The sequence below is a fragment of the Varroa jacobsoni genome, unplaced genomic scaffold (assembly GCF_002532875.2).
Source record: "Varroa jacobsoni isolate VJ856 unplaced genomic scaffold, vjacob_1.0 scaffold_1191, whole genome shotgun sequence".
NCBI lineage: Eukaryota > Metazoa > Arthropoda > Arachnida > Mesostigmata > Varroidae > Varroa > Varroa jacobsoni.
In genome coordinates this window covers 100,548-232,879 of record NW_019214093.1, presented here as the reverse complement: position 1 = coordinate 232,879, position 132,332 = coordinate 100,548, and the positions used below count along the sequence as shown (strand labels likewise).

At 41.1% G+C, this 132,332-nt stretch overlaps 4 protein-coding genes and 3 long non-coding RNA genes across 24 annotated transcripts in view; 4 read left to right on the top strand and 3 right to left on the bottom strand.

The window, feature by feature from the left end:
• Positions 1-34,715: 34,715 nt before the first annotated feature.
• Positions 34,716-46,906, bottom strand: Trs31 (trafficking protein particle complex subunit 31). Of its 4 annotated transcripts, XM_022845723.2 has the most exons (5): positions 36,643-36,979; positions 36,174-36,311; positions 35,868-35,998; positions 35,301-35,430; positions 34,716-34,908 (listed from the first exon to the last, which is right to left on the bottom strand). In XM_022845723.2, exons 1-5 carry the CDS (start codon positions 36,712-36,714, stop codon positions 34,846-34,848), a joined length of 534 nt encoding a protein of 177 aa, XP_022701458.1. In that variant the 5' UTR covers positions 36,715-36,979; the 3' UTR covers positions 34,716-34,845. The 4 variants fall into 4 exon arrangements, with proteins under 4 accessions (XP_022701458.1, XP_022701457.1, XP_022701456.1 ...); XM_022845722.2 differs by lacking the exons at positions 34,716-34,908; positions 35,301-35,430; positions 36,643-36,979 and adding exons at positions 40,117-41,438; positions 46,443-46,906; XM_022845721.2 differs by lacking the exons at positions 34,716-34,908; positions 35,301-35,430; positions 36,643-36,979 and adding exons at positions 40,117-41,438; positions 44,221-44,759.
• Positions 37,051-50,070, top strand: LOC111267459 (ribosome production factor 1). 7 transcript variants are annotated; one of them, XM_022845729.2, is made up of 6 exons: positions 37,051-37,141; positions 37,601-37,816; positions 39,189-39,245; positions 47,645-47,948; positions 48,682-48,961; positions 49,635-50,070. In XM_022845729.2, exons 2-6 carry the CDS (start codon positions 37,649-37,651, stop codon positions 49,813-49,815), a joined length of 990 nt encoding a protein of 329 aa, XP_022701464.1. In that variant the 5' UTR covers positions 37,051-37,141; positions 37,601-37,648; the 3' UTR covers positions 49,816-50,070. The 7 variants fall into 7 exon arrangements, with proteins under 7 accessions (XP_022701464.1, XP_022701462.1, XP_022701465.1 ...); XM_022845727.2 differs by having other exon boundaries at positions 37,091-37,212; XM_022845730.2 differs by having other exon boundaries at positions 37,109-37,212; positions 37,604-37,816.
• Positions 50,071-56,424: 6,354 nt separating this feature from the next.
• On the bottom strand, positions 56,425-67,330 carry LOC111267461 (uncharacterized). Of its 2 annotated transcripts, none has more exons than XR_002684631.2 (2): positions 66,831-67,330; positions 56,425-57,102 (listed from the first exon to the last, which is right to left on the bottom strand). It is a non-coding gene; the product is annotated as an uncharacterized LOC111267461 (long non-coding RNA). The 2 variants fall into 2 exon arrangements; XR_002684630.2 differs by having other exon boundaries at positions 66,835-67,330.
• On the top strand, positions 57,114-89,541 carry LOC111267460 (uncharacterized). 6 transcript variants are annotated; one of them, XR_002684629.2, is made up of 7 exons: positions 57,114-58,088; positions 58,172-58,262; positions 78,724-78,982; positions 80,381-80,457; positions 82,337-82,508; positions 82,917-82,997; positions 85,543-89,541. It is a non-coding gene; the product is annotated as an uncharacterized LOC111267460 (long non-coding RNA). The 6 variants fall into 6 exon arrangements; XR_002684628.2 differs by having other exon boundaries at positions 58,167-58,262; XR_015313821.1 differs by having other exon boundaries at positions 57,115-58,088; positions 58,244-58,262.
• Positions 89,542-96,825: 7,284 nt separating this feature from the next.
• Positions 96,826-124,200, top strand: LOC111267456 (uncharacterized). 3 transcript variants are annotated; one of them, XM_022845719.2, is made up of 6 exons: positions 96,826-97,054; positions 118,050-120,298; positions 120,602-121,850; positions 122,099-122,277; positions 122,575-122,758; positions 123,069-124,200. In XM_022845719.2, exons 1-6 carry the CDS (start codon positions 96,951-96,953, stop codon positions 123,211-123,213), a joined length of 4,110 nt encoding a protein of 1,369 aa, XP_022701454.1. In that variant the 5' UTR covers positions 96,826-96,950; the 3' UTR covers positions 123,214-124,200. The 3 variants fall into 3 exon arrangements, with proteins under 3 accessions (XP_022701454.1, XP_022701452.1, XP_022701453.1); XM_022845717.2 differs by having other exon boundaries at positions 118,050-121,850; XM_022845718.2 differs by lacking the exon at positions 96,826-97,054 and adding an exon at positions 106,262-106,808 and having other exon boundaries at positions 118,050-121,850.
• Positions 97,584-102,076, bottom strand: LOC111267462 (uncharacterized). The gene is made up of 3 exons (XR_002684632.2): positions 101,446-102,076; positions 99,108-101,227; positions 97,584-98,216 (listed from the first exon to the last, which is right to left on the bottom strand). It is a non-coding gene; the product is annotated as an uncharacterized LOC111267462 (long non-coding RNA).
• Positions 124,201-131,746: 7,546 nt separating the features above from the next.
• Positions 131,747-132,332, top strand: part of LOC111267452 (uncharacterized) — a 1,651-nt gene continuing 1,065 nt past the window's right edge. The window contains exon 1 of the mRNA XM_022845713.2: positions 131,747-132,332. This exon is cut by the window's right edge and continues 1,065 nt beyond it. Within this exon, the coding sequence (XP_022701448.1) occupies positions 132,189-132,332 (144 nt within the window). The 5' untranslated portion in view covers positions 131,747-132,188.

Below are 132,332 nucleotides of genomic sequence, written 5' to 3'. Positions count from 1 at the left end.
CATAGCACAGGCTTTACTGCTTGAACTGAGTATTATTTGGCCGTCCTAGAAAGATGTGGATAGATGCGTACTGTTTCATGCTAGCTTGCTACGAAGAGAGAACGCCCGACAGCACCCTGTCTGCCCATGCAAAACACGGATCCAATAGAATCCTTAATCAAATATTTTCGAACACGTTTATGGCGTTCAACCCCAGCAAAGGGCATATTTCGAATTTGACCAACGATAAACAATACCAGCTCCATCGGCTATGTGATTGTTGTATCCCAACGACTGAGTCGCTTCTGTGGCACTCGGGCGAACAATCCCTTGGATTTATTTAATTGAATCTGATTTGTTCCAATCGGGCGCTTCTCCCTGCAGCCCGCACTAGACAAACAGTAGAACGTAGCGTAAACGTCTTGAGTGCTGTCGACATGATGGTGGGCACGCTACACTCACTTAGTCCTGCCTGACCAGATCAGTGACGTCTCGGCTAATGCTGATTCTTTGCATGGTGGCATCACCTTGTTTCATGACAACAAACCATTTCCCAATTGTCGCATTAAAAAGCGGCGATTGAGGATTATAGACGGCCGTTGATTTCGATCAGAGTCAGCCGCGAACGGGCGCCGTCGTCTTCGCCGTTATCGATCGAAAACAACAACAACAGCAACAAAAGAATACCGAGGAAAAAAAGCACAGAAAAATGAGTTTACGAAATCTAATAGAAAGAAGTAGCGAGGACGCTTTGGTTGCGCCAACGATGGATGGTCGGTAGCTGAAAACGAGGGAGAATAATTGAGATAGCTGCCTTCGGCGTGTTTGCCTGACGGCCGAAATCGAAGCTTTTCGATGTAAGCGACACGAAAGCAAAAATGTCTGTGTGTGTAGTTCCATTGCCCGCGACGGATCGCCGTGGATGCTAGGAGGTGACGTTCCCAGTATAGTCTTTCACTCAATATAGATAGAGATATATCAATAGGACGCATTACGATGGGCCATCATCACTGTTTTGGGCAAAGGGAAAATCTGCAGTAGAGACCCTATTAGGAGCATCTATTCTGTATTATTGACTATACAGATGTCATCAATGTACATTACGATGCTAAATAGGCCACAGCGACATCAGCTATACGTTCCACTTCATACGAGGGCATACAATGGCATGCGCTGATTCGCGCTGTTGGAACCCGCCGATACAACTGTCGACTAAGCCAGCTCTTAGTTCTAGCGATATGTCAGAGCCTAACCCTCCAAGAATGCAAGTGGAATTCAACCTTAACTTCATTTAATAAGCGATCCGAGTAGTTTTTAATTGTATCTGGTTTTTTCGCCGGTCGTTGTACATTGCGGTATATTCTGGACGCGAGTTACGGTAGAAAAACGATGCCAATTCGTCAAGATGTAGCTGGCAGGATGAAGAGCTATACCAATAGTAAAAATGGCATTACGGGACACTCGAGCCCTTGGATTGATTTTCGGTGCGGTTTACGGCTCGAGTTTGTAGTAGACGTTTGTTGCCATTTCGAAACGGTCAGCTAAACCCTGAGCTTTTATGCGGTACCCTTCGATGTGGAGCAACAAATCACAGACAAATTTTGTTGGCTACCGTAAAACTTTTCCCTCTTCTGTTCCTCGCTATATAGTCGCTACCGTTTTCATAAACGTGCTCCTAGAAAGCGAAGCATATATCTTTAGAAAATACTGACATTTATCTTACTTTCTAACAACGTGTTGTTGACGCCAATTGGTTTCACTGCTGCCAGCGGGCTGCATACTGCAATACAAAGGAATTATATCAGATCTGTATAAATGGATCGAGGAGATTAGCGGCGCGCGTATTGTCGATCCGCAGGCGAGCTGACGCAGGGATATCTAACAGGAGCACCATCTGTGAGCTATTCATGCTTGACATTGTGCTGTCCCTGGTGATCATTGATACTGCTGTTCGTCGCTGTTGTTGTCATCAGCAGCATGCATGTTATATCCCTGTTGTTGTTATTGTTGTTGCTGAGTATAGTTCCACTATTGTTCAATGTCCAAACATGCTACATCGCCTTTACTTTGTTCTAAAGCAGATGGAGTAACGTCAGTGTTCAGTTGCGGCTGTCCGTCCGGCACGTCCCGAAAATTGGCTAGCGTGGGAGGAGACGCCAGCCAAAGTTGGTGATCAGCAATGACGCCAGCAACGGCTTCGCTGGCGATGGTCAACTGATGATCACCCGGGGAGAAAGCGATTAAGCGGGAGGAAACGGAGACTAGCTAGCTACGGGAGAGAAATTAAAAATGGCGAAAAGCGTGGCCGGCGAAATAATGAAACAGGACAGGTAGAGCCAAGCTGACCAACGACGATTTGTTACGTGGAAACGAACCGTGTGCATACCTGACCCGATACGAAGAGCGCTAGGTAGTATGGTCGACCGAACCCGAACAGAGCAGCGACAGCGTTCTCCGGGTTACGACTACTATGACTATTAAACTAACCAGACCCACCGCCACCGTCATCCTGCCCATTCACCCGTAAACCAGCGCCGCTTTATTTCGCCACTGGAGTGCGGGATCATACTCGACGATACACACAGGTTTGCTTGTCTGTCACTTATTGGTAACAGATTCGCGACATTGCGTTCCGACCAGTGCCGCGAATGCCGTAATTTTACGGAATGCTAGCGTGGTAGGCCATGACACGACATGACCATGTCATGTCGTGATCCCCTAGTGATCATCCCTTACGGGATCAGTTGGGGCGAGAAGCGAAAACACCAGCGTCGAATACGGCAACGTTAACATGAACGGTGGCGGCAGTTGAAGCAACAAAAACAACCTGGGGATTATCTTTGAGCGTCGTGAAGAGCATCATAAAGACCATCGCTATCTTAGCTAAAATGAGCAAACGGCGAGGAAATAAAGAACGACTGCGCGACGACGTAATGTTCATGTTTTTGTCTCATTTTCCCTAACCCACACTTCCTGGTTGAATATGCTTAAGGTAGAACGGCTTTAGTCGTAGGTACATTTGGGGTAGAAGAGGATGGAGGGATAGTAAGTAGGTGACTATTAGATCAGGCATCTATTCCAATAGGGACAGTTATTGTTAATGAGCTGATTGATAGCGGAGTGTGAGAGAGAGTAAAATTATTGTAACAGTAAAGTATATCCAAAATTATATAGAAAATAAAGTAGAAATCTACTTGGATGAGGAATAAAGTTATCTAATCACTCCGTCTTTGGATGTTATTGTAGCTCTTTTCTGTCACTACGAACCTGCCGCCCTTTTCCTTCAACAAAATAAAAACGATTTGACCTGACCATTTGTTTAAATGACTTTTCCGTATCTCCGTTGAGTCCCTGACACATACCCGTAGAGGAATTTTATGCTTCTGCAATATCATCAAAATGACAACTATTCCTATTTGCGTTCTGCGGCCTTCTTATCATTCATGTTGGTAACTACCATCTACCAATCTGATATAGTATCTATAACCGCAAGCTATCGACGCCTGGCTGATGACACGCCTTCCATACAGACGAAATTGTCCCTTAAACCCCTCATGCTCCTTTTGTGTCATGTTTGTTTTGCTGGTCCCTGCTGTTGTTCGTCCGAAACCAGCACCAAGATACATTGGCGACCGTAAATTTTTCCTCGATGCCGTGACTATCCGCCAAACTGTCACGGCACTGCACGTTTCTTATCCAGGAGCACACGTTTTGGGTGGGGCACGGAATTTAGTGCACCCCGATGAAGAAGACGAGCGCATGGGAGACTTGTGGGGGAACGGAGCAACAACTGTCCCCATGCGACGACGTCCCGCCTGCTGGTCCATGGCTAACACTGGTTCCGTCTGTAGCAGTCGTATCTATGCCTTGACTCTTGTGAAGCGAAAAGTAAAATGCGTCGAACCAGCAGATCTTGTATTTCGAACGACAGCTTCGAGCCTGTCGATTGACGGTGTCCCGTAAGTTCGTCGTACGCGATTCATGCAGACCGAGAGTAGTGTATTAATATATAGACTACTAATAACGCTGAACTCTGCAAGCCAAGCCTTTGACTACGGTTCGTGGATCGTCAGAGCGGACTGCAGGCAAAAGATCGATGTTAATTTTCGAATTAGATTCAACTGACTTTGACAGGGAGACCAGGGTTTAAAGATAACCAGCAAGCCACAAACTTGGCCATGCGTGATCGTGGAAGTTTGAGTGTGTTAAAAAGATGGATAGCTCTCTAAAACAATACGATTAGCGGTGTGTGCAAAGCAATCGCCGGACACCCTTCATGACGTTAATCGTTACTGACGACCTGCAACATGCAAGCGATAATACGGGATTCATAATCAGGACAGCATCTTCATGAGGTGCTGACAATATCAGCTTGTATTTTTTCTGTGGCACGTTAAAGGTATATTTGATTCATAATCATAATTGCTAAAAACATCACATTATTACCAATGAGCACGAACACAATCAGCCGTGCCATCAACTTCAGCCTTCGATCACGTTTAATTACAACCATGCATTTCATTAATCGTTAGAAGGCATGAACTTAAAGGCTCAGGGCTCATACGACCCATTTTTTCTACTCTGAGTGAAAAGGCGAGCCCAATTAATCGAATCACAGATTGAACGCACAGAAACGTAAATATTTTGTATCGGTAACTAATAAGTTCACGATCGTTAACCTAACTTTATTGATTCAATCTACCATTGTTATAAGTTGAGGGTCTCGGGTTATTTTCTTTTACGAACTATCCGAATTTCTTAACAAATCTTATTCTGTATTTTTTTTGCAAAATTTTGAGTAGAGCAGTTCTGCGACTCTGCGACACCACATTCGTCCTATACAAAAGCTACGCCTTTTTTCGATGTGTATATTATTTTGCATAATCTTCATCGAATAAATTAAATTGTTTAGACCCGAGCATTCAGTACTTTTATGTATGCAACAAGGGCAGCGATCTATTGACAATAATCTTACTACTATTAACGTCACTTCCCGCATTGAAACGTTCACGTCTTCACGGAAGGTGTTCTCACAACAAACCTCACAAATAAATACATATTAACAATGGACAACAAAAAACAACGTAAATAGTGAAACAACTGACAGCAACTGTGAAGGCAATTTCTCTGTAAATTAGCAGCGCATCGTAAGTGAAATGTTCGATAAACACTAACTAGAATCGGATCCTCACTGTCTTCCATTGTCTTCGCGTGTTATCCATGTGTGAACGTTTCCGCGTGCACAAAACAGCTACGTAACCTTACTAGATATGTGTATGATACTGTGCAACACATTGAACGGCGTCTACCAGCAGTGATGCTACTTCGGATTCTTCTCGAGGGGATCAGGCTTCTCACGTGTACTCTGTGTGTATAATCAGCGGTGATTGACTTTGGATTGATATTGGTAAGTTGTCGTACGCCATGTCGCCTAACTCTTGTATTCGTTACCGTTGCTGGTGTTAATCGATAATGAACAATCCAACAACGAGCGTCGAACAAGACGAGGCAATGGCTAGCAAAAGCAAATGGATCACAAGAGGCGTGGAACGCTTATAGATACAGAGGTCGCTCGCACCGTTCTATGTCTCGGGTACGCAGGCAGCCAGTAATGCGACGCGTTTCTTCGGTCGCTGACGCCATCACCCCGCAATCTTCTTGAGGATAGCAGCTATTAGCGCGCGCCAACCGTTTTTGCTGGCTGCAAAGTACCCTTCCGAAATCGCTTGCGCCGATGCCGCTGTTCCAAAGAACGGATTGACATCATTTTCACCGTCGATATGACTGGTACACTAACTCCCTGGCTGTGTGTCTGGGGGGTCTAGTCCGGAACGGGAGTTCGTGTTCAACCGTGCCTATGTTCGCGGCATCGTTATTGGACGAGGTAAAGGAGAAGACTCCTCGAGCGGATGGATACATGCCTACCTAGCTGATAACCGTGTGTGCATGGATGTTGCATTGAACCTAGTTAACGGGCGCTTTTACGGCATTATCGAATGCTGTGCCGTCTGTCACTCGAGTGACACAGCCATCAATGAGGGTGAATGTGTTTGCTCTGAAGGGTGTCCATAGAGAGGGCAACGAAGCGCGCACTCACGTAGGTCACAGCGCATGTGCTATTGGCATATATTCAGCGAAGGGCGGGAAGTGGACAATAACGAACGAGTTTAAAACGGGCCAAAAGCTACGTTATTCGATCGAAATAACAGTGACGACTGTACCGCAGAGAATGACACCGAATGATTTCTATCGATTATGGCACAAGTGATTTGCTGAGTAGTTACCAAGTAAACACTTGGTTTACCAACGATTTATAATAGGTTATAGCATGTTCCTCTGTATCGTCCACGAGTCCAGCAACATGGCCATACTGCAAGGTATATATACGGCGTCTATGTACCAAAAAAATGTATACAACGTTACCCGGCTATAATCTTCGAATAGTCTTAATAGACCAAAATCATTTTTTCTAAGAATGTGTTTTTAAATGAACTTTGGGCAGGTCTGATTACACGTTTTGCAATTACTATGTTCACTCTATGTCCGGAACTATGTTCCGGAGTAGCAGCGAGCTTCATGATTCAACAAAGGGTATGTCAAGCGTCAGTCGGACTTTAGGGCACCAAAAGTGATAAAAAAACAACAATAATATAATGATGAAAATAATCCAGACCGAAGAAGACGATGTCGCACGTGAGAGAGAGATTGCTCGAGACGCATAGATTATTTGGGCCGATACTGCTACATTTAATTAGATAGTATAATTAGTCGGCATTACTACTGAAAAGTCATATATTATACTAGAATATTATATAAATTTACCAGGGGTAACAGTGCCGCGCAGTGTTCTAAGCAAAACATTTAAGTGGATAATCCTTTTTCTTGTTCAATTTACTACAGTTTGACTACACAAATACCCTGTACATTCCTGCCAATGGGCTTTTCTTGTGGGGATATATTAAACGTACGCTCCGTCATAACATCGCTTGAAAATCTTAACGTCGGAATCGAATTTGCCAATGTTTAGAACAGTAAGAATTTTAGAAGTGTACATTACGAGGTAAAACTGTATATTTTACCTAAAGTCCTTTGCAATTAGAAGTTTTAACTAAAGCTGAGATCGTATAAGGGTGATCTAATTAAAAGAGACAATCTATATATATGTCTATATAATTTTTTTTCCAATATAGAGGCTGACATTGTAAAAAAACAACTTCCTTCATTTATACAGGTTGTCTGCCACCTGTTATTGGCGATCCAGGCGCGTTCATGTTAGTTCGGCTAAAGAACGATTTAATTTACGCACGTCCATTATAATTGGGCCCAGCTGAGTTTAGCCATGGAGCTTGAAAAGTCCGATTCGATCATCAAACATCTCCAAAGAAAGAGAATCAGTACGCACGATGTCGGCCAGTGGCCGGTTTATCTTGCAAGGCACTTCCTCACGGGAAAAGAAAATCTTAAACTGGGACATCAAATAAATTGACTATTCAGGGAAGTTGTCTGGGTGACCGAGATTATGGATAAATGCATTCGCCCAAAGTTCCTGAAAAAAAGAAATAGAGGTGCACCAGGAGCGGAGAACTTCGTCGAGCTTATAGACGCAATGCTATTGTACGCATGTCAGGGAAGAGAGTCTACCCATCGGCCCATAAACAGACCTAACATAGGTGAACCGATGCCTGACCAACAAGTAGGGGCATTCCTATTGCACGGTATCTATTAATAAAAATAAATAGTGGACAGATCTGGCATATATATGTATATTGGTATTTTTCGGTGATCAGTTTACCATCCTTTAGACACACCCGTTCATGTAGGGGTTCGTTTAAATAACCCCACGTTTCGACATCATGACCACTTCAACCTTATCGGATATTCAATCATAATGACGATAGTTAAACGAAAGATGAAGCTGTGTTGACTATTAATCAAGATCGACCATCCGAAGACTCGCATTTGCGCGTGATTATTATTACCTTAGTAACTTATTATTTACATTAGTAATGTATTACAGAAAACGCACCGAAAACATTGATCATACGTAAGATGTCTTCAGGGCAGGCGTTCTTTCTTTGGGTACTTTCACCAGAATGAAACCTGCTGGAGCTCGTTAGCGCTGCACAGAAGCGATTAACATGTGAACTCTATGAGACGCCGATACATTTCTACTATTGACAATCAGAAGGAAAACGAGGTAGCGCATTAGGAACGAACGTATCGAACTAGTTCATCAATGGTTCCCACCTGTTTCAGTATCTTTTGCACGTATTTCAGATTGCTCGCTAATCCACAATAGCTCGATGAACAATGGATCCTCACTTGTTAAGAGCTACACGGTGCGTGGCTTGCTAGCAATAACTTCATAGCTTTTGACTGTTTTTGTCGATAGACTTTATCCGAGAGTTGTTCGGTAGTGCCGTTTGACCTGTGTGTTATTCATACTTATCGTCGCCCCGTGTTCTTGCGGTTCCTAGTCGTTTTCGGTACTCACTATTCGCTGTGTGTCACTCCACCTTACCCACCATTCGTCGCTGTTCAATACCAATGGTCAATCAGTTACAGGATCGGCAGCTAGCTGGCAGTTGGCTGGATATTGTATTGCAACGGCACGACATTATTGTAGCCGATTGACTGTCGTTGTACCGTTGTTAAAGCATCGACGTTGTTGTTGATCGCGCTGACCATGTGGTTATCGTCGTCGCTGTTGTTGACGTCATTGTTGTAGCTGGTACAGACTGTTGTCTGCTAATGTTGAGCGGGCGGCCAGCGGCGGGCTGCTATTCCCCGGCGAGGGCAGAGGTCAGAGGTGGTTTCGTGAGGAACAACCCCTCTGTTGACTTCCCTCAAGAAGGAGAAGACGAAGAGGCAAAAGACGCACGGTTTACGTTTAACGTTGAACGTTGGACCGGCGGCAGGCAGCGGTGAATAGCTCGGCTGCTCCTTCGCTCACGAGAAACGGTGCAGCACGCATCGACAGCTCGACTGACGCCACAGCGAAACAGAGCATCACCATGTGCCTACTAATAATAATACTTCAGCGACAAGTCGTGTTCGCGGGGTTGTACCGAACAGCCACATCGATAACAAAACGAGAAGAAGTACGCTACAACGAAAAAACGAGACGACGACGCTGACAGTGGCGACGCTGACGCCGGCAGTGAATACCACGCAACCGTATGATGGGACCTTCTTCTATTACGACCAATTGAGGCGCGGACCACACCAACTACCACTATTGGGCCGCATTCAGTTTGGCTGTTGCCCCTGCTGTTGCCCCTGCTAGTGCTATTATTGTTGTTTTTCCATGAAGAAGACAATTTCACGAAGTCAACTGGTCGGCGTTCTATGTCGACCTGTCTTTCTTTTACGCTGTCTTGCCTTAGTCCGCGCTGCCGCATCCTTTTCGTTTTACCCCACTCCCCCACTGGAGTCGAGAGAATAAGGAAGACTGCTGTAGAAAGAGGACGCAGGTTACACATGTTGTTCAACAGGACAAAGTAAACACCCGCAAACAGGAATAAATCGAAAATGCCGAAGCGGAAGACAAGAGTCCCAAGACGTAGTATAGAGCCAAGGAGGAACATAAGCTATTGGGAAACATAACATAGGAGCACGCATAAGAGCGCTCGAACATACAAGACAATACACATACACATATTAATGTGAAGATAGTGACGAGGACATATGCTGTTTTGTACTACCCAGTGTATTATTTGTGCTACTCATATAGGGAAAATGCACGCTGAGCACAGCGTAAGCCGATGTCATATACATGCAGACGGAGGTGTACACACACAAGCACACGGATACACGTACATGCACACATAGAAAAATATCCCACAAATATTGACCCAACGATTCGTTGAACGCCGTACAAGTGCACTAGGACATGACTCGTATGAGGAGGCATCGAGAATTTTTCGAACAATCCCGAAGCTCGGCAATTACAGGATCGACGGTTTGAACGTGAGCAGGGTTTGCGGAATTGTCAGTGGACGTTACCGCCGTCAACGTCAAGCGTGATCGATACATGCCGCTACTGCTTCGGTTCAGCTAAGTTCTTCCGGACTTTTCTTGAAAAACGAAACACAAGGGTTCGCCGAAATCAGAACCACAGCAGCACCAGCGCTTGTCGTATATGTATATACAGCTTTGTTGTATTGCATTTGGCACGGTTCAGCCTTTTATTATGGCGATAGCGTTTGCTTTTTGTGTGTTGCTTTGTATGAGCACTATTTCTATGTTTCTATTATTAGTAGAACTGTGCCTTTTTTCGTGGAGCTTCCCCAAATAATTCCTATGGTTAGAACCAGCCGCCGCTACGAAAAGCTTGCCAGGATATAAGCAAGCGATGTCAATAGTCACAGCTCCCAATGCTGATCAGCCATCGTGGTAGCGAAGACCGCTGTTAGAACTTGACGATGATCAATGACATCGGAACTTGTACGCAGTGGACGCGCCTCAGGCTACCTTGCGACGAGTGTAATGTCAGCGTGAGGGCAATTGCTTGCGTATCTGCTCGTATCAATGAGAAGGGTTATTGATACTGCGGTAGGATCTCTAATATTTACGGAAACAATGATTAAAACGGCAGTGGTCGCAGTAGCTGAGGTCGTAGCGTTGCTCGATTCGTACCGCTTGATAATGGTGCGCGATTTAGCAACAACAAAAGATGAGCGTAAGTGTCAGCGGTCGTCTGTTTTGTTACGTCTGCCGGCATACGGGACAGGTTTGCAGTATGTCAACTGGAATTGGCAAGCTATTCGATTTAAGTGGCCAGTCAACCAATCGGCCAAACGATCCAACAGCGTACCTGACGTCGAACGCGATCTTCCTCGTTCGTTTGTTCGCTTTCCGCCAATAGCAACGACGACGACGAAGCGTACGAAACGTCGATAACGTTTCTCTTCCTGCAGCGTCTCCGGCGGCAACGACGTCGCTGCGTTTTTTGTGTTCGCTTTTCGGGGTGGAGTTGGCCAGCACCGCTTCTAGAACCGATTACTGACAGCCATAATGCGATTATCAGGGCTGCCGGGACTCTTATCCAGAAGCTCCAGCAAAGACACGCGGTGGGCGCTAAAGCGCCTCAGCGAACACGATGTTACGCCCACCACACGCTTCACCACTGCACATCTGTTAAGAAATATCAATACAAAGCAGTGCTCTGTCCATGCTGGGGCTATAGCTATTTTGCAAGTGGGTTGCACTGGCGAAGGATACTACGATATCTATTTTTGATTTCATCGATTAGACGTATTTATAGATTTGTTCTAGAAGCAGTAATTTAGCTTGTTGCGTATCTTATAATATATGATGTAACATATTCGAGAACTACATGGTGGCTGGTGTCTTTAAAAGCTAGTGCTTGTCACGACAACAAATAACAAGTTGTAAGCTAAGATAAATGAGCTCGTACTTGCATTGTTGTCACTTGGGGTTGTTTATATTTCACATTTAACTTCATTAGCGTACAGATTTGCACCCATCGACGAAGTAATCGCTAGATACCGCTGTTGGATTGATATCTAAATGCATCGTAAGGCTATTTTTGTCTATGTTTTCTTTTACAGTTATCGCTTGCTACATTTGGACCGGGCAACCTCTTTCGTAGCAACTACTTAATGTTTTAAATAAATTAACAATATATTTTTAGAGTTTTGCGTCCGGCATCCAAGTTAGCTTGCTGTGGCATGAAGCGAGGTGTGTCTCAACCCGGATTCGAACCCAGACCATGGCACGTACCCGCTTTTAGTATGCGAAAAAGTCGGTGTTGCGCGGAGTCGGCTCCCTAACAACTACCTCGCGTATTTTCTATTGGCCTGTTCCAAAATCTATGACCCCGTCCCCACGCTGTCAAATGACGTACCATTCAGAGTACAAAAAGCGACCTCTTTATCATGATTTCGAATGCATATACGATAACTACAAATGAAAAAACACATCCAAGGTGTACAATATAGTCGGCCATGGTATAGCTGAGTTCAGCATCGAATTTATGTTAACGCGAAATTCGCTCGTTCGTTCCCGCTCACGTTTCCCGTTTTCTGTTTTGCCATTAAAGCGGTCTTGCCTTCCGAGACCTAGACGTGCTTCCCTTTAAGAACATAAATCAGGAGAGCTTCATGCACAATATCTGCACACCTCTTCGGACAATTCGATTTGGCGTTGGTGTCCCCAAAATAGCGCCGTGCACGACTTTATGATTTTTTCTGCTGCGATCGTTGTGTTTTTTTTCTATCTACTATTATGTAATTCAATTGGCCGCAAATTCGTCGAAATAACGTGACAACATGCGAGAACAGATTTTCTATGTAGTTACTTTTGTCGCGGCTGATGCTGTTGCTGCCGCTGCGATCACCACTGATGATAATTTTCGGTTGATTTCATTCAGGGGAGCTCAACGCATCGCGAGAATTTAGCGAGTGAACATGCCGCACGGCCATCCCCTTCTTGTTGTTATTATCGTTATTGGCGCCGTGGCCATGTCCTCGGATGCGTTTAGGATCGTTCTTTATGGTCTCTCGGTACATAGCTGGCTGTAATTATCAAATCGTTATGTTCTTGTTGTTGTTATTCGAATGAGCGCTATGTCGATAGCATCCGCGAAGGCAGCCCAGCACGCGAATGGGATCCCGCCAAAAGGCCAAGGATTTGACCGTAGCTGGAGACACGTAGAGATGCACAAGCACACGAATAGGCGAGTCATTGCGCCTCTGGATCGAGACTCAAGCTGGATATCATTACAGCGTGATCTCCACGTGACACTGATGGTTTCGTCGCTGCTTAGCCACTGGTCCTGCCCCAGCGAGATATCTGTGTCCACACGGACGAAACCGGTTCAAGTCGCCAGCAGAAATTGGTCAGGTCGCGGATTTGAAGCAAATTAATAGGACACGAACAGGTAAACAGCTTGAAACAAGCAATAACGTCCCCGTATTCTTTGTCGAATTCACCAGGAACGAAGAACAAAAGCAACCGATGAAATCTCAACATGAAGCGCACTGAAAGAAAAGGACGTCTCTAACATCAGTTGGTCCTGTTGGAAAGCCGTAAGTGGAATATTTCGTGCAGTCAAGTGCGAGTGGTCAGGGTGGGAAGGAAGTGAGAACATCGGAATGAACTGCTACAGCAGGGTCAATTGTGGACGGGAGACATAATGGCTCAAGAAGAGTGAGATTTCCCCATTCCTTCGTTTAGCCCGTATAACGTAGTAGATAGCGATAGTCACACACACGCTCACTAGTCGATGTATTAGGTTTATTCGTAAGTGATTCCATTATTTTGTTTACCACTAACGAATCTTTGTGAAAACGCTAGCCTACTGGAAGAAAACATTCGTAGTGTCAAAGAAAATCCATCATGGCACTTGCACCTTTTGTTTGTTCGCCAGGTGTATGGTTCGGAACATTGGTGGTAATCAAGATGCATAGTATCCGTGTCAACATTGTAAGACTTGCCAGCCAAGACTGTGTACCATGCTCCAGGCCACCTTTGCTACGTGGGGTACAACTTTGTAATGTTGCCGTATGATTTTACGCCTTGCTGTATTACTAGTTTTTGTCAGTTTCTCAGCTCGGGTTGATAATAATGGGTTTTATCGACCGTTTTTCCAACTTCGATCAGCTTATAGTAGATCACCACTTCCAAGTCCCACCGGATGCACAGCATTACCCTCTGACCTTTAAACGTTCTTCTTCGTCATTGTCTACTATTTAGCCACTTTCTCGATTTTGGCGCAATTATGGCAGAACACCCATTTTTCATTGTCTTCAATGGCATAAAAAAAAAAACGATATCGAATTCCTGCATTTATTTCACACAAGAGCTCATGGGCCTGTTATTCTTTTCGATATTGCTTTGACAATGTGAGATTCTCATTGGTCCTTATGTGTGTCCGTAGTAAACCCCGCAAGGTACCATGTGAGAAATAACGTTTGGAGGTGGCTATCGTCCTCGTTGTCGTGATCATTTTTCTTACGTGCAATCTACGTGCAAGCTCATGCACTGCAGTTTTCATTTCGTACCTGTGCCCTACATGCAAGGCCCCTGCGCGTTCTTGCAAAGAACATGAGTGCGTAGATAATACGTGATCCTGTGCTTTCTGTCTATTGGGCGTTCCTCCGTTTGGCGAGCCAGTCGTGGTTTCATCTTTCGCTGCTTGGTGGCAAACGCAAAGAAAATATTTCATTCATTTGCTATTTGTTTTCCATGTTTGATCCTCTTTACGCCGGCCCACGACCCAGCCGTACCCTGCTTCCAAGCACTGTCTCCTGTATTCTATAATGTGCGATGCGGTTCTCCATTGACTCCTCCATCGGCACGAAGCACTCATCGTGTCTGTTTGGACCGGCGTGCTCTGACGCGTGCAATAGTCATCCATGTCATTATTATACGTGTACCCTTGATGCGTTTCGTCTGTCCGGCTGCCACACGATACCACCGACAACCTCTGACCTTTCTGCTTGCCGTCGAGCTGGAGCTTGAACTGAACAGGTCTAATATCGTCACCTATTTACATATATGATAATTATATGATTACGATCGCGGAACGATGGCACTGATGGTCTAGTGTCGGCAACAGCATGAACAGCGGTAACGAAACTGAGCGAATAAAAGTTAACATAAGTGAGTTAGAGAAAAAAAGCTCGTGAATTACCAACCAGGAAACAACAACAGAGTAAGAGAAGGTTGTATGTAACTCCCTTCTGTTGTCATCTAGAACTATAATTGCAAACGATTACGGGGGACGAAATCGGTCGTCGTGCCCTAGCGGAGAAGTTCCAAGGGATAACTAGTGTGGCAAACAACTGATACACATTGGAAAAAGCGTTAGCAGACAACACGTAAATCATTGTAAGTAACTAATCACAATTAGCAAGTTACATTAAATCAGCTTACATCGGTCGATATGCATTTCTCATTGAAAGTTGTGCAGGTGTACAGAGTAATTAAAAGAGCGCTTCTTAGCTGCCCAGGTAAGAAACAATAATGGCTACACGAAACGAACAAACAAGAGCTTCCGCTTCGTTGCCCAGCGGCCCATTTTTCAACGAAATCGGTATCATTTGGCACAAGGATAGTATGTATGGGCGAGTTTTGCTGATAGGGGCTGATATAAATCCGGCAGCTCTTAGAAGAAATAAGATTGAAAGATATCAGCTAATAGGTGATGATGATATATATATATTGACACGGTATCTTGAGACAACCTCCCATTGGAAGAAAACAAATGTCACTCCTTCGGATCCCACTGACAGTACGCGTGAATAGAAGAATCACTACTTCGTATTTGCTTGGAGCGATTGAGGGTGGTGTCCGGCTAGCGAGAACGATGTTCTTTAGTCAGCAAATTAATATTATATAATCACAATGCGTTTTGATGTCTCTATCGCACCCGCTAGCCCTTAATTTCCAGCCGAGGTGCAGACGTGTGTCACGGCGTCTACCGCATTATAAGGCATGCCGTGTTTTATCGAAAGTCTGCAAGGCAAAGACCAATCTACCGCATTTACAGTTTGAAATTAGTATACATATGAATACCTCCACGAGTACACCAGCGCTTCACAGTCGAGAACAGGATGGTGAGCTAAAGAATTGGCAGCAAATATGAATCCATTATACTTCTATATATTTTCATAATTCTAGCTAGAAAACTAACAGAATTTGCTACAGGTGTTGGACAGTTCTGTTTTTATTTCCCTATACGCTACTTTCTGCTCTTACTTCCCTGACGACGCTTGTTATCAACCTGTCATTTAGCGTCGGCTCTATTTAGCTCGACTACAAAGATTCCATGCGCGCAAAACTATATGTTCTGGTAACGTAAGGAATAGGTCGGGTAATCAAGGATGATTTCGAACGTCGGTGGCTGGCAGCAACAATAGTGGATTGAATCGACGTGTGAATAAAAACATCGGTTTTTCTTTATTTTTATTGTCTTTAAATATTCGACGCTCCCGACCTACGCCGCTTTCGCAAAGATGACGGCTTCCATAAAAAAAAAAAAGTTTAGGGACCAACCATCTTTTGTAAGTGGCAACGCTACGATGAAGACTAGCTCATTGACATACGAGCAACATGCCGCGCAATGAGAACTGACTCACTCTTCGACGGCTACCCTCAGACAGAGAGCCCGTCGTATTATTAGTAGTATGCGTAGTAATAATAATGTGAGGTAATTATACGGAAAATTATACGGACTTTAACATTGGTAATTGCAATTGTTGAATGTCAAAAATGCAGTCTGCAGAGAACTAAAAAGAGGAAGTAACTGTGAATGCCAGCCAGTTTTGTAGTGATTTGTAACAAACAAATCTGAGCGATTTTTTTGTTACCTAGGTATGCTCAGGCGTTGCCGTAGGCAACGTATTTGCTCACAAATATTAGGAATACGTTGTAGTCGAGGTTTAAACTTGGGCATAGAGGGACAGACTTCGTTTCGTGCTAGGACCCACGCGTCCGATGGGATATCTGCTGAACGGCGATACTGGACGTGAAACTCGAAATGAAAGAAGGTAGAGGTGTGCTTAGGTGCTTTGTGACTAAACAATCGCTCCTTAAACAGTTAACAAGTGAAAGCATTGATTCGATTCATACGACACGTAATCAATATTGCTCACCAAATAGCGTGTCACAAACTTGGGCCGAATTTTTGCTGTTTGTTGGCTAGTCGTCGGGAAGCCCGGGATGGATGATCTTGAAGCCCAAATGCCATGAAACAAGAAAGTGGTCATTGGGATACGCTTGGATTTCATCAGCAAATGACAGACTTGTATTGTCCACAGAAAACAACCGATCAGCCAATATATGCCTACCGATATACACACATAATTATCGGATGAAAGTTTCCGACTCTCTGCACTGGCTAGTGACATTCACAACAAAATACATAGAACATATATAGCATGGAACATACATATAATCAGGGTAGGAGTTTGAGGTTTCACAAACCGAGGAGACCATATGTTTCGTGCCTTCACAGTGTTCCTATACAAGCGCATTACACAACTTTGTGCATCGTCCAACAACTTTACCGGGGCCAGGGTATAATGATCTCCCGCAATGTGTAATTACCAACTACGAACGACGCAGACGCTGTTTACTTGTGCTTTTTGCAACTGCACCGCCAAAATCCGCCTTTAGGTTGCACGTATGAACTAAATAACCCAAAGTAAACCAATCAAACGGGTGGATACGTAACAAGCCACCCAGGTTAGCCGTCAGGAGCCGATCTCTGCAGCCACAACACATGATCGATTATGTCTACAATCGTCAAGTGCCTGTCGCTTGGGTGGTATCGCCGTTCGACCAAACTCGTTTCCGTTTACTCTGCAGTAATAAGGTAAACAAACATGAAGCCCAAAGCTACCCACGAGCAACGAGTAGTACATCGAAGTACTAGGCAACGAGAAAAAAACTCAGGGGGTATGAGCGTTACCTGTTCAATGGCTCGCCCGACAGAGTAGAAGTACCACATTACAATATAACGGTCGAAATGCTTCACTCTGTATGAGTCCATATCACACCATCAATAAGATGAATGCATCCTCAACCTCTGGCCACACCAAAGCAGTCCTTAGTCGATGTACAGTTCGAAGCAAACTGGCTGTCAATGGCAATAGCTGAGCACCAGTGTTAACTCTATTACAGAATAAAGATTTCTTTTGTACGTACGGAGAGAAATAGTCATCGAAAGGCTGAGCAAAGTTCGTTAGATGTAGGTTTCATACCGTCGTGAACTACTCATTATGATATTGTAAGAACTACAGGCCAGCCATAGCGTAAGGACTGGGCATACGACCGAAAATACACAATCGCAATAGCAGTGAGAACCACTGTAATCGCTGACCTTCGATTGTGCCGATCTGAGTTCAGGCGAGCCAAGCATAAAACGGTCATTGTTCATTTATGATGCCCAGTGACTTCTTACCGCTGGCGTTTTGCTCTTTGTACCTTAATCACAATTTCATTGGTAAAAAGCCATTAGTAAAGAGCCATTCGTAAAGACAAAAAATAAAAGCATTATCTTACAACAGGTATGAACAAAGCACAAATTAACTTTCCCCGGTGGTCGAAACATCGTCATCTAATCGGACGAAGTCAAATCAGAACCCAATGAGAGGGTGGAAGTACGCATGCGGACGAAGTGAGAAACTCAGGTCGAACGCAGAAACAAGTGCATGCTCAATAACAATCCTATGTAAAAATATGTCGTTGTGGTTAGATACACAGTTACGCACATTTTCATTAATTTTCAGCTGGTTGCCCATTTATCTTACCCATCTGCTGGCTCTTAGCACAATAAACAAGGAATTTATGGGGTGCAGTTACGAATTCCGGGACGAGCACACCGAATTATTGTAGTCAGATGGTTCCATTGACTGCAGCAATTGCTTCACAACGGCAAAAAACTATGGAGAGATATGATGGAGGTGAAGTAAGATACATAATGCTAAACGCCTGAAATATATACGTGAACGGTTTATTTGAATGTGGTCAACAAATGTGAACGCTAGCAATGCACATTGTCCAATGTAAAATATATATATATATACCTTAATTAGCAGTTGAATAGCAGAACCGTATTTTATGTTCTCATAACGAGATTTACCCAGTCGTTCATTAACATGAGCCTTAGCCCACATATAAAAGGCAACTTTTTTTTTTCTAACGGAACTAGCTGCAACTCCACTAGTATTGTAAGGGAACTTTTGATTTTTTCAATCTCAACTGGAGTAGACATGTTCCCCTGGACGAAAGCACTCACGGTTCTAAACTGTACTCGCGCTAGTGTCGTATCTCAGTTCTAGTACCTTATCCCAGTTTACATTCCCAGTCTTCTAATTTCAGCCAGTAAATTTCTAGGTAAGTGAGGGTATCTCGCAGAAACAAACAGCCAAAAAGATTTATTGCAACTTACACCTCTAGAGCCTTCGTGATCTAAGGTAGCCAACTTATTCAACCCAGGTGCCTTGTATAGCTGGCCACAAACGTCATCCGAGCTAATTGTGGGCTGAGAAGGGGTCGCTGTAGCTCATGGAAGTATCGATCCCCGTTTACGAACGTACGTTCCCTAACGTCGTTGATGGACGGCCCGCCTACGAGCTGGCTGTAAGCAAAACATGTCCTGCAATCTTGACCCGTATGGAGCTTCACGGTAAAATAATTTAGATTATTCACGTGCGACTATCTTTTTAGTATTTACAAACGGCCTTACTTCACAAGAGCTGGAGGATGATTTCCAAGGGAACAAGCCCCTTATCCCTCTTGTTTAATACCTGCCACCATTGGATGCGTCTTATAAAGTGCTGAAACTTGTATACCGCTCGGAAGTCCCTGAGGCCTTCTATTTGTTCACGTGTTCAATTGTCTAGGACACATAAAAATGCTAATGGCAACGATAAGCCCATCCGAAAGAGTACTGCACTCAGCAAAGGGACCCTCGCAGAGTATAGTCAAATTCACTGCTTCACGTCGAGCTTCGTTAAAGCAACTTCGTATTGATCAATGAACTGGGGCACTCAATCAGCTGCTGCTGCTCCTCCTGCCACTGATATTTACTGACGTTTAGCAATCGCGAGCGTATTCGGATCAGTAAATCTGTGTTGGAGAAACAACTGAAATTGGACTCGACGAGATCACCGAATACCGCTTCATTTATATAGGTATGAAATAATTAACGCTAGGAAACTTTTGGCGAATAATAACAGCTTTAATTAACAACGACGCGATATCGTATTTACCGTGAAGACTTTTAACCTTGCATATTATATTATGTAACAGATTCTATGGTTGGTAACCGTATTGCTTAGACACATGCAGTCTTTACTGCTTGCTGTTTTTACGGTGGTACCATCGTCTACTTTTAACCAATACAAGACCACAAAAGAGGAAACTTATCGACAACAAGTTACCATATGTAGATGCTCAAGTGACGGCGACGATGATCATGACGACAGGATTGCATAGTTCCCTGTGAACACGGCCAAAACTTTTTTTCTGGAAAGCCTAGCTCTACTTGAAGACATTTGTAGAAACTTGATTGAATAAAAAAATTAACTTCAGTTATCCTTGCACACTTTTTATCATATTTTTTTTGGACAGTTAGGCCTAAATGAAAACACTAAAAAATAAGCCGTTGTTGTCGTAATAGAAAGCGACAACAAAAACGTTTTTCCCTCTTTGTAAAGCGACAATAGCAATAGCAAATTAGACGTCTTCTTCAACTGAAAAGTTCTCACAGTCTCAACTGGCTCGAAGCATCGACAGTCGTGATTTTGCAACCTACAATTTACCGCTCGCATAGTAACTTCTTTTATTCACACAACTTATGGCATTGAAAATTGGAAACACGATACTCATTTGACCTGTTTATGATGAATACTTATACGACGCACTGTTTCTTTTCGTCAGGAAGGTTTAACTTCGATGCTACAATCTCTTTTTGCTACAGTAGAGTGAAGCCAATGAACTATTGGTGATTGCCAGCCTCATCCCGGACCGTACCGCCAGGTCACTTCGATTAGGCCACAATCGAACTTAGGTGTAGTGAATGTTCCTGCCACAAGAAAAAAAAAGATGAAAAGTCAACGTTATGGGTTGCTGAATCCCGTCAGAAGCTACGGGCTTTGTTGTTCAACCATATTCTACCGAACTTCATACTGCTTCTGACGTTACAGAACACCCGTGTACTCTGCGATCAGATCGGTTGGATCTGCGCACCGGTTTTTCACTGCCGGCTACCTAAGCGATATGGGTCCAAATGTTTAAGAGTTTTTGCTAGAGATGCCGACACAGATGACAGCATCGAGCACGAATATGATCGATGAACGTTTCCAGCATAAGCCATGTCCGACGCTCGTTCGATGGTGATGTAATGTTACATTAATAATAGTCACAGGAGATTCATTCTGAGGAGCCCAAAAAAAGTGAAAGAAACTCCTTTAGCGCTACGATTTCGAGTGGCCGGAAAAGTCACACCTATTTTGAGAGTGCGATAAGGTGGCGCAGTAGTCAACTTTAATCAATTACTAATATATATGTATAGGAAAGGGCAGATAATGGTAGACAAGCATGAGAACAAGCTTTCTAGACCAGAGCTTGTAGTGTACACAATAGTTGAGGTTTTTAAGAAAACCTGAACAATATAGTTTCTTACCCTTCTAAATATTTGGTGGTAAAAAATAGGCATTTTATTTATCTACTCACACTTGTCAAATCTACACCCACCAGTCAGAACTATAACATGAGGCCATCTTGTCTACCAATGCCTACAACACAGTTTCTTTAAGTGGAAGTTTCAGCTTTCAACGACAGTTCTTAATTGCACTTAATACTAGTGATGCTGTCATCGTTTGCTACGAAGGTTGGATTACGCCCGAATGAAAAGGGACGAAATATAAGCGAATGGACGATCCGAGACTAAAGAACACATCGTTGTTTTTGGCTTGAGTGCACCTCAGGCGAGGTGAGTTCGCCTACCTCAGACCGGCGCAAGAGCATTGGCTGTTCTTAAAATTGTGAACGAAACCTGCTCGGCGAATTTGTTGTGTGCCCGCTTGCATGTACTTGAGCGTATGACAATTTTTGTTCTTGCGCATTCTCTACGTTTGTTGCTAGAGCACATGTTTGTCTTGTACGCACCCACTCGTTCATCCATCTGTATGTATATCATGGGATCCCCGGGCTTAAATATTGAAGATTCACCGGCTCGTTTCGAACATCAGCAGTGGTCATGTGTGCGACAAACTCCCGAACACTGAAGCCGAGTGGAGGTCTGGGCGTGTGTGAGGCGGGGGGCGCTATAATCGATCGAATAAAATTGTTTTTTAAAAAAGCTTTGGTTTATGTAGTACGTGCACACGTTCTACACAGGGTGTTATTTGGCTAACTACAATATTCATGATTGTATATTCTAAAATAAGGTCTTTATTTTTTCGGTAGCTGTTGCGAAACGAAATGGCCACAAGTGTTTAACCAAGGCAAGAGACACGTTTCGACGAAATGTGGAGGAGACGCGCGTAGTTATTAATTAACAAACTCAGGTCTGAATAAGGGTTGTACTTTTAGTTATTAGAAGATTCCTGTACAGAGATAAGTGTTCAAGCTAAGCTATTATGGCTTATAGTGGATTAAATTCATATTCCCAAATTGGTTCCCAATTTCGACAAGGCTGAAGAAAGTTTGAAAACTGAAAAAACCTTCAGCCTAGAGATAAAAGAAAATACACATAGCATTTTCGTAGCATGTTATTGTTCATAGTTCATCACGCTTTTTCCACACACCAAACCAGTCAGCGGAATCTCATTGAAGAGAGCATATTCATCGAAAGCTAGGCGCTGTGTTAGGTTGTTTATTTACAATAGGAACGGTAATTGCTTACCTGAATTTCGCAATTGAGCAGAAGAACTTACCTGAGGGGCTAACTTCTAACATCCACTTGCAAACAAAAAGCATTCGACCAGTAGCCTTTTTCTGTAACTACGATAGCTAATATCTGTTAAAAACACTAGCATTAGATGGACAGTGTTTTAATTCCAGTATCTCTTGGCAACAAACAACTTAAATATTAAGAATTAGGCCTTTCATTACGGCATTATAACAGTCTCTAATATAAATTGATTAACAGTATCGATCAAATCAATCGGAGTTGTCTCGATGGTGAAAAAAGAACAAACGTCAAGTGGAAAAGGCGTTACGTTGGTAGGTGAGATTTTTGAGTACACCGCGACCTTATATTGGACCGATCTGAATTGGATTTTCTTAAAGTAATAATCTACCGAGTACTTTCAAATGCATACGTGTAGCTCAAAGTAGCCGTATACAAATTTTCCTTTCGTGCTACGGTCAATAAACACCTATATAGACGTAAACGAAATACGTAATTTTAGAAATTTTTCATATTTTTTGAGGAAAGGTACTAAAATTGCAATTAATTCATCTCAGTTATCGTGGCAAGTTATTGCGGTGGGTTTGTTAATACATATACGAAATTACATGATCATCCAGGATATAACTGAGGTATAACCATGGCATCTGATGTTTATCAGACTACACGCTTTCGATTGCCATGCCCAGGGTTTATGAGGAACTTAAGGTAGCGGCTTGCCTTCACTGTTTCATTTTCACTATCACTGCTCTAACTAACAGCGACTAACAGATGCCCCTGAAACCCATTGCAAACATGACCACCACCCTGCGTTCGAATTACTCGACACTGCCACCAGACCCGATTTTTTTACAAGGCGCCGTCATTATATCGCTTACTCTCTTTCTGGTTAACGGTCGAAATGGAATCATATCCTATCTCATCCGTGGTGATCGAACGCTCCAGGCGGGTTTTTTGTCGATTAAAGTTTCGCATATTGTACCTGAAACACACAACACGCGTTTGGCACTAACTGGCCTGGAGGAAACAAAGAAAACTCAATATTCCGCATTTTTAACATTTAGGCTATAAGTCTGCCACAAGTTGCAGGTGAAATTTTAGTTTTGGCCGACAAAACTTTTATACTGTAAACTCTGATCTCGTGAAAAGTCTACTCAATTGCGGCAACGCTTTCTTATTAGCCTTCGGACTTCGATGACTTGTTACCTCACTTGAACACAATCATCATCCATCTGCATCATTCACACACCATGCTTTTGCTCAAGACCCCTTCAGCTAATGCCTTCATAGATCTTCGATGAACTTCCGCAGGGTTGTAGCCGTCGAGGCACAAAGCCTTGACCATTAAGAACCGATTCTCAAGAATAAAAGACGCCTTCCCTCCTGTAGCAATTTCTTCTGAAACAAACATGTTTTCGCTTACAAGTTTATAGCTAGCTAGAGTACTAACCAGTCAAATTTTGTGTGCCACTGGCATACTGTTAAAATAATTTCATTTTAGCTTAATATAGCTGATATAATATAATAATATAGCTGATTAAAGTATTAGTGAAATTAACTAGCATATATCACACAAAAGAACTTATCTCAAAACCTACCGATCTCTCGTAATAACATAACATGTTGAATTTATTATGAGAAATTCACGTCCACAAAAGTTAAATCCGGCTGAATAGAATCAGCGCGGCCGACTGTGTCGACGTTGCCCAACACGTGGGAGTACAATCTAACGCCGCTCGATCTTCTCATCAGTCGTAGTAAGTTAAGTCTACCATACCAAGTAGCCACAGGAAAGATCCTGTAAGCATGTATTTGTAAGACCTAATGCTAATTATGAGTACAGAAAAATGAACATTTCGAGCTTACCGCCTACCGGTTCAAGTACCCTTCTGAGAAGTAAGTAGATGGCATTGCACTGGTGAATTTATTAGGGAAAAAAAAAGAAACAGCCAAATCACGGTTCTGTGTAAACTTTTCATTCTATAATTCCCAATCTGCCCCCATTCGACGACTTCTTTCTTCTTCACGAACTACATACACATCGACTGAAAACCAAATAGAAATGGAAAAAATGCAGAGTAAAAACCGCGGACCAATGAAGAGACTGACCCGCACATACAGCAATCTGAAACTAGTCGTTCTCGCCGTAATGTCGAGATTGAAATCTATTTTCATTTTTTATCGACCGTTTTGCCCAGTTCGACGGACAAGACATGTACTGACCACGCCAGTCGCCCGTCGCCGGCCCGATTGCCGACGCAGCGATAACAGCAAAAAATTGAATTCTCAACATCAAATGCGTCACTTTTCCCAACGTTTAGGTGACGTCTATTTGGGCGAGAGATAGTAGTGCCCTTTTTCTAGCTAGGTGCTTTGTTTCCTTATGTCAGTCATTTGTAAACTTTTGCTACAAGGCTGCGACGGCAGTAGCAGCGTAACACTTGAAGAACTGGTTGAAAGAAAACGAAGTAAGTGAGTGACAAACAGGTATTCCAAGTGGCACCTAGTACCCGACGCCGCACACAATCAAACGCTAACATGGGTTGGATACACGAACAGACAAACGTTTGCGAGCAATCTACCAACATCCACGTTCGCCCGCCTGACAAGTTTCAACAGATAAAGCCGTTTGGTGTATTGGCGTCCCTTCTTTGTCTATATCGCGTCCATATCGCGGCTGTACCTCGTTTTTGAAAGATGTTACGAAAAGATATTTCGATTGTGTGGCTAAGTACGTGTGTCTCCGGGTACACGCGTTCGTTTTTGCGTCCACGTTTTGTACGTTCAGAGACATAAGATAGGGGGCCATCTTCATCAAGCAATAGTTGAAGCTCCTTCAATTCGTCACTAATGATGGGTAATGAATGCTGTGGTGCCGGTCGCCGCCATTACTAGTACGATCGCCCCTGTTAGCAGCCTTGTCCGGCTGCGCGGTTCTTGTTGCGGAGGAAGAACGCTAGCTCACATTGCTCGCGGTACAATCGCCCAATGTGGACGTTAAGCTGTGGGACGTTGGGAACGATTATCGGCGCAGTGTCCCACGAGCGCGGCTGCCACTGCGCTGACCAGCGTCGTATACTCACCGCATAAGACGCCGACGGGGCGACAACCACAGAAACTCTTTCGACTCCGACCGTGACTACTGCAGACTAATCTCTCGTATAGAGTCACCGTGAGAGTCGCATTAGATTGATCAAGTTGGCCACATGACGACGGGCGGCAGCCGCCGCACTCGGTCCGTACTACAATCGACAAATGAAAGAAGACATTTGTAAGCTGAAAACTCTGACAGAATTACTACTTATTTCAGTTTTTCTCTAATCTTAGAGCCCTGGCAATTGCCCACTGTCCGGCCGTTCGCAGAGCCAACAATGTACAATCGTGAACGAAGACAGGAAGCGATGTCGGAATGGTTCTGTTATACGTTTGTACACACTAGTTTAGAAGGAGACTTTTGACTTCCGTTAGCGTGAGAACTGTCGTTTGCTAGATAAAGAAAGTTGGATGAAAAACACGGAAAAATATTTGATTATATACAGCCGTATGTCTGCAATAAGAAACTTACACTTTCTTATTTGCCCGTAAATAACGTCTCAACTTTTCCAGGTGAAGTTCGAAAACACGTCTAAACCGTTGATGATGGTAGTGATCACTTTTATGACCTGCCATCATTTTCCGGTGATGTGGAAATTATTAGTATCTGTCTCACAGGCAGTTGTTGTGGAGATGAATTAGATAGGATAGTTAAATGATTGCTTTTCATTATTTGGTGATCAAACACTCCCGAACCATTCACAGGCACCGCAACGCGAGTCCAAAGGAAAGCACGTTAATTTAAAGGTAAAGGGCACGTTAATCTTAGGTAAAAGGTCAACTAATAATTAGTTGACCTTTTACCTAAGATGCCCTAAAATTCGAAATTCCAAACGATGATCGTTACTTTCGCGAGCTCAGCCCGCCTACGTGCATCGCTCGGGTTTTATTTGATCCTATTTTTACTAAAAAGGTAACTTCTTTTGAAAAATATATCGGTATGTTGTGCGCGGGTATTCAGATCCGAACATGAGACTTATGGCTTATAATACCAGCTTCCCTTCAAGCTCAGTCATCGTCAAGGAAACGCAAGTCAAACTGTGAGTTATTAGTAAAACTGTCTCCAAGTTAAGCCTTAGTTCTCTAACAATGAGTGAAATGTCATGGAAAATCAGCTGTCCCCAAAAACCCACATTGTAGAAATTATATTTACAACGCTTGCCTGTGTCATATTTATGACACACTCTCACGCGCCAATGCTAGCAGAGATGAGTATGCATGAACAATCAGCTAGTTTAAAGATTTAGATATTAAGCTAAGCAGGATTCCAGCTTTGTGTGCGACGAACCCATCAGATGAAGGCTAGCGTAGAAGATCACAATACGTTCTGGCGGCGGCGGCGGCGGCGGCGGCGGCGATCTCCCATTTGTATGGGACCTTTACGCGTTGCATTCATTTTTGGTCAGCCACAGAACCGCCATTGCTTCTGCTGATGTCCAACTATTTAAATTATCCACTGCCATTCATTCAACACTATCCAACAGCAGCATCTAAGAATTCGTTAAGTTTTCTCTAAACGCTCTAGTCCAATTGACAAACAGATCCAGTAATCAATCAGTGTTCAGCTTCCCGCTCAGCCTTGCCACAACTCACGGTCAGTCAATAGCCTCAGAATAGACAGAAGTGTTGTTAGCGATATAGTCTACTAGTTTTACTCTACTACTTGGGCGACCTCGTCGTGGCTAGACGAATCATCTTTGCATATCTATAACCCGTCTAATGGCACGCGTAAAAGCAGGTGAAGTTGAACACCCATGTGAGAAGATGAGCTAGCTAGGAGGGGAACTGCTACGTTGGCTCCTGCCACACACTGAGCCTATGCAGCAACAGAGCATCGTTTCAGGCCCAGGACCGACGGACGTAGACGTCGTTGCGTTGTTCTGTCGTCTGTCTGCACCACGCCAGCAAGGGAAATAGCAGTGTTTTGCCAACTGTGCCGGCGACGTGTCGGTAACCGCTTTTCATCGCTTACACAGCGGGCCGCATTTCGTTCCGATGACAAAGTGTCGAAAGGCCATCAGCGAAATGTCACTGAAGACTGAATGCAATGTTAATTCGCCGCTGGCCTTCGGTCATCGAAAACAGATCGAATAGTGTGGGAGAACAGGGAGCTCAGCGGCACTGCAACGGCTGTGCTGGACGGATCACTGCAGAATCAATTGGGTGTCGAGAGTCAGTGGGGTGACCGCAGTCGAAAGAGTAAAGCGAGCTGATAATGAAGAACGGTCATCACTGCCGCCTCATCGCTGAAAGCGCTGCTCTAATTTATGGAGACGGGCTACTATTACCGCGCTACCCGACTCATAGTTTTGTCCCCACCCACCTTTCGTTTCTGGGAACACTGTGTTATTTGCATGGAATTCAATTGTTGGCAGGGTTTGAGTCTCTGCAAATGAGCCAATAAGTGAACGAAGACACTATTAGGCTTATTTCAAGTGCTTAGTAGAATAGACCGGTCCAAATGCTAGGTCGAGCTTTGTGCAGCATTTTTCAGTGCTGACGTCAGCTGTTTGTAAACAAACAGAACTGACAATAGAGCGTTTGAAGAATTCTGCCGCGTCGTAAATCTTTCGGGCCCAAATGTTAACATATATAACGGCCAAGTGCCTAACGCAAGACGTGTCCATAATGAACCTAGATGCGCTGTCTAAGCTAAAAACAAACTATACTAAAACTTGTTTTTCGTCATACGTAGCAAACATTTTTTAGGGAAGCGAACACTTCTAAGCGTAAGAGATTTTAGGTATGTATTAGGGCCAGAATGTGTACTTTTCGGTTGTTTAAAAACGTTAAATTATGCACTGACGCAAACTTACTAAAACTTTAACATTCACGACGATCGTGAGAGACGATGGTTAGGGACAAAATGATGGAAAGTCCAGCCTAAAGCACGTTCAACAATCGTTAGTGCTGGCAAAACAATTCCGGACTATTGTGTATATACAACGAGACTTACTGGCTCAGCCGCTGGTCCTGGCAATATACATAGTAAACAGGTACAAGCGCTGTCTAAACCCGCGAACTCCAGCAAATCTTTCGTATTCGTGCCGAAGACGGGGCGTATATGGCTATGAGCATGACCAGGATTACGCTGAGATCATTCACGAATTTCTAATGTTTACAGTTTAGCATCTGGGATAGTACTTCACTTCTGACAAAAGTAATACACGGCCACTGATTTCTGAGATCGCATAAACCCTGCCAACGTAACAGTTCAGTTCTGAATAAGTGACCAGCTTATTTAATATTTATTCAGCTAATTAATTCAAAGAGTTAGACGACACCTAGCTATATCGATCGAGCGGAGATCAATCCAAATAAAGAACGCAAGCCCGACGATTGAGCTTATTAGCCTTGCCACTTTTCGATAAGCAAATCGATGGTTTTAGTTTATAATAATTTATTCAGTTATCGGGCTAATATGAGGTAAAACTGCCAGCCAGAAGGTAGCAATTAGATGGGAGAAGAATTTATTTCATCGCCTTAAGCAGCTTTGAAAATCGTAGCGGCTCTAGCATCGATTAGCAGACGCCGTAAAAGGGTAAATGTAAACAAAAGCAAAAAAACAATTATCAATATTTGTTTTCCGCGCAATTTTCTACAGTTTCAACATTCGTGCGTCGATAGATCAGCACGAGGATAGAGAAACGCTAACATTTTGATTTGCATGCATCCCGAAAAAAATTGTAGGGCGAGTAATTGCCGGCACGATAAGCGGTTGCTACTCGGCATTGTGCCAGAGTAAACCCGTATGCCATATTTTGGAGCGTCATAGTTTTTCAGTTGGCGATTCCGTCTACTATCAGTCCCATTTTGTTATACTAAGAGGTAATCAGTCTGCATTGTACATCATTATGCAATAATGCCAACCGTATGAATGCGGTGAACTTGAGTTGTATTGTTTGCAGAGGTCCGTGTTGCTACCGACTATCAGTGACATTGTCAGCAATATAGTTTTAAGCTAACAAAGGGTGCCGCCTTCAGAGTAAGTGGTTACAGCCTAACAGACTCACTCGTCTCCAGCTCACTTCGTCCTTTGGCCATAGATCATCGTAAGAGCAGCAGCAGCAGCAGCAGCAACCATAAGATTTAGGATCTGTGCAGTTGATTGCAGCAGTGTCTACTCCATTGATCGGAACGGTCAGAATGAAAAATGCCATCGTATACACTTAGGGTCATACTTACAATAGCTTGTTAGCCCGGTACTGTTAGTGACAACGGTAGCCTCTAACTGAGCAAAGAATTTCAACCTTGGCTACAACCTAGTCTTTAGACATTTTTTGATCGCGTTAAAAACCCGCACTAATACATCGGGCTTTATACAATAAATGAACAGTTCTTTTACCACCTTAAGAGGAGTAAAAAAATAACGGGACTACTCACGAGTCGCTTTTAAAAAAGACATGTTTCGCAGAACGACTTCCGGATTGATTTTTTGGTGCGCTCTCCTTTATCGCACATTCTATGATTAAACATGTTTTCAGGGTTATGTTATACGAAGAAGATAACTTTGCGTTTTATCGGAACCTTGGAAGGATATGTTCCTTAGACCAGCAATGATATCTCGGCGTAGGACCAATCCAAAGAAACACCCTCTTTTAGGCAGCTCGTAATTGCAATGATAGTGAAAAATGTACAAACAAAATGCAAACCTAACCCAGAATGTCGCGATTTCAATGCGATTAAAACAACGGTACAATGTGCTGTGATTTCTGCATAATCTCGTTTGCTATAATTAATTTCACTTTTATGTTTTTCTACAATTATTAAACATTACAATGTTTGTTACATCTAAAGTAGCGGAACTGCTTCTGAATGAGGTGCTTAGCAAAATCTGAGGCTGTGGCATCGGCTGACGAAAATCTACCTGAACCCTGCCGATTTTTCGGATACGCCACATCTCACCGAGGTCCGTGACCTGCAACGATTGATTATATACCTGCAACACACAGTCGCAATTGTTCATTCATTCATATTCGCCCGAGATATTTCTGAATGAAATAGTAGTGCATCATAGTCTATACTCGAATTATGACGAGAGACTCGCCACCCAAATTGAGCGGCTGGAGCCCACACCGCCTGCGTAACTTACTGTAGCGTTGATCGATGTGGTGGAAGCTCAAGATGCTAGGTGAGAGCATGTCCTGACAACATAGTGACTCCTCAAAAAACCTCTTCCTGCCAGGCGTGGCCAAGGCGAGTTCGGTCGCTCCGAAGTTTAGATGTCGTTATTGGCTATCTTGTCAATTGAGAGCACCGCAATACTTATACCATAGTACTCTCGCCTATAAAACGATCAAGCTATTATCAGCCGTAGTTCATACTCAAGTAAGTTAGTCCCTCAGACCATCGTCCTATCCGGATCCCATGTGAGAGCTCGTTCTGATTGACGTTACTGCGATAACGCCGGTTGGCCACTCAGCATGAGTGATCCGTGTGACTTCAGAACCGGCAGCGTTGCTCGGCCCTCAATGCCTGCAGCACAACAGCATTAACCGAATGAATAAAGACCAAGAGAGTTGAACAAGTACCGCTGTAGCCAAAGGTGAGAGAGGGGCCTATGAAGTCAACTCTCTGGCTTAAGGAGGAACAGAGGAAGATCCGGATCAGGCTGCGGTGCCCGCTCTCCGCTTCTCGCTCCAAGAAATGATTAATGATCGTCAGATGACGGAGATCTCGTCGGGTGTTGCTAACCTCTGTAGTTCGTACGGCGGCTACGAGAACTGCGACAATCGGAAGACGACTGCGACGTTCTTGCGCGCTCTTTTTTCGAGAGCTTCACCTCCCACGGATGCGCCAGGTCCATCGGTCAATTCTAGCTGGTGGTAGTTCAACCAAAAGCAGCTTCATGTGTATGTACATTTATATATGAAACAAGGCCTGAACTACAAGCAGCAGTTTGCTGGCCGATTCAGTGGAAGTCATAGACAATTTTTGTAATTTAATACTAAAATGTCCAGTGTTAGTCTACACAGTAAACGGCTTTATTGGGGTAGAACTTTACTTACTAGCCCGTACTGGGCTACTAATCCGTTTGCACAGGTCCTCCAAAACTAGTATCTCGACTTCCTGAAGCTAACTTTTAAATATTATCATTCTTAGTTTGGCCCGTAGTATACACCGCTACCCGATTTTCTTACCCGATAAATGATGAGAACATAAACCGTAAAATCTCATATAAATCGCACAAAAGCCTGGGCCTTACGTACAACTTTGTAATGTTTTATTTATTTAAAAAGGTTCTGCTTTTGCTTTTAACATTTATAATGCCATAATCATACCTATCATTGCAGTTATTATCGTGTCAACAGGACATAAATATATTAAAAAGCACATGGGACATTATCAAACGCGTAATAATAACAACAATAATAATAATAAAAAACCGATTATAAAAAAAATAATAGAAATATTTTGGAACCCACTCAATCAAGCCACACGAAAATTATTGACCCTATCGTGGATTCCGTTTTTCGTTACCGTATACGCGTTAGCAACCTAAATATAATCCCAAGGCTGGCCCACAGATACAGAAATAATATATTTGTTATGGCAAAGATCCGTAATTCGGTAATCAAATAAAATTCAGAAATAATATTAACACTATTACACAAATCGTGCGCTTGCCTCAACAGCAATATAAGGAGATCAGTAGCACTAAATTAACATCCATTTTGATGGGTCCTAAAAGTCAGAGTCTATCCCTGCAATAGCGTAGTGGATAACGTGCTTGTCCTCTAAACTTGAAGACAGGTTTTAGATTTAAATCCGTAAAATCGCTTCATTCTAAGAGTTAATCTTCTGAAGCAATACCTAACCAATCAAGCATTAGATATGAGACACGGAGCGCGTTTTTTCTTTTAAAAGTTATCAGCTGTCCAGTTCTGCGACACTAAAGCTAGAAATAACTACGGAAAATCCTATGTATCCCTGAAATCGCAACTTACTCTACTCCCTACATTCACCAGACTCACAAATGATAATCCGATACATTACAATGCAGGTATAGTATCATCAGTAAAGAAGAAGACTTACTTCCGTATCCGCTAGTCCAAGCTGACTTATTTTTATGGCTACCACTTAGAATGCCCCTAGTTGCATAGACGTATCATTTATGCGTATTGCACACGTAATAGAAAAACGATGGCAAATTATTCCGTTGTTTTATTATTATTGTTGGCTACGTTGTACATTTTAGGTGAAATCATTGTCAAAGTTCTAAAGGAAATGTTTTGTTTGAGTTTTGCCTTATGACTAGTATTCGTTACATTTATATAAAGATATTTATTTTAATAATTTTGTGTTGTAATATCTATAAACAGGCGGCCACTATGTACTAACCGCCGCACCATAGCTGATGTATGGGTATTCTCTTGACATATATGGTTCAGTGCTCAATCATATTACGAGAAAAAAGGCGTAATAAGATATCAGACAAAGATCCTCTATGCGAGAAAGAGTTGGGCTTTATATGTAACCTACCTGGTAACTATAAAATTCTCAATATTTTTTGCTACTTGTTTTCATACATTGTATAAATAACTAGTGTATTACAAAACTTCATGTTCGTCTGTTTATAGCGCGAAAGAAAGTTACTTAGAAGAGCGTTCTCACCCAGTAGCCTTTAGGATTCGATTAGATTAGGTTTTTTATTCATGATTTTTTTTCAGGCAATCGATTTAGTAGTTTCTAGGAAATGAATTAGAAAATGATTGGCTTCGCATATCGCTTCGTTCCAGAGAAGCCTAAGTAACTTTTCTCGAATCTGCATTCATTTTCAAGAGGCTTCTCCAAGAAAGCGTTGCGCGCGGCCAAATCTAGAATTTTATACTACTTAAAAAACCAGTTGTCTATGGATGAGTTCAACTTACCGAGTAACTGCAGTAACTGTATAATATGTCCTAACATGAATTTGGTTTTCGCCACAGGATTACATCTCAGTCCCTCAAGGAAACGCGCGCTCACCAAAATTAACTTGTGTTTACCAAAATTAAATATAAATGAGTGCTTAACTAGAAGACAAGACTTTTTATGCGAATACTAAAATTGGTTGAAACGCCTTAGTAAAGCGTTTGCTCTAAATATTTTCAGTTTTTTTTTTTTATAAGCCTTTAATATCTACAAAGTGATCTCGACAATCTTCCGATAAGCGTCCGCTAAGCAAAATTCTAATTTTTTTCCAGCTACGTCCAATTGATAACCTTCATGAGGATGCACAATATTCAAACCTAACAGATATGCACGTAAAACGTTATTTTAGAAATAGACAATAAATAAATTATTTTAAGTCAGACTAAACAATCAAGTAATTTTGCTACACTAACCCTGCTGTTTTGATATAGTAAGAAAAGTTAACTATTCACAAAGTGGTGTGTCAACTCGGAAGTGTTTTCCTTCGCAGGCTTTTCCTACTTGATAAATATATTATTCAAGGCTCCTGAAATTGCGACGTCTAAAAAAGTAAAAATTATGCAATCCATTTTTAAGTTGCCTATTGTACGGACAGACAATTCGGACCATTACACGGATTTTCAATAGGTTGTCGTTAAGTGACCGACTAGCCGGAAAAGAAGCACCCAAATCCGTTCACGTTTTATATTGAGACTTCGAATCGTTAATCGTTTATTAGACAACCCAAGCAGATCTCGGCAAAGATCAATAGAAACCTACATCAATAGAGTGCAAAGGAACCGGCTTGAGGCATTGTATTCCGCCGCTGACCCTTCGAGTGAGCAATGAATCTACTCCCGTTATGTAATATACCCTTCACAAGTGTCCAAAAGTTTGTGGGCAAACGTGGTCATTTCTCTATTTATGACTACATCGGCGTCTGGTTCACTGCTACCTATATTTTGTGTCTGTTTCGGGAGAGGCATGCAAATTCCCTTGCCATGCAAAACAGAAAAATGCCGAAATTCGTTTTTGCGTTCTGGAGGATTTGTTAATACGGACTGAGTTGTTTCTTAGACGCTAAACAACAACACTGTTTCTCCTCCATTGCACTCCAGTAATAGTTTCCCACAGAACTGCAATATTGTTCAGAGTAATCGCACCATTACTGTACCATCCTCAGCTCACTGGATCTCAGTTTCGCAAAAAATTACTCGTTGATGTACGTGTGCTGTTAGGTAACTTCGTCAACCTCCTGCACATATTTGGGCATAATTGTACTTCGCTTTTTAAACTCACTCGTGTTCTTTTTGTTTAAAACAGAAAAAATAACACAACTTTTTAAAAAAGAATTCGTCCGAACTAAATACATAATTGCCTTTATTAATATTTGTATATAGTAGCTATATGAACAAGGTAGTATCTATGGATCGCCACAGTTTTTACGTATAATCATTTGATAACTATATTATTTAATTGTTTGAATCTCTCGTTCATGCTAATTTAATGATGAATGTCGTTCCTCCGTCGTGCCATAACGCTGTTACCTTACACGGCTGGAACAGGTTGAATAAAGGTAAGACCAATAAAGATGATCACAAGAGATACTCATTGTTAAAATCTTGTCGTAACCGAAATAACTGCATGCAGTAGCAAAGATTTTTGTAAACCATCAAGTTTCACAATGGACATCTATTGAAATTTGATTAAAAATATTAATATGAACCTAGCAAGTATTCGTGTCCCTACTCTATTTGGCTTTTCTATTAACGAAACTTAATGCCATTGATGAAGAAAGGCACCCCAAATAAAACCGGTTGACCAAAGCACATCCTTGCGTAGACAAGTATCCAGTATATCATACGTATAAATGACTACAATACATGCTATACATTTACAATAAAACACTATTAAATATGTAACAATTCATTTAATATATTCGACTTACAAAATTAGCGCCGACCATAATTGCTTCAACAATGCCAGCCATGAAATAGGCACAATTGAGGCTTGAAAGGTCTTTCGGCATTGAGATGAAACGATTCACCAGTGGTTCCCCGTCCACGATATAATACGTTCTAAGCATCGGAGACCAAACAGGACGCATAAACCAGTTGAGTTAATTATTGCATTCACGTAGAGTAATAAGATATGCTTAATTTATTGATTGACCTTTATTCTGATAGCAAATGTAGAAAGTGAGATCTACTAACGTATAAAGCGTATTTGTTATGAAATGGATATTTTAGAACTAGATTTGTATACTTCGTCGACGCGGTGATTTGGACGGCGTTGGCTAACCCGGTTACAAAAAGTCTATACCTCACGGCTGCACGAAGAAAACGTAACGCATAATAAATAATGATCCTTTCGTCCCCTTCCAAGTAACCGGAGCTATATATGTTACGCACAAATATCTATACTACTACGATAACAACGCATGCGTTAGTTTATAGACTGACATTCTACTTGCCTCCAAAAAATATAACAATCACCTTATTTAAAAAATACTCACTTATCGTCTCCATTAGCCTGTTCCAGTTTGTCAGCCTCCTTTCCAAATAGGTTTTTCCAGATGGTACTCTTTATCATAATTAGCATCTGTATGAGTTTCGTCTCACGTTTAAAGTTTTTGTCGCGAACAGCCTGAATAATTCCAAGTCAAGAACAGTGTTATATTACAGAGGGTCGTATAGTGCCGAGGACTTCAATTGGTGGATTTTGGGTTTATAACAGTATTTTATCACAATATAAGTGGCTTATATGGTAATAAAAACGGTATCGTACAAAGTAACTTACGATTGTCTATGTCTCAAATTACCTGTACATCCATGACGCGCTGACCAATATGCTGGCCTAGATCGGCGAGTTTAGCCTGAATTTCGCTGACAGAAGAGGCTCGATTTTGACAGTATTGTACGACTTCAGAAAATAGCAAGCCATAGAGAGATATATGTATCTGCAATAAGATAATTGTACTCGATAAAAGGCCATTTTATCTGGTAACGCTAAGAATGGGTTTGTTGGTTTGCGATAAGATGGAAATTATGATACTAGTGTTCAGTGCATACGTTGCTAGAATTTTTCCATCGCCACAATAAGCGCATCCGATATATTCTTTAAAATTTCCCACTAGGTTTCTTGAATTATTCGTTGTACGATTCGGCCTAGTCAGAAGATCCAACGAGCTATATAAGCATATATGAAGCAACTACAACTAATTCCTAATTTAGAAGATTTTTTACATTATTTAAGGATAAATAGTACAGAATCAGGTCCTAGATATTTACGTCGCTTCGAGGCTTGATGAGAGGCTTGTCAACGTTGGACACTTTATTTTTAGAGGACGATATGATGTTCATATTGACTATTCTTTTTCACGAGGTTTTATCGATACATTATTAACTTTAATCAGTACTGAACCCTGCTGATTTCCTACAAGCCGTACAGAACGGGCAATTTTGCATTGCTGAACAATGTCATTGTGCGAAAATACGTTCTATTTCGGCCTAAAATTCGAATGCAAGCATATGGCACTTGATGATGGAATGCACACTTCCTTTTATTTTTAAGGACACTTCTTTCTTGTCAGGGTAATTCTCTCTTTGCTGCTGTTTAATATTTGACACTTCGCTATCGGTCACTAACAATCCATCAGGTAAACAAAATAAAATAGCAGACGACGCGAAGGAGCGGGTCAGCTAATAGCGATACGTTCACGAATGATCTCAAGAGCGTTTTGGTTTGTTTTGTGGCGCTTGTGGCGAGGCAGGACACATGCTGCACGTGGTACGATGTGGCTGTTTGTTTGTTGAATGAGACAAATTGTTTTTCCGCACTATTTCGAATACGGCATCCAGGCATGTCAGGATTTCAAGTACAAATTTTAGATTTTTCAATGAAATAAGACGGCATAAATCAAGTTCAAGCCACATGCAGTTATTTTGTATTTAAATTTAATCTGTAAGTCTGAGAAGAACAATTTAAACTGTTGCCACATACGAAGTGACGTGTAGCAATTGTTACCTTTACAGTTTATTAATGGAGGTTGTATAAAGTCAGTATACCGTCGTCTTAGTCGTAGATAATAACTGCAGATTTGTATCAGTGCTTTCGATATATCTTCAAACTAATTTTGGTGATTGTATGATTGTGTCAATAGGTTTGACTAAAGATAACGGGCACGAGCGGTGTTTAATATTTGTTTGTATAAGGGATACGTTGAAGTTTCTTATATTTTTTCGGTAGTAGTGGCCTAATTTCCACAATAACAAGAGTTAAGCTCAACACGAGGATATGGGACGGCGTAACAGAGATAAGGAAAAGGATGAGGATGCTCCGCCAACTGAGTGGAACCGGCCTGGACCCAATCCAGCAAACCAAATGGTTAAAAATATCTCGGAGATTCGCAACAAGGCCAAGCGCCGGGAAATATATTTAAAGCTTAAAAAGCAAAAAAATAAGGTAAGAGGCGCCATGGCGGAGGAAAACTTCGATTCAATTTGAATTTAAATACATGTCTGTCATTAACGAAAAGAAAAAAACACCCGCCAAAAACCAAAAAATAATGGACGATAGTAGCAATGTTGACTAGTGATAGTGAATAACTATAACCCTGTGCTAATATGTTAAATACATGATTACATGGACCTACATGGATCATTTTCATAGTTTAGGTCTTACGCACTTTTTGTCAGACTCAGCCAGGATATAATAAGTTTAAAAATGATGTATTGCTATCACATCTTCGTGCTTGTACGAAATAAGGCTGAAACCCCGTGCACAACGGAAGCCTGCTGTAAAACACATTCAATTCGCTGAAGCATTTGTACCCTCCGTACATTTCGCAAAAAATTCAGTTATCGTGATTAGCTTTTCATATAACAGCACCCAGTTCTTTTTTGACACACTTGATTTCTATAGCTATACAATGAACATTCCTGTCTGGTTAATTACCCACCTGACTCTTGTTCCACTGGGGTCATTGAATAACTGAATTCTGTTTTATTTCTTCATACGTTTTTCTACTAATATTACTATTCTACCGCTACTATTTGAACGTTTTGTTGTCAATACTATGGTATCGGGGACCAGAATGACATCAGCTTTTTGCAGGTAGTTGATTTTAACCGTGGTCCCACTTCAACGATAAAGACTTTATTACATTACGTGCCTTTGGCGAAGTAAGAAAAAGATTAGGCCGAATACAATAAGTCTTTCTGACATAATGTAACAACATCAGTTCTTTTAACTTACAAAATTCATACTCGCAGTTAAGACCTGTCACTTTTGCGCAATCAGGCCAAACTATGAACAGCCGACACCTTGTCTAACAATTTTAGTACCTTACAATTATTTTCAAATCTGGTTGAAATGAGGGTACATATAAATGACAACAAAATGAATGCGAATGGAGTTTGCGCCAGTTGCCTCGCTAGTCGTGTATTATATTATATTAAAAGTAATAGAGAATTGCCTGCTTCAACGCTAGCGGAAAACATTTTTCTTTCTCATGACATTATTTTTCTATAAAGCATGAGCACATGTAGACTTTAGATCTGTAACAAAAGATGTCCCGCAACAACTCGACCATTTTGAACTATTAGCGGCCAATTACATTTCATAGCTCTAAGCATGTGTCGACCATCACATTTATAGTGTTGGATGCTTGTTAATGATCTCCCCGATACAAAAAAAGTAGGTATCCAGCGCACTTTTGTTTGCTCTCGCGATGGAGCTTCTCAACCACGCTTTTATCTTAACACTCATATGATAATCGTAATCATTCAAGTGATGAATTGAATAGTTAGCAACCTTTTTGTTTTGCAAATTTCAGGAGCAGCGCGAGGCTCGTCAGCGGAGAGTGAAGGAAGCGAAAGCTCTCGGTGAAAACGTAAGCAATATGGCAATTCCGCTTCGATTTTAGTTTTCGTTCGAAGAAAATACGATTGCAATGATCTGATGCAAATCCCTTCCGACTTATCTAGAAGTATCCTAGAAAAGCCTAGAGAGCTCAAGACTTCGGCTAAAAAACCTGAGATAAGTTAATTACCGTAACAAAAAAAAGAGACAATTAGTATAAAAATGAATTATTAGAGCCATATTTTACCACGCCCTACAATGTTCACTATCTTTATTAAAGTTATTAAGCTGTAACAATTAAGTTGGCTGGTCGTGACATGTTTTGTTTCCATTTTTTTTTGCATATATATATATATATATATATAGAAAAGTAGGTGAATATATATATGGCTTTGCTTATTTTTGTTGTTATTTACGGTTTTTCGTGCATACGACATCGTAAGTCCATTGCATGCCTTGCTTTTTGTTCATTCACACGCCTCAACAGCACAGCGCTAACATTTGAATAGCAATTAGCTTTGATATAAAAAGCAGAACGAATTAATAATATTTTACTGCTCATCTGCTCGTTAAACGTCTACATAACAGACATGTACTTAGATATCACCACCTATGATACTTTGATCAAGAAGTATATATTTAAAGCATCTGCCTGTAGCCAAAAGTAAGTAAAGTTTTCAATCGAATCAACTGGTTAGCTTGCTCTAAGGGTAAGCAATAAGTGGAACTTAAAGTTGAGCATGGACTTCACACGGTTATCCACACCTTTCACTGCCATGATCTATTGGTAAACCGTTCGGATTGTACTACAGACGGTTACAGATTTCTGTGCGTACCTCCGTCTTTCGGTATCACTTTTGTATTGTATCATCTTTAATCATTAGTCGGATTCGGGTACTTGCCTCGGAGCGTTTTCAACGTTATGGAAGAAAACATTTTGGAAGTTGCGTAGAGCATTTTCTACTCGTTTCTGCATGTCGGCGTCAGAACACCTTAAAGCAACTACATAATTTCGCTCTTGACTTAACTGGCGACTGTCTGAAGCAAGAAGTTCTGGGCGAGTAGAACCTTTTCTAAAGAACAAAATCTGGTTCATAGGGTTGTCTCCTTCTTTGCCCATGTGGATATTAATCTCAAGAAGGCTTACGTCCTGAGGTCGCAGACTATAATTTGGTAGACTAGCGAGGAACTCGCGTTTTACCTGTTCGCCAAAGCTTAACTTCCCAATGTAACGGTACATATGAATATTCGTCGAACGTTCGAGCATTGCGCGATAAATCTCGGAATGCTTTCGGAGTTCCACTTTAATTGCTGGGTCGCTCAACTCTATAAACTTCATTAAGGCTGGTCCCGTTGGCTGTTCACAGGCTATGGCGTGAGTTGTTGCCCAGGCATCGAGTTTGCCACCTCGTTCCAATTCAAGGAGAGCTTGTATCAACATTTCATCCATAATTTTCACTTTGTGATGTTGGTAGGCCCTTTTATGCAGTTTGAAACGGTTTTCAAATGCCTGTTGTATTATGTCGTAGCACTTGTCACGAAAGCACACATGCAAACTTCCCTCGTATTCAAGTACTTCGAGATTTCGCAGTACATGCTGGTACTCAAAGTCAATTTTAATACCAAGATTTTGCGCGTCACGCATAAAATAGTCCCATTTGTCAACGTCCATTTTGGAATCTGGATTATTTACGATCTGGTAGAGGAAACGGCGCGTTGTTTTATTCGGAACTTCGCCTAAAATTAAGTTTTCAATCATGTAAACATCCGACTCATTAATTTCGTTTGGAAAACGCTCGAGAATCCGGTTGCGCCTTAATAGATGCCGAAAGATGTGTACCGACGTTTTTTCGTGGTGCCACTGAATATCCTTGTTCCCGTAAACCTGTTCGCCAGCTGTCTTGTAAAATTTCTCCCATAAATGTGAGAATGGCCCATGACCAAGGTCATGACATAGACCGGCAAGTGTAATACAACGGATTTCCCGCTCGGAAACATTCAACTCAGGTTGGCGGCGGGCGATTTCCGAGATAAAGAGCTTGCTTAGGTGAGCCGTTCCCAAGCAATGTTCGAATCGGGAATGGGTCGCTGTAGGGTAGACATGGTCGGTTACACCAACTTGACCGATCCACCGAAGTCGTTGAAACTCGAGTGAATCAATGATCGCCACCGCCAGCTGAGAGAACGTCATAGCGCCATGAACGGAACAATTGATAGTTTTCTCCTGTAATGAACACAGGGTAGAACTTCCAGTTAGATTTTACCACATTTTGTTATACTACAAAAAACAAACCGATTCAGGGCCAGGGACCAATCGAAATGTGAATTTCACGGGATTAGAAAACCAACGCAATCTCCTAGAAGAAAAGCGAAAGATGTTCAGCTGTCAACCGGATGTAACGGACGGCACGTAAGCATTTGTTTCTTACTTTTTATAAAAACACTATTGCACTTACAGTCGTGGCTTGATTGACCATGATCAATAGGCGAAATCAATAGCGCAGCAGATTTTTATGAATGCACCTAATACGTTGGAGCAATGTTTTGCTGTCAAAATTAAAAGTACTCTTGGGATTTTTGAATAAACTTCGTTTTCGTTTTCCAAACCCATCCTGTAATAGTAGAGGATTTAGTGAGAAAAAATTCTGATATTTTTATGCCTCTCCCAAGCTTTGCTGCTCTTTTCCAAATAACTATTGAATTATATCCCTTGCCATTATAAGGTATCAAAGTAGATTCACTTGCAGAAGAGGGTAAGAAAAATGGCGAGTGTAAACAATACCCTTATTTCCTTTTAGGAATGTGAGAAAGTGACGTTTATAGCCATATCCACAGTTTTTTTTTTCTGTCCATCCATTCGTACATCGGGCGAGCACTCTTACCTTCACTATATCTGTTAACGGAAACTGAAGCAACCCTGTTTGATGGCATGCATAAAACACTGATATATATTATCGGTGCCCCTTTATTACTTTAATGTAGTATCAAAAACATTCGGTAATAATAAGTTTGAAGTGACCATTGAAAAACCTAATTACTTCGTAAAAGATGCTCAGCGAAATCATTGGCTTCTCAGTAATGGACACATTTCGATGCCGCTATGGCTTCCATTAACATCTGATGGTCATTGAGGTTAGATATACGATTTGTCAGACAGACTAATTTGTAAACATTACCACAAAGCGTTAGCTGTAGCAGCGTTCCAACTGTTTATTCCTAGCTATTCAGAATAGCAATGATATGCTGGGTATAGGAATTAAAGCCGAATCGACTAGCAAAATTATAAACAAAACGATTAGATTACTTATTAAGCCCATAAGATTCGAATCAAAGGCGTTTATGCTCGAATTTTCAGCCGTTGCCTCCGACTTGCACCACCGGCGTTCGAAGCTGGCATTTTTCGCTATCAGTTGAGCCAACCTCAGTGCGTATTAGATCACCTTGGCTAGTGCACACGCGCAAATCCATCGGAACGCGCTGTAAGGTTTGCTTTGAAGTAATATGGGAGTCAGTTCCACGGATATGAAGGTGACTAGGGCTCAATGGGTGAAAATTTCATAGCGGCAGATGAAGACTTCAGCTGTAAAGTGTGGCCGCACAACATGCTCTTAACAATACTAAACATTAGTAGATTGCTATGACGTTTCCTTTATTCAGTGACACAAATCAGGGTTCGAGTACACATAAGGGCGGGTTGCACTGAGCGCAATCAGTCTTCTCTAACAGAACCTATAGTCACCTATGGTCACCTCTAGTGGAATAGTCAATTGTAAAAATCTTAGTTGAAAGACTATAAAGACAAAAATTGCAACCTGGCCTGGCTTTCTTCCTGACGGCTCAGTGTACGATTAAGTAGCCATATAACGTACTACGGTTGTTCTCGTTACACAACGTCTGTGGGTTATTTGAGATAGACAGTATTCATAAAACAACGTCTTCGCCTAGAACCATTACGTAAATACTGTCAATTTCATAATACATACAGTTCTTAGTAAACTCGGATTCTGACAAATAGAAGAGGAAGAAGAGGACCAAAAGCTGGTACAGTTACTTATGTCCTTAGAGTAAAAGGTATTCAACAATTGTTTGTGTAAGGCACCTGTTTTTTTCCACGGCTATAGAACTTTAGGTGGTAGCGCGCTTCGTGACAATTTATGTCACAACCGAAGCAAAAAATCCATTTTTGGCTATACTGTCATTCTCATTCATACTTAGTGGTATTGTTGTGGTCCCGCAATAGCGGCAACAAGCAAAATGCGGTCCTTCTAGCTGTTGCTAATGGTTGTTAATCCGCTGAAGTAGTTATGGTTTCAAATAATATCTTACGCAAGCACCTCTTTCTTGTTGTATCTATCTGATAAACCGCTTGTGTCCATATATTTATGAGATCAACGCACACGTTAACAAAATGGAAATCTATTGCCCTAAGAGGAATACGTATATTTGTAAAGAAATAGACGTGGTAGCGTAGTCTTTCGAAATTTAACCTCGTACGATCTCACTTACTCGGCGTTAAGTTCGAACTGTCAAATGCTTGTGTTTGATAACATTTACATGAATTAATGAACATAATACTTTCTACATGAACGATGCACTTTGATAACTAGAAATGTGTTGAACTGCCAACGGTCTCAAATAACAATAAGAACGAACATATCTTCAGTAACTTAGTTGCTACTGGCCCTCGTTTCATGGCCACACTATCCAATTGGTTGGAGCTGTACCGTATATAAAATAGTCGATCATAAGAGTAACAGACTAAACTATTTTCCACGTTTATATCGCTAATTCATAAGAAGAGAATCTTTCAATAAGCCCTTGTTGAGCGGGACCGCCGACTCCAGAGCTGTACACAAGGGCCAGGAATTTGCACTGGTCGTCCAATTCTCACTCGACTGGTAACTACAACACACGCTGACACAGATTCACTAGTATTTAGAAATGTACATGTGGGCGTAGCAACTATAGCTACCTCGGAACAAGAAGGTACAATGCATAGATCTTACCATCAGAGCTATTTCCGGTGTTACAAAGGCTGGTTGTTTCCACTTTGGAACACTATTACACTCCACCGTCCCTTCGATGATACTGTACGGTTATTCTTTGAGCACCCTTAGCCGGTACGGTACATAGCCTAATACGGGCTTCTTTCTCTTACTCAAGGTAGCAGTGGGCCTCGGCTACTACGGTGCCGCTGATGTTGCCGGCGTCATTATAATGGCGGAGCTGTGACAATTGGTCTATTGGTAGGGCTTATTAATCGGCGGTAGTAATCTTAGCAGTAGGAGCAACAAATTTTGTTGTCTAGTGCGTTCGGAAGTGAGCTGCCTATCAGTGTCGTTGGCGTTGTGTCAGTTCTTGTAGAGCTACGGCGTTTTGGTTGCGACAGTCCAATCGTAATAGTGCACACACAGGAAGAAAATTTCACAAAAGAGGGCGACGAGGCAGGGTCAAAATATGAAGGATCAAGCAAAGAAGCTTCCCGACTGTATTCCAATCGGATCTGTTCATTTCGCGCACAGAAGAGTTATTCAATCTACGCTGACACGCCGCTGCTGTGACCGCTCTTGCCACCTTAGTGGACAAAAAGAGGGAAAGGGAAGGCTTAGGTGAAAGCGATAAACGAGTCACAACAGCGTTTAGGCGCGAAAACCTCGACTGTTCGTGTTTTCTAAAGATTCGAACCTTCGTATTGGAGGGGGCCAATCGATTTCATAAAGGAATGTTGAGGTACGCATTTCCGCGAATGATTATGGCATTGTATATCATCATGTAGAAAAGGAATGGTATGGTTTATTTTTGACAATGTACATATTTAGCTCATATGGTTTAAAATATATCATATAATAAATCTTGAATTGGAAGATTTTTGCCTAAGGAACTACCAGAACGTTCTTGAATATTAGATGTGATACGAGAGTGTATCATACATTTGCCGAGAGCTCGAGTGTCGGTAAAGTGTAACAGAACCCTGTTCATGACTACGTCGTATTTAAGCGGTCGAATGATCGCAGAACACAGTTTTCGTCCCAAATGCTGTTCAGTAACCTCGGCCACACTGGGTACGCGCGCTAGCAACAGTTGAATGAATCAACGTTTGGCAAACGAATACGTGTAACGTCATATTACACACAGATTCTTACGTAAGACGTTTTTTTTTAGCTGGGCCCAAAGTGGGTCTCCTAAAGTTGCTTTATAAAAAAATTGTTTCCAGTACTAAGATTTATCATTTTATTTACATCCTTAAGCCTGTCTTGCAGTGAAGACCAACTCGTTACCCAGCATACAACATTCAATCAGATCTTTCCAAAACTTTTCCTTTTAAGTTTCCAAATGAATGGAAATTAAAATGGTACAGTTCAAAGATGGACCAAAGCCACTCTTTTTGCTTTACCATGTAGGTGAACAGATTCCTACGCCTGATTGTTATTGTATACAAGTAGGTACACTCTAGCTGTTCAAGACTGTGAGCAGCTCTGTCTTCAAAGCGGTCATTAATTTAAAGGAAGAGTAATCTAAAGTGTGCTTTTAGATCGGTATAGAAAAAACTCTTGCATGATTAGAGAGAAAGATGTTTACATGCCGAAATAATTACACAGTCAAACTGTATTGAGCGTTTGAGCCACTATGCTATACTTGTAAGCGGAGAAGGCCTCGAACATGATTTGAAAGCTCCCCGTTTTATCGTAACCAGCTTATATCTTATAATCGCATATCTTGATTCACGCAAAATTTAGACTGCGAGCAAAGCTTTCTGGATACAACATATACATACACCGTTTAAATAATTATGCGTTTTATTCAAAAACTGCGGAAGGTTCTACATAAAATATGTAACTTTTTCCTCCGCCGCAGGTGTTTAAAATTATCATCCTTATGTCAATGTGTTGCGGATAACGCTGGGTCATTGATCTGTAAATTCACTTGAGGATTTTTAGTGTCATCGGCTTTCTGTTATAGACCATATATCTAAGGTGTATTTTAAAGTGCATTGGCATTACGTCTAGGGAACGGGAAGACATTCTATGGGATCTTTTTATGCAAGACATCTGTTTGAAATATCCTTGTCAATATATGCTCTTACGTCACAATAATTTGTAAATGCTCCATCCCTAAAAAAAATAGGTCCGCTGCGTGGTGAAATTGATTCTTGTAATAAACTCAAGTAATTGGGACCAATCACGCTCAAATCTTAAATTAAGAAAACCACTTTGTATATGGAACTTACCTTTCTTCACAGTCAAACGTTCCGAAAACTTCAGTACAACGCAGATATCATCACAGATTGAGGGTTTCAATTTTTTTTGCGATTAAATTCAAATAGAACTGCCCGTTTGTACAAAGACCACAAACGTGTTACGAAACCAAGTAATCGGTCTCGTAAAATCACTAGGTATAATGGTGTTCAATTAAAGATATCTTTGGCGTGACGCAACCACCCTCATTACCATCACGACTGAACACCTGCCAATTGAACATAATTTGTTTGCGCTGAGGGGCTAACCGTTTGAAGCAACGTTTGATGGTAAAACTGACGTTGATTTCGGGGCATTTAGAACTGTCGAAAGCAGACGTTGTGAATATACTTGAGGATGAATGTAATAACTATTCTATTAAGTTCATCGTTTGGCGGCAATGGATCAGTAAATCTCATATCTTTGTTGCTTTGTGAACTAATGGATTATGCTTGTTGTATGTATACCTCGAATGTCGTTATTCTAGTCAGAGTAACGACTTATACACAAGGAAAGGAAAGCAAGTGTGGAAACCACCAAGACTTTTCGGAATAGAACCTTTGTACCTGAACGAAACAACGAGAAGGTTCATACCTACATTGACACCAAACCCCTAGCTGTGTTTTTAGTTAGAAGCGAATAATGTGATATTATATTTAATACGCATTCAGCATAGCCAGTCGTAAGTCAGCCCTCCTGGAACAGGCAATATTATCACTGGATTGTATAAATCCGCAAGGACTATTAGCGGATACGGGAAGTGGGAGAAAATGAAAATCAGCATTTAAAGTTTATTCCATTTCGTATATACGAGAATTGCATCCTATTTTTTTAGAATTCAAAATTCGATAGAACGGGTTCCGGCTTAGGGGGATTCGTCAGGTGTTACGTAACTAATTATGAAGACGTCCTAAGATGAATCCTGTAATGAAGACGTGTTGTAAAGCCGTTTTTCGAAAAATCTCATGGGAACGTGTAACGCCACTCCGGCACAATCTTTTGTACCCTTTTTTTGATACATAGAGTATAGGTCGAACACTAATCGCATATAAAAACATACGTAGGATGTTAGTGGACCGATACGATAATGATCTGCGATTATCCAATCTGCTTTACCCCGTCACATTTTTGTGCGAAAGATCTGTCCCATTTCAAATTATAGTGTTATATTGTAATTGATTTATCACGTTTTTAGGCTCCACCAAAGCAAATTCCGCGTACCCTAGAGAACACCCGAGAACCAGATGAGACTATGTTACAACCGGGCGATGAGGAAGTGAATCTTGACAACCTGACCGACGAATTTGCTTCGTACTTTGCAAGGGAGTATCTACCGAAGATTCTCATCACGACAGTGGACAAGCCTCGCGGCTCTACGATTAGATTCTGCAGGGAACTTGAACTCGTGCTTCCCAACGCAGAGTTTCATTACCGCAACTACGCGCACATCAAGAAAACAGTTCCGCAGGCTGTCGAGAAAGGATTTACAGATTTTCTAGGTACTTACCGTTTTGTTTCTTTTCTAAAGCCTAACGTTTATGACGGCTCATTTGTTTTAAACGTGACTCATGTATCTGAGTGTAAAATGAATACACTTGTTAAAAAAAAAGTATAAATTAAGTAAAGTTAAAGATTATTATTTAATTCTACGATTTTTGGATTAGGCTTACGACGTCGTAAATCGATTCTCTTTTATTACAAGGAATTAAAAAGGATAAAGGTAGGAATTAACTAGAACAGACATTACGAATATCAAGTTAAAATTTTCTTGAGTTATGGCTTTTGTAAACAGAGCACTATAATTTTTATACTACGATCGCATAATAAAAACTGATACATTAATCTATTTTACATACATATATTTTACAATATGATTGACGCTAATAGAAATATTAAATATTTTAATGTACTGTTACGTAATATCAGATACGTCGATGTGTTATTATGGCTTATGCTTATAGAAGAATTGCTTATGAAATAACTGAGTGAGAATTATTTCGAGTTTTTCGTTCGGTGCTGCCTCAGCTAGGCATTGCTTCGGATGGCTGGTTCCTTCCGAAACAAAACGGAACATGTCTATACCTAACTTGAAACCCGTATATTCCTAACTTCATAAAGCCAGCTTGTTACCACTGCATCGTTCTGGTGATTATCGTGCTATCCTGAGCCAATTACTTCATTCCTTACTACTGCTCCCCGTTATCTAAATCCTTATTGTTTTCCTATGCTCAGTCATTAACGAGCATCGTGGAGCACCCAGTGGCCTGTTGGTGATCCATCTGCCAGACGGTCCGACGGCATACTACAAGCTAAGTTCGGTGAAACACATGAAACAGATAAAGAAGGCCGCGCAGTTTACTCCACACAGGCCGGAAGTGCTGCTAAATAATTTCGGCACTAGACTAGGTCACACTGTATCTCGGATGTTGGCGGCTTTATTTCATTACAATCCCGAATTTCATGGACGACGCATTATAACGTTTCATAATCAACGAGATTTCATTTTCTTCAGGTAAGCATAGTAGATAGTAACAATGGGATAGGTGCTATTTGCAGTATCGTATGACTCAGTAAATAACTTCATTTTTCAGTGGCGCAATACTAATTCTCATTGCGCCCCTTCCGGTAACATTAATTTAATTTATATAAGGTTTATTTTTAAGGAACTGGCATCTATCGAAATACATTATTAAATGTATTGGAATTCATATTTGAAATACGGAGAAGCGGATGAAGAGTCGCGAAATATTGGGCGATTTTAACAGATGACGGAACTTACCCGACACGTATAGTTATTTCATATGTAAAATAAAGAAAGAAAGAATATAAGGTGTAGTAAGGGCAACTCGCAGTGGATCAGTTTAACCTATAATATATATACACATATATACATTCTATGATATCAAATTATCAAAACAAAATAGTATACCTTATTATCGGCAAACTCCATTTAGAGGGGGTCTCTATCGGCGTGATTAAGTGACATCTGGATCTGTTACAATCTCCTTTTATGTGAGCTTTTTTTTATTGCTGGCATTTAACTATGTGCAAAGAATTAAAACGTGTTCTTCCAGTTATAACTTATAACCACAGATAACTAATCTTTTACGATTGATGTGGTCGCGTTGAACATAAACTAACGTCGGCTTACCCGTGTTGTTCTTTATGGTACTTTGCCATTTTAGACACCATCGTTATGAATTTGATTCTAATGGACAGAGGTGCCGCCTTCAGGAGATAGGCCCGCGATTCACCCTTAAGTTGCAAAGCCTTCAAAAGGGTACGTTCGACTCGAAATACGGGGAATACGAGTGGATTCTCAAACGACATGAAATGGAAACATCGAGAAGACGATTTTTCCTCTAAGTGCGCCGCTACCCGACATCTAATTTTTGAAATAAATCGCAGCCTTTACCATAAAATATGATTTCGTTGAAAGCGCTTGAGTGGAGGACTGTTCATTACTTGTGTTTGTGGGATACATTTGCTAGACGAAAGACTGATTGACCTACGCAAGCAGATCGTACGAGATATTACAAATTAACATGCTGTAGTCAAACGTATGAAAAGAAATTATAATAAAGTGCCCGTGGATCCCACACTTAGATGTGCCTGTAACGATTTGTTTGTGTTTTTAATGCACTGATCGATTTGGGAGGAAGCAACTTGGGCCATCGAAAAGTCCGGCGAAGTGTTATTGCTAAATCTTGTATTTATAAAGTACAGAGTAGGCCAAAGACATTATTGAGAGGAAAGGAAATCCCGACATCCTTTTTAGTTTTTTGGTATAACTTTCAATCGTTGCATGACTAATAGCGACTATGAAAAAAATATGTAACGAGTCAATAACCATGTTTGAGCTATAGCAAACACCAACAGTAGCTTAGAAAAATAATTTACTTTAATAGAAAAATGATGGATTTTGCTGAGAAACTGAGATTAGAAAAGGTCAAAAAGGTGGTCGTTGTGTCATCCGTCCCATACAATTTTTTTAAAATCTATAGATTACATAGAAAAAAAAAAACTTAGAAAACTATTTATTGTTTCAGTTCCTTAACCGATCATGGGACTCCTTGTCTACTATGCACTAAGAATATTTTTTCGAAAATATGTTTTGAGTTAGTTTATAGTAGCTGTTTTGCTGCGCAATCGAATAACTTCGAATAAACTTTCAATAAGACTTTAGTCTTACTTAAAGTTTTACGTTTGGATGTGTTACGAATTTTTACGGATCACCCAGAAAAAAAGTCTATCTTCGCCTGGTCGGACGTTAATTTAAACATCTATAGTATGATGTTTATATATATATATATATATATATATATATATATATATATCTAAATAATTAATGCGAAAAGAAATGCATTATTCGAAAGCTCTGAAGTGCCAGCGTCTTACGAATAATGAAAAGATAGATATCGAAATGATGGCTAGTTAAGATCTCTTTGAAATGGCTAAACGTTAAAAGACCTTATAATAGTTTTCTCTTATCAACTTACTTGTTTTGCGTTGCTACAATGGCTGGCTAAAGTGCGCCGAGTACAAAGTGAGATAGTGTCTACTATCGTCATAAGGGAAGTCAAGCTTCTTTCTCTAATACTAATAACCATCATCATACCACCTGGCTTATAACCTCGAAATGAAAATGTTTCGTAGCTCTATTGTATGTATAGTAAATGCACGACTTGCATTTGCACATGTAAATGTATGATGATATTGCCAACTGCGCTTCGAATACCGTTCTTATGAATCGGCTTTTTTTACGGACCCGTGCCTGTCTTGGGTTAATCGGTTTAGTTAATTTAATTTGCTGATATTACATACAGCTTAATATTAGGTTTAATATATAACCAATCCGTTACATATCCCGTTGCAGATGTCCCGCTTACCTAAGCTGGGCAGATACTTTATCAGCCTCTTCTAATATGAATGAATTTAATGAAAAGTTGACACCTGGCCTTTTCAATTACGATTAACTAAAAATTCGTTTAAAAAGCCCATTGTCCGGGATTGATATAATTTTTAATTCTTTTATGTGGAAATATCCATTTTAGATATAAAGCCGTATACGGCGTTTTTATTCAATTCGTCGAAATCTATCGATTAAGTGCTAATTAAATAATTGTTAAGTTAAACCTTTGTACGGCATTAGTGGCCTGAGAAATTTAGATATAGGAACATATATTAGCTCATGCAGAACTTTTAAGTGCTACCGACAAATCCCTTCCGCCATCATAGACTTCGATCTGTAAGGCGGCGACAAGCGAATCCGATAGATTGTGAAATAAGTAATATTTGAAGCACCTGGGCTAGAATGATCATTTCTAATACGCACTAAGGGCACTTGTTTTTATTTTGTCCCAGTTTCTGGATGCCATGTACCCACTATTCTTATCCCCAAGCCCAATTTATGAAACAAATTCACTTGGGCTTTTCGATGTAAATTATTTGTCGACTATGCTTGCGCACTGGTCGTGCGTAAAAGTTTATAATTGCGCGTACTTAGCTTGGAGTGGATGCTTGATTGCTTAATCCAGGTAGTAATTGAAGTATAGCGATGAGCCTTGGCGTTGTCATCGAGCAATTAGACCGGGTACTTACAATTGACGAACCAATGATCCATGAGCCTTTTAGGGAACTAAAGATTCTTCATTCATGTTTACGGCTAGTGATCGAATTATGGCAACCGTATGCTTAAAACGAACTTTTTGCTGATTAAAGTTCCATAAATTGCCCGTGAAATGCATCAGATGGATTTCCAGATGACCTGAAATCAGTTTAACATGAATTTTTTGGTCGCCATAGCCCGTAGACTTCGGACTCTGCTTTTATAGAAGGCCTCCCCGATTGCGACAGTATCTCCTTGTACTCTGGTTCCCGACATCTGGTTACTTTCTTGCTGATCTCCAATGCTTTAATCCCCATTCTTAAAACGTTTACACCATTCACGTACTATATTCTCGCTCAAGGCTTCCTTACCTAATGTCCTAACCAATCTTCGACTAATTTCCGCAGCTGCTAAGTTCATAAGTTTTCCTGTCTCTAAGTCTGCTGCTTGTTACAGTCCCACAAAAGACATTCATCCCACCATCGTGTCAAATAAGCGAAACAGTTACCACATTAGTTTTTGGCCCTTTTCGTGCCAAAAAATATTCATTTCAGATATAGGAAAATATATTACATTTTTATGCAGCTCGTCGAGATATATGCACTGCCAAGGAAAACCATCAAAAAAGCAGCACTTCCCTCGAAGAAGAATGGTTTCGTTGTTTCGATCTTTATCATGCAAGACCGCTTTATAGTGAATATTTTAACAAAAAAAGTTGTTACAAAAAATGTTCATCATGTTGCAGCACTCCAATTGGCATACATTAAAAATTTGTTAAAAAAATTATTTGAAACAAGATTTTATCCCATTGCTAGAAAAAGAAGATACGCCACATGTGGTCTCGCTACCTTTATGCGAAAGTGCTCGTTTTAGATAAAAAGGCATGTGTAACATTTTTACGCAGTTTGTCCAGATTTATCGAAATATCCCTCCTGCATATAGCACTACGTCTAATTTTCACACTTCAGGCGGCAATTTTGACAAAAATATTTGATCTAGGTACAGACACATGTTTTGATTTATATCGGCGAGCGCTTTCGATTAGCGCGAAGAAATATTGGCCTTGATCTAGATCTCTATGTAAACATTGAACTATCATTTTTTGAGCAGAAAATTATACTTTAAAAGCTCGTCACAGCGTAGTTTACATGAGCTTTTACGGCTCCCGCAAAGAGATGTAAAGCAGATTTCAAACGATAGGGAACTCAAAGTGAGGCCATTTCAAAAACGGATTCAGTAATCGAACGGGCATCACTAAAAGAAACTTTTATTAGCGCAAATCTACACGTTTACATTGAATCTTATTATAATTCAGTTGAAATTTTGCAGCTTCAATGATTTTATCCCGTTACAGCTACCCGGCTTCACGTGACTCATTCTCCAACTGGAATATTTTTACAAGCCTGTTGCTTTGCCGTTACAAACAAACGTCCGATCGCAGTTCTCCTAGAATCCTGTCATCTGATTATAATTCTCCGGTTAGATTGATTTTTCTTTTACCTAGTGAAACTTTCATTTGGGGGATCAGTGACCTCGCAATTTACTACAGCTATCCTGTTTGAGCAAGTATTAGTTACTCTGCTGCCACTTCCCCGTCTTGGTAGCCACCTTTTTACTCAATTGCAATTAATTCGTTGGTACAGTGTATATGTGCGATTGCTTAAAAAGTAAGTGAGTGAGCTACCAGTTCCTCCCACTCGGATAAAAGTGTTCATCAAACCATTACTATAGCGAGATGGTTTAGACTTCATAAATGAATCAAGGTAGTATGATGCCTTTTGATGAAAAAAAACTGCTTCCTGGAAGAACATTTGTACACTTGAAATTAGGCGAAAGATGATTCATACTTAGTTGGTTGTGAACCATCCGGACAAATGATAATTTACCACCACGTAGTAAAAAAATTAAAAATCGGGGACCTTCCGAAAATACAAATTTGCGCCTAGTTTGCTGAGCTTGAAAGGTAAAGGACTTAATAATATAAGCTTTTTCATATTCTCGATTTTGTCGAATAACTAGCAGACAACGACTTCGTCTAAACTCACCGAGGAAACTTCACTGACAAAAGTATTCGTCTAGTCGGCTTCATTTTACGAGCAGCTTTATCTCAAGGTTTCTCAAGATGAAGACCTATCAAAGCCGGGTAGCTAGCGACTATTATGCTTTCTGCTGAATAAATGGCCCATGCGATTTTTCTAAAATTCAACTTAAGCAAACTGTAGCTAAGCTAAAACCGTCGTGTGTCCGTGTTGAAATTGTAATTTTTTCATAATTTTTGTTGGAAATTTTCCCTAACAGGTTTATTATCGCATTAATTGATACCTTTTGCCCAGGTCACACTCTGCCACATTGTTTGAATAATAACTAAAACCTCAGCAAACAACCATATAACTGCGTAAGAAATGATTCCTTTAGGGTGTCTGACTTAGGCTTTTAGACATTTATTAAACGTCTGCATCGCATGAACCGGTAGACTGTATAATAACGGTATGTTTCGATATTCGCTAGCTATTATATAACCATTAATACCATTTAACATGGCAATAGAAACTTTGGGCTGTTATTTATAATGCACCGTTTGCACTTAGCTACAGCCTATTAATTAGGTAGTATGAAAAAACAACATTTGTAACGTTATTTTTCGCTTCTATTTTTTTTTGTAATGTAATAATATTTTGCGAGGCGTATTATCCAAGATAATTATATACAAATGTGAGCTATAATACATAGCCATCAATAATAAGTTTGCTCTGAACAGATTACATTTGATTAAGGCTGCTACGCACGAAACCTTTGACTTGGGGAAGTCATTTCATTTTCTTGCGTAAACAGCGGTACTACCGTTGTCGCTCATCCCAAACTATAAGGGCCGTTAGTTTAATAGTTCATTTTACCTGTCTCTATGTTTCGAGTTTTCACGTCCGTTAGGCATTTAATCAAACGGCTTCCAGCACTAAACGAAGTGTGTCTCTGCTCGGGCGCGAGTCCAGGCTACAACGTGTCCCTAAGATTAGCAACCTACTAAGCTATCACGGGAACCTACTTCTAGTCTTGTTCTATCGAAGCATCGAGTATATAAAAAATTTCTTTTGTAAATATCACAGTTGACTTTGTTCACGTATCATCTCTTTACAACTATATTTTCCTCAAGATTTCGTGTACATTTCAACTAGCACGGGTGGCTGTGTCAATCCTGAAGTTTTGTCTGTATCGTATTTTCGTACAGCTTTCGTGCGGGTAAAGGTGGCTGAAATGAGCATACCTTCCTTCAGATAGGAAAGCGCTGATTTTCTGTCCGACGAATGATGCTTGAATATCTCAGGCGGACCAGCTGTAGCCCCGCTCCAGCACGTAGGTAAGCTTTTTCCTGCTATTATCAGGACTTAAAGGAAAATATCAGTATACATGTGTGCGACGTCCAGGTCGCTTATTGAGAAGGTTGCAAAAAACACTAGCAAAGAGTCACTATTGGACTATCTTTCGCTGGACAATTTAATAAGAGGAACTAACAACATTCTTAGGTTTTTTTTTGCGGATTGAACGTGATGTATTTTTCAAGTATCCTAAAATGGATTAAAAGTATAAACTTTTAATTTGTTTCATACGTGCGAGTCTGAATTACCATATACTGCTCGACATAACTGCTAGCACTCTCTAGCTAGAAGCAACTTATAATACAGAAAAATAATTATTAGAGTACAACTAAAGCTGTAATTAAAAATAAAATTGAGCATTACAAAGCCGGGTCGGCTCGATTCCATCATTTTGTTTCCCCGTTCCATCATTTTGTTGTGTTTGTTTCCCCGTGTACACAACTAGCATCTCTATCTTTTTTTTTTCCGTTTTTCTCGCATCACACTCCCTACAGTCGTTAAGCGGAATTAGATTTTAGAAATCTGCCCGAAAAAAAACTGTGCGCCAATTTCTCTCCAGACACACTTTCTGGTGTACAGATTATTTTTTTGCTAAAATATGTTGATATAGTGCATTGTATTAGCGAAGGAAGATTTTAACTAAATTCTAGCAGGTCAAAAGTTTCCGTGAAGCCAGAACTTAACAAATCCGAAACAACTAACAGTTGGTAGTCTTTGAGATCGGGCATTACACAAATTTGAAGACTTACCTAGCAACCTTTGCGTTCTTCTATCTCACACAATCAACCAATATAAGCACGTTCTTATCATTTGATTTACTGCCCAAAGCTTTTGTGCACAGAAGTGATCACTGGCCGCATGTGCAAACTCGTGAATTTTCAACGTCTATTGACCCTAATCTAATAATAACACTTTTAACATCAACTGCACCTGTAATTAGCTCTAAGCTAATGTTGCTAAGGGTAGCAAATATAAATACCAACAATACAATACTTTAATTTGTTCACTCGTCATCGGTCTTTATTGTCTGGTTTATTTTTGGGGCTAGATCTTTGGCTTTTTCTCTGTCCGTCCTTCTCATCGACGCTCAAATGACGAGTCAGTCCCAAATTATGTTTTTTGTTGGCATCGTCGCTTACACATACAAATATCTCAACGCCCGACGCTGCGGTTTCTCCGAAGATTCGTTCATAGCTAAGGTCTGGTTTGTTGCTCTGTGTGAAAACGCGATAAGCATAGGCTTGCATCGCCGTTGGATCGTTTACGGCCGGTTGTTTTTCGTGTGTATGAAGTGCGTTCCTGCAGGTCCTGTTGACTAGCACGCATGTCTGCCGCACGTTGATGTGTTAGAGATAAATTCGAAGTAAATATGTTAATTTGCTGGTGGCAGCAAACAAAATCGCAGTGAAAGTGAGGAGAAACAAGTACAAGAGGCAATTGCACGAGTCAACAGCTTGTATCGGCTTGTAATCGTGGCTCCGTAAGCGAACGTGGGACGGACGCTTGTTCGCTAAGTTTAATTATGTACTTCAGATGCGTATCTTGTTAAATTAGCGAACAGTCACGGGTTCGAAGACGTCTAGCGCGTCCGGACAGTGTGAATGCGCTTGTTTTTCGCGCTAGACAGGCCTTGTTGTCCTAGTAGATTTTTTGGAACCAATAATAGATCATCTGAAACAGTGAAGACTAGAGTAGTAATGGTAACAATAATAATCAAGAATAATGATCGTAGGTACACCGACGTCTGCGGCGTTGTGCCTATTTTCAATGCAGCATGACGCAACATAACAGTAGCCGCGCTACGCGAGGCATCAGCGTTGTGAAGATGTCTAATCCCTAGTTGTCTCGTTGGCAACATTTCTGTACCGCGAAATAGCACTCTATATTTTTTACGTAACACCTTTTATAGAATAAAAACAAGACAAAAACATCAGAGGTACAGCGCTGCTAACGGGGACAATTCGAATACTGGCATACTGCACCGCACGTACACCGGGTTTTTGATATTTGAATATTTTATCTGTGTTTCCCTTTATGTGGCTAGTGATGTTATAACATAATTTGAGCTTTTCTCCAATATTACCACGTACCGTCGACAAATAAAAGCGACCTATAATAAATGACCGCCGTACGCTAATAATACAACAATTACCTAATTATGAATTTATTTAATGCTGTCCAATCATAGGAAAAACTATTCGTCTGTTTGTCCAGTGTTTGTATAGTATCGATGCGCTAGCTCTGCGTGAGCCTTCGCCGTACTGCATCACGACTATGCCACTGATAACAATCCTCGATGTAGCCCCATCGGGCCAAGTTAAGGACGGCATTGCATAACACAGTCGGTCGTGCCAATAGGCGTTCTCAATATACTTTTTTAGCGGGCTGGACCACTTAATGTGCGGAACAGAGTGTGCTGAAGTCCGATCGAAGTACACCCGCTTGATAGAATTGCGCAGGAAAGGGAAGTGAGAGGCATATTATGAATGGCTAACGTCATTCTGCCATAACCAAAAGGCCGTAGCCAAAGGAAACTAAAACAAACAGCAGAATCCTAGCTGCTAACTACCTGATTCGTATTCGAAAACAAGAAAATTCACTTGTCCTTCGGGTCCTTTTCAGTGCAAGACATTTACTTTGGCAGCAACAGCCTTTTTGTGAGTAGATACTGTTGACGTCATATTAAGTTGATGTGATTATTATTGATTTAATAGTCCTCCATTTTACTTCGCCAGATCAGAGCTCAACCGGAACGAACGTAATTGAGGCGGACTAATTGCTTTTGGTAAATTGCATGTGTTTTGCGCATCAGCTGGAAGTCCAGGGCAACGGTGAGGAATCAAGAGTTTATTTTAGCATTTGTAGGCGTATGAAACATGTCTCATAATAACCAAAGTAACGTAAATAGTCACACTTTAGTCAAGACTAAGCTCTGGAGATACGCTTGCTGCATTCGCGGCAAGTAGAGCAGAGGGAATGAAAACGGTTTTGCAAAAAGACACAGGATAACAGGCAAAGTGGGTGCAGCAAAATACCCACTATACCAGGATAGAACATCTGGCGAACACGTCTTGTATGATATGCTTTGAATAGATAGAATGGATTTATCCCGCGTAAATCAGCAGCTATGGTAAAGCACACGCATCATTATGATAGCAATACTACACGAGACAATTCCAGTTTTTTTTTTCAATACTAATAGTTTGCGTATGTTTTTTCTTGGTAGCGAGATATTTTGGGAAAATACTTATAGCTTTGTTTTTGCATCTTATTACGTGGAAATTGGACCGTGATCTGTCACACGTGTTTAAGGAAGCCTTTTTATGATTTGACGAGAATCAGTTGATACGTTTAGGCATACGTAAACAAAATCGACCAGCTAACGCCGCTCAGATCGCTTAATCGTGCTATTCTATTATTATTATATTATATAACCATTATAGGTTAATGTCTGGTAAAAACGTTCTTTCTGCTAAGTGATTCCTACGCTTAGCCGGACGCCCAAATGTGTCCAAAACAATCCATACTAAGTCGACGTTATTTATTTGCTTAGTCACACTTATCGTGTGGCACATGCCGTTGGCGGGACTTGAACCAGCCTAAATCAACCATTTACTAATCATGGACCTTAAGGGAAGAATTGAGGTTCAGTCGGTGATTATCTCGGCAGAAACGATTCCACGCGTCGAGGTTGAGTTTCACGCTCGACCCTTAACGGTGCCAAGCATACTTAGGCTGCATTGCTCAAACCCTCTTGAAAAAGAAAGCACTATAATACGTCAAAGAAAAAAACAAAGAAGAGTTTTACCGGACTACAAAAAATGGCCCGCTCCATATAAATGAGTCAGAGAAAATAAGGCAGCTATCTGCTCCTATTCGTTCACTATTACTTTTGAGTGACAGGCGTTACGCGATCTTATTCCACGAGGTTCCACAGATTATTAAGGGTCAGCGGCGCTTATTCGTCATTTTTTTTGTAGCGAGATAAAGAAGGACACGTCTTGTGATAATTAATTATTGGCTGTTACTATCTAATCATCGTGACAACTAACGGCGGTCAAGCGCGGGTATGAGATGGACTCAAACAAGGAGACCAAAAACCTGTTCGTTTATTGTTCGTTACTGTGCGCCTGTTGCGCCTCGAGTGGCATAAAAAGCCAACTTTTACAATCGACAAATTGAGTGTTGATAGTCACAGACTCCACAACGATGTCAACTTCATCTTTATGCTAGTTGATGTCGACGCAGTCGATCTCGACCGGCGCACGATGTGGGGCCCACCTGACGTTTATTGCTAGATTGAACTTTTATCCAGATTCCGTTACTTTTTACGTTCCATGACGTACAGATGGCCGGCGAATAAAAAACGCTACCAAATATCAGCCACTTTTCCAGCTGATCAGTGGACAATAAAAATTCGTTTATTTTACTCGCGAAGCTCTACCGCAAGGCTTCTCTATCTTCCGTTCCCGCCGTGACGATTTCCTACGCGAATTGTTCAACCATTACCAAGTGGTACAAGTCCGATATATTGACAGTTGGTTAGCCAGATCGATGTCAGCGAGTCTTGAACGGGTGAGTCTGGTAAACGGTGTTCGGTGTCGTCGCAGTTGCTTCAAGCTAGCTATCGAGCACCACAGATTCATCGGCCATTGCTGCTATTACAACCAACGATAGCGTGATTGAGCCGACCAGCAGCTGGTAAACTGTCGAAGATATAATCTAGTAAAACACTTATTGAAGAAGAAAATAGAGCATTCCTTTCCGAAAGGTGCATGTTAGCCGTAAACCGAAGAGCGAATTGTATACGAATTGGTGCCCCGCCTGCCCCTCCTTGCTATCCGGGCGTTCAATGCACCGACCTACTCGTAAAGACCCTACGCATCTGACATGATGGCGCTTCGTGGCGTGATTAAGTGACGAACAATCGATGGCCCATACGATAGAAAAACGAAGGCAAAAAGGAATAAGCCTCGACAAAAATTAGATGATGAACAAGAGCGCAAATGAGCAACAGGAGAACAATTGGAAAAAACGGGAGATTATTAGGTCAGGGGAGCAATTTTTTTTCCGTTGGTGCGTGTTTGTTAAGCCCCCGCTTGTAGCGGGCTGGTGTTTAATGAGAGCGAGAGAAAGAGATTTTAATTAGAATAGCTAAATGAAAGTTTCACTGAATTCGCCGATCAATGCAGTGAAGAGATGATTAGTATTCTTTATAGTAAGCGTGATCTACTACAGCTAATCGCATTGTTAAGCGGCCATTGGTGCGTACTATTGAGTGAAAGACGAGCGATGACATAATGTCGGATCCATACAATGTAATATAGGATATGCCTTTGCTAAAATTGGCTATCGTCTAAAATTGGCTCAATCTGACGGAAGATTATCGACAAAATGAAATTTTACCGCTTTTTGAGGCATATATTTTGAAAGGAAAAGTAAAAAACGAAGCATTTCCGGTATAATATAATCTCGACGACAACGCATTGTGCGCCAGCCAATATCTATGGCTGATTTTCAGTTTGGCTAACAATAGATATGGAAGGTGATATGCACAATGGCATCAAATTTATCGCCAATGCCCTGAAAGCGAAAGCCGCGTGCTGTTGCGGAGGGGCGGGGGGGGGCTTTTGGGGAAAGGCCGGCCAATGGCCTTTTTCGTGGACGCTGTTAGAGACAGCGAAGTACGATTTAAGTTAGTGTGCAAACGTATTCGCGGTAGACCTTTATCTTCTTTCATATATGTGTAAGCCTTTCAGCGGCAGTGGGAGAATTGAACAATAATTTAGACATGGCGGCCCCTCTAGACATGCTTTGTCTTGTCGAAGGGGGGCTTTCTTTAGCAGCCAAGGTCACAGCTTCTAGGGACGCCTTGAACGGCGCATCGCCATAACTTCCATGCAAATAAGTGCACAGGCCCGAATTACCACTTGCTATTGTGGCGCCGAGTAAAGCTAATGATTATGTTGTATTTGAGCAAATCGTGACGTCAGCATGTATCGAAATACGAAGGCGTTTTGCCGAGTAGAGGTCTTACGTTTTTAGCTCGAATAAAAGTATAAGCTATGAAATAGAAAATTATTCATTGGCAAATGTGCGCCTTTCAGATTTAGCTATGAACATATAATGGATAATTTCATGAATCATAGTTTAGAAATTGCTGTCGTTCTGCGTTCTGACGAAGACTTCACATGGCCTATGTTTGTATTTATATGGTTCTTAGGCTAAAAGAGAGGTTGGTTTGCCCAGATTGATTTATGGTACACTAGTCTGTTAGGCGGAGTACGATAGAGCTTCGTGAAGCTGAACGACTTGGGACGTGGCGTTCTTTAGACCATACTCAAGTGTAATCTTCTAGGTGCGGATTAAAAGGAATCCCAATCCAGCTTCGTTCGTGTATCAGCTCCGCGTGCTTATTCTCTCTCGATGTTGTGCTTCGTTTCCCATCTTCCCATCTGTGCGCCGACAGACGTATAGCACATTCTAACATTGCGACTATATGTAATTATTTTCATATTATTATTGAGTTTATAATTACTTTTTACGCTTTTAGCAATCGTTATTTGTAGTCATGAGTGAGAACAGGTGGCAGGTCGCTGTCTCCCTTCGTAACCATTCATTCATGAATGCCCGAACAGACGAGTTAACTTAATATGGGTTACAAGGTCACTTAGACTTAACATTATTTCATATAATATGTGACTTGCGTTTTTACAGATCTCCCGCACAAGACCTTGCTATTATCTTCCTGTTAATTCATAAACGAACGAGCAGTAGACAGCGGAAATACAGATCTGTGCGCATGTAGCTTCACGGGCAAGCCCTAGTATCACATGCTGCCTAACACATGCAACCTGAAAAGTAAAAACTGAAAGCTTTATAATAATGATGATATATGAGGTAGGAAAACGGGTACAATTTACTTCGCGAGAACTTCCTCATCCGCGCACTTGATTCCGTGATGATCTATTACCTGAGCCACATTTTTTCCAAGCGGGCTAAAAGTTAGCTGGAATAAAAGTAAATTTATGTTCATAGTTTGTAACTAAATGTTACTTACTCACTGGTTTCTATTAGTGCCATTGCACCCGTGTAAATACCAGTTGTTTATATACATAAAACAGCGCAGAAATTTGCTGCGGTTTGACCCTGTTTCGAACGCCGACCATAAAACTACGTGAATTTTGCTTTCGAGAAATCGCTACTTCGGACATAATGCTTAGCATACGTGCAACGAGCTTACGCCAGCCGATACATTAAAGGGCCGCTTAAACGAAAATTGCGACACATAACAATGGGTCGCGCTTACAATACGGAACACGTATAGGTACTTCATTCACGGATACGGTGTGAAGACCACAGCTGATTAAATTGACAGTTTCGGGAATGATGGGGTGCAACTCTCTGTGCATCTAAGTACGCAGATCAATCTATAATACCAGCGATAAGTGGGCTTATTAATGTAATTGCACACTACGCTGGCGAAATATCAGTCGGCTACAATCCCATCACCACCAACAAGGCAGTAAATTCGAGAAAGTTCCAGCTAACGCCTTACTACACAAATGGTACTATATTGCCAGCAGTTTATCATAAAAAATAATAGTGACCTAGCGAGTTAGACGTCGATTGGCTACAAGTAGAAGCTCACGTTTGACGGAGTCAGCCGCAAGGTTAAGCGACAGATAACTGTTAACATTTACGTCACGTTTATATATATATATATATACGAATTTTATACTCATATTGCAATCTAGGCGGTCTATTTGGTATCGTTTGCAATCATTTAGCAACAGTCTATGCCAGGTCGTACCTATCTGTGATAATAAGTTAACAACTATGGGAACGCTGGGTGCGTCACATAGAATTTCCTCACTCTCAACAACGTCTCTAGTAACTGTTGCGTAGAATGACTCTACTATCAACAGGTTCCCTGGCGTTCTTCAAACGCGGCTTCAAAACCTTCTCCAGTGTCCAGTTTTGTCATTACGATCGGCTGATTAGCAATGTTCTCTTCATAATGGGTTAAATGTTTGATTCTTCGCTACGTCCGACCGGATCGAACGACAAACCCCAGACAGATCTCGTTTGGTAACTATATCACTTGGCCGAAGATGCTAGTGTTGTTGGGCTTACCCACCCACTCGACAGAAGCTTAGGCAATTTCTCTTTTTTACTCGTCCAACCGCTTTGATCATTCAACGTACTGCGTTCATATCAATGATTTCATGTGTGTATTAAGTAAAATCAATAAGTGGTTTCAGAAAGGATCTACACGCGATTCATATAGGGACCGTTATACGCAGGCAGGCAGGCAGGCGCATATGTGACGCTCAATTAAAAGTAGTTTTTCACATGAAAATTAATAATTGTATCTTTATGTTGCAGCGGTATAGGTAATAGCTAATAATAAATTCGATTTGATAATTTCACGTTTAATAAATAATACCGAAGAAGTCCGAAAATAATACCGAAGAAGGGTTGTATTTCGGTGAGTTGACGGCGTACGTTTCCAACAAAAACTAAACACAGTGATCACTCTTAGTATTAAACGTACGTCCCACTTGCTCCAACGTGTATGTTTCTTATAAAAACAACCTATTCCATCAATGATGTTCTAAATGTTCATCGTATACCAGTGCTGATCGTCGAGTATTTGTCCAGTTTTTTTTTTTAATCCATTTCATATTTTCTCTCCATCTTGCTTAACTATTTTATTCAATTAAATTTATTACGGGTTGTTCGCGGTGCTTTCTCTGCCATTCTGACTGATACTGTGGCACGCTTTCCTGTTTCGGTCCGTTTCAGGTCATGGCAGTTTCACGATGTTAAAAAAACTTCCGCGCACATCTCGAATCGCCTCGCCTCAGACAAATAAACGAGGGTAGTTTTTACCTCTTATTTCAAATCGTATTTCCCTGTTTATTTGGCAATAGCAATAGCCGACTGGGAGTAAACACCGGTACAAATTCTATTCTATCGACTGTTGCGGATACTACGAGTGATGCCCATCTGGAATAAGCAGCTGGCCCCTTATGACGTTGTTTTTTTTCACAATGTTTATGTTGGGTTTACGTTCCACGATCATACAGGCCTATACCCTCCCACAAGGGTTCGCAGCCGTACGAAGCTGCTATCGACCCACTTGAGTTGACAGGCGATAAGGGTCCTGTCGTTGAGATCGCTGATGCTTTCTTGAAATCGTGTGCATGCGCTGTGTGTCTTTGTGTGCGTTTATTTTGTATGTTCAGTAAACTTACTATATTTTCATCCTTTAAAAGGCTTAGAGTATTTTTTCAATAACCACAGTATTACAGTGTCGATCAATACGGCAGTCGTAAGCCGGTATCAACAATCCAGGAAACCTACGAATCGAACCTCGAAAAAAAAATTGGTATCCGGTCAACATCTATTTACTTCTATTTGATCGCGTTTGGTTAAAATAATAATAATAATAGTACCAACAAAAAAAAAATCATGACAGAGACGTTAACGAAACGGTGAAGGCCCCTAAATAGGTACTTACTGGGAAAGTCTCCTGATACTTTAAGAGTCTCCACGTTACTTTTTTCTTAATTCCTATTTTTGCTACATGTTACTCTCCTGCTACCTTAACAGATTGAAAATAACGACTTTTGGACTTTTTAAAACTGTTAAAAGACGTCCTCCCCATCCCGTATAAATTTAAAGGAAAACAAAGAGCAGTAACTTAAAAACGAAAGGGTCCTTGGGCATTCATTTTATCCGCATGTTCTCTTTCAAGTACGAATCCTGATAAATGAAGCAAGCAGTTACTGCATGGTAAACTGCTTGTTGTCTTTTCGAAAATTAAAAGGCTATCTTGTTAAACAACACGTGATCGACTCTCCACCAGTAGAACCAATTGCGGCGGTCAGCCACCACATGGCTGCTTAGCTGGCTTCGTCGTCCAGAGATCTGTTTTGTAAGAGTGAAAATAATGATCGCAAAGCACACAAAGCTTACGTCTTGGGGGTTTTCGTCGTTGGATCTATCCATGGGCTTGTTTTCGATGCGTTTGTATTACACTTGAACTTATACCGTCACTTGACCTCATCTCCTCATTCGACAGTCATTCATCTTCTGCCTTCTTACCGCCGTCATGCTGAAGATGAAATCAGTGGATGTCTCGCATCGTTAAATGAGCTCGTGCAACTCGAACGGCGCTCGTATACGTCGGGGCGACGGCCCCAGCAACGTAGCGATCTAACTGACGTTGCCGTGGCCAATGCATGACAATGTTGATGCCATGACCAAAGGAAAACTAATGCTGTTGTTACTTAATAGTGATACGTAATGCAATAATAATAACAACATGATTTATCTACAGGTGTAGACAGAGAGTCATTGTGTTCGCTTATAATTTTCGCGATTTCCGCCTCTTCGTTGAACGCTTAATCGTAACGGGCTGCATTACGCCGTCGCTGAACTGCAATAGTGAATAAGATAGCAGCGCACAGGTGTGTACAGTGTGTACAACGGCGAAGGTGTGCTTGCTATAAATGTCTGTAAGATCAAGCTCAATGTAAACTACAATACAAAATTTTGACTAATAGGCGACTAATAGACATGAATAGATAACAAGGTATACGTGATACCTTTATCTAGCTATGGTAAAGTCTGTTTGGTGTTAACTTCTATCACAACTCTCCTATTAAACCCGTCTGTTATATAATACAATGGACAATCTAATTGGCTAGCGCTTATTATTGCCCTATTATGTCACATCCTTTTCTTCGTACATGTATTTTTTCAAATTAATAAATCTGTCATTTACTAAGAGTAATGCAGCCTTATCGTTAGTCTTAACGCTAAGAAGACTCGCAGTGGATAGATTATGTAACCATTATCGACACGGCCAACTTGCAAAGATGATTTCTTCATCGCGTTTTCGGACCATTTACTCTATTGGCCATTGTGCAGTTTATGCATTGTTGTGATTACGTCAAACTCTTCTTGAGTCAAAATAAAGAACGCTAGCATATCTTAGAAAAAAAAATATATTGTGCTTTAGTCAACAGAGATATTTTATGGAAGCAAGCGTACTAACACATGTGGTGTATTCTATTCGTGTCACATGAATTGTAGGTAAGGCCTTTATAGGCCACGATTTGACTTAAATCTCTATTGAAGGGCTTGCATCAGTTTAGATAATAAAATTAAATAACTGTCCGATATACGGCCGTTCACCCCAAGTTATCTGTCAACCTGTAGATGATACAAACAGAATAATAAGAAAATAATTCATTTAGAAAGCTCATTTTCATTTTGGTTTTCTTTTTGCGCCCAACCGGTACCATAAGTTGATGTAGGTAGATATCAATGTTGCGTCGAACGCCTGTCAAGCTATTCACCAGTAAAGCTAGAATATATGTACTTACTTACTTGTGGCTGTAACGCATGCCAAGACGATTTACAAGACGACGCGCGCGAAAAGCATGCGATATCGCGTAACACAAAGCTCCCATACATACGTATCGAAACGGGCATAAGCGACTGTCGTTTGTCAAGAAGTTTTGCCCCATAAAAAGTACGTTGATACTAGCCAATCCGATGTGTTTGGCGTTTTACGAGGAACAAAATCATCGCACCGGCGGCTTTCTATGTTACGTCCCCTTACGGTACGTTCGACTCGCTGCTGTACGCTGCGATCCTTCTCCGTCGTTCACGGTTGATTCTTGTGTCTGAGTTGGTCGCGTCTATGCGAAAAAAACACCATCTACCGGGTGATCGGCAGCGCTCGCCACCGGAGTTATGTCATGCTCGAGCTGTATGACGGAGCTGGCGATGAACCGTTTTAGTGTGAGCCTACACTGTTCAGCGATCCAGTGGTCGAATATTCCAACCAGTGGAACTGAGCGGCATTTGGCGCTGTGTGGAGCCGCTTTTTTGGCGGGTTGACAAACGCCGCTCGCGGCACGGTCGTGCCTTGCATACGTGCATGACTTTCATTTGCAACGTCTGTATTGAAATGTCGTGCGGCTGAGATGCTGGGGAACTAGATGGGTCATCGGGAACGGGCCTCCGGACCGATGGGTCGGGTAACCGATAGGGGGCACCGAAACGCTCGATTTGGCTTACTTTTTGTTATGATGCGGCACTTTTTGCCCACAGCGCGAGTGTCGTGTTCATCCAGTCCCTTCTAATCCAGGATCTGGGGTATTGGAAGAGCCATAAATCTTCGGACACTGAGGTTCATGCTATTGTACTATGTATGTTGCAATCGTGTTAACAGCAGCGATGGGGCGAACATGGTAACAGCGGCGAGCCGGGTTCATATATAACAATGGAAGTCACTTGATCGATTTAAAATTTACATCTATTTTAATGGCTGTTTTACGCTGTGGTGGTCGTGCTGATTAGTTGCCCTTAATCAATGACTAAGCAGTTAGCCATAGAAGTTGCGACAAAATTTATAGACGAGAATACTGATTGCATGCGGAATTTTTATATTGAACGTAAGTTCATTCAGTCGATCGTTTATTTGTGTGCTATTATAATTAGGGTCCGGACAGGGGCCTTGTGCCGTTCTTTACCTACAACATGGAACCGTAAATCGAGTGGGGTAATAGTTCGGTCGGTTTTAACTAATGTTATTCAGAGACAAATAACTAATTTTTTTCTAAATTCATACGACGCATCATTAAGAAATCGCGGGACACTTTGGACAAATAAAATCATAACATGAAAATTATGATATAGATTGGAACTCAATAAGCTAATTAACTAAGCGAAAACTTCCTACAGTAGAATAGAAAGTAACTTGTGCGTTACTTTTTATGAACAAATATTACTCATGAGAAACTTTTGGAGTTGCTTGTTGGCCTCGAATCACCTCATTATCTCGGTAGAGTCAGATTTTGCTGGCCGGATAAACGGTGATACCTTTAAGACTACAATTTGCATCGAAACGTCTTTACAGGTAGCTAATCTATGAGGTGTGCATACATACATACAGATTACTAGACGAACGTGTATTTTGTTATCTATGAGCTAAAACGACGGCCTCGTTATTGTAGTACAACCATATAATTTTTCTAATGGAAATATATGATTATATAAATTATCGCTCGGTCACTTAGGTAAACTAAGTTACACAAGCGGCACTTGATTGTGGCTTGGGCTAGCAATGAAAAAAAAAGTAGTCAGAATCACTTTTTTTTTTGGTATCTTCAGTTCCGTTGTTCGCTATAGCATGCATATATCCACTGTGCACATGTCCTGCTGTACGTAGCCGGGCAGTTGGATATATCAGTTCTGTTTAGCGCACGTACGTTCGCCCATTAGGGCACCTTGCATCTACACTAAAAATGATTAGTATTAGTCACTGATAAGCCATACTTATCGTAATCTATAGTTGAATACAGTGTAATTCTGTCCACAAACCTTGGGAAACTAGCGTGGTTCTAGAAAAATAAGGCCCTTCTACTGCTTTGCATCATTTCATCATCAGTTTTTTTAATAAGACACAGCGAGGTTGAATAACTTCGACTTTTTCACGCTACTAGGTAAACGATATTTTACCGATTTCTCTTGCGGCCAAAAATCATAGCCAGCACCTGATAAGCTGTGAGAGTGTCTAGTCTTCGCTCCAGGGCCACTACCATTCAGGTAAGTGACGACGCACAGATGTCCTGCACAAATCAAGCAGGTCATTAAGACGTAACGTGCAGACGTTGCAGCACGTGCCCTGTGCAGTCAACTGTCAGATGTTCGTAGCGATTCTGTAGATTTTGGATATCTACTGAATACTTCATAGTAAAAATTGCGTATACAGTTTGACTTCGAATCACGATAGAGCATATTCAACTCCTGCTAATCACGTTCAAGCTCGGCCAATGAGACCGAATGTAAATAAATAGAAAAAATATAGCATAGCCTTTATCCTTAAACGTATGCATAGCTAGATATGCTTAGCGAGAGACACAGTAATAGCATTAAAAACGTTAACAGCAATCAAGGACTAGCCCGCGCAGAGACCCTTTTTTCGAATTGTTTGATTTAGTTTTTTTTTTTTTGAATAATTTTATATAATTTAATTTTATACTCTCTTTATATTGCAAAATGACTAACTAATTTCGACAATTGTAAGAGGGGCACCAAAAAACAGAGATCGAGTAGTGCGTTTTTTAGTTGTAGTCAACGGGCTATTAAAAATGGGTAGTCTTTTTCGAACTTCCCGCGCCAACGACTTCGGCTCTATACTTGATAATAGCTCCGATTCAACAAAGATTAAAAACTGGAAGGTGCTGACATCTTTGTTGAAGTTCGAACATCGAGAATTGAATGGATATCTTCTACTCGTAGACGAAGTGCCAATGATCGCACGCCGAGGTGTCGTTAGGACGACAGCGGTGGCAGCGGTTGACCGAATCGTCGGTATTTTGTTTACTAACATGGATACAATGCGACGGGCTCTAGCCGCGATGGAGCGGACAGTGGACGTAGAAGAGATAATTGCAAAGACCGAAACGAAGAACTAGGCCGAATTGCTCTTGTGCCAGCGTATCGATACTGATATTTTTCTTGCTCTCCCTAATGCTAAAGTTAGCGCAACTTGAAAGTCTTGTTAAAAATTTGGCTGTCGTAAGGGCTCTGTGAGTTCACAGAAAAAAGTAAGAGAGAAGAAAGGTGTGTGAACAAACCTATCTGTTTTCGCCTTAGTAATTTCGAATTAGCGAGAAACTTAACCTTGGAAAGATAAGTATTAATGAAACGCGCTAATAGTTTTCGTATGACGTAAATGGCCAGTGTGCTCCTATATGTGTGCAATGCGGAAAAGCTATCGAAATAGGATTTTTTTTATTATATCGGTAACAAGAAGCATGACTAAGTGCCAAGTTTTAAAATTTATCTGTTATATTATTATTAAGCAAAAGCTGTGTTTAGATTATGGGTAACTTTAGATAACAACAGCTCGGAAACTGTTCACACAAACATTGAAATTTTAACTAAATTGTCTATATATCATAGATTTTGTATTGTAGTCCTTATTTTAACTGGATACCATTAAACGGAATTCGTTTTTACTGGAAGTTTTTTTTCTGGTTATTGTGCCGTCATTTTCTTAACAGTCGCTCCCAAATTATGTTTCATTACCTATTTTCGTTTGTCCACTACACAGTTAAGATGGACAGGCAGTATTTATCTATATATATATATATATATAAAGAGGCAGATATATATAAGAATGAGCGTAGTTTTATCGGTCGTCCGAATAATCAAGAACTCGCCAGTGTGCGTGATATCTAACGTACTCTTGTCAATCACAATAATAGTATATTTCTGGATTCTATTAAAAATCGACTGCAAAAGTTTCTTCAAACGCCTTTTCTCAGTGTTTCTCGTATTTTCCCACTATCACGGTTGATGAAACACAATCAAATGCGAGATAATTAATTTCTCACTAACTAATAAACACTTTAAATTGCCGACAGCAGAAAAAACCACACCACAGCCAGTTTTATAGGCTAAACCGTCAATGTTCCATAAACGTAGATTCCAACGTAAATGATACCTTACGGTAACGCTTACCTCTAATGACACGTTAGTTGTATTTAATTAAAATTCAGCTAATCGATTTATGTGTGAGCGCTCACATGGACCGGCGTAAATTGTAGAACGTAATAAATTAAGAGCATTCTACTGATAGTTATTTCAAATCGGTGGCCGTGAATGAAGCCAATGATCGACGTCCGATAACATGTGGTGGGGGACGTCGTCGCTAAACGAAAATCATTCAATGTTTGGATGTTCAATGAGTGGAGCTGATCGAACATGCTCAGGGAAACGAGCTCCAGGACACAAAGGACTCCGGTAAATGGTCGACCTGACGACATGAATGCCTCATCACGAACCTTTAAGTGCATATCTATTCTGGTAGGGATTTAAAGCCGACAGGACTTCAGCCGTGTGTGAATTGTCGTCCCTACTTAAAACATAATTGGAATACAAATGCGTTATTAAACGACTGTAATAGCCTCGAACACATTGGCGTAATACCTGAGTGACTGCATTAGAATGAAGCCATAGTGATAGCTAGTTAGCTAACTGCCGATGGCAGAATAGGTTCTTACATAATCGTTTCGAACTTACCTATTCAGAGCACAGCTCCCCCAAGCGGTTCCGTTTACAGACGGATAGTTTGGATACAAATGAGCCACAAAGATATTCGGTCGACTTTCATTATTACAATTTCGATGTATCTTCTAGTGACGATTGCGACCATCAGAGACCAGGTTTCATGGGTTTGCAACGAGAAGTCTTAGTAACTGTCGAATATTCACAATCTCATGATCATCAGTGATCTTGACTGAGCGAATCAGCCTATCTAATCGACTATACTCGCGGAAAGGCGCAATACCGCTATTATATATGCTGCAATCGTGCACATTTACAATGTTTGTTTTCCTCATATTGCTACACTATATTTATCTAGCACAGGTATTTCTGTCAGTTGTTTCCGTTTCGTAGACATTTCGTTTTTGATCCGCGTACGTTAATAAAACGCCACGAAAAGACGATCAACCGCCAGGTGATCTAAATATTCTACCTGAACCCGCACGCGTCCTCCCATATATCGGGATCCCATTTATAAATACTGCCGAAGTTTGCAGCAGTAACCATCGTATCACTAAGCAAACGTCACCATCGCTACTATGACGGACAGAAGGAAATGCTCTAACATATATATGTGCGTACACACTAATACATGAAATTGATCCGTTATTCAATGTTCTGATATAATCATATAAAGTCGAAACGGGCGGTGGCATACAGGGGCAGCTTACGTACGCGCTTCCAGTAATAGTAGCGAACTAAAGACAGCCTATTTTATGACGGCGAGACAACTTCGAACGTTGCTTTTGCCAGGCCCTTTCGTTGCCGAGAATCGTTTTACGGCGGACGTAGTAGCTTTTAATCAAACATTTGTTGAGGCAATTAGTTTTCCAGTTGCGCAGCAGATTGCTAAGTTACGCTAGTCTACATCTCGTGCGCGGGAAAGGCAATATATTCTCTTGGCAACTGACTTGTATCAAGTAATGTCCATGATAAGCGCCCCTGACGCCACAGTTCGGCGCGAATACCCCATCGTTGGTTATGGCAGTAAGAAGCGGCCGCACGGAGAAGGTGTGACTCCTTAAATGGCTCCCTGAAGACGCCGCAGTTCGCGGGTAAGTCTTTGTCCGCGGGAAATCATCTGCTTCGGTTGCCTCAGTAGCTGTAGCATAAATTGGACGAAAACAAGGGAGCACTCTTTGTCGTCTTTACGGCCGAATCAATGGAACCGCTTCGATGGTGAAGTAAATATAACTCGGCAATCGATGATCTAGTAGACCGCTGCAAATGTTACGAAATCGGCGTCAACGACCACGATTTGTTGATTTTTTTGGCGTTTATTAAAACTGATGAAAGCGGGGCCCGAGAGGGAGAACATCGTCGTAGAAATCGTTTCCAGGGGTTGATTTTTTCTTAGGGACGTGGTATACGTCAATTCTCGCGAGTGCAGGGAAACGCTAAGATCTGTCATTGAATGCGACCAAGTTCGATGATCGATACGACAGCCCGGACACATACAGTGCAACTTATTGCCGGGTCTACGATTGGCCGAAGATGGTATTGCAGACAACTGTCTGTGGATTTCAGTGGCGACCGCAGCCCTGGGAGATCGCAGCGTGCATGCCGTGAGTTGCACTCTCAAAGTCAACTCTGCCCGTTGGGTTAATGTAAGCTTCGAGAGGAGGTATAAATTGAATCGATAAGTCTAGAAAAGGCAAACGAGTGCCTCTTGAGGTTAGCCAGCCTGTGCAAACGTCGTAACGGTTAATTTACAAAATGCAAGAAAAAGCAGCTTTAACTGACAGACACTAAAAACAAAAAAAAAAAAAAGTAGTGACGCCTTTTTTGCCATTGTATTCGTGATTCGATTGAATTTGCGCGGCGCGTTTATCTGCGTGCACATTTGCTTCATTCTATTCTGTTAATCTCTATAGCACGCGCCCATCGTGTAGCAATTGTTACTATGCGAAGCGCAACTAGTTTTGGTTATGTCTACATTCGATGTAGCGATAAAAGGAGTAGATACAAATCAATGAGCTTCGTTTCAGAGCTTTTATGTCAATAATGTTTTCCGTTGATTATTTTATCTTCCATTGTTAGCAACTGTGGCCGATTTTAGCTAATATCCATGGAAAAATACGATATTACAAAATGAAACATATTCAGCGTAGACGTACAACTGAATCTTAGGCGGCCTTTTACGTCATCTGCAAAACAAGCCGAAACTAATTTACTGTAGATAATTTTTTCGAAGACGAAGTACTTTAATAACGCTTTGTCCTCCTCAACAGCTCCCCCCTGAGCAAGCCAAACGCCCTTCATTTTTTCAGCCAGATTCACCCAGCGAAAGCCAGCGGACGTTGCTGTGTTTTGTATCATCTCAGGGAAGATCTCAATATGAAAACACTAAATTCTAAATAATGCAAATATCAGTGTCCTCCTTCCGATTCTTCCTGGCGTATGCTTGTCTTCCACTTTCTCTGTAGAGATTTCAAGCCGCTTCTTATCTGCTCGTTGAATCCGGACGAGATACAAGGATAGCATTAAATATATTAGAAGACTGTTTGAATCTATCAACAGTATAGCTAGCGGCGGGTCATCGAGGGGTTTGATATGGCCAATAGTCCAACGTACAATGTTCACTTCTCATTGAAAGGAAGGGGTTCGAATATGCTTGTTTTTTTAAGTATTCATTCATCCAGGCGGAAGAAGGATTCGATCATTTCCCATGCCAGTACTGTGCTAAACTGCCGAGTGGCACAGTAGAAAGACGACTTTGCCCTTTCCAGATTTTAGTACAATTTAGCCGCTGGAACAATAGCTGTAGTAATAGTTCGAAAATCGGGTCCGTCACCCATGACAGATGGCGTCGTACCGTTTCGTCCGTCACAGACAGTATCGTTTTACGACTCAATCAATTCAACAAACAATATGCTTGTATGTATATGTACCCGTACGTGTTATGAAATAGGACAAGAGCTCTTCCAGTCGTTGGGGCACTTATTGAGAGACGACCCAAAATAGACTACGCCCCCTAAAGTCGCAATGATTTCAGCGGAGAGAGCTGCGCCAGCCGGAAAGAGGTCCCAATGACCTGAAGCCAACTTTCAGTCGGCTGGCCGATTTAAGTACCGAAATGATGATGCAGTATGTACGTTTTCTACAGCAGCGTAACTTACTACGACGGAATTGAAACTTCGCAGCAATAAATTATACAATATGTTTATTAGAACTATTCGTTCTTTACAGGCTTGGGCAACGAACGTTCGCTGTCGCACGCGGTATCCTCAAATCAGGACATAACTTTCTTGTTATGAATCAAAGAAGGCTAAGTTACCAAACTTTGTTTTCGGCATTTTCAACGCGTTTTTTGATGAACTTGCCAGTAATTTTTCTTGCAAGCGAAATTGAAAAATTTGTACAATATCGAATATCCTGTTGTCGACATCTGCTTCGCATATTACTTCATACCCACGTTCAATGCCTGGTTGTATATCTAGAACCTACTTGTGTACGTTACATCCCTGCGTACATTTTTTTTGCTCAGCGGAATTTAACATTAAACACTTGTTCCCACTAAAAAATCTCATCTCTGCATCAAATATACTTAGTGTATATAGTAAGCTACATATACAGTACATTATAGAAGCACATAAACATAAACAAACGAATCGGGTTGACCTCATCGATACCAATGATTAATCTTAATGCCCAAGCCCTGCAAATTAGGTAAATTGTATTAATATGCTTATGATAACAAAAAAAGTATCTAATCCTCCTAAAAATGTCCTTAATTCTGAAATTAGTTTACATTACCATACTTATCATACAAATATAAAACTATATAAAAATACAATTAAGAATATCTTAAATAACTTGTTTATTTATTAAATAAACAATCGTACCGAAAAAAAATGCACTGCAGAACTGCACATTTTTTACTTGCGGGTCTTTAATTGACATATGTCATTGTGAACACTACTTTTTACAGAATCGCCATTTGTCCTCTTCGTTGTAGGAGTGTCCTTTGCGCAGGATATCAAACAAATCAAATTCTCGTTAACTCGATTCGTTCGACGTGCAGCTACGTATCGTCCTGGGTTACATGGGAAAACTTGCCACCGTTGATCATCATGTCTATAAGGAGTGAATTACCCTGCTATAGGCTTTATTCGTGGGGCAATCACGTCAAAAACATCAGGAACGACCGGGCAAGCACGAAGAAAAATAAAGTTATCCAGAGAGAAAGAGGGGTATTTTCTAGTATTGCGAGAGATGCCTACGTAAAATACGCAGCATTCTTTCTGTTTCACCCACATACATACGCCCATATAGGCACAGTAGTTTTTTAATACGAGTAGGCACAAAAAAGTAGCACATAACTAAATAAAGAATGAAGTAAAAACAGTTAAGCTCTATAATGCCTCTGTCCAACGCACGACCTACTTCATTGTTGCCATCGCCATGGACAATGCAAATGAAGATGTCACTTAACAACAATCTACAAGAATAGCAACGACTATATTTAAGCTTTCTTCTCTGTGCTATTCCTCTCGTCCCGGATTGTCCGCCCTGAGCCACGGCGCAGCTACCGGCTGGCGCTGACCGGGCCAACGGCACGTAAAGAGTCACTTAGAGCCACAGCTACCGAGGTCACGCCAACAACGTCTATATAGGCGTCCTACTACTTCGCGAAGCTTCCACCAAGACCATAGCATGTGCACAGGAAGACGCTAGTACGCAGTCAGCGTGACGCTCCACCAGCGCACGCCGACTGACCGGTACCTGGCAAACCGTCCAAGTGACGTTCCGGGAAGTGAGGAATGTCCCTGGGGTATGTGAGTGTTTTTCGGATTGGCGCGTCGTCGAGGATCGGTCTCGATAGTTGCCCGGCGCCATACGAACTACTACGCCGATTGCCTATGTTATTGTATAAGTGTGGCAGTAACACTGACATTCAGTAGCTGTGATTCTAATGGCGACAACGTGAAGAAGTATTATCCATGAACAAACATTCGGGACACAGCACTAGTACGCCTTTCAAAATTTACATTAAATGATCCCACGCGGTTGTCGTGGTACGAGTGAAGGCGGACAAAGGCTTACACTTTTTACATCTTAAATGTTCTGGCTTCACTCTAATACGTATAAGAGGATAGTCGTGAATAGCGAGGTTGTGTAGTTTGATAATATAAAAAATTAGACAAGTTAAAAATTATTCGCTACACGGAAAAACAGTGACGTAAAAGCTGATAGCATTTAAGAAAGTAATTAGGAACGGAAAAATATATATTTTTGCAGGGGCCTTTTCAATTTATAGTATCAACGTTGGGCACAAGCTAATCGATTTTATAACATATGTATATTTTTCGATTACGGCGCCAATTTTTGTTCGGTCTTTGCAAAAAAAATAATTCTTATAATCCGCTCTTATATATAGAAAATACATTAAAATATAAAACTTAATGTCGTATATAGAAGCACCAAATCAAGGTATACACGTCACTTATAAACATATAAAACAAGCAATGTACAGTTAGGTCAATCCTAATTTATAATCCTAATTTAATAATCAGATGTTTTCTAAAATATTCTGCCGCTTCATAAGCAATACACATCTAAGCAATCGCGTACTTTATTGGTATCGATATGGTCTCAAACGTTTAGAAAGGTTGCTAAGGAAGACTCCAATGACTTCCAGCTGCTTCGGCGCGCTAAACTTGCCTTAGCACAACGGACAAAGGCAGCAAAAACCAGTTTACTAACTAGCAGAAATCGTTTCCGCGTAACGAAGGTGGTCTGTCTTCTTGTCGTTCTTAATAACGAGGCCCATTTGTGCGTATCTACTTCAGAGCAACTCAGGTCAAGTAATTTTGTATATAACCAGTTTATATTTAGCATTTTCTTTTTTCTAAAATGTAACTTAATTAAACACAAATAACTTTATTTATTTATACAAGTTGAGCGGTACATATGTTGAGGCGGGACTTGAGCGTTAAGCGTATATTTCAAGCGTATAGATCAAGTATTTGTATTTCTTCACTGTGCCGTATGAAGACTGGCCACCACATGAAAGTACAGAGCATCAATGACGAATAAGCAGTACAGCGAACTGTATACAAATTTGCTGTGGGAACTCAGACGTCAGAAAAGATTAACGATGGACCCAACTAGCGGGCCCATTAGTTGACGTTTGGAATTGATCGACTTCTGATGTATTCCTTATACCCAGGACGAAGTTTAGAAAGTTCTCCATTAAAAAACAATATGGGTAATTTTGCAACGATAAACCTTGAAATATGCTTGATCCTTTTGCTTTCGTCGTTTTGCTTTTAATAATTCACAATCCGGCAGGTTGGACAAAATTTCGCTTACATCTCAACATACTCTTATGACCCTCTATTAATCAGATGTAATGTTTCGGCAAAGGCTGTTTCAATTGATAACCACTTTTCTTCATTAAAGAGCATGACAATAGATTTTTACTAAATTCTATCATTATTGCCGGTCATTCTCGACCCCACCGACGGCGTGACGAGGATCGCTAGAAAGCACGGTAAATCGAATGGGCTCTTCATCTCATCACAGGTGTGCCTTGTTTCGCAATCACGTCGAGGCTGCACAGCTTATAATAGTAACAATAAGTTGGAAGCTACTGGACGAGAACTATATTGCCATAGCTGTCGGTCTCAGTTAATAATAGGAGCTGTATTCCATCAACTGACCCCTTTTACATAATAGATGGCATGTTTAATGCTACCCCATCATTCTTTGGTAGTCCTGTTGCCTATCGGTAGTGGCAACAATAGACGAACGCTATCGACACACAATGTTTTTTTTTTTTTGGCATTTCGCAGATAAAACGCTAATTCCAATCACGATGAATCGTATCGACCAATTGAGCGAGACTTTCTATTCACTAAAGTTGTGATCGGCTATATTGCTATATAAGTTGTATTTTCGAAAAAATGCTGTTCCTTAAACGCGAATAATGTAACAGCTTGTACCAGGTTTTGATTTAGTTCGAACTGTGTTGATTCTTCGTGTCAATTGTCAACCAGGACGTACCAATTTGGGGATCGGCAAGTAGCGATATGACGGGGAACTGCGTAGTCTAAGCAGTTTTTACGCACTATGGTGACCATGAATACGTGACAATCACTGCTTCAAATTTTAGCGTTACTATGAATTTATTGTTATTTTGCGGTTTCATAGGTCTATTGGAGAAGAATCCAGATTGATAACCGATAGAAAGAAGCATGGCATATCGTACTTCATATCGGAACGACACTCGGCTGGAGACTGTCATGCCGTCGGCCCCCTCCAGAATGACCCCCGTGTTGCAGATCCGGGTTGATTTGTTATAGATTACGTGCAAAAAAGTAGTCAGACAGCAGAAGCGGTAAAGAGCGACAGAAAATATGGAACTTCGCTATGAGGCGAAGACTCATTACGAAAAAACGTCATCAAGCAGGTAACAATCAATCACAATAACGACAATACAATGATGACCTCATTAACGGCGACGACGAATAACCGAGGATGCCTGGTAGGCCGAAAAAATGGTCCGCAGAGTAATCACAAGTGCTGCGCCTGCAGCATAAATAGCAGATTACTGCATCAACAGCCCCCGATAGGTGAAGAAAGTATCGCTGCTCAAAGTTCTATGGCTACTGGATACGCTTTGAGGATAGCGTTTGTTGCAGTAGGCGATTGATTACAATCCCTATGAACACTGTAGAACCAATAAAAGTTTTATTATTTTTATAACAAAAGTGATTTCGCCATTTATGATGGTCGGCCCTTTATCGGCTAAGCATCAAACGGTCTGTGAGGTCGATGTAAAAAAGAGCAAATGTTCTATAATCACTAGATTATATAATATGCTGGCCGAAAAAAAACGTCGATTTTTGCTCGTGTATTAGTAGAATTTTTAACTCAGTTGACTTTCGAAACTTCTAACGAAGATCGTTACGTTTGATCAAGGAATTTTTGTTCCCATTTTAATAGAAGACACAGAAGCGGAGCTACACTGCATTGGTATTTGGCGAAAGTACTTGTCGTATTGCAAAACCAAGAAAATATACCTATATGTAAATATTGTAATAAAGACGAGTCAGAGATTGTATTTTCTAAGCTGTTGGCGCATCCTTTAGTAAAAACATTTTAAGGAAACGCTATTCTACTGCAGGGTTAAAAACAGCTTTCAAGGAGCTTTACGATGCCTTTGTGTTTCCCACAACATCAGTTCTCGTCTGCATTATACATGAATCAGAGCACGCCGTAAAATAGTTTGTCGTTAAGAGATTATTTGTGTACGCAAGGTTTTAATGTTTCGAACTATACGTCCTGTAGAGCACGAAACGATGTGTATCTCGGCTTGGTGTCTCGAGCCGAGACCATCTAGATCCTTCTAGATGTCGTAAGCAAACTCGTTGCTAGGATACCATTTGTAGTCATTACAGTTCTACTGTGAGAATTATATCGATGCCAAAAAGGAACGTAAAAGTAATTGTACATACTGCACGATGAAAGACAGAAATTTGCATGAAATGTTAGCGGGTGCGGTGGGACATAGAAATCGCTTACTACCAGTTGTTCACGACTTCGTTCCTTGTTCGGTTACCGGACAGGTGGGAAGAAATAGATTTTCTCTTTGAGTTCATCTCGACCTGACACAGTTCTGTAGGGAAAGTGCTCTTGTTGTGTTAAAAGTAGCAAGGGCAACTTGGACAGTCTAGGTTCAAGATCAGGAATGGGCACGCGACTTGTCTCGCGCTTTTAAGAGCCAGCCATCTGACACAATGCCGATGGGCAATATCAGGCATAAAACCCAAGGTATATACTGAAGTTGTAGTTTTTCGATTTTCAGTCGGTGATCGTTTAGCGACCACGGTTCAGGCATTGGCATCATCAGAGAGTCTAGAATGGATCCTGGAAAACAATGAGGTGAGGTCGGACGATTGCGCTAATTTTGGCGATGGCTAGAAGGACTAATGCTCGATCCAAGTTAGAATTTAATGGCGTCCAGAAGGTAGAATACTAACAGCGAATAATATGCTACCGCTGTTCCATTTACTTAATAAATACACCCAATGGCGACCGAAGTTCCGACATTCCATCATTAGACAGTGAAAAAATAACATCCAATGTATTTCAGGAAAAATTAGGCGTCGCCTGCAAGCGATGCTGTGTGGTTTTCGATGTACGATATATATATATATATATATATATGTATGTATGGGTTTAATTTTAGGCAAGAAAGGCCGATCGCTAAAACTCGGTTTTAAAGATGCAAGGTATTAGAATTGGTTTGAATATTCATTTTGCTTTTCTATGAAGCGAACTTTAAATTATAAGTACACTTCAATGAAGTGTTTGAGCGTATGCGGGACACATTCATTAAATTACGTATAGCCCATTATAGCGTGATCAAGATATACACGATCTTTACGATATTTAGTTTATATTAGTGTAAAGCTGGCTTCACGCGATAGAGAATGAAGTGCTTTGAGTGGTCTCGAATTTATGTTGCGTTTAGTGTTGTTGTTATTTAAGCAAGTACTAACTAAGTATACTAAAAGACCTGTTGCAAATAGTTGTACTCTTTAAGATTTTGTGCGACGTTTTTTTAACTTCCATATCGCTTGTTTTGTTAACTGTTTCATACCCGACGCAATACAATAGAATTTAAACGACAATTCCTTTTTTGGTCCCGACCGTTATTTTCTATAAATAGCTGAATAAATGATAAATTACGCAGTCAGTGTTACCACAACTGTTACAGTCCCGGCCACGGCTCACTGTTCTCGAGGACGTACATAATCCTTGAACCCGTAATCGTCCTTGTTTTCGAAGTATACAACGGTAGGATTGGATATTCGCGCAGCAGTCCTGGCCACGCGGACGGTGATGAACTGATTTGACCGCCCCTCAAACAACAATACTAATACAACTACGTTACAACAGTCACCAAATGAACAAAAACGAGACATTGATAAATGACGCCCATAGTAAAAGTGTGCACCTGTTCCATGGCTAGTTTTTCTTCTATCGATGACTTTCGAATCATGTCGATCGGGGTATGCCGATCCTCATAACCCTTTGTTGTTATATTGGGATACGCGTAACATACAGGTGCGTTCGGAGGCACCGCAAATATTAGAATTTCAATAATCTATATATTTGAAACAAGGATTTTTAATGAAGAAACTTCGTAAAAAGCGGAACCAATTTTATCGATATCCCGATCAGGTGTCGATACTATTCCTAACGTGTACAACGTTGACGTTTCATACGTTAGGAACGCAGTTCTCCTTCGTTTCAAAGCGCCTCATCCTAGCTGACATTGATAAAATAGACGTCGCTAATAAATTAAACTGCAGTTGAACGCGTCGTTCGCAAGGACTTTTGTTTTCGGCTGAATCTTTGGCCTGCAATGTCACCGAACAGTTGAGTCCCCGAAAGCTGAGAGCTCAGCGCCTCGAGAGGGTTCAGAGAGGTTCAACATTATTACAAAAGCTGTGATATGCACACGCTAGATCTCGCCACCGGATTTTCTTAAGATTTAGTGATCATTTAGATAATTCTACTGTTGTTCTACGATCCTATTCCGTTATTATATACGCCAGTGCTATCTCTATAATTAGACCCATCACATATCCGAGTTTGTTTACAACCCAACAGCGTCAAAGATGGGGTGATTGATCATAGGTTTTTTGGCAGACGAATGGGTTCGACAAAAATGAGAACCTCTATCCTCGTTTCATACGCTTGCCAAAGTCGATAACAAGCAGATACTAATCGATCACGGTTATAATATTTGCAGATGGCGTTGTGGATATTTGCTCCTCTGACTATTTGGCTTATTTTGCGCCTGTATTAAATGGATGTAAACATTACGCATCCTGAGACAGATATCTACGTGCGCTCAGTATATCTACGTGTCCGTAACCATGCAGAGTCCACTACAAAATAGGCATATTCAAGTGAAATACGGGGTGAGTACGGGAAAGCACACTGAGACATTCGCTACTGAAAATTCGGCCTGCGTATCTCACAGTTTAAAACATTAAGTAAAATTTACTACTAGATCTTGCTTTTATTTGCAAGAGAAACCAAGAAGCGGTTTTTTATCCGGTTTATTTTTGTCTAATTTAATGTTGTGTTGATATTTAATAATCACGACCCGCCGAGTACCGATAACCACACAGAATATCTTGAAATGCTTTTTAATTAATAATAACTAAATATTTAAATAATAGAAATTAAATGTTTATTTACTTCAACTCACTATGATCCTGTATTCGTCCTGTGAGGGAGGGCGTCCTGTAGGGAGTGTATATAGTTCAAGCGAACTAGAACACAATACAAATTACTTCTTCATTGTTGATGTTGCACACTTCCAGTTACCACACCCGTAGTAACCGTTGACCAACGGCAGAGAAAGGGTCGGAACATGTCCTTCACGCTAGACGAATGTTCCATAGGTACGTACGCTACGTATAATGAATATGTATTATTGTGTAATACTATAATACCGGATACCTATTTGATTTTGCTTGGCGGGAAAGCGCGAACATAAAATCAGTTTAATAAAACCGACCATAACCTATTTATACTGAACGACTTTCCGTTCGGCTGGCAAATTAAGGCTAGGGTGTGGATATTTATCGATATCTGTGTAGACGCTATAAATGCCAGTCGCCACAGTTTTTCTCCCTATTTAAGGACGCTGCTTGACAAACAACAAAGACAGCAAAAGTGAGACTTTGCCTGCGGTAGTAATCACTTCGATTCGGAGAAGATCGCACTAAATAAATCAAATGGTACTAGGGAAAAGTCTGCGGCGCTCCTCGACAGATGAGAGCCCCGCAACAATTATCTAACAACAAACGTAATAATCAAGCCACCGTCGGATCTGGCGATAACTCGCTCGACTTCATCGACGCCTGGGCGCAAGTATATTGAGTCTACACATCAGAGATCTTCAATATCGCGTTGCACAGTCTGCGCTGTAAAATAATCAATACAAAGAGTTGGCCTTCTATAGTATTTATTACTTCCGCGTAGGGCCGTACGCGTCTCGTTCTGACGAAATCCGCTATAGGTTTCTTTGAATCAATTGCCGACGTTCTAAGTAGTTAATTTCTCAGTGCTTATACTGTCGCTCGGACATGTTGCTTCTTGCATCTTCTTCGAAGCATTATGACAATCAGTAGATTTTGCTTTTCGTAATAAATTCAATGGCACTTAATGTCAGATTACTGCAGCGCGTCATCGTAGAGTTTTCTGTGCTTTTCCCCAGTCGTTGTCGATGCTAGAGAGGATATTGAGGCTCAGTTGACTGAATACGCTCGATTTTTTTGCAACCCTACGAAACCGTGCTATCGATCATGCGAATAGCTTAGCAACCCACAGACAGCAAGCTACCGAACGGCTCAATCCTTGGTAAAGCAATATCTATCAATGTCCACTCGTAGTACACAGAAGAAGGAAGGCGCGTACGCTTTCTGCCCTAATTTGGGCGATCAAATCGTTGGATGTGCTGTGAATCGGAATTATTCATGAAGGCAGGATGACGAAATAGCGAAAACTGTAAAAGGGAATGAACAGGGTAAAAACTAGAAAAAAAAGCACTGCATTTCGAATACGTTTAGCAAGGCGCCTGTTCAGGTACCAAAAATGACAGCTAGTCAACACGTTAATGTAAGTTCAAGTTTTGGGAAGTGTAGCTAGATCTGAGCTCCGCAAAAGGTCACAGTTCATCATCTAACTTCGGCCAAGAGAAATGCGCTAGAAGGCGAAAGTGCTGGGACGCCCATTTCGGACAGCGCCGCATTTGCAACTGTCCAGTCTGTCTATAGAACAGATGCAAGTCTGAATCACGCTGAAACCGCATGTAGCGATAAATACAGAAAAGCTATTCCGCAGGAAGTTATAGATAATCATCATATGTCGTCTAGCCACTTGGCGGTCATTTGGTCGGACCTGAGGGGTGTGAGAGGAACGGGAATCGCTGCCACATTGCCGTCTGTTGGTGCTGCAATAAAAAACATGCTGCTTGTAAAAGATCAAGGGGTAGCGTATTGTAACTACAAGCAGTACTTTTCTATTCTGACTTTTCAGCGCGTGTGAAGACGAGGCATATTTTGTTATGTAATCGTTATATTCATTTCCGGAGTATAGACACGCACTGTGATTTAATTCGATAGAAATCCGAAATTTATTTCGTCCAACAGACAGCTTAACTCTGAACAAATGTCCCATTTTTGCCTTGTAAAATTAATATTATCTCAAGGCATTCGAGTTTTCCTTCAGAACCTTCGTCCTTTGTTTAAACGATCTAAAATCGTCTTGATCGTATTGCCTGAGGCGCTTGCTGGTTCTCGCAATCAAAAAAAACCCTCATTTCCATCAACAGTGTTATTATAGTTTCCGCTAAATTAGCGGAAAACACTCGAAAACTGAAATTATGCTTGCGTTTTTGTTTATTCAGTAAATGTCTATTGAATTCTATAGAGGCCCTTGCAGCGGACGTAAGCGATAGGCGCAAAGCGATAAAGTTCAGTTTGTTTTACAAAACGAACTAAGTAGCTTAACGTCTCATTCTACACAGTCCCACAATGAATTTACTTCAACATAGGAATTGGCGAACATATGCCAGAGATATGAAAGACACGAGGAGAGGAAAGATTAGATGAAAATATACCCAAATTAAAACACGAAAGGGACTTTGATGACTTCCGAAGTAATGATTTTTGAAAAAAATATGAGTTTCTGGTTTCGTTGCTTATGGTGCAAGTCAACTTCAGCTTAGGTAGGTCGAAGCAAATTTGGGAGGTCCGATTTAGATAGTCACACTCTCTTGCTTAATCCAACCGTTTCCAGGTTTGTTTGAAAAAGCACAGCGGATTGAGGCCAGTGCACATAGCGCAGACAGGGTGCATTAAGCAGAAGACCTTAGAAAATTATAAAGATTTCTGTTTATCCGACTAATTTTCTGTCATTTTATTGATTGTCCTTCTGTTACAGCGGAATGGAATAGGGTACGGCGAAAGGCGCAAACCAAGATAAACAATAATGCGAAAATCTACGATGCCGATAGGCAGCTCCAGACAACAACGTGCAAAAGAACTGCGTCAATATTACGAGACGATGCAGAGTCAGAATATCGACCTGTTACATCGGCCCGATTCTATTGGAAAAAAAAAACACTCAATTAATTATTGTCGTCAAATGATCATAGGAGAAATACTTATAAGTGTTTCTTTTTTATTTTCCATTAGCAAGCTTGTGATTGGTTACTGTTTAAGGAAATTTCGTTTTTTGTCTGGTTTAGCTATGTTTTTTTTCTAGGTTATGCTGAAGCGGCAACGATCTGTGGGAGTAATGCAGAACAAAAACTCTGAAAAGCAAAGGAAGGAGGTTTTTTTAAACGAGGAGTATTTTTAGCTGCAGCAATTGAAAATGCAGACTTTCTTTTTCGAAACGCTAATATTCATTGTAATAAACTATGCAGAGATGATGATATTTATCGCTTCGTTGCCAACCGTGACTTGGCAACTTGAAGTTAAACCTATAGTTGGTCGTTCGCATTAATTATCGGACAACTAGAATGTACTTCACGAAGAAGTTTACTTATATGATTATTTGTAAGTGTAGTACTGAGAAGAAACACGCTACGGTGTTCATAAACGATCTAAACGTTATTGACAGGAAATCGATGCCTGTGTAGGCATGCTTGATTTACAGATGACTTGTGTGTTGAGTTTCAAAATGATACAGAATAATTTCATACAAATGGCGAAAAGCTACACGGTTATAACTGCCAAGTTAATGTGCTTCTTTTCAATTTACAAAACAAGACTCACGCAAAACGAACCAACGTGAAGACGTTGCGCGGGTGTCATTATGTTGTAGCCCATATCAACTATATGACAACGAGGGCTCTACTGATACATTTGTTTCTGTGCGGTATTGAAATAAAGAAACCGACAACAAACCTACACAAACACGTTACAAGTCCCTGCTTGCAATTCCAACATAAAATAAGCGTGCCGAATTAGACAGTGCGACGTTTGTCTGTCCCGACCACCTTCTTCGAAAAGCTAAACAATCATGCAAGAAAAACAGGTTAAATAGGTAACTATACAATAGGCACACCAAAATATGTTTTCTGACTGTTTTGGTGACACTGACAATTTAGCATTTACGATAAGCATTAAGGCAGCTACTTAACAACAACAACACGGAGAATAACCCCTTCGTTATTGAAAATGGGTTTCAACATACAAGTATGCGCTTCGCCAACCTTCATCAATGGTTAGTTTTATGTCTGGATTGAAAAACGACCAATAATAAATTCTGCCGTAAATTTTTCGAAGCGTGGCACACGGAAACCCATCGACGTGCGTCCACGTCTGCAAAAACAGGCTACATAAAAAATAACAGCTATTAAATTCATATTTTGTGGATATAACAACCCAAGGACGAGAATGAAAAGCGATTATGAAAGTGTTCCCGACTTAACAATTTTACAAAGGCGTGTATGTCTATATGGAGTTGATGTAGGTAGGATTTTTTTCTTTTTGTGTAAATCCTGATCTTCTTGGCAATGGCTGCTTGGCATTATTCTTAAAGATCTGACGTGAGGCGCCAAGTTTTTACATGCAATTGCTAGTCCTTGGAATTATATTTGTTGTGTTTCTTAGTATCCTTTTTTTTATGTTCTCGTACATCATCGACTGAAGACACGCATATTGAAACTTGAACTAATAGTCCACAGTTTACCGTTCACCTGATCTGCCTCTTGTGAATCTAACAATATTACGCGCAATCATCAGCCGTGCCATATCAAACATTATGTACATAGTGTAGTTTTACATTGAAGCTAAAGCGATAAGGATTGAAAAATCGTCGTCCTTTGATTATACTGGGCAGGTCATCTTTTAGAATAGCCTATCAGGGCCTGATTGGTGGGGTTACATTACCGGGCATTAAACGTGTGGTGGTGAACCCGCTTTTGCGGGAGTTTGAAAGTTCTCTGCGTACATAGTGTGAATTACTTTGAATCCATTGACGCCTCCGTTCTGTGACAGAATGATTCCTGGATACAGCTTCAAAATGACGTCAAGCATAGTATGGATATACTCATACGCTGTATTAATCGACTAGTAATAGAACGAACATCTGAACGTCTGTTATCTAGAATCATTGAAAATTCTAGTTCACACACTTTCACTAATAAATTGTCATCAATTCAATAATGAGAAATTTATTCGGGCAGCGAAAAAAGATGGACCACTAAAAAAATCGTTCTCGTTCCGGCTGTTAATGTTTTAATTGAAATACAAACGAGAGAGACGGCGACAGTATAGGTATTACATCAGTGTGGATCATCGTGCATCGAAATGTCTATTAAACGAAAAAGGGTGAATTTTTTTAACACTGAGCTCCCGAGCGACTGGAAAGCTGCGAAAATCGTATGTGCACAATCGGATCGAGCGCTGTGCACAGTCTGATCCCACGATGTGATCTGAGAAAACTCGCACAGCGTTTGTTTGAACCTATTTTCGTGCGGGAGCAGATGTCACAAGACATAAACTGGACGATTCAGCAACTCGAACACTTCACTCGCTCGAAGTTACTGGATGGCAGATGTAAGAGACTTCGGTGCGTGAAGCCAAACAGTCAGCAGGAAATATTGTTTCCGCCTTCTTGTTAAAGTTAAACCAGTGAACTGCGATAGTGGCGAATATGCTCGACTTTTCTAATCTGTCGCCTTAGCGAGCAAAGAAGCGGATCCAAGAATATAAAACAAACAAACCAATTTCTATTATAAATCAGCCTGCTCCGAGGCTTAACTATCCAGGTCTCTGCTACTTTGGTGTCCGGCAATAATGAGAGCCACTTGCGAATTGGATTGGTAAAACATTATGGGCTTATTCAACGTTGGTATATTAAAAAATCGGCGAACGGTGCTGAAGTCACGCATTTGGAAAAAGACAAAGCAACGCACTCAAGTGCAAACAACAACGATTCACTTGCGCTTGTAGATAGTATTGGTATAGTAGTAGTAGTAAATAGTCATTCAGGGGAAGCTTTGATGGGATGGTTAAAGTAGGGCCCGGGTTTATAGGCAGGCAAACAATAGAAATTAGGTTGCGATCAAGAGAAAGACGCGTTCTTATTGCAGTAGACGGTTTGTTTATCTATCGATCGATCTATCTAGCAATGGCCTTAATCGTTTAATGAAATATATTTAACGAACCTGCTTCGTATTATACTGAAACAGCTTTCAGTGCTAGTTATTCATCCGGACCAAACACGTGATGCTGGCTTTTTGGAAAAACTGACCTTGTAAGTCTAGCACACATGCTGTCTTGCACCTGGGCCTTTGCGACCGCCTACGTTCATGTATAAACGGGCAAGCGCCTGGGATAGGCAAGTAAACCATTTCAGAAAACCTTTGAAGCTCCCAGGTGTAGCGAACAGACCAAAGCCTACGCTCCACAATAAATTAGAAAAAAAGAACCTCCTGGAAACGATCTAGACGTGCCGTATTTGCTTTTGTCACAAACGTTCAATGTCGAAGTATTCGACTTCGGTGAGCTTGATTTAGCTGATATAATGTGGTATTACTAGCCGTGATCGACAGGGAAAACTTGGTCGATAAATACAGGATGAGGCCTCTCGATAGTTACATGGATAGATCTCGATAGATTATATCGCCAGATGTAGAATGTAGATTCGCAATCTACCTCCAAACATTCATGCTTCTGACGACATAACCAAAAGCGTAGATATCGAAAATCGTTTGGATCAGTCGAAAATTGAAATTTAGGTACAGAAGGTCAGAAGTAGAACCGTTCGGCGCTCACAGGATCATCATCCGGCACAGAAATGACGAAGTGGGTACGTTAGGCAGACAGGTACACAGAGCTAAATACAGGTAGATAGCGTTCTACACCGTTCACCTCTTCAAGTACCTCAAGAGTATTGTTCAATAAAGCTGAATCCTATTTCGATATCTATGTATGTATTCCATACCTACTAATGCCAACAGTCGCCGAAATACCATCTACAGTAGAACTGACAAATTCTTCTACTTGTGCTTACTTTTTTTTTACTATCATACAAAATACGTTTTACAGGTATTATGTGTTTTTTTCTGCTGCTATGTAACGTATCCAATTCAGATGTTCAATATGTAACAGCCTGGCCTGTCACATAAAGACGAATATGGCCTAGTCGTTTAATATGTTTTGTCTAATTATTTTTGGTCGAGAACTAAAAAGAAAAATCCTTCTATCGGAACACTTAGTCTATATTAGTTATCTTTATTTGTTTTTTATTATTATTATTATGGTTTCTTTATTTAGTTACACGCATTGTGTTGTATATAAGTAATAGCGTCGGCTTGGATTATCGCCTGAGATGAGTAAACAACAGACGGTGGGGGGTCTCTTTAAGGGCATGTGTCGGCACTTGCTAGTCGTCAAATACGCTACCTTTTCCTTACAATTAATACTGATTATCCTCTTGTCGACGGTCTCGCACAGATAGTAAGTTATATCTAACTGTTTAACTACACCGTTATTTAGTTTCCACCACAATCGGTTCAAACAAGCGGGTAAATTTCGTTCTGACATATGTCACCTCTGATATTTGGAGGAGGCATAGCATAACTTTTACACACTAAAGACCGAAGCTTCAGATTTGATCTGAAGGCGGTTGGGCCCAACCATGACACCTTATTCCAACCAAAGTGCAACATTATATTTCAAACGTGAGCGATCTCGCGTCAACATCGGTAGTAGTGGTCAGTTCATTGTTTTTGCTATCGCACTCTTTCTATACAAATCTGATTGACTTTGGCTAGAATCGCGTGAATTAGAAGTTTAGGCAGTAGATCCGGTTACTTAAATATTAATATTAACTAAGTAACTAAACCAAAACACATGAAGAAGAAAAACAGATTTATTCAATCGGAATGGCGGTATAATATTTGGGAATCGAACGTTCGTATGTCCTGACCCGGTGCTACGGTCTGCTACCGTTCAGCAAAAACTACCCTAATTCTTTTTATTGATTTGCTTGTGAAACCCGTACCTCTATCTACTAACGGCTAGTTTTTCTGCAGCTATCTTCGGATTCTACCAAATGTGGCTGCACTGATTCACATAAAAATGTGGATTGAATACACTTAAGCAAAGAGGTCTTTGAAACGGGACTTGTTGCGACTATTATATTATTGGTACTATAGTTTACTACCATGATTACCCATCATTTGTTACACAAACGGCCGTTAATAGCGTTACGTTTTGATGGGGATTCCATACAAATCAATAGAAGATCACACGAAATTATGAAATATCGGTTTTTGACCCGCTAATTTATCTATAATACATCGAATGCATAGAAAGCTACCAATATCAATTTGCATTTCTGCAATAGTATTTAGACTGATTGAAGCCTCTATGACGACATCATCGTGTTTGTTTGGTACGATCAGTGACCTTTCATCCCGTCTCACTGTACTGCAGATGTATGGCTCCCCGAATCCGCAGTACAACTTATTTAGTACTAATATTTTTGTTTAGGGTTGTAGTTTACAACTTAACCAGAAACGCTGTCATGTTCTGAATCGCCCTATGTCGACTACACGTACGAAAAAACAAAAGGGGACTTCATGCGCCCCATGGCCGTGGTCACCTGTCGTACGCTGTTGTGCTGGGGCGGAGTGTCACTACGTTAATGTGAAATTAAATCGGCTAGACGGCGGGCCTCCCGCTGACCCCGCTGACCTCCAGCAACGTTGCAGTTAATAAAGTTGTATGTTTTGTATCATTGACGGGCTATGTGTCATCTAGAAATACGGTTCTCGGCCGAAACTATTTTACGCCATACTTTAGGACAAACTTGACTGTGTTTTAAAGCCGAGTGTGACCGGTTCAAATGAATAGTATTATATTTTCTTTATCAGGTCACGATTGCAGATTGGAATCGTATAAGGACATCTGTGCAAACTTGCCCATTAAAGAAGTATTGGCTCTTTTTTCTTTGTCTAAAGTTTTGCTACATCAACAACCATAGCTGTGACGTTTGCGCTTCATTTTTCTGCCTAGTGTGACACGCAATCGGGAAACTACTGCGTTAAATGTACATTAATTAATTAAAAAAATTAGTACATAAATTGTTCTCTACAGTCGGGTTAACTACTCAACCAATCAGCGGGAAAATGGCAGTGCATAACAATAAGATCTATACATTACTAAATCAAATGCCTTGTAGATGTTGAGTTATTGCTAAAAGGCAACATGTAAGTTATATAAAGATGGCGTAGAACATTTTCCCCACCGACAATGAAACTGTGCCAGCTTCTACCTAGATGTAGAGCAGCGAAAAAATTTACTGAATTTCATAATTCTACACAAAAGCAAGCTTTAAGACCCGGTCAAGGCCATACGACCCTATTTTCGAAGACCCTCAAAACATGGTTTTGAGTCAGGTACATGTTAGAGCTAGCTCCAGTGGAAGCATTTCGCGCCACGCTTGTCAAAACTATACATCACTCTCTAATGACGAGTTTAGCAGCCCACAGAGAATCTAATCTTTTGATCACTAATCAATTGCATGATGAGCAATCTTTTGGTCTATACCGTCAAAGCCAAATGATCCGTTTTTAGAAATTTTCCGAAGGTTTCGTTGCTTTATAGCGGTAAATGGGCAACCCAGAAAATGCTCACCCCAAATTAGTACTTGACCCAATAATAACTCGCCGAAATTTGCATCAGTTGATTTTTCTTGTCGCTTGGAACCCGTACCAAATAAATAGAAAGCAGCTGTGGCAGTCAGTTAGTCCACAGGTTTGTCCGACATCATTAGATATGTGTTCTAGTGAACCGGGTCAATCATCAAATCCTGCTAAATAAGCGTATTGATCAGTGGACAACTATTTTTTAAATAAATATCCTTATAATTATCCTTATATCGTTTATACTTATCTATGAAAAAGGTCTGCTTTTTACATTAATTAATAGCTTTAACGTTTGATCGAATCTGTCCAAGTAACAAAGTTTTTGACTAAGTACCTTTGAGAGTCACTGTGTGTATGACAGGTACCGTCCACATTAATTAATATCGAGGAAATATATATATGCGCTTCATAAACAATAGATATTCGAGTCAATTATTATTTGTATGTAAGGCTATTATTAGGCCTGCGTTGCTGTTTCAGGCCAAGTCTCAAATTTGTAAGTTCTCCAGCAGCAGCAGCAGCAGCAGCATAGATCGAAATAAGTCAGGGTTTCTTTCCACAAAAAGCCTAATACTTGATTATATTTAGTGTAGTTTCAGCTAATATTGATAGCGTAAACTGAAAGATATAAATATATCATGAAAGATATAAATTAATCAGTAATGGTGCTTAATAGTACCGTTGGGCAGCGTCACTTATGGATATATGCTAATCTCACCTCGCGAAAATTTGTTACGATTCTACAGATAATTATAATTATGTCAGTACGGGTCGTGGACCTTCGATTCATTCTTTGGCTCGGTAAGCAACGTGGATTTTATAAGAAGAAAAAGCAAACATATCACAATACGCAAGTTGCGCAGACCAATTAAAGATTTTATATACATTTCTTTTCCTCCAGGTGCCATAGAACATTTTGCCACGGCAAAATGACGCTATTGAATTGATCTTCAGCAGTGCAGCTTTAGAGGTTACGGGCCGAGATATAGCTTCGTTTGGTTTATGGAAGTAGTTTTTCGGTTGCTGCTTCGTTTTTTTACTTGCTCAGCCATAGATATCTGTCACATAACAGCACGTTCGAACCAGCGACGTCTGAAGCGGACGCATCCATGTGCCAAACTATTACGGTAATGGCAATAGGCCACGACGGAGCAACAGCGTGATTATGGAAAAAAAAACACAGAAATACTATATCATCTCTAAGGATCTAATGATATTACCTCATATTTCACTGCTATTCTGATTATATATTACGTGATGAAACACGTAACATGTGGGTGCTTTAGCATTTCCTCAAATCTTCGCTATATCGTCTTCTGGGACGCCTTCTTCAAATCGCGGTATGTTGATTTTGACCGTTCTATTACATTTTCCTTCGCTGGCCCGTCGCTGGTTGGTAGCTATGTGTCAGATGTTGAAATGTAATGGATAGACTATCGTACTATTATAACTGAATAAAGGAAGATGTTTTGGCCATGACGATTGCCAGTGTTTATTATCATTCAATTGGTAACCTATGTTTAATGAGACTTTGTTGGGAGACGAATATATGGCCTGCCTATTTAACATGATACAGTGGAAATTACGGATTATTAGTTACCCTACCTAGTTATATGGCATGTTGCTCGGTAAATACGGTAAAGTGTTTTCGTACTTCTACAATTGCTTCTAACGTTCGCCTATTTTAGTAAATATGTTATGACGGCTTTCTTTAATTTCTCATCACTTTTTAACTTTAAACAAAATTAAACTTTAAGTACTTAATAACTGAATAGGCCAATTTTTGTTACTCGACATTTTCTGGATTTGTTCTTGTATATTATTCAGGCGGCTTTTTACCCTTTAAATCGCATCATAAAATGAATTTCAATCCATAATAATTCAATGTCTCCATTCCATAATAATTTCTATAGCCAAAACGTTAAGTATTGGACACAAATGCTTGTATCTTGCCACCGAATAGGAAGAGATCAGCGCACCTTGTGGCATTTCGAGAGAACGATAGAACTTCCATGCGCGACAGTAAAAAAAAACGATCCCGCGAATACATGCGACCACGCCGACTTGGTTCGACGTCAGGTGGCGCATGGAATGAGCTTCGCGAAGGCCAATGCTTACTCCAAGCGTCGGCCAACAGTACGCGACCCGTTCGTAGTATAATACGAACGCCGGTTCGTAGGTGCGAATAAACTAGTGCGTTAGAGCGGTAATCCTTACTTCGGGACGGCTGCTCGCCCTTTGGGGCAAAATAGACAATTCAACCAACAGCGTCCAAAGTTTGCTCTACCTTGGTGGAACCTGTGAACAGCTAGGGATGGCAGGCTGTACCATTAAGCACAGTTAAAAGGCCACTGCTCATCTTGACTGTGTTAAGATTTCTAGCTGGTCAACGATAACCGCAATGGTTGCGCCGATCTGGTTAGTATTGTGGCATTGTTGATCGTGACGCCGCTGTTGTTTTTATCGTTGTTGACGCGTCCGTAAATGTTATTGTCGTCGCCATTATTGTCGTCAGGATGCGAACATTATAAACGCGCTGATGATCACCTCCTCTGATATTCGCACGCTGCTACCGATGTAGATCAGTGGCCACCAAATGGCACTTCGTCTTGTCCCAAAAGAAAAATAGAAATGAGGCTACGAGGGAAATGGTTTTCGGTAAGGCCGCGTACGGACAAAGTAGTGTTGGAGAAAAAAGGGTGTTGGATATCAGCTTTTATGATCTTTTTAACACACTGGGGCAGACCACACTTGACAGGCGAATGGCCACATCGAATTGTAGAATGCAAAAATTGTGTTCCGCAATGAATTGTGTTTTCAAGCAGACAGACAGACAGACGTACGCGTAGGAGCAGGCCGTACATGGCTGAACGTTTTGTTGATGGACACGTTTGGCAGAACTGGTCTGGGGCTTGTTTGTACCACACTCAGTTCTTTCGGGCAGGAAAAAGCCGCCCCATGTATGTATATGTTACCGTGTTAGATAGGGTGTTATTTAATAAATAGTTGTATTTAATATAAAAGAACAAGGGGCCGGCAAAGCTTAGACATCGTCAGTAAAAGTAGTTTCAGCATCATCTGTATTTATCCTATACAAGCAAGTGAAATCATAGCGAACCACGTGATCCATACACCGTGGTGATGGGTGGCTCACGTTTAGCCACGCATCCTTATATTTCAATTCAGGCCACGGTTTTTGAAACATCGGTCCACGATGATGACGATGATAGGGCTTTGTCGAAAAGGTTGCTTGTTTCCTCGCTGGTATCGATCATCGTCAGTCTGTGATCCGCTGTTCGTTTATCCATTGTTTAATGGCCTGCTTGTTGAAATTACAAACCTTGAAAGCCTATAGATATCCTTTTGTGCGAAGTTTCAAACCTCCAGGCACCCATTGCTGAAACAGTCTGCGCATGAGATATTACGACATAGTGTGTGTACGCGCAAGTTTGATTTACTTTCTTACGCAACTAAAAGTACGTTCGACGAACATTATCTGCCACTACTTTGTAGTATAATATAGGGTGCGACTGTTAGCAAAGAAGATACCCTGGGCAGTGGAACGGCTCTGTTTACAAATGTGTTCCTGTGCAGGAACTGCGAAGGGCGAAACAAGGTTTTCCAATAGTCGTATCAAATCAGGACGTCTAACATTGAATTTACAAGTGAATGAACATTTAAAAATGTTGACGGTAACTTAAGGTCTATTGAGGATGTGTTTCTGCTTTTGTGTCACGCACCACCTGACAAATACCATCCCACGCTTTTTCTTTTAGGACTCTAACAGTATAATGACAAGGTAGAGTTCAAGCTAGTCTGAGCATGTTACTAGTTTGTCGCAAGAGTCGTTCATCGAGAAGTTCTTTCCATATAGAGTCCTCTGTCGATCTCAGAACTTCTTCAAATCCGTTACGGCTAGAATTGGGGCCGTGCGATGAAACCAGCATGAATGCTACACTGGAGATTATCGAATCCGCTCTGTTATGGATATCTAGACCCGGTATGGGTTTAGTGATGGTACGATTTCATGCTGCTACATTGACCGTCGCCTGGCCGCAGCGGTTCGCGAAGGGACACAGGAAATCATTAAACGCTAGAGACTCGAGCGATCTCGAACAGGAATAACAAATCCTTGCATCGTTGAAGATCTAACCGAGATGTTTCTCGGTGAGGAGACGATGACACCATGAAAAAAGGGGGAAGAAACGTAAGCTGGCGTGAGACCTTATCGAGCCAATCACAATCGATCGATAATCGCTCGAATCCAGATCTTTGGCCAAAAAGCTCTGCCCGTATTTCCGTGTCGATGTGTTCTTACGGGGAACGCAAGAGAACGAGGGTACCGCTACGACCAAACGTAATGGTACGTGAACCCCTATTTCGAGAGTGAACAAAGTAACCACCCTGAACGATACTCCGTTACAGCCGCTGCTTTCTTATTGGCAAAGAGATTGACACATTGAGCAGCGCAGCAAATCCGCCCTGCGATCCACGATCACTGCCGAGCATCCTGCGGACTCGGACTGTTCAGCTTGTTTGATTCTTCTTTGAGTAACCCTCGGAGAGGCCAAGAAACGGCCTCATAACTAGCACAACCGGGTCAGCTGTTTAGTGAGATATAAAGCTTCTTGTGGCTTCCGACAAGGCTCAGATCCACATATGTGAGGAAAAACATTTATGAATGCTATCGCATAAAGAGGCAGTCCTTCAGCAAGGCGGCCGTCACGACGACGACGACTCCGTTATCAAACTACGAGTGCGCTTCGATCGAATCTTATTCAAGAGGTATGTACTAGAAACAAAATGCATTGGGCACCTTGAGTCGTTAATAACCAAGAGTTTCACTACTTTTGCAATAGATGCTATCGTGTGCCTACTTGTAGTGATAACAACTGCCGGTGATGGATTAATGCCATGGTCAACTTTCGTCGTATAGTAGAAGTATATAGCATATTGGTCCTAACCTATGCTGTGAGCTTAGTGCTTTGTATATGTGATGTACCGTGTACCTATTCATTTATTACTTTATTTAATTGCACATGAAAATAAGGGACGCTATTAAAAATAGTTTTAGCCTATTTGTGCCTTTTAACGCTGGATGAAACCATGCCCACACCATCGGCACCTTGTGGCTGTGCGTGTCGCCTTCGCTTTAGGTTAGACAGTATACGGCAGCTGACCGATCGTGTCGACTGAACCTATCGATCCAACAGCACCGGCATAGGACGATATCTATCTTCGAACGAAGGCGATTAGAACCGAATCGAACATTTACGGCAAAAAAAAGGAACGACTTTGCTAGCCCTCGCGGCCGATCTTTATACAGAGATTTCTAGTAGCCAATTGCTTCTTACATTACTGTTTGCCTACGACGCTTCGATGGTTTTAACGTTGTGTCCTATCAATGGTAGAACACGCCGGCCACTCCTGCCTTTTATTTCATTCAATATTTAACCCACGTTGATTTCATAGTATCTTGCCCAGTGTCGGCTTTGTGCCTCCTTCCCGCTACTCGACTCTGCGTCATTTTATCCGAAATAAAGCCAATCAATTCGATAAACTTACCGGCAGGTCAATCAAAGCACACCGAAAGTGAAAAAATAACAGATCGCGCAGGAAAATTCCTGTAACCCACAGTTCTCTATAAACGCCCACATCATCCATCTGCGTAGGTCGACGGTTGTATCAGCGTCAGATTCCATGGTACCGCCGTGCTGGGCTTCACTGGATGGATGTGTATACATACGTATATGTGTTCACTGCAGCAGGGACGGTAGCGTTAGGTTTCGGGCATTGTTCCTGCGACGTTGCCATTTTAATCGCACGTATGAGTTCGTCTCACTTGGCGAACCCACTGCCATTCGTCTTTGCTATTGCTGCTTCTACCATGTCTTCGACCGGCCGAAGTTCTTCTTCGTATACTTGACGCCGACTCGCATCATCTTTGCTGAAAATTAATTATTTCTTGCCGTTATAGCTATTACAATTGTAACGAAGGCTACTGATGACAGCAAAGGTAGTAACGGTAATACTAGCAGTAATGTGTAGAGCTTCGCGTTAGCGCTACGATCAACGATGCACTTCCGTTGTTACTTCCCGAGCTAGACGAAGCAGTTATTGTAACAACTATAGTTCAGGTGCAGAAGGCAAGACGGCGCTGGTTGCAGCTATGGTCATAAGCAAGCCAGCGAAGAACAATGCGTAGATAGAAAAACCCACATATTTTATCTTAAGAGTCAGCCATATCAAAAAAAAGAATGGGCAAAACGTCGTCGTAGCTTCTGTGGATAAATTAGAAGGCACATCTTGCCGCTACAAGTGCAACAGGAGTCGCTAACAGTTACTCAACAAGAGCGGGACTCTCCGCCGCAGCTGGGTATCATTCGATATTTGGAGGCGCTCGTCCTGACAATACGCTTCGGTTTGTGAATCCATTGCCGCTAAGCCGACCCAGACCCAGACCCACTGGTTAACTTAGCTTAGTCCCGTTAACCTCACATGAATCCAGTTGATAGATCTGAGAATAATCCCGTACCGGTAATAGTTAAAAGAATTATAACTGTAAGGAAATATAATAACAGTAACGATAATAATACTATACTCTGAGGTCAGAACGGATTTTTATATACATGCTTGTTTTTGCGTGTTTCTTGAGAACAAGCCTAGGTGGCCTTAAAGGTTTCTCTGACTTTTATGTGTAGAATTGACGGGAATAACATACACATATATATATATATAGACATACTATGCTTCATGTTGTGACTTCTCGAGGGCTGATTGATTAGGTTTACCACAATCTAACAGCTCTAGATAGAGCACTAGGGAGCAAATGACGTACCTGAAAAGATTAATAACTGCTGTGTCGAGCGCTTGCCAATTGTGGGGCAATGGAAAGTTACTATGATGTCCAACAGCACATTCGAGCATGTTTAGCCATATCCTGCCAAGAGATAGAACTGGAAAAGCAAGCATGAAGTGACAACGGTAGAATAATATGTTACGTGACGCATCCATGATTCTCAGCGAACACCCCTCGGCCTCCTCCTGCGACCCCGCAAATATCTGCGACAGTGATTCTGTTTTGTCACAACGTCAATCGGTCGACAATTTCCTCTTTAGGAGCAGTTAGACATTAAAATGGGCCTGCTGTTGATCGTTATGTTCCGCCGTCAAAAGTTGACACGCGCTCAATTTGACTGTTGCTAAAACAGCCTCGGAATCGCAAGCATTATGGCTTTCCGATCTAGGCTGTGTGATGATGCGTGTGGACCGATAGAGAAAAGGCAATCGCATCTAGAAGTGACTAGAAAAGATAAACTGTCTATGTAATTTGACTTGAGGGCTCCTGCCACAGTTTCTTGTATAAAATATGGTGTTTCGTTCGAGCGACTTCGCGTGAAGTGACCATCTTCCATGCGAAACGTCAGCGGAGCATTTGCTTAGGGTCTTCTTCAGCGTAGCCCGGTGAGTTAGCTTTCTCCATGGGGGATACAGGAGGCAGATACTTCTTGTGCAGTGCGTTGCCATTGCTGAACAGGTCGACTGTTAATGAACTGGACGAACAATGCTTTCAAAAAGCCGATGCGACCAACTAGCGGCTCGTGGGGCATTGTCGTTTAAAACACTTATAAAAGTGCCAAACAAAACGGTTGACTCGTGTCGGTATAAAGCGCTTGCTACTAGGACGACATGGAAGAAGCTCGAAACCTTGAATCTGATCGGATGAACTTTGGATAAAGTGGGAACAAATGTAAATGGAAGGTTGTAAAACACCGTAGATCGTATCGTATTAGGTCTTCGGTGCTGTTGAATAGACGTAAACGAGTGAGGTAGGTTTAAAAACCTGTGAATGAATGTAGAAACGATTTCATATATTCGACCATTAAGATCAGCCTAATGTGCAACGACTCCGCGAATCGATGAGATGAGTTCAGCTCCATTAATAAACTACACAATGGTGTAATAATTTAATGTGAGTTTTCCTTTTGACACAATCTAGTACACAAAAGATTGTGTTAGAATAGAGCTATCTTGTCATTGTTGGCAAACAATTCGCCGTATGAAGTTCCATATATATTTCCATTGAGAAAAGGGCGCACCTTTGTATCTAGTACATCATAAGGCAAAAACGACAATGCCTATAGTATTTCACTACTCAGAACTAATACAACTTTACTTCCGAACGATCATCCTATTCCGGAAGTACCTTGAAACAAATGCAAGCCGGAGCACGTTATCGACTATCAGATCACTGTTTGTTCATATGGCAGAGCACCCTAACACGGGCTCAACCCACTGTCAGCTTTTATATCCAGCGTTGCGATATTAATGACAACAGCACTATTTTATCACAGATTGCCCCCCGACGGTAGGGCGATCTCTACGATTTATCTATTTTTGCTCAAGAATGAATTGTAGATTAGAGATATATGGATGAAGGACCACATCGCTTATCCATTTACTGGTTTTGCTGCTGCTGCTGCTGCTGGTGCTGGTGCTCCTGTGTTTTGATCAACTGCGCGAAGAGTGCTTGAAGTGCATGAGGTTTTCAAGCCCATTGTACTGGATATAGAATCATGCATGAGAACGCCACGAAACGCTACTCTATATGGTCTTCTTCCCGTTTGAAGAACAAGAAGATATTGCCCCGACAATAGTAGATCAAAGTTCTTGTTTTGCAGTCTAATTCGCCCCTGAAGACAAGCATTACCAGCCGCTATTATATTTATACGGCATTTCCGCTTGATCATGTAAGTTGTTTCAAGCGTTTACCACGGGAGCAATTGTTATTGGTGACTCTGATCAGCCGATTCTCGTTGAGATAACATTGTACTGATACACAACAACATTCCAGCGACTTGATTATACGAAGACCTCTAGAAAATTCACGTAAACAAGTTTGATGTATTATTCATTAACCAGTAACTGACTGGTCGTTGGGCGTTCCCCTTTCATTGCCTGTCAATGTAAAAAAAAAAGGGCGAAGTTATTTTACCGTGCGAAAGGATGCAGGGAAATATCTAGTCCAATGGGTGTAGCTTTATAATGTAACCGTATGATTGGGCTCGAGAAAACTGATCGGGCCTAATAATAAAACAAGGATGACAATAAGTCGTTAACCGTATATGTTGCTCGGTCTTTGTTAGTCCAAATCTAAGAGAAAACCGAAGCATTACCCTAGCAGGATTTTTCGTCGTTTCCATCTTATAACGAACAGAACCGTATCTCGTTAATGGCTGCCTATTGTCACACGAGCGTGTATGCTCTTTACCAGATATTAAACGTCATTTCATTGGATTGGTTCATCAAAAACACTTTGTAATATATATTTACATAGAACAAACTGGCAATTTGTCAACGCTAAAGATCTTAAAGCCTTTGGTAAAGCTAAACTTAACAGGGAACGAGCGGTCACTGCGAACTTCTATTCTCCGCGTTGTGAAATTTCCAAAAACCAGCGTTCGGCAAAAGGTCGGCGTCAATAGCAATATCGCCACTATGTAGCGTCATAGATTTGCTGGTTCTGAGCTAGCTAAAAAAGAAGCCTTATCGACCGCCTGTAAAGGGTCCATGATAACGTTCTTCATTGGACGCCTGTGCTTCCTTTCATCGCATCTGGTAGCGCTTCTTTGACGTTTAGCGCTACGATGGCTGTCGCCGCACGCATTGACTGAAGTGATTTTAATGACGTATCTGTGTTCTACCGCTGCCTGTACGTAGCTGAGTTAACGTGAAAAAAGGCGACAACGCTCAAGTAGATTTACTTTAGAATGACAAAAATAATAACAAAGGGTATTTCAATAAATTAACAGGAAACGAAATGGTGTAGGCGTCACTTATAACTGTAATTTATCTAATTTAGATAGTCTTATGTGGTAAGAGCACGGCTGAACGGGAGCTGGTAATCAATCGGGCGATGACAAACTTTTGTGATTAAAAAGCTAGCAAAGCCGAACCCTTCACGCGATGCCATTGGACATGATCGAAAGCAGTTGTATTATGGATCTTTAAAAACCTATAGGCTAAAAATACCACGTGCCCCTATGGCTCAAGGTTGAACAGAGAAATCTGGAACCGGTCGATCTAGATTAAAAAATAAAACGTGCGAGACGCCCAAACTTATGGTGTTCCCCCATGATCGTGGATTGTGATCTTGAGTGCAAAATCATGTCTAGCGAAAGTTCCATAGGGGTATCCAAGCCATTGCCACCGACATACGTTGAATGCGTTGGATTGCTTGCGAATCTTTTTGTTTTAGCTTTAGTTAACTTTTCCCCGAACGAAGTTTTCAATTCTATGTTAAGTTTAAGTCACTCATTTAATGGCAAAATCGACGCCGAGGCGAAAATATCGCCGCACCACCGCAGATTGATACCAAGTAGATCGAGCGCGTTCACTCCCGCGCTTTACAACGACATGCTACTATTCATAGAACTTCATTGCCATAAAGCTTATAGCACTGGCATAAAATATTGATCGAAATGTCATGAGTTAAAGAGTTATGAGAGATAAAGTTGCGTTAACACAACAACCAGTCGTGCGTTAAAGCTGGCTAGCAAACAAAATTTACAATAAACTTGGCAATTGGAGAGTTAAATTTCTTTTATACAAGGTTTGCACGATATAATGTCAGTAGACAATTTATCAAATCAGACTTCTGAATAGATTTCTATCTAGTATATATAATGTACATAATAAGAACGATACACGATAAATGCCTATTTGCGCTCAGCTCACGACTATCTCAGACATTGTTGCTATAATCCTATAATACGGATTTATTAATTGTGATACCGTGTCGAAGCAGGAGTAGCTGGAGAGTGTACAGAAAGTCTAGCATATTGGCATTCAGAACATTATCGTGATATCAGTGGCAAAAAATACCACAGCAATAAAATCTATTCATACGTCTTATCTGATTATACCTTAGAAGGTAGATCGAGTGTTTGGCGAACGCCATCGTTCTGGACTTAGTCGTATATAGACTCGATAGTCAAGTCGAATTTTCACAATGACACATACTTACATTTAAAAATAAAAGGTCAAATTTAAGGCTTTCGTATCCTCGACAAGATGATACCATGTCCACCTCTAAATCCCTCAGACCGTGACCACATTACGATATAATACGCTTAGATATGATTAAACATTGTTCCATATGATGTGTCGGTTACACATCAATGCGCTCGTACGCAGATTCTATGAGAAACTGCAATCCCTGCCGGAAATCGTTGCTACCCTCATTCACCTCTACGAAACAATAGCACAGTTCCTCCTTGTGCACCCCTCGACTAGTACGCAGCTACTCGAGTTGTCAGCATCGCTTATACGTTTATTTGGTTCTGCTCGTTACCGTTCTATCGAAGAGGTGCTTAACAAAAATCGACCACTTTTGCTCTGAGTGGGTACACCTGTTACCCCTGCGACATCTACTGGCACCTGGCTACACTGGCTGGGCAGCTCTAACCGTCAATAGCGAAGCGATGGGTCGATCGTCAGTCTTTCACGTATCCACCAATCAATATGCGAACCAGTCAATTGATCGAAATCACTTTTTTCGAAAAACTTCACTACGCACACATCCGCCACGAGGCGATCGGTGAAATAACCGACTGACTGATGAACTTCAACATGTGGTTCTCAATGGTGCATGAAATCTGGACCCTTCAGACTGAGGCGTTGTTGATGTTGAAGGGGCGTCGAGCGTCCTGACGTCAGGTCCACGCCGGCACTGTCGTCATGCTTAGCGCCGTTCACGCAGCTGCTGCGACTTTTTTACACGATTTGCGACGAGCTTCTTGCAGGGCGACGTGCCGCAACGGAACTGTTCCCTGTTCGCGTCCCAGAGTCACTCGATGAGTCGTTTGTTATTCCACAATTTTTTTATGTTTTTCTTATCATCACAGCTGTCGCCGGCTGCGTCATCTTCACCCACGTTCTTTTATTATTATTCCTTTGTTTATTTGTATCGAAATTTTGCGAGTACCACTGCTGTAAGTGATGCCGCTGCTGTATCACCGCTTCGATGTCTGTCGCAAAACGAAACGTCTCTGTGTGCGGTCGGCTGGGTGTGGGGATTAGAGCACATTGGGCGTGAAGGCTATGCAGTAGCTACGGGGGCGAATCCTTGAACAGTTTTCCTGAATCACGGCAAGTTCAACATCACAGACATTCACATAAAAACGCTATTATAGTTATTGGAGCAATTGCCCGTCAGCAGATATCATTAATCGAATGCTACCACTCTGAAGGTAATCATCAGCGTAATGACTGCTGACATCATGACCAGCGCAAAGTCTTTCATTGAGTATCAAAGCGTGCTAGTTGATATTGTTACAGTTTACTGATATTGGCGTGGCAGTCAATTGTGGTTTCATCATTTCTTGCGAAGTTCCCATTTGGCCGTTATACTCCACAATATGCTTAAAATGTTGTCTATTAAAACGATCCCTAGCGACGTCGATGACGCTGTGTTATGAGAGCGTCATCGGTGCCAGAATAAATACGTAAACAACAATACAGTTGTAATCCGCTGATCGATCGAGGACAAAAAACGCATTAAATAGAAAACGTTAGCCTGCAAAAGCAGAGTTGTGACCACGTGACCAAGTGGCTTCGTAGACTTGTCAGAGGATGGCAAAAACCAGCGAATTCGACTGATGACGTAGAAATCTGATGTTTTCTCAAGCTTTGTGTTATCGATGCATTGACCTGCCTCTTTTCCTGTCATTCGGCCTCATATTTTCTTTTTGGGTTTTACTCGTTTTCTTTTTCGATAGAATATCTTGTTGGGTCGTGCTCACTTGGCTGTGCTCAGCTAGCTGTTATACCTTGCTCCCAACATCTCTCACTTTTCGGTTTTGCCTCGAACGCCCCTTTTGAATCATCGATAACATGTTTCTCAGTTTAGATGTTTGGTAATAAGTGAAGGTCCTCATTCTTTCTATACCTCAAAACACTGTCATTGTAAACCTTATTTGTTTATCTAATGTCGTCATTATTCCATTGGTTGACGATAGATTCTTTTCCACAAAGAAATCTCTTTATTTTTCCAACGACCGAAATAGCAGTAGTTAAAACCACACCTACTACTGTTTTGCATTTGTTATGGGTTGATATGTCATAATTTAAGCTCGTGTTCTTATTATTATATAGGAAAACAAATAAAAGGCACGCAGAATCAGCAAATCTTATCAAAGCCGATAGCACCATACCAGCAGTTTAGAAGCTTGGCCGATTCAACGTTCATAGAAGAGAGAGGGAAAGGGGGTGTTGATAAACCCACTGAAAAATAAAACGAGAGATCAGCCGCCAACAATAGTCCGTATCCCCCAACTCTTACTGGAAACAATGTTTTCTCTTGGAACCTCCTTTGTAAGAAAGAAGTATATTTTGCCTGCGCTCATCGGCAGCAGCCGGTCAAACTATAACATGTATAATAATTTTTGGAACTAACTTAGTCATGTTACTTCGGACACCGCACAAATATACCTATATTAAACAACAAATACAATAATATAAAAAAAGGATAACCGCAGGAATCAAGTACCATATGCATACCGTGTTGCCACGGCAAGATTAGCCAACCGTTAGGGACGAATTTGTACGGGAGCACGAAGAGGATCGTCACTTAGTGAAAGGGGTCGGCGGAACTGTTCCTGCTACCGAGGAAAATATTTACCCCCGCCGTTCGGCGACGGTGGAAACGTTACTTATACGATGCAAAGTCGGTCTGCAGTTCGTGGTGCCTGAGGTGGCGGTATTTTTTTTACTATGGCAAGTTCACGGCGTCGCCAATCCTGAGCCATGCTGTGTCGTGTTTCATAGAGCTCCGTGCTGCTGAATATCTGGAGCGCTTCGTTTCCTTCGCCGCCAACGCGCGAGGGGCTGGCAAGGGGCAAGCGGTGACGGTAGTTGTGATAACGCTCTTTCGCGCGGATCAGCCCAGCCTGCTGACTGGCCGTAATGGCAAACACATGCCGGGACCCCATAACGACCAGGGCGCTGGCAGACACAACAGTGGAAAGTCGTCCATGATCAACGTCCACATTGGGCAAAGCAAAAACGTAGCTAAGATACAGCACGAAAAAGAACGACGAGAAGGTATTGACGATAACAGTACACGCACGTAATAGACAGTACGAAGAGTGCAGCTGGGAAGCTTCCGCACGGCTGCGCGGAACCCCGTAGAAGACGACGCGTACCGATCTGAACTGGACGTATTGATACGGTGATGGTGTATCGTGGGCGTAATGTGATTAACCGCTAGGCATTTTGTTTATGGATATTGGATTTTATTAAGGTCATTGAATTGCGTCACGAATATACTATAGGAACGTGAGCTTCGGGTCGTAGAAATTTGGCAAATCGAAGTCGAGCTGCGAGCTATTTATTTATTTATTCCAAGCTCGAAAATTCAATAAAGAGACAGAGAGACAACGCGTGGATAACTATCGTGAAAGTTCAACGTAGGCGTTCGGATCAGCATTGCCGAAGTGCACAAGCTTAAGCTGAAGTGTGGTGAAGGATACCGATTCATGTGAGTGTGATGCTGCCCTAAATGCAAGCCGTTGTGTTGAAGGAGTAATACTTACTGTTTATAAGATAACACGGGTGTAATGCGTATGTGTAAGTAATTTGCCCTGGGTGCAATTCGTGTTTGCACCGTATTGATTCGTTGTTTAGAAATATACGTGGCTATGTATTTTATTATTTTGTTTATGTTAAACTTCTGCATTGGTCACCTGCAGCAGACTAATATCAACAGCAGGTAATGTAGCTCGAGGTTAAAAAAAAACTGTATCGGCATAACGTGAACGATACGTTACGATAAACGCTTGATGTAAAGTTAAATCTAAATACCTCCACATATAACTATTATAGTTTTTTGGTATTTACTATTTTATTTTTACTATTTTACTGTTCGAGTATTTTGGCTTACCCTATGGAGATAACTCAACCTTCGGCGTTCAATGATCGGGTGTTATAATAACTTAAATGCTTTCTTATAGTTACTAAGTTTTTAATGTATATCTTATTCGGGCCAAATATATACCCATGAGACAAAGAGTGGTGAAATTGTAATCGTCTCTGAACAGCGCAATATTTACTTTGGCACATTTGTGTTGCACAATTGATGACAGGTGTTGCTAGATTGCGCTAGAATTTTTTTCATCGATCATAAAATCCATCAGTCGTAAACTGCAGAACCTTCACTAGCATAGTTCAAGTCAACCACGGTTAGGTGTTACTGTTTAATACTGAGTCTGATCCTAACATTTACAGGCAACAAATAATTGATAAAAAAAAAAAAAAAACTTTTTTCTGCAACTAAAATATGTACAACAGGATAACTTTCGCTCTACAGAAAACTTCCCCAACTTCCGGATACATCACGTAAAAGAATAGACTGATTCTATTGGTTTAGTTCGCTACTCGTATATAAACGCGATGTGTTCAGGGGTCGCAGAAACCGAGCCCGAATACTTCAACAAATTATGATTAGTAATCTAAAAAAATCGAATAAAAAGGTACTCGCGCTAGAGCGAAGCGGTGCCTTGTTTAGGCACCGCTTCGTTCTAGTGCTAAAAGCGAATTCTCGTTTCCGCATTTTGTCGTAAGAGTCAATGGACGCCTGTGAGAATCGGTCACTTCTAAAAGAGAAGCCCATCCTATACTACAGGCCGATTAGCCGAATCGAAAGTTTCCCATTTAATCGTAGTACACTATGTACATGGGGGTATTTTCATAATTTCGAATAAGCTTTTTTTTGTTTGATTCTCTTTCCTCAATTGATGTTTCGTCGTGCGTCTCACAAGTACGACAGGAACACTTCCCATTGTACAACCCTGATAGCCCTAGCAGAAAGAATTAACTATCCTTGTTCTTCCTCGCACTGCAGTCGGTCTGCTGAAAAATCTCGAGCCCTAGCGAACGACACGTCGTTGGATATCAACCGACGGCTCATCGGCTCGCGAAGACAGTCAACTACATAGTGAATACAGCTGTAGTAGTGCATATCTTTACCACGTCTAGTAACAGCAGTTCAAACGCGGTACATGACGTTGTGAATTGTAACCCCCCGCCATCGCTGTTGCTACGTCTGCTGATACCTGACTTTAAGTTAGCAACGGCCCAGAATAAGGGGAGCACGGCAAGAAAATAATAGCCATGAGTTTTTTTTTTTTTTTTTTTATGTATCGTTTCAAAAGCGGCTTCTGGCGCTCCAGCTACTCCGGTGTTTGTATTGACGTAAGCTATTTTACTACGGCTGTTTCTGTCGTTAGCGTCGTTGTTGTTGTTGTTGTTGTATAACTCTATGTCAATCTGCCTTCCTTTTTGCGAATTTAAAATGCGACACATCATCCATTCTATAAGAAACGACGTTCCTCATATGAACTATCGGTCCGAGCTGACTTGCTGCCAACATTCGCGTGTTGATACCATATTTATTACTGCTACAAACGTATGCAGCGTGCTTTGGAAACTCCTGGTACAGGAAACACTACAAAATAGCCGGAAAAAAGAAAATAAAGATCGCCGGTGTATCTTGTATAGCTCTTCCCGCTGCGTACGTTATTAAATTTGTTGATATTCTAAGTTTACTCATCGATTTTTGCCATGTCACCTTGTTGTATAATGGGGAGAAACTTTTCGAACACCCTGTATACATGCTTTCCTTGGTATCTCTTCCGTCACTTATATTTCCTATAGGCACGCGTATAATTTTTGGAATTTTCTTTTTGAGCTATTCTTTTGGAGTCCGTATTGCGTTAGCGTTGTCATTGTCGTTGCGTATAGCTAGACATCGGTTCTACAATCAGTTTAGGTGATCTGGGTCTGTCTGGTCAGGGAAGATGAGGTGGGCATGTCTTCGGTCTAAAGTATCACCTGTGATGCGATAAATATATAGAGTATCACTGTTAGGTGGAACGGTAAAAATCGAGTAGATTTAATATTGAGGCTCTGTTGAGCTGAAAAAAGGCTCAAACGGAATAACGATGGTACGAATCCATGTAAAGTATATTTTAATGTTGAGATTATGATAACGTTAAGCAATACTTTCGGCTCTGATCTTTGCTGCAAACCTAACAACGCTTATTCGGAAGAGACTAGCTAATTTGAAAACAGGATTAGAGTCATTGTTACAAAGCTTACGATAGAAAGGTTCTCTTGACTTCGTTTGCGGCTAAATATATATAAGTGACTTAATTATTAGCCTAACGGAGCTTGACCCGTATGACTAGGTTCCCTAATTTCATCTTAGGCTTAATATTTTATATTTGGTCCTAGTAGGCCTTGAACTACTATGGTACTTCCACAGACACAGAAGGCGCTTTGTCCATTTTCATTGAGGATAAAGCAATATAGTCAAAGTTCCAACGTCTGGTCAGCTGCCTGTAACGAGATATGCCTAAATTTGAGTAAAAAACGTAAAACATTTCACAATTTACGGTACTTCCCATTGATCGTAATGATAACTCTTATCCGTATTAATTCACGTAGGCGACAAAGCTATCGTAGTGCATTGATGTCGTGAACGTGTGCTAAAAACGTTCTAATAGATCTATGGAGATCAATGACCACGTCAGTAGTAAAAGTTGACTCTCTATACACGTAACGACCTGTTGTGCGGGACCAGGATTTCAACAGCGGCAAACGATTCCATAGCTGGGTAATCTAAACGCAGTAATTTTTCTACCGGATCTACAAACGGATCCAGTTGATTCCGCGGTAATTTTTGTCCCAACACCTAAAAATTTTATGCCCTCACGCTACCAATCGTCAAGGCGGGCACTTCTTACAGCGACAGATTAAGGGCTTTGGCAACCGTGAATTGCACGAATCGGATTCGCTTATTCAGCGATTTCTCGTACGACCTCTCCGACCGAACTGAAGTCGCCCCTTGTCCTTGGGGCTATCTGTACTTAAAACTATAGGGAAACTGTATGGCTTCAGTTCAAGTTTAGTGCTTGGGCTAACTAAAAAAAAGACAGTTATATGCTAGAAGTTCTAAAAACGCACCGCTGGTATCATTACCGTCTCCTACAAAATAGCGTAAAATTAATTTCATAGTGGAGATTATGGTAGGTAAACTGGCTTTGAATCTATCATTGCACGAAGTTATGTCCTGCATGAAGTACTAAAATATGCAATTAAATTTGTATTGATTTATATATTCGTCCTTTGTAGAAGCGTTTCATAGGGCCTAATATTACACCGTATGATGCTGGGCGGATATTTATCCAAAAACCTTTGTATTTAGCAGCACTCACGGGCAAAGCCCAGAAAAACGACTTTGACTGTTGCTTTCGGCGCAATAGTAAGCAAAAATCTGGCATTGTCTACCTTAGTCCGATGGCCGATACCAAGAGCTTGTACGAGTTGTTAAACTGAAATTGAACGACGCTTAAATTAAATATGTACATTTCTAACAAAACAGTGAAAATTAACCTACCTTCAGACTACGCGTTGCGTAATTGTTACCATCGCAGTAAATCACAACGCCACTTATTATTATTATTACATAATAGTTTGCCACTTTACAGCACTTAACCCCCGAGTGGTTCCCCACGCCTATATAAGAACACCTGAATATACTGCGGCATGATAATTAATGATGATCCCGTATCATCATTTAATGAAATTACTTGCTCGTTTCGCCTTCGTAACTACGTTAACAAGTGCCTTAAGTTATTTATGTTTCAACTAAACCGTTTGTTTAACATGACGAACTAAGATCGAACGCTCGTATGTAGGACGCACAGCAGTAGCAAGGTAACTGCTACAGTAACGCCAGTTCAACACAGACACATGTCGAAACTAGTAAAGCCAGTCATCTGTATTATCTATGTAACGAGAAAACATTTATTGCAGACAGCTTATGGATTCGGCCGGCGTCGTTTTCGAATATAATAGGACAGAAGCTGATGAAGAGGATTCGACACAATTACTGTAAACAAAAATAACAACAGCGACAGCAGCTGTTTGTAGAAAAGTCTTTTTCTAAGGTATTATGAATGAATAACATCAGAATCCATTGTGTGTACAGGGTAAACTGTGTTATCTTCGACTGTTAAGTGTTCTTTTAACTTGATATTGTTGTCGTTGATGTTATTGTGGTCCCTATGATCATAGCTTTTGACGTTGCCCCGCTGTTCCGAGTCATTTCTGGGCATGCAATTACTGCTCTCGCAGACGCCCAAACGAAAATGACAATATAATTGTTGCTTTTTGTTGGCGTGTGTGTACAACATCAGCTGCTCAGCCTGTCCATGTCCTTGCATGTGAGACCGATCCCTCCATTTTGGCCTTTAAGCGCCTATTACTGCCGCTTTGTTTTGTCGTAGAGCCAGATTGTACGGGTGAATTTTTCGCTATCGTTCACTTCGTTCGGGAACCTTATAGAATAACAAAAGCAGATACGCAAAGATCTCCAGTTTAAGACAGAGACTACGTGGCCTGTTGCAGTGGCCGGCCAGATAATGTTTTTTTTTTTTGTTTGCTTTTTCTTTTTCTATTCTTTTTTATTGCTATTCGATCAGTGGCCCTACGCTGCGTGGTACCTAGGTAGCTGGTCCATGGCTGGGCTGCCTGATTATCGGCACGATTTGTCACCGGGGTTCGCCTAATCACTTTGAGTCAGCTAATAGCACCGGCAATTTACCTAATCATCGCAGGAACGAATACAACAACGTGTCAATGTTACTAACACGATGAAACATGGAAGGATCGCGAATTTTACTGCCGTTTTTTTCGTATTGCCAAGCCAGCTCGCTGCTTCTCTGTTTATGTGGTTAATACGTTCTATTCGGGTGTGGGGTGGGGGTTTTCATTTTATTAGCGGCGAAAAATGCTGCGATTGTCAATATTACCGTAAAATGACAGTTGAAATCAATTGATTATAGCGGAATATTAGAAGATCACTGAAGTTGATCGATACATTATTTTTGTGTGTTGTGGCGTTTGTATACTGATCGTGCAACGGCACTATTTTAAGCCGAAAAAATGTACGCGGGCTCTATGTCTAATGTAAAAACCGACAACAAACAATGTAACGGCTGTATTAATTTTTTTCTTTGATATATATATATATATTTTCACATATTATGCTAAATTCATCTGTCAAATTCTCCACACGTCGGGGGTGAGACCTCGAGCCAATCTTGTTGAAACAGTTATCGAACTAGGTCCCCTTAAGGCTTGTGTCACCCCTTAGTGATGGAGGGGTAATCGCACCCAGTTCAAAATCTGTCATCGTAATGACAACTTTGAGAGATCCAACAAGCCTTTCATAATCGATGTGTCTTGAGTGAAACAGCTCTCGTCCACTAGCCAAACTTGCATCAAACCCTTCATACTATGCATTTCGATGAAGTTCGCTTATCTGTAGCTCTTAATTTACGAGATATCTCTTACCACTGGGCATTCATTGCGCTGCTGTGAAATACGTGCGCATTTTTACAAAGGCTAGTAGTTATCCGTCAATGAAGTTATTGAAGGTCAACTAGTTGACACCGAAAACATAACAGTAAACTCTTCTAGCCAAGAATATTATATGAAGCGTCCGAGAAACGCTCGAATAATATACATAATGATAAGGTTATCATTTAATAGGTTCAGGACAATGTTCACGATAACTTCGATACGTTTCGTTCCTTGCGTCTTCAAAGATGCCTATAAAAGTCATACGTAAAAAGATAAACTATTACACCTTATCTATAGCTAAGAGACCAGTTTTAATAGCCGTATTAGTTCAGGTGAACGAGACAGAAATATAGTTTATCGGAAGGAAGAAATACGAACGAAAACTAGCAGTAAAGTGTAAGCCCCTTCGAACCTAGTTCAATGGGTCGAAAAGTCTTTTATTACTAACGTTTATTATATCGCCGAATGAATGTTTGTCATTCTTTCTACTAAACTTTACGTCTGTCAGACTTAAATTCTCTTTGTAAGATAATGGATGACAAAATTTAGGTGGAGTGTCAATTGACAGTGCCAACAGCTGTTGTTATAACTTTCGGCATTTTTTTTTAACTTTCAACCGACACGGTTTTTACGGTAGACAGTAAATACGAAATGTAAGGGGCAATGTACATGCTGGTAACGAAATGATGCTGCGGGTGTAACATTGTATATTCTGTAAAGGCCATTTTATCAAAACATTCGATAAAAACATCTACTCACGCAGAAAGCCAGCCCATCATTCCCTAGCCATTCATCAAACCTAGCCATTCCTTAAGCTATGTCTGATCAACTATTTGTTTCTGAAAACAAAAACGTTACACCTAATGCACTTATCTGTGATTTTAAAAGCGCCTATTTCAGCCGGCACAACTTCCTGACTTCTTTTTTCTAATACAAACAACCACACGTCAGTTTATCGGCGATTTCTAGCAGCCTGCCAAGCTTTGCTTTTCAAGTTGTAAGTTAATACTGGATGGTTCGAAATCTGAAAGAATTACTTAGTTAACATGTTTATGTTTACCTTACGCAATTTTTCCATTTTTGACCACTGCAAGCGATATACACTCACACGTCGTCTAGATTATCCCCAATCGTAAGGTACTACATTTTTGCTGGACAAAAATTTAATTTTAAACTACCTATTTTTCAAACGATATCGTTGCTTCTCTGTCTAATTACGTTTATTTGTGTAGTGTATTTTTAAATAGTGCCTTATTTCGGTAGCCTGGGCTTCCGGCAAGAGGTCGTCACGGTTATGCTGCAGACACTTGCCTCTTCGGTGTTTTAAGTCTTGCGACAATCATCACAAAAACATAGGCGTTTTTTATGCTTAAATTCCGTAACTTTTTAAGATCGACAGAATTGGCTATAAAACATATATTTCAATGAAAAATTAATTTAGAAAATCGATCAATCTTGGCCAAATGTATTTTTTTCTCTACGAAAGGTCAAAACGTTGTTTCAAACTATTACTATAGTTGAATAAAGCGAAGAAGACAGTTTTGTTGAAGTGAAATCAGAGGGATTCGTTATATTAGGAGGGATCTCTATGTGACGCTTCATCTTGTTCTCATAGCCAGTAATGAATTTCAGTTTATCGAGTTCAGTTGCATCTGGCCTTGAGAATGTTGTACAGTTGTAGGACCTAACTATTTTTTTCATTGCTTTCATGGATTAAGTTGATTTACGCACATATAGAACACAGAAATCGTTTGATTATATACACTTAGCAATTTACTGACTGTTTTGTGTTTATTTATACGTTCGACCCATAGCTCAGCTCTAATAAACATACTTAGCAATGTAATTATGTATGCCTCTAAATAACAGTCACAATTTGCATTCTAATACATATATACATATGTTTTACTATAGATATATTCTGTAGTGGCAATGTAGTATTCGTTTCGGCCTCTACTGTTAGCTTCAGGACTAAATCCTTAGTCCGATATTACAATATTGAACGCCATAGCAATAACTGGGTCCTTTAGCTTTTGTTTTCTTGACAACGACATTTTCTTAAGTCATAATCGCTCCCATATACTGGCCAGATGAGGGCGCGGCCACAGAGAAATTTACAATTAAACAAACGCAGTCAAGCGAATTTGGTCATTTAAGTGATTCTGTGTTACGATAAGCTGTGCTCTACAACCTTCATTTCTATTAAAATCGTCGACGAAGAATAGATTCGTTTCACAGTAAAAGACGCTTGACAGCCTCTACTCGTAGCATTATCACAGCAAGCCTCACTATTTAGGTATATACATATACATGTATATACGTACAAATTGATGGATCCACGGTGTTCCTTGATGTCAGTCGGCTAGTAAATAAATAACGGGTAAATATCGGCCTGACGGTAATGTTCCAGTCCTCCTTGGTGCGTCCTTCTAACAGCATTTCTGTCTGGACGCTGTGATTAGTTAGCGGTAAAAAGTGGCGTAGCGGCCTTATAGTATTAGGAAAAAAAAACTGATTCGAACCCGTCTATATTGAATCGACGAAAAAGTGCGCCAACTGTGCTGATACGACGCTCAAAGCAGATAAGATATATAAAAAAAAAATCTGTAAAATAACGTATTCTTCACATCCCTAAAGCATTACTAAGTGACTGTAGCCCTTAGAGATGAGTGTCGAAAGATTTGGAATAATTCGAGGTACTTTTTGGATTAACTTCTAATAACTAAACTGTTATACTGTTTTATTAACATCGTCAAAAAAAAAAAATGGCACAAATCGTAGTTTACATACACGGTCACGATAAATCAATCATTGTCTACTTCTTGGATGCTATGAAGTTATCGCATTGCACAGAATTACTCTAGATATGAGTGAATCGATTTAATAAATTCAAATTCTTAAACGCTCTTTCCGTTGCGTTTGTAGAAACTCAATGGTTTTGTCAGGTCCACACCGAGAGCATTATCAATTTATTTTGTTACAGTATTCGAAGGTCTGCCGTTCGACGCATTTAATTGTTCGCTAGTAATCCATAGGCGAGTACCAACAACGCGGCCATTATTTCGAAATGTTATCACAAGTGCGCTCATCGTTGCCACAGTTACTGATACTGTTTCTTGTTACTACTTGTTATTGAATATACACAAAATCGCCACGTATCGAGAAATTACGGTCGGCGATCTCCGAAACGAAAGGGGCACGGAGCCAACAGTTTGCGCTGATTTACCCACTTTACTAGAAATATTTCGCTATAGGTCTCTATGTACCGATACGTATTTTCTTGACCTCGCTGCTAAAAGCCAAATCAATACAATAAATTATCCAGTTCTAAAGAAGAAATCAACTATAGATTGGGTCTATAACGCTTCACATTGCAAAAGCATGCGAACTGCACAGTATTTACATTAAAGAAAAAAAGCTGACTATGACGCCCACATCTGCCAACTTGGGTAAACTCTTCGCTACAAGCGTTCGTTACGTCTGTATTGTTTCTCTGAAGTGCAGGGTTCTGCAAGGAAGCTTGACGTGCACGGGCAACACTGACCCCCCGCCCCTCAAAGCAGAGAGAGATAATTATGGCTAGTAAATGATATAGTAAGACATTCATTTTATTCTACTCTATTTAAACGCCTTGCGTAATATCCATGCGTGGCATAAATCAGCCCATTGTGAGGATAAGCAAACTGATTTTATTCCCTATTGCTAATAGAACAGTGAGGCTTTTCAAGTTGAGGACTATCTAGGAACTTGACGTTTGGTAAGAAGTGACGTGGAGGGATGGGTGAAAGTGGCTCAAATTGAGTATTAGCTCATCATGCCGCGATGACTGTCGGAGCGTATCTTTGTTACGAAGATGTCAATTAAGCCTAATAGATGTTTTGTTGTTGCTGACAACAAGGTAATAGGCGCAATGTTATTTCGGACTGCGTCCCCTTAGGCTACGGTCTTCGACGTAACGATGATTATGATCACAAGGACATTCAATGAATTATGCGCCAATGAAAGCAATGGCTCAAATTATCAGTCGCTGTGCGTGTCTATTAAAATTTGCAGACTGTGAGACCGTCGTCGATCGAGTTTCGTTTTCGAGTTATTTTTCGGCTATCTTAATCCACGAAAACATTGCCTGTAAACAAACATTTCGACCGGTCAGATTATCAGCGACGCTCGTATACAGAGACAATTGATGATAGTGAATTGTGATAAGCACCCATTTTTAATGCGTACAGGAAAACTTCAATGGGTATTTTCCTTGGGTGTGAGCAGTAGTCAACAAAACGGACGGCCAAATCTGCTCGGAAAGTCCTGTTTAAGGAAAACTAATAACATGCCCAAATATCATTCTCGTTATGGTCTCTCGATGCGGTACGGGTTCAATTGACGGTAACGAAGTGTGTTAAGAATTCTACAACTATTTCAATAACAGCATTTTATTGTTAATGGAAAAAAAAATGCGTGGAAATGTGAAAAAGAAACGTGCGTATCGTCATAGTCCTTACAAAACTTACACTTTGTAAGTAAATTGCATTAACGTTCCAAAGCTATTCGCTTTCATTATGTCCACGAATATTTTTAAAGCTTCATATAAAGAGAAAAATTTTTTTAGAAGATGCATCTTCTGTTTTAGAACTCTATTTTATGCAGCTTATTATTGCGAAGCATAGGCGAAACTTTGACGTTGGCCTATCTTACGCGTCTTGTCGCTGTCCAGATAAATAGGAGCAAAAATACACCTTGGAGCAAAAATATACAAAGAGGAACCGTGTTTTGATAGTGATCAGGATTTAGAGATCGCTACAAAAATTTAAAGTAATCAACTGATCAGTATGCGCTGAGAAGATCACACCCCTCTCAAGGCTAAGGAATATTGACAACATAGTCAATTAAAATCAATACTATACTGAAACATCGTTTACCAGTGGCCAAAACAAAAAACAACAGAAAATCACATTAGAAGAAAATCAAGGGAAGTTTTACCTAATCGGGTGCTTTCCTTATTGTAGGACCTGCTCGAATGCATTACTATGAAATCGAGACAGAGCATATAGGATGATTTTAGCGATGGGACATTATCAGAGTATATTTTACTAAGTCTAAATATGCTTTAGCTAATTTGACAATAAAAAACCACACCACTCTTTTATTATTTCTTGTATCTGTCACCCTTCAGGAATACGGTGTATCCCCGTAACAGGTTATTTAACAGGACAACATGTATGTATAAATAAGTAAAAAAAGCTTGCAATCAGATTAAGGCTAGACTAAATCAGTAATGTGAACTGTATGAGGATCATGAAAGAAAGATCCTCAACTAATTAAGCTGCTATATATTTCATATCCTTTTGCTTGGCAGATCTCGACAACCCGCATGCACCCAGCACAGCGTCATGCGAGTCCATCTGGCACAATCTGCAGCCAGCTGCTTCCTCGCGACAATATTGCTATTGCCTTGTAGCTGGGCAGGACCTCAGTCACAACAGCTCTCCCATGAGTTCAAGCGGTTGCAACAGAATGGAGTGCAGACCCCTCATATATTGTTCGTTGTTCCGGAAGCTCCTCAAGCGGCGGAAGGTGGTCTCGATTCTCAAGATGTATCCGAAGAAGTGGCCTCCTCAGAAGAGCGTGGACCCGTTAGAGATTTATCTGAACCTCATTTCGTTGGTGATACAGAACCAGAACACAGTCACTTCCGACCAGTGCGTTTCCAGGAGCCGGTTCCCGGGCATGTCCTTCAGGAAGAGTCGCCTGGCCCATTGCCAGAGCAGGGTCCTCCGTATATCCAGGAGCCTCCAGGCTTTGACTCGCAGTATGTCCCACAGAGGCCAATTCCTCATTTGATACCTTCAGTTCATGGTGGACAAGTACCTCACGGAAAAAGTGTTATTCTGGATTTTACGCCAAAAAAAGAAAGCCCAAATCTAGGCGCACATACAGGCCCATATCCAAATCCTCATCCCAACCATAATATACAGAACGGCGACTCTAATCAACCAGCTCCAGGCCAAGACTTTGTTATCTTGCGCATCTTTAATGATTCTAGTCAATCAGAGGTGAATCGTCCAGTAGACTGGAATATTTCTGAAACTATTGAAGCACCAATTTTTCGGGAATCATCAAATCCTGTAGAGTTAATCCCAAACCTGACCGATGACGCTTCACAGCAGCCTGAGCAAAACAATATAACTGCTTACTCTGGCGAAGCCCCACCTAAGGAAGTTCAACTTATCGCTAACTCTGAGATCAGGGAGCCACGTCTTGTCCTGCCCATAGCTGAGATAACTGAATCAGCCGACATCGTAGGTGGTTCATCTGCCGACGCAGATAAGGGCTCATCTTCAGGTGGGGATCTCCCCGCATCGGATTCAATATCATCAGAATCCACTGAGCAACCTGCTTCTAAGAACGACTCCCCGCTCCGAAATAAGACTCTTATGATTTCCATCGCCACCGAAGCTTCCACAACCACAACAGTCTCAACACCTGCATTTTCCACCAGAAATGTAACGGAAGTGTCTGTGGAACAAACTTCCTCACCACCTTCTTCGCAGTCAGAGATGTTTTCAATGGTACCCGACACTTTGAGCTCAAGCCTGTCGCCCTCGAGTAAGTCCGACAAAATTGTCGTCTACATGTCAAATGGACCCTTCGACATTCTCCAATTTCCTTCAGCACAGAATTACACGGAAACTAAACAAATCGCCACAGAAAAAGATCGACACAAAGAAATATCGTCAATGATGGGCGAGAAACCGACGAATACCTCAGAGGATTCGTCTAGCGTAACCGTTTTCGAAAGTCCTTCGGAGTTGGAGCCAGTTGTAATACAATGGTCTGAGGGATTTCCTGATCATGTTTCGAGCTTAACTTCCAAGGTCCCTGTTCCTACATCCGCGACCACTGCCAGTCCTATTGTGGAAGTCGAAAAACTAAGCAGTACCTCAGTACGAGTTCAACTACCCAAAGGGAACCTATCTATTGGCTTGAGTTTGGACAGTGATGCTGAACCCACTCCAACCTCTGCCCACCCATCGCTGAAAACAGAGTCCACTACTAATTCGTCAACAACTTTAACTGAAGCAACGGTACCCCTGACAACAGAGCTAGAAATCTCGGTGAGCCGGTCACCAGGAGTTACGGACCAGGAAGATATTCAAATTCTGACATCAGATGCCGCACCCACAACGATTGGCACCATGGCTGATACAGTCTCACTCGGTCAATCTAACAAGGAGCCAAGCATAATTTTGAGCAGTTCCACTGAGCCTACTACTGCCTCGTTTACAACTCTTGCATCGACAACCGAGGTTTCTCTTAGTACAGAAGCGCCTCAAACGACAGAGACGCCCCCCACTAGCTCGATTGCAACAACAGAAGCTCCAACTACAACAGACGTTTCTGCAACTACGACAGCCGTTCCTACGACGACTACGGAAATCTTTATGATTACACAGTTACCCACTACCACTCAGTCGCCTACATCCTCGCAAGCCCCCAAAATGAGTATAATGACTACTGCACCCACAATCAGCATAACGACAACACCTGCTCCTATCACGACGAACACAACGACTACGACCAAACGGCTGCCAACAACGAGAAAAAGTAAGGAAGACATTCCACATCCTACTTCTCCTTTACCCACTTTAACTCTTGACGAAGACCCCGCCCCGAATCCTACTGACCCCAACAAGCCAATGTCATTCCCGGTGAATGTAGCCGATTCCGCTAACGACCCCGTATTTGATTACGACACAATAATGAGCCAGGCAAGTTCGACCACGCCCGTAATCAGTGCATTCTCAACGTTGCCATCCCCGGCTTACGTCCCGACGGAAAGCACTATCGAAACAAGCTCTCCTGAAGTAACTGCTAATGAAATCGGTAATGATACCGCATTTATTTCAGAAACAACGGCTGAGCCTCCAGTATTTGATACTTCCAGCCCGCCATCAGTCGCTCATCGAGGTCAGAGGCCGATAGGCGCATCCAATTCACCGTTCCCCACGGACGGCCCTCCGAAGTATTACGAACTACCAACGGACAGGGATAAACCTTCGACGTTCCCCACGCAGACAATTCGTACCCGTAATGGCCAAATGAAGGGTATCGTCTTTAAGACATCTAGTGGTATCCGAGTAAATTCGTTTCTTGGGATTCCATATGCACAGCCGCCGATAAATGGGATGCGTTTCGAAAGACCAATGGAGTTTCCACCATGGACCGGCGTATTTGAGGCTAAAAAGATGCCAAAATCCTGTCCTCAACCGAGTATGCAGCTGAACGGATTCGTTGGAGTCAACATGAGCGAGACAAGTGAGGACTGCCTTTATCTCAACATTTGGAGTCCGTTCTGCGATGGATCGAAGAAATGCCGTTCCCGACCGGTCGTAGTGTATATTCACGGCGGCGGATTCGTGTACGGCGGCGTGAACTGGCCAATCTTTGATGGAGCGGAGCTTGCTGGGAAAGGCGACATTGTCGTAGTGACCGTCAACTACCGACTGGGAGCTTTAGGGTTCCTGTACATTCCATCAAACGGAGGTCGGCCGGAACGCGCCAATATGGGTTTGTATGATCAACACCTGGCTTTGCGCTGGGTGAAATCGAACATTAAGGCATTCGGAGGCGATCACAGCAAGATCACTGTGATGGGCCAGGATGCTGGCGCCGCGTCTGTTGGGTATCATATTCTAACGCCAAGGAGTACGGGGTTATTTAAGCGGGCTGTCATGCAATCAGGAAGCCCTTTTAGTTTCGTATTGCGAAACACCAAGGATCAAGGCGAAACGCTATTCCGTTCGTTGGCTAGCTACACCGATTGTTTGCTCATGCATGGTAACTCATCACTGCGATACGATGATGTATTAACCTGCATGAAGAAACTGCCATTTGAAAGCATCATTACGGCTTCGGAAAAGTTCAACGGTAAGGGCGCTAACTCGTTCTTTCCAATTCTCGGCGAAGAGTTCATTCCGATGAATCCTAAGGACTCACTGTTGCTCAAGCGTTTTAGTAATGTCGACCTTCTGGTGAGCACCGCAAAACTGGAAGGTGCCTTTTTTCTACAGCATTTCCTATCGCCATTTACTAATATCGCCGACGCAGACAGCATTAAACCGGAAGAAATTATCTTTTATCTCCGCGTATTTCTCAGGTAGGTTTCGCGGATCTAACCAAATATATATGTTATATAATTGGCAAAGCGATTTTAATGATCGGTACAGGATCCCTATCTAATATTGTTAAGAAGCGTAAGTGTCACCCACGTTGTTATTTGAGACTTTAATCTATTGTTTTTATACATCATTGATTATATGGCAAGAAAAAGTAGAGCTTTTTGACCTGTAAGAAAGAAGTATGAGAAAAAGCCAATCAATAACATGACATCAATATGTTTCGTAGTGCTCTTCTTGGCGGTAAACCCACAGCGTCTCTTAACCAGTATACTCAGAACACCGAGCCAAAAACCCGCTCTGAGAAGGTCGACTTTCTCCGAAATATTTCGGCGGTTATTGGCGATTACCCGTTTGTCTGTGCCACGACCGAATTCGGCACTGAATATGCCAATTTACGTCACAATGGTAATATATCTAATATTAATCAATATGGAATGCATACTAGCGGAAAATAAACAACATACATGTATTACTGTAATCAGATAACATAGATGGCAGTTAATTTCAGTTTTGACGCCGGAGTCCATATTTAAGTATGGCCTACGAAGGAATACTTTTGCAGAAAAGCGCTAGATTTTTGACCTGTTCCTTCAAGGGACACTTCCGACTGCTTTATAGTCCATAGCTAGCTAGGATTAAAAGGAGTGGCCATTTATACACAACTGTTTTTTCTGCTTTATGTACGGTACACTATAATTCCAGTTTACCATATGCAGTTTGATCATCGGCCTTGGTTCCTGCTGCACCCAACATGGTTTTCAGCGACCCATTTTGACGACGTCATGTTCTGGTTGGGAGCGATGTATAAACTTAAGGAGCGCTCGAGGAGCGACGAGCGTGTCGCTGATGAGCTTACGGCCATACTAACTAGTTTCGCAAATAAGGGGTATGCATCTTGTCCGAAAAATTCGAGAATCACTCACTCGAACATACGAGACCCAATCTTATCTGTTTGTTTCCATCCACTGAACATATTCAACAACGTAATTAAAACCTAGTATACCAATATAGTATAAGGTAAAATGTCAAAATCTGCCAAATAATCAAGCTGATTTGATTTGTTAGTGATAAAGGTTTTCTGTTAAAAAAAGACCCTTCAAAAAAGAACAGATACAGCATGATTCTATACAATGGTCTCATGTAATGCTTTTGCACACGACGTTATTCGCTGATTCTCAGTTTATGTAAACTTCCAGAACACCTCAAACTCTTGGCAAGTTAACATGGCCACGCATCAACCAGGGCGGATATTTCATGAACGTTGCGTCCGAGTTCACCGAACTTTTGCGTACGCCTCCAGCTGATTGCAACTACTGGACGCGACACTTTCCTCAATATTAAACCATGAATCTAATCGAGGACGAGAGGTCTAGCGATTACGAACTATACTAAAGTAATATTGATCAATTGCCCAAAAGACAACCTCGTGCTGCCAGTGCAGACACATCCGCGATTATCCTATGTTCCCGTACCAAGCACGCAGTAACAGGATTCGTGTTGTTCAAAGTCTTGACAAGTTGAGTGTGTGCCGTTATCAAAACGTGTCGCGCACGTTACGACAACATTGCTGTGGTGAAAAGAACACGGCTTGAGGAGAATCTGTCTGCTTCGATATGCCTCAAGACTTTAATCGCGAACTCATTCACAGTATCCAGACCTCACCGCAGTCGTACCGATAACCCAGGGTGTTCGGCAAACTCTAATCCGGATTGCCTTTGTGCCTTCTGCATCATATATAGCCATCACCCTGCTTTGTTTTCATCACACGTCTGAACACAGATAGCTCTCTTACTTAAATCGTTTATTTTTCATCGACATCACCCCTATATCCCTATATACTCGCTTCAGTGTGCTTGCCACCTTTGCAGACGTGACGCTGGGTTTCGCTATGACAACCCCATTTCAGCGTGCAGAGCCTAGTCTCAACACGTAATCTTGGTAGTGCCATGTGCCCAAATCGGATTGTGCACGCTGAACCGTTTAACAGGATTCCGCCATCGTTCTCTCTCTTTTTGCTAGGGAACTTGGACTTCATCCTTGCGACCCATACTAAACCATACAGATATATGAAGTTAGCTCTCTTTTTATATTTATTTTATGCAGTGCCAGAAAAACAGTGATTGTGTACATAATGTGACTATATACAATATAGATACATATGAAAATGATAGTAAACAATGGTGGTGCTAATGACCATGTTAATGATTAATAATATTTAAAAGAATATGATGGTAGGCCAATACGAGAAAAAAAGGAAAAGTCATGTTGATATGTTGTTAACAGCAAGATACAAATAAAAATTATTTATACATCGTTGTCAAAAAAAAAGGTCGATTTCGATTTTTATTTAGTAGAAACCGTAATGTCAAAGAGGGAGCAAAACTGTTACACGGGCAGCTTTATTACAGGTTTAGCTACCAATAATAATCGCAGATTTTTCTGCAGAGATATAGTTTTAATGCCTAGTCTAGCTAGTTCGACAAATATAGCAACATGGTTCGCTATGTAAATATAGATGGTATTGACTTCACACTGAAAGGTGATCGATTAAAGGTTCAATTCATGAAATAATGTTTAAATGCTTTACTAGCTCGAAATATTTATCCCAGCTCTTTAAAAGCTGTACCTAAAAAAAAACAAAAAAAAAGGTCCATTACCGATTAAAGAACGAATCACAAGCATAACATTATCAGCATTTACTGAAGGTATAACAGTACAACAAATCTCATTTAATTAGGCTCTATCTTATTTGTGTCGTTCTAAAATTAAGTACGTTCATGGACGCGCAGCGGACGACAACTGAAATAACCCCCATGGAACAATCTCATAGAAAATAATCCTCCGGCTGGCCGCCGTTACTATCACAGTACGAATCCAGTTTGACGTGATAATCTCAATGGAGCTAAAGCTGTCAAACTCAATAATACATACATGCGTAGAAATTTAGAAGCCGATTTATTTCATGTTTATTTAGAATAAATGGTCATGTATTTGAGAGTGCGGTAACTCTAACAATAACAAACCTCTCTTGTTTCCTATTTCCATTGGAAGAAACACAAGGTCGTCTCTGACGTAGTTTTGCAATAGTGTTCATATATATATACACACATATGTAAAATGAATAATATCCTTGATTGGTTCTTTTTATACGAAAACTAGTAAAAATTCTAAAAGGCTTTATTCAGGCTGATTTTGGTAAAGTTTTCGTTTGTAGCTTTTACGGTACTACCATGCGTTGAAATTTTCTCAGATGTTTTAGCACCGAAACTTATGAACTTTGGGGCTTTTGCTGTGCTCATTAGCCGACCGTTGGGATGGTGACGCGACATGCAATGGCGATATTCAGGGGATGATGTCGTACTAAATAGGGCATCAGAACAATTTAGAAACAATATATAGCTATAACATGACGTCGGTAAGAATTGGCCTGAGCACTATCTGTGGCCTGAACTCCTTCACACGTACACGAGTTGATTTTTTTAAATTGACCAGAAGTAACTGACGTAAATTAGACTGGAACTAATAGTAGAAAAATATATGAAAACCAACTTCCTCGCTAAAGTTAATACCTAAAATAATTGTTATATGGAAGCGTATGTGTAATCTACAAAAATCAAAAGGTCCAAGTCTACAAAATGTGTCGGAGCTTTTCTACTTTTCTTAAACTACTCAGTACTACGATCACTATTTCCGTTCCTTTTTTTTTTCAGTTAGCCATTTATTATCGCTGATTTTCTCTCCTTTTCAGTCTTAATTGCCGGACAATTCTATGCAAACATCGTGGCTAAATGGCCTTGATCATATATAGTTAGTTGTGTCTATGTACCATAATTGAAACAAGCATTGAACTGTCTCTTGCATGGGTGGTATGCCATACTTACTTGAAACAAACAAAGTGCTGGTACTCTTAAAAAGAGGCTTCAGAGCTATTATGCAGCAGCAAGTACGGAGAGTGACGTGGAGGTCATATTAGGCAAAATAGTATCAGGAAAACTGGGGTTATATGGTACCGTCGATGCTGATTCTATAAAGAAACTGCACAAATTAAATTATTTGGAGTATAACTCACCTCAGTGGATAGAAAATAAATGGATCGAGTGGCATTGGAGCCTTACATTTTCACGCTCGTTGTAGCATCTGTCGGTGATGTCAACGATTTGTCACGTGTCATCGCTTTTGGACCATTCTATTCGCGCAGCACATCGTTTAGGCGAGACAGTAGCGTCGATATAGGCCCCATATAGCATATGATCCTGGATTAGAATTCCCCGTGGATAATTATTTATGCGAAAATCGTGAAGTTAGAGAAGTTCCAGTGTGGTCAAGCTGGTTTTGCAGAACGATACGCATATTGCTATCATTGCCCCCCACCTGCGCAAAAAATACGTCTCGTAGATGTGCCAGTTCTTGAACCATTGGAAATTTGTTGCCATATTGCCCAGTAAAACTCCATGATTTTTCATTTACTTAGTTTGGCAGCAAACGACTATAAAGCATCGTCTTTTTTGGGATAGAAAGAATTCTTTCCTTCAACTCTGTGTGATGACTGTATTTTTCGCTCGAACTCATTCGTGGACCGTATGGCTCCTGCTTATCAGGCCATATAGCATAACGACATAGCTGTCTTCGACTAACGTTTTCTAGAAAATATATAAGTCCTGTAAGAAATTCGTTTCCGTGGTACCCATTGTTTTTAACGTAGCGTAAAGCAAACTTTTACCCACATAGCCCCATCCTCCCCTGCAGAAGATGACTGCCAGTGAATTCACTTAAGCCGATTTACGATTAGAAACAGTGAAACTGTTGTAGTGACCCTATATAACAAAAGAAACGAAAACAACACACCTACTATTTTCTTTCAAAGATAAACGTGAAACACAAAAAAAACCTGGGAGTGTCTATCTAAACCTCTTAATTTACCCATCCCAGCACAAGTCGTTGTCGCGCCAAACAATCTTTGTCAAAGACCGTTATTATTTTCTAATTAAAAGGGTGCTGATTAATATCTTGTTTAGTGAAGGCCATCACGATCCATATAGTTGAGCGAAGTGACATGATTCACGACTTCGTTGCGGAACAAACTATAAATATTAAGCGAAAAAAAAAAAACATCTTAAAGAGTGTTCGTCGTAGTTCGCGTCAAATATCGTCGTTTTACTTGGCTCGACGATCGGCTTAACATCACCTATGCAAATTTCCTGTCCCTTTTTCCGTAACGGCCGTGTCTACGCCGGACTCAAGTATGCGAAACGGGTGCAGATGAACCGCACAGCAGTTGCGTATCTCTAATTAAGTCTCGAACGGAACTTCTAATATTCCATCGGGGGAATTCGGTAGGGCAGTAGTGAACCTCGCGCCGGTCACCAGCTAACCGATAACTCAGCTTAGCGTGCCCGTAAATAGTACCGACAAGCTGAGAATATTCGACAGCGGTTTTTTCGTGCGCGGGCAGATTGCAAACCGCAACGCATATGAATAGCTTCAAACGATCTACAAGTTGACAAATAAAGAGATTTACTAAGGCAGGTACGTGCTTCGTGCCTGGCTTCAAATGTATATGTTAGGGACGGCGATGCCAAGCCAGCTAGATTTGGTCGGGACTACTAGATTCGCTATAAGCTAATGTTTATTGATCGTTTACAAGCTGCTATGGTTAAGGCAGAAGGAACGAAGTGACACGAAGTGGCTGCCAGCGGCGCATTCATGACCGATGCGTGATTGATTTATACGGGCTCAGCAGTCCAAAGAAAAGCTAACAACATGTTGTGGCACTTGCGTTTGTCCACCGCAGAGGCGTACTTAGTTGGCAGATAGGGAAACGTAGCGTTCGAGCTGCTGAGGTCGTCACTTCCGAATACGTAATGAGGATCGCGCTGCTGTTAAGCGTCATTGGCTTGTGTCGCGCGGATATATTTGATTTCCAATTTCTCTTCGCTAAACGATGTCTTTTATCTTCTCTTGATTATCTCGACGGTCGTATGCTAATATGGCTTTATAAATCTGTATGAATGAAACGGGTTTAGCGAACTGTGTGCGTGGTTATTTTCAATTGTTCTACTCAATGGTTCTATTCAATTCCACTATATGGTTTATCAAATAAGATGATTGGCGCCATTGGATATGGCATACTTTGCGACAAACGTTAGCAGTCATCAGCGTTCCGAAAATCACAAAGATCAAACGTTTACCTGCTTCCATGAAGGATTTTCCCTGGATAGTGAGTCTACGAGTTCAAAAAAATGCCGCAATTGTCCCAAGTCATTTTTGTGCGAAATCAATCATTTCCAACATGGCAGTAGTTACAGCGGCTCACTGTGTTGAAACAACATCGCGGTTACATCTAATCGGATTGTGTTTAAGCCAATGAACACATTACGGTTCCGGATCGCTTCTAGATGCGATAGTGTACACGACCGCGCACATATGTTAGACGATATGTCGAAAGTTTAAACTTTAGATGGTTTTGTTGATCAGTATGGGCTGATTTTCGTAACTGGTCACGATTGCAGTCCGACTATGATCCGAGAGTGCAATGTCCTAATGCGACGTCTAGCACTTGTTTCATATACACTTACATACGGAGTGCATTCGTATGCTTTAAATTTAATATAGCTACCTCGACATTCTATAAGCGCGAGACGCTCCAGGCCTAGAGTTGACTAAATAAATCCCTTGCTTACTTCACTTACTTCCTAGTAAAATCAACACCTATTCGTTCCATGCATCTATTTTCATTCGCAGTTAGCGATTGGTTATCGTTTATCAAGACTACGATAACAACCCTCTGATCATGGAAGTCCTCAAGAAGATCGTTACGCACCCGCAATACGATCTCGCCGTTTTAATACCACGAGAAAGGCTCGATTTCAATGGGACCGAATCAAATCTGAGACGTATCTGCCTTTCCCAACGTGGCGACCAAGCTAACCATCGTTCTGCATTGATGCTAATTAAGCAAAGTGGGCTAATGGCAGCCCAACGGGGACACCCAATTCAATTCAGTAAAGTGCATTTCGTCAAAGAGAACGTTGACAAATACGCCATCGCTAATGATATTTGTCTCAGTGCAATTACACCCTTTATTCTGTATCGTTTCCTAGGTGGAGGAATGGCCCTCGTGCATGGCACCGGGCTGGGAAATGCTGGCCTATGGTGATAGATGGAGCTCCCGCATCCTGCTGAGAACTGATGTGTAAACCATTCGAAGGAACCTCTCCCGGAAATCCTATTCGTAGCAGATCGACATCACGCCCCGGATGTTTTGCGCTGGGGATTACGAGTATGGGAACAAAGGCACTTGCCAGGTTTGTTTATAATATCTTGCTATTTAACGTCAGTGCGAGAGCAAACAGGATTGAGCTCAAGTGCTGACGGCTTAGAAATGTTCAGGCAAACGACAAATGTGAAGAACCCGCTCGGTGTTAAAAAAAGGGTCTTATCTCAGCAACGATGCCATTTTGGAACAAATATCATACAGAAATAAATGGAACGAATATAGTACATTTAACGTCTATCTATGCAGGGTATTTTTTAGCATTATTTGACTGCGACCTTTTGTTCAATTCAGTATAGCGTGTGTTGTATATAGCTGATCATAGACGCGTTCCTGTTAGTAATAAGGAAGGATAGTAAAAAAACACATACGTAGACATCTCATAGCGATTATATGCCAAGGGATAAACGTGCAAACAAAGCAAATGGCAACAAGTAAACGATTATAGCCTGGTACCGTTTCAACTTGAAAGCCTGGGCTTTAATTCACCCAGTCTTTAAGATTACTTGCTCCGTGATGCATGGTTTGCAACTTGAGGTACTGGGCTATGCCATTCAGATCTATGTCCTGTAATTTGGTTCTCATTGAGCTGGGTAGCGAGCAGCTCCCAGTGAGTTCAAGTATTGTTCTGAAGTCGCGGGAATATCTCTGCAACGGAAAAACTGACGCCTGACATCCATGAATTTGTCCATTTGTATAACTGAGCTAATATATATCGCTAACTTAGAAAATACAAAGGATGCATACAAACTCATGTTATCTGTATTTCATGAGCTAAAGCCAAGCCTCATCTGTAGACCCAGAACCCGTAGGCTGCAAATACCAAATAATAACATGCGGTGTAATTTCATGGGAACGCAATTTCGGTAAACCTATGTATCCCGGCGTGTTCGTCGATGTCGAAAAGGTTTTGGACTTCGTCGTGAAAGGAGCGGGAATCACTTGTAGCGATATTCAGTTGCTTACTACCTGAATTAATTACCATGTCTGCATTATCTATTCACTATACACACCTGATCCTGGAGAGTCCTGCGAATTATGTGTGCTCTGATATAGTCGTTATTTCTTGCAAAGGTAAAACTATCTATCATTAACACGGAGTTAAACGTTAAATGCCAATATATTACTATTTAATATCTAATTAATTAATGATTGTGGCTCTGTCAGTAGATAAACTCTGATTGAAGAGCGAAGAAAATGTACATAATTCGCATATTTTAACCAGGTCATCACACAAATTAGCGGATCGTTAAAATGATAAATACACCGTAAGCTGTACATATCATTATCATTTAGAGCAGTGATACGTTCATAAATTACTAGCTATGCCTGATATATATATACATACATACTCAAGGTGGGGTACCCGTGGCTGTAACGTAGTACCGACAGGCATACGGTGGGTCTAGACCAGAAATCGAACGACATTTTTTTCGCGCGCGGAAATGCCAGCCGTTTGAAGCAAAGCTTCGTACGAGTATCTATTTTTCGTAACTAAAGACGCATTCTTGTTAACTTTTATTATTTCTACTTGAATATTTACTACATTTATTAATTCTATATACTATTTTTGTCTATCAGACCTACGCAGCTGTTAGAAAACAACAACGAAAACGGTACGCTTTTCTGCCATATAGGATCAATGTTGTGTCTGAACGACCTAGCCTGCGAAATCTATTCTGATCTCAACCTCTCACGACGATGACAAGCAAGCTATTCCAAGAATCAGGTCTACCATAGGATAACTCATGCGAGCAAATCGTTCTCAAATTAGACGATCTATTAAATTATATTGGTGAACGATAAATAATCACTCCCGTAATCGCAACGAATCAAGGAGAGCCACGGTCTCTATTGGAAACTGCCTTTTCTGTCTGTGCTGGAAAAAAAACTAGAAGTACGTAGTATTTAAAACGCGTACCGGTTCAGGATGTCGAGGGTCACAAGGACGGTGTGAATCTAATAGGTAGAAAATCATCAATAATTACCATCATTGCCAATCGTTTCGTTGGCCTGATTAAACAGCCAATATCCTATACTAGAATTTGAGACTGTACCGCGGTAATGTGTCATGTTTATATTCGTATGGCGGCATTGTGGGTGGTTGTTTTAATATGACTGCTTTTCGACATCTATGAAGTTAGATAGGCTGGCGGAAACGCTTTACAGCTGCACTAAAAAACCAAATACTGCAGATGAGTAATAACTTAACGAAATGACGCTAAGTGTATCTTCCATCGTAGCCATGTTTCCGGTTTACCAGTATGTTTGCCTGCGCCCAACAAAGTTTATTTGAACTTCTATCTATGAGCGAGTGATTTCTTGCCAGCTATTCGCGCCAGCCTTTTGAAATTTTGCATTTTGAAACTTCGGTGATCAGTATTATCATAATCGCAGAAGGCTGCGAGAAGCCTGGTTTCGCCTAAAATCGAACCTGAGCCGAAATAGCCACAACAATCATAGAGTCGGATCGTTATACAGATAAACGAAAGGCGCAAATTCTCCCTCTCTCTCTTTGTCTTTCGCCTATGTCTTTTGCAAGTCAAGTGATTTTGTACCGAATCCTCACAAATAACATCGTCGCTCACATCATCTGATCAGGCGAGAATTTAAACAAAGATAGGAAAGCTGGGCGATTACCACTGTAGAACTCAGAGATACGAAGACATTTAACAAATTCGGCGAAGTACCTTTGGGGCTTTCTATACGATTCCCAATCGAAATCAGAACTTTCTCAAAGCGCATCTAGAGACCCCAGTTAGCTCCGCGATGTCTGATAGCTTCTGCGCTTCAAACGGATTTTACCTCATCACCACCATCGTCTGACCGAAGCAATTTCGACCCCCAGTACAACTTCGGCGTACCAACATTGCTACCCTCTCCCATTTTGACCTCCCCATCTGCGAGGTATATATGCACTGCATCGCTAAGCTAACTTTAGTACAAGTTTCTGCCCAGTTATAATCAACACATAAGTGAATCCATGCACCTTGGGGCATTGTAGCACCATTGGTATACAACTGTTTCAAGCGACTGGTTTCATATGAGCTACGGCATGTGGCCTCGTACGAAGTTTGGTGTCCTTTGTCTCATCTTTATTCCTGCTGTACTTAGCAGGCAAGTCGGCTTCATGATGACCCGTGGTCGAGTTGACGGCACCTATATCAACTTTGAAATTGTCGCCACG

Coding starts and splice junctions, on each gene's coding strand:
- LOC111267456 (XM_022845717.2), top strand. CDS start 96,951: ATGCTATCGCATAAAGAGGCAGTCCTTCAGCAAGGCGGCCGTCACGAC. Junction 97,055..118,049: donor GATCGAATCTTATTCAAGAG/GTATGTACTAGA, acceptor TTTGCTTGGCAG/ATCTCGACAACCCGCATGCA. Junction 122,278..122,574: donor TGCCAATTTACGTCACAATG/GTAATATATCTA, acceptor CTATAATTCCAG/TTTACCATATGCAGTTTGAT.
- Trs31 (XM_086971334.1), bottom strand. CDS start 41,691: ATGGTCAATCAAGCCACGACT. Junction 41,439..41,670: donor TGGTCAATCAAGCCACGACT/GTAAGTGCAATA, acceptor TGTTCATTACAG/GAGAAAACTATCAATTGTTC. Junction 36,312..40,116: donor AACGTTGAAAACGCTCCGAG/GCAAGTACCCGA, acceptor ATCTTATTGCAG/ATACATATATCTCTCTATGG.
- LOC111267459 (XM_022845729.2), top strand. CDS start 37,649: ATGGGACGGCGTAACAGAGATAAGGAAAAGGATGAGGATGCTCCGCCA. Junction 39,246..47,644: donor CGAAAGCTCTCGGTGAAAAC/GTAAGCAATATG, acceptor TCACGTTTTTAG/GCTCCACCAAAGCAAATTCC. Junction 48,962..49,634: donor CGAGATTTCATTTTCTTCAG/GTAAGCATAGTA, acceptor TTGCCATTTTAG/ACACCATCGTTATGAATTTG.